Consider the following 144179-nt stretch of genomic DNA (forward strand, 5'->3'; position numbering starts at 1 on the left):
CCAACGTTGATTTTCCATCAAACCAATTCACTCCAATGATCTTCGGTAAATCCTGCCCAAGTGCCCCAAAATTGGCCCTTCTTCACTTTAGCGCTAAAACCTGGGAACCCATCCTATTCTTTTCCATGTGTTAAAACTAAGGGAGTTATTGTCATTGGAGTCAAAGTGTTATTTTACTAACATTTAACTCATGGCCTGACATCATTTCCTAAGAGGTGTTTCAGTTCTGCATCTTACCGAGTATCGGCCTCTGCATATTGACTGAGGAAACTGCCTTGGACACGTTTGACAAATTTTACCCCATCTGGGGCTTTCACACTCTGGGTGGTCCAGTTAATACAAGGAAAATTAGAATCTCCAACCGGTACTGCTCTATTATTCCTACAGTTTTCTGCAATCACTCAACACGTCTTCTGCTCTAGAATGCAATCTCTGATCAAAGTTTTTATTAATAGGGTCCCAACAGAGTGACTGTCCCCTTCCAGTTTCTACTTTTTAACCAGATGGCCTCATTTGATGTCCCGCTATTCTCTTGCTGAACTGTTGTTAAGTTAAAACTTATCATAGAGGCAGGACTACCTCCTCACGTTTTTGAACTTCTTTCACGCCAGTGGCTTCTGTATCCTTGAACATTAAGCTTACAGTACCGCCATTTTGTCAGTCATGTTTATCTTATGGATAGTGGAGGATTACACTGCTTTCAGTTATTGTGGATATGGATTGGACTGGATTAAACTGGACTTGAACATTCTAATTAGTTGTACAACTTCAGTTTGCTAACTGAAGAAAGGAAACATGAGGCATGTCATAAATTGGCTTTGACAGGGCTTAACCAGGCATGCATAGTACATTGAATGGCTCAAAGACGGGAGGAGGAAATTTAAGAGGAAGGTAATGGCAAAGGAAGTACGAATGAGGAACTGCTTCCTTTAAAATATCCTAACATAAGTCTAGTGAGGAAAAATGGTGAAGGTAGAGGAGAAAAAATTGTTTTCTATTTTCGATGCTTCCCTCCTCCATATCTAATGAATGTGTATACAGATAGACGTGAACCACCCTGGTGCACAAGACCTCTGGTGCTGTGATATCAGTGCAGTCAAGTGAGTAACTTTGATCAGGATTGTCGAATGCCTTGTCAGTACCCACAGGTCCGTTGACTGATACAATGATTAGGACAAGTAATGGGATCAGGACAGGGATACAGACCTCTGCCACTGGTGAAACCAGGGCAGCAGACCTCTGATTGGGAAGTGAAAGAGACTGCCTCTCTTTGTGCACAGTTACCAAACGTGAATCTGAGTGCCTAGCATTGCCGAGACTCTCCAGAGTATCTCTACAATGCTGGGTGTGATCATTCAGGGATTCCCGTGGTAGAAAACGAGGTAGGAATACCCACCCACCTGTTCAATCTAATTCATATATGATAGACAGGAATCCTGCACAACCCTTAAAATATCTGTTGATAATTGTTAATTTTGACAGAAGAAATGAGCAGTTATTTGAGTGAGTTTACCAGACAATTTCATGATACTTTTGAAATGGACTTGATTACATCTAAGTTGGATGATGCACTTTGTAGTCGCCAAGTCACATTGACACCACTTTCCCAAATAACAAAAAAAATCAGATTTTATAAGTCGACATAATTTGTCTTTTAATCCAGCACAAAGTTGCAGCATTTCTTGACTGGTACCTGATTTTGATGAATAGTACAAGCAAATTTATTTACCCCATGGTTTCCAAACTCTCCATCTATCTTCCATTGAAAATTGGCTAGAGGAGTGGAAATTCTTGCATGGCCTGATTGTTGAATCAAATGTGTAGTTGATCTTTTTCTCCACACTGAAATAAGAGAGGAATGCCTCCAACTATTAGCTAAAGAAATAACCCTACTTACTTCTTCAGGATTTGAAATAAATCATATTTAGGGGCAAATTATGAAATCTCACTTCTTGTACTCAGGCACTCCGGTAGGCCAAGGCAAGCAAGCAGTTGAAAAGAGACATTTTGAGCCTATTCTGCAATTGCCTTTCTAGAAGCATGCAATTTCACTACGTTTTCATTTTGCTTTTGAGGGGGAAATGTTTGTGGAGTATTGTAGTTGTCGTGTTGATGGCTTTATAAGCATATTGTCTCAATCTCTATATTTTTTGAATGAAGGATGTTACATTGCTGTAGGCAGAATCGTCCCACAGAGTGGATTTCAACATTTAAAAAAATAGCTGCAGCTCCAGAATTGCACTTGGCAATATTCCCTGTTGCACTAGTGGTCTCTGCAACATTTTTTTTGTAGGAACACCACAGGAGAATTGGACCAGCTTATGTTTCTAGCTTTACACCTTCAGAACTGAGAAGCTACAATATGCATGCAGGCATTTCCTCGAAATTTCCTGGGCATAGCTCTATTTTTTTAATCAAATTAGGCTGAATCCTTTGACTATCCTTACATATCACAGATCAAAACTTAACACTGAAGAATAATGTCCTTGATTTCAATTCATTACAAAGATGAAATGTTAACCCTCAAGGCCCTCATACCATTTTTAACTTTGCCTGTGAAGTGTGATTGTACATTTTATTTTATCATCCCTTCTAATTATCCCGATACCATTCCCTTACATGTTCTACTCACTCTACGCTCAAGTAGAATGAAGCTTGCAATTGTAACATTTTGGCCATATTGGGAATCTGTATTTCATTTATAATTGTTTAGTGTGAGTCACAACTATTTTCATCTGGGGAATATCTCTATTATAAAAATTGTACAGACAATTCTGTCTCTGAAATAAATAATGGCTGCAAACAAAATTTAATTTGAAGTTCGGGGAGTATAATTATGTTATTACGAATAAAATTGTTTTATGAACAAGTGTATTGGAGAAGCTTTTATCATAGTTTCTCTCCCAATCTTTTGTCGCCAGGCACAAGTCAAAAGTCACAGTTTTATGACCACCCTTATCCACCAGATAGTGGATAAGTTTCGAAAGTCAAAATGGGCTTTTGTTCACTATCGATTGTAACGACTGTCATGCCAATTTCAAGTCCAGAATGAATAAAGCAGCATCAAATAGCATGTCAAGAAAATTCATTGTTGAACAGATTATTTGTCTTTTTCTCTGTTTCAATTACAACAGCACAAGAACATTTCAATCATAATTATCTCAATTCTGATTTATATTTTAAATAACTGTGCAATGTCTCCTATACCAATTATCTCTCTTTCACTCTGGGAACATGTAAAACGGCAGACGAAACAACACCAAATTTGCGAATAAAAAATGTGATCGAATAAATTTGTGTTTTGCATTTTGTGATTTCTCTTGATGTGAAGTTTCTGCTCTTATTCATTGCCAAGCCAATACATTGCATCCATTATTGTTCTCACCGTCTTTGTATTTATTAAGTCCTGCAGGGAAGGAAACAGAAACTTAAATCATGATTTGTAAAATACTGATTTTACTGATGTCACAAAGCTCATGGAAAAAGATCCTTCACTTAAGGATTGCCATGTGTTCATAGTTATAATCTTAAATGATTAATTACACCTGAATACCATCTCTGCCAAGACTGGGGATATTTTCTCGATGCTTGGATCAAATACACTTTCATCTAAATGGTTTGATGTTTGTCGTTGATGGTAGATATTGTTCGAATCCTCTTTCTTTTTGTGTCCATGTAAAGGAGGGAGATTTATCTGAAGCCTACAAATGTTCTAAACTTTTCTGAGTAGGCCACACTCATGAGTAACGTTATCTCAATTCCAGTTTGTACTTACATGTTTGATCAGGGAACGCCCAGGAACTGTTTGTACATTTCGGAAGGTTCCAAAACTTCCTTTGCTTTTCGTTGTGTCCAGACCATTTTTTTTTATTATTTATGAGGAACTGTGACTCCCTGCTGGCAAATGTTTGCCTTTTGATATCTGAGATCAGTCATTGCTGAAACATGGTGCATTATGCAATACCGAACAGATCGTCACAAAGCAGGAGGATTACATAGTTTATGTCAATATGCATGTATTCAGTGACTACTTGCCATTGAACATGGGATTACACAACTAAGAGTTATCGAGAGACATATTTGTTGCAGCAAAGATGTTTGCTGTTTAGTTCAGACCAGTCTCACACTTTAAATATAAGAAGTTAGTTACTAGCGGAAATCAAATCAATGGTAATGCATGGTAATGAGTTTTCATTGTTGTTGCGCATTTGATTTGGAATCAATACATGCAAATAGATGGCAAAACATGAAAATTCCATAATGCAGACTTTCATATTGAAATCATATTTATCACGTTCAAAGTGGGAAGGAACATGTTAACAGAGATGCAATAAATGGGCAAACAGAGGACTAAAGCAAGGTAAAGTATTATGTGTAAAATAGTTATCGTAGGTCATTTGGCAGTTGTACATTCATAGAACACTGAACATAGAACATTAGGCCACAGTACAGGCCCTTCGTCCCTCGATGTTGTGCCGACCTGTCATACCGATCTCAAGCCCATCTAACCTACACTATTCCATGAACGTCCATATGCTTATCCAATGACGCCTTAAATGTACGCAAAGTTGGCAAATCTACAACCGTTGCAAGCAAAGCATTCCATTCCCTTACTACTCTCTGAGTAGAGAAACTACCTCTGACATCTGTTCTATATCTTTCACCCCTCAATTTAAAGCTATGCCCCCTCCTGCTCGCCATCACAATCCTAGGAAAAAGGCTCTCCCTATCCACCCTATCTAACACTCTGATTATTTTATATGTTTCAATTAAGTCACCTCTCAACCTTCTTCTTTGTAATGAAAACAGCCTAAAGTCCATCAGCCTTTCCTCGAATTCCATTCATATTCTTCATTAACGTAGCTATAGAAATGTTGTAACGTAACAGGTTCTTTATAATGATTTTCAACTTTAGAAAAACAAAATTTAAAAAAAACATACTTCATTGAAAAGCTCGATGGATATCAATCATCCCAGCTCTGACTTGTTCCAATAATATGCAAATCAATTGATTTGATGAACAAGTTGTGCTTTATTCTGTATACCTCGTTTATGCTTTATTTTATTCATAACAATTTTGGAAAGTTCCTGGCTATTTCTCACGTAACAGTCTCCCCACCCCCCCCAACAATTTTGTAGTTGGTATACGTCATACTCTTAACATGTAAACATACAAAATGTGTTCTCCACCTGAAAGTTTGCTGGTATCCTATTTCAACTTTGTTATTTTTGACTGTTATCATGATCCTTATGGTGCCTAAAACATGAGCGTGATTTATTAAAAAAATAGATTCATAAATATCTTAATCAAAATTTGGATGACTCAGTTTGCTGTATGTTTTGATGTATTATTGAGAACATTCGTGCATGTTTGCTTCCCTTAAATGCTTTGGAGCAATTACATTCTCTTTTCTGTCCTGTTCCACGTGATCAATCCGTGGTTTGCATTATGACTCTAATTCGACAATTGTTGTTTATTTTATGCTTCTGATTTTCATTGTCAGTACGTGTATTGAACTTCAAAAGTTGATCTCTTTGACACTCATAAAACAACGTCTATTGTCTTCATTGTCTTTCTGCCTGGCGTTCAGACTTTTTTTTCAGTTTTCACATGCTATTTAATCTTTAGCATTCATTTTGTAGTTGTTGTTTCCCGTTGGCTCTCTTTCTGTCCCTTGGGTTATCATTACATTGTGCTTCTGCCAGTCTCAATATTTGTGAATAATTCTGTACGCTTTCATTCTGGCATAGTCTGTGAAGGTCTGTTATTTTTTGTACTTTCATGCGGTTGGGCCAAATCATATTATCTCTTCAAAAACAGTGATGCTCTGACATTTTGGAGAATCAATTTAGAGCATAATTTTAATGTAACAACAATGCATTTTTCAACGTGGTTAATTGTGAAAGGAAATGTCCACTTGGAAAGCTGATACAATGCATATGATATCACAGACAAAGACCATGATGGATACGACCAACATCATGTATAATCACTTGGAAAGAGCATTTTTGAAGTGTTTTTCTCAATCCAATATTGGATACAGCAAGGCCAACCCTGCAGAGAAAATGATTGTATTTTTTCTTACATTGTGGAATCATAAAATAAATCCATAAAATAAGTGCCAATAACAATGGTCAATGACACAACAGCAGACCAGAATTTTGTTGCACGCCAGTGAATTGCTTAACATTTCACTCTCCAATAACCTGCCCACAATAAAGAAGAAACAAGTATTCTGATGGAAAACTCCCCAATTTTTTTTGAATGAATGCAGCTCTTACATCAATCAAGATACTTGACCAGTTTGAGCACAACGTCTCTAACTTCAATAACGAAGGGTCTAGGCCCGAAACGTCACTTTTGCTGCTTCTATAATGCTGGTTGACCTGCTTTTTTCATCCAGCTCTACACCTTGTTAACTTCAATGACACTTTTTTTTAATACACTGTCAAACGTACAGCCACAACACCACCGACTATCAGTAGAAACAGTGTATGGTATGAAAGATACTCTGAATAATTGAATTAATGTTCCTTGAACCAATCCATATAAACTCAAGGCACTTCCACATTGAGGGTAAAGTGCAGCAGACACACGGGAATGCCAACACCTTCATGTCGCCCTCTAAAACAACTGATAGCCTGAGTTACAAAAATGTCATCAATTTTTTCCTTGTTCCTGAGTTAAAGTCCTGGTATTCTTTCCCGACTGTCATTAGGATCTAGCCTCATCACAAGGGTCGCTACAAATGAAGAAGGCAGTACACCAGAATAGTCTCAAGAGAAACTAGAGGTTGAGGAATAAATTTAGACCTTGTGAGCGTCACCGACGTAGCATCATTGAAGTATAAATCAGTTGTTGAATGCTTTGTCTGCATTTATCCATATGAAATTGTCTCAAATATATGAACAAATTATGTTTTATCAGAGAAGTACTAATAAGAAGGGTTCCAGTTGATTCAAGTCTGGATACAGCAAGGCCATCCATGCAGAAAAAAATTGCATTTTTCTCACATTTTGCAAATCATACAAAAAATCCGTAAAATAGGTGCCAATAACAACAGCCAACGATGCAACAGCAGAACAGAACTGTGTAGCACACTGGCGAGTAACTTAAATTTTAACTTGCTAAAACCTGCACACAATAAAGATCACGCTGAATGTTTGATCTGCATCTCATTTGAAGAGATTTTTTTTCTCATGAATAATTAAAGTGGGGTAATCTGTTTCAACCTATTAAAACGATTCATGAGTGAAAATCGTTTTTGGTATAAATGGTGAATCTGAAGCCTACATCAGCAGCATCGTCTCAACCCTTCAGCATAAGGAATCTCTTGACATTGTTTTTCTGGTAATGTAACTGGATCCATGCCTCACAATTAGGACACAGAGGAACCATCTTTCTAAACATATATTTCCTTCATGATGTAAGGAATTTTCTATCTTAAGAACAATGGTGTTCATTTCAGTTTCATTCATAACTGATATCCTGGAAAAAAATCAAAATTCACTGCACATGCACGTGCCAACCGTTTCATATCACACAGGGCCTCATCTTTTTGACTTACTAATATCTGCATGTATCAATAGAGAAACATCAGTGGTTCTCAATCAATATATGCATAATGGTCCAATGAAGCAGTGGCAGAAATTAGAACAAGGACAGTTAAATTGAACTGGAATGACAATATCTGATTTGTCTACACATCAGCAAATATAATTTCAAAGTGCACTTTTCTCAACTGAACATGTTAGCTTCCACAGCATCTCACTCATTTGGCAGGGTTCATTCAATATTATTTTGGTTCATTATGATCTGCTGAGCAACGCATATTGTACCGGCGTACAGGCACTGGAACATGATAGTTTATTTCCTGTATTTTCCACATCTTCTTCGTAATCAAACCATCAAAATTAAAAAAAAAGCAAATAACCAACATGAATGATCTTTACTTTGGGGAGGGGGCAAGTTTTTCTAACATCATCGTTGGCAATGAATGAAATAGCGTAATTTGTTCTTGGTGATATCAAAACTTTTATTCCTCCTTTTCTTTCACGGCATCGTCTAAAATCACACAGTGCTGACTGAATGCCAAATAGTGAATCAAGTACAGCACGCGTCCCTGCAGATGTGTATCAGAATGATGTTCCTGCCGATGGCCAAGCGTTTATAATGGTTCTGCCAACCTCTCCTCTTGAAGGGGTATCCATTCCTCTAATTATTACTTGTCCAATAACATGAGCAAGAATAACTTTTAAACGGGGGATTTAACACTGAATTACAGGTAGTCCCACTTTGCTCATTGTTTGAAATGTGTTTGTTTTGCGTGTCAGCGAGGTTCAATCATGGCAACCCAATGGCATGAAAATCAACAGGGTTGCAAATTTCATACTCGAGCTTTCACTTGAAAACTGCATATTGTGATCGCTTAAATACTTCAGCATTTCAGTTGAAATGACAACCATCAAGTTGCTATGCTTTCTCTAAAGGAATGATGGAGACAAATGCTCCATTTTACGCACCCAAGACGGTGTTGCAGTTCAAACACAGCTCTGTCATTGTTTCAAGGAGTCAGCATGAAAGACCTATTAGCATAATCAATTTAAATTTTCTGAGTAAAATGCAAAACTATGACCTGCGTTTTTTTTTTAAGTATTAACTGAACTGAAGTTCAGATATACGTTGCTAATATATTCCATAGTTCTGCTTTCACTATTTTCATCCGTTGGCGTTATTATAACAACAGCATTCATGTGACACCAGTTGAAATGATTCTGAACATTTACTGAGTACAATGTTGCTTCCAATCAGTTCTGATGGTCAAACAAAGAGGTAAATTCTCTTGCAGGAGTGCACTCGCAATCACATTACATATTTGCTATTCTTTGACACATGTTATGAATTGCACCAATGATCACTTACATAATGTCGTCAAGAAGCTCAATTATCATTTGGTAGAAAGTTGAGTACAATTATGTGATTCATTGATAGTAGCAACTGCCGATGCTGGAGAATCTGAGATGGCAGGTTATAGAGCTGGGTGAACACAACAGGCCAAGCAGCATCGGGGGAGTAAGAAAGCTGACATTTTGGACCTGGATCCTCCTTAAGAAATTTTTATTTTCATTTTTCATTTTTTTGTTTTTCATTATTCTGAAGAATTTTCTGAAACTTCTGAAATGTCAGATTTCCTGCTCATCTGATGCTGCTTTGCCTGCTGTGTTCATCCAGGTCTACACCTTGTTAACTCAGATTCTCCAGCATCTGCAGTTCCGAGTATCTCACCCAGATTTGAAAGTTAAGTTTTCTTGCTCCTGTGATACTACTTGGCCTGCTGTTTTCATTCAGCTCTACACCTTGTTTTCTACAATTATGTGAACTTCTTTCCAGTTTAAAGAATGGTGTCTCATCGAATATTCCTCAAATGTACCGTCCATTCAGCTCCATGCTGTTGCATTGTTTCTTCATGGTAACTGGAACTCTTGACAGCACGACTCCACCAGTCAACTGCTGTTCTTGTTTAAAGGTCCATGATCACCAGTCGAGATTATTGCACTATTACCCCTGATGTATGGAGATTAAATTACATACTTGCTTCTCTGACTGTATTAGCGAATGGCGATTTTTTTTCCATTTATATATTCGAATACTCAAAGCATGACACGTCACTTACAGAAAAATAAATGTTCCCTCAAGAGCAAATGGTTAATTCAATTCTGCCAGACCACTCACAAATATACGGTTCATATCATTGTAGTGACTGGTATTGCCTTTATGTGTCACACTTCCAGAGTATCGCTTCTTAAACAATAACAACAAATTCAACTAATATTATCAAAGATAATATAAAATGTGGATGGACCCAGCCAAGTCTCCCCTTCGATGTTGTAGTTTGTTGCTGAATCTTCGCTGGGACAGAAATTTCTGAATATAAGTGCATTTATTTTTCTCAGCTGCAGACCGTTCTGTGATCCTGAATTATGTTCTGACCATTAAAACTTTAAATGTATTAACCGGTTCAATGCACATTCTGAATCCCGGTCCAAAATGTGAAACAATGCTACTTCTTGTTTGTTCTGAACAGGAGAGTGCTGTAAGAAAAGATATACAAAAACATTTTCACGTGCTCTGCAGCTGTCAAAGTGTCCACAGGTAATCCGAATAAATCCATGACTTCGTATGTCCCCTCACCTGATTCTTTATCTGTTAAATCTGCCCATGAAATAAACAAACTTCAATAAAAGTCACCAAAATTAAAATGGCAGACAAGCCAATTGCATTAACAAGTGAAGAGGTTTTAAGTGAACAAATATTCTACAACGAGGCCTGGGTTTATAAACTTACTCAACTTTCAAAACAAAAAGATCAAAACGATAATTGCCATGATAAGGAGCTGAGATAGTGGGGGCTGCCCATGCTGGAAGATCTGAGATAACAAGGTGTCGAGCTGGAAGAACACAGCAAGGCAAGCAGCATCAGAGGAGTAGGAAAGCTGATGTTTCGGTTCTAGACCTTTCATCAGAAAACATGAAAATGAAAAAATGAGAAGAAACATGATGGAAGAAGTGTCTAGAACAGAAACGTTAGCTTCCCCACTCCTCTGACACTGCCTGCTTGTTGTCTTCATCTAGTTCTACACCTTGTTATCCATGATAAGAAGCTGTTGCTTTCATTGTTACTGTCATTCGTCAGTGTTCATTGCATGGATGCACCCTCTGATCTGTGTTAGGTATATTGATTTCGACACAAACTAGATTAAGTAGAATTCACGATTGTTGAAAGTGTTTTCCTTTTCTTTTTACTGTTTTTTGTTTCCATTTTAGATCCACCTGAACAGTCACAGTTCTTGAGACATAGCAGGAAAATTTGGTCTGGCATAAGACACAACTCTATCCTAGAGCAAACACTTCAGCATTCCAGTGAGGGAAGATCAATTTTAAATCTGTATAACCATCATCAGAGTCAATACGGAAACGTAACTACACATGAGCATTGAAGAGAAGTTACAGTATTATACAATGGGTATTATTTAAACGTGTACGAGGCAAAATTATTTTTGGAGCTTAACAATTCTGAATGACAAGTAGCCTGCATGTTAAATGATGACATGATGCGAGTAAAATAGGGTGTTATGTTGGCATGAAACTGTCAAGGTATGGCGTTTACTTTTGGTAGGCAGTGGATGGGTGGGAAAGGAAACATATCAGCAGGTGGGCGTTTGAAAGGAATTGACATTTTTTAGATGCATAAGCGACAATTCTGGTCAGAATATGTTGGATGTTTTATTAGCTAGACTAAAGATTCTGTACAATCTCTGCAAGAAGTGTGAGAGATTTATAAAGAGTATTCCGTGAGATTCTTGGGTGTGAAATGGCCATCACACTTGTGTAGTCGAATGGTATTTCTATTTTAGAAAAAAATCATGAACTAAATGAGCCGTTCAAATGATACCTTGATGAGTCATTAACTTGTTAATTGCGCAAGGTTTTATGGCCAAACGGCACTTTAAAGCACATATTGTTACGAATACATGAGGCAACATGTGTGGCTCATTGAGTTATTTGCCACGCTTCGCAGCAGTGATAAAGTCACGGGGATGTTTAAAATGTAGAATTTTTTGCCAACATGGTGCTTTCAGATGTTCATCAGGAGTAATATTAAGTGTTGTGGGGTAACAGAAGTCTCATGATTTCATGTTGTCATCTGTAGAAAATGTCATTTGTGGGCAGAACATTTAATGGAGAGGCTGGTGCTTCGAACAGAAACATTATTGAATGTCGAGTGTAGCGGCAATATCAACTGATACTGTTTGCTACTATTCGGGACCTGAGGTCTGTTGTGTGAACAAGAGACTATTTTGTTGGGAATTGCCACAAGCACATTTGTGTTTAACAACAAGTTAGAGTAGGTTTTCACTCTTCAAGCTTTATTTTCTTTGACTTTAAATTCAAGGGACATCATGAAGACGCTCAAACATTACTCATCCCAATATATATCTGGCCGATGCTTCAGAATTCGAAATGGTGGATGTTAGCGGGCAAATGTTGCGACTGTACTAGCCATTATTTATCACGACTGTTTCGGCATTTCCAACACGTCCTGGCATAATCACTTCAGCGTACGTTCGACTGGCAATTAGAATACGTTCCTCCCTGAATAATGTTGTAGTGTTACTCAAGATTCTTATGGCTGTTTGAAGCACAGGAATGAGCTTTCAACAACTGTATCCTCAATGCAATAGCTATTTGTTTGGTTCCGAAACAACTGAAATATCATTCTGAACTCGCTTATTTCCAGAAATAAAATACTTAGTTTTAAAATAATATCACCTTCTTTCCTCTTCTTAAGATCTGCAGGACATGATATATAACAAATATTTAGTATTCAGTTTCAACATATTGCTATTGCACATATTTAACATCGAATCACTGATTGAAATATTGACATCAAAGAAGAAAAAGAAACCTCATGTCCTTTAAAAATCCTTCAAGTATTTATTTCTCCTTCAGTCATCATAATTGAACATGAATTATGTGTACAGTTATGTCAATGCATTCTGGCAGAACTTCAATTATCAACTCTTTCTTTCTTCCTCAGAGGAGAACGCATAGAAAAATAAAATATGTACTCCTAGGCACCTCTTCTTTGACAAAATAATCTCTGGCATTTTCTTCACAGCTGATCTGTAACAAATTTCTCAAAATGACATCTGTTACAAGGGGTCCTGTGTTTAGTTGAATCAGCACGTCGTCGAAAAGATGCCATGTCTGTCTAAGTTCTTGAGCACGAGTCTTTGAAATTTTCAAACTGTATTCGACAGGCAAAAAGGCAAAAAAGTGCACAGTAAGGTGTTCGAGTGACCAAATGCTGAAACCTCCTTTGTAAACTATTAAGACAAATAAAATGAACATCTATGCAATATACAAGCATTGAAATATAGAATCACCTGGTTCAGGTACCTTAACTTTGGCATTATCTGCGGTACAGGTATCGTCCATAAATTTTGTTCCAGTGATAATGGGAACTGCAGATGTTGGAGAATCCAAGATAATAAAATGTGAGGCTGGATGAACACAGCAGGCATAGCAGCATTTCAGGAGCACAAAAGCTGACGTTTCGGGCCTGGACCCTTCGTCAGAGAGGGGGATGGGATGAGGATTCTGGAATAAATAGGGAGAGGGGGGAGGCGGACCAAAGATGCAGAGGAAAGAAGATTAGTGGAGAGGAGACTATAGGTGGGGAGTTAGGGAGGGGATAGGTTAGTCCAGGGAAGACGGACAGGTTGGATGAGGATAGTAGGTAGGAGATGGAGGTGCGGCTTGGGGTGGGAGGAAGGGATGGGTGAGAGGAAGAACAGGTTAGGGAGGCAGTGATAGGTTGGACTGGTTTTGGGGTGCAGTGGATGGAGCGGACGATCTGGGCTGGTTGTGTTGCATTGGGGGGAGGGGACGAACTGGGCTGGTTTTGGGATGCGGTGGGGGCAGTTGAGATTTTGAAGCTGGTGAAGTCCACATTGACACCATTGGGCTGCAGGGTTCCCAAGTGGAATATGAGTTGCTGTTCCTGAAAACTTTGGGTGGCATCATTGTGGCACTGCAGGAGGCCGATGATGGACATGTCATCTAAAGAATGGGAGGGGGAGTGGAAATGGTTTTCGCCTGGGAGGTGTAGTTGTTTATTGCGAAACGAGCGGAGGTGTTCTGCAAAGCGGTCCCCAAGCCTTCGCTTGGTTTCCCCAATGTACAGGGAACCACACCGGGTACAATGGATGCAGTATACCACAATGGCAGATGTGCAGGTGAACCTCTACTTAATATGGAAAGTCATCTTGGTGCCTGGGATAGGGGTGAGGGAGGAGGTGTGGGGGCAAGTGTAGCATTTCCTGCGGTTGCAGGGGAAGGTGCCGGGTGTGGTGGGGTTGGAGGGCAGTGTGGAGCGAACGAGGGAGTCATGAAGAGAGCGGTCTCTCCGGAAAGCAGACAAGGGTGGGGATAGAAAAATGTCTTGGGTGGTGGGGTCGGATTGTAGATGGCGAAAGTGTCCGAGGATGATGCGTTGTATCTGGAGGTTGGTGGGGTGGTGTGTGAGAACAAGGGGGATCCTCTTTGCCCTTTTGTGGCGGGGGCAGGATGTGAGAGATGTGTTGCGGGAAATGCGGGAGACGCGGTCATGGGCGTTCTCGACCACTGTGGGGGGCAAGTTGCGGTCTTTGAAGTACTTGGACATCTGGAATGTGCGGGAGTGGAATGCCTCATCGTGGGAGCAGATGCAGCAGAGGCGGTGGAATTGGGAAAAGGGGATGGAATTTTTGCAGGACGGTGGGTGGGAGGAGGTGTATTCTTATAGCTGTGGGAGTCGGTGGGCTTGAAATGGACATCAGTTACAAGCTGGTTGCCTGAGACGGAGACTGAGACGCCCAGAAAGGTGAGGGATGTTCTGGATATGGTTCACCAGGCCTTATCGTGTGACACATCCATGGCAATCATTTTCAAATTTTAGTTACCGGACAGTACCAATAAATTCCTTTTCGGAATCCTAAATCCTAACTGTGTTAAGACAGACACCTTATTGCTTTAATCACCTGAGTTTTTTTTTGAATTTTTAATTTGTTTCATTGAAGAATGCTTGGTTTATAAACTGTTATCACAGATAATCTCCCAAGCCTCATTTATTTCTTGAAACCCTTGTTTCATTTTTGGCCACTATTCCAACCAAGAATTTCTAATTTTTCTATGGTGCTTCATGGGCATGTCAATTGGTCATCACATGATCTAATTCACAAAACCTTTATACTTTACAACTGTTGGACAATGCGTTGGAGTAAGGATGAGGTTTCAATAATGACTTATCATAATTCATTTGAAGTGAATGTACAATGTCATCGGCACACACAGTTCTTTCAGAAAACTTTTGAATATATGTTTGACTTCGTTCACACAATGCTTGTGAACAAAACAAATATTTTACTTGGCGTTAATCTTATTAGTTTCATTTCAGATTAGTTGATTTATAACGTTGTCATCTTTTTTTATCTTTATATTTATTTTGCATATGCATCTTACACTGTTTCAGAAGCTGTTAAACTTCATCTCCATATCGAAAGGAATAATAATTGGAAATGCACCTAAAACGACAGAACATAAATTTCCCAGTGAAAGCAGAAGGGGCTGAGAAACAATCTGCTCAACGACGTTGAAAAGGAGTTCCATCAGAGAAACACAGATCAATCATGTTTCAAACGTGGACAAAATGGCTTTATTGCAAAGGTGAACTGAGAGTGCCATCATTGGCATCAAGACGCTTTTCAAATCAATGCAGAATCAAAGACTCCGAGCCAAAAATCACAGGGAAATAAAAAAGAAAACTGTAATAAATGGGAAGCTGAGTATGGCGGAGGGGTGCAACTTTTCGTTAAAGTCTGACTCAGGCCATAGAAATGTAAACTACACAGATATATGTCAGACAGCTCAACGTTAAGGCATAACTACAGATGTTCATCAACACGACGTTCTTTGCCCAAAAATCTTCAGCTGCTCTATCAATAATATTTTCTCTATTAGAAGTTCAGAAGTGCGTAAATTCGCAAATGAATGCAGCAGTGTTCAGCACCATTTGGATTACTGTGATAATGAGGCTGTCCATGTTGAAACTCAACAGCATCCAGAAGATATCCAGGTTTGGGCTAGGAAGTGGCAATTAATATTAATACCAAACAAATATCAGCCAAGGAGCATCAGCTCTTGGCATTCAATGGCGTTGCCATCACTGAATCCCTGTTCCTACCATCTATGAACATTCTGGGAATTTATGCTGGACAGAAACTCAACTGGGCATATCATATAAATAGTGCCTGCAAATGCAGGTCAGCATCTAAGGATACTGCAGCGAGAATATTAACTTTGGACTCCAGGACTCCTGAACACTATCTACAAGGTGAAAGTCAGACTGAAGAGATTTGGGTTAGAATACAGAGGAGGAAGATGTCTTATTGACTTAGACAGATATTGGAACATTTTGTAACACATTGCTGCAGTGTATAGTGGAAGTGAAGTCCTTGAACATATTTGAGACCAAGCAATAGATTTCATTTTGGTTAGTAAAGGGATAAAGAGTATGTACAGAAGGACGAGACTGGCGTTGAGAAAAAAATATCAACCGCAATTGTATGGTGGAGCAGACACCGTGTGCCAAATGACCTAACTCTGTTCCTATATGTTAAGGTAGCGTCGTCTCGGAGAATTATTGAATACTACCCATTCCCCTGGGCGAGTTCAGGGGAATGTTCAAATTCTCGGTTACGTCACTTCCGGGTTTCCGGGTGTGGACTTACAGCAGTTCCAAGGGAAGGTGCCAGATGTGGTATCACACCTGACACCTTCCCCTACAACTGCAGGAATTGCTACACTTGCCCTCACATGTCCTCCAACACCCCGATCCCAGGCCTCAAAATGACTTTCTATATTAAGCACATGTTCACCTGCACATCTGCAAATGCAGTATACTGTATCCATTGTACCCGCTTTGGCTTCCTCAACATTGGGGAAACCAAAACGAGACTTATGGACGCTTTGCAGAACACCTCCGCTCGGTTCAAAACAAACAACTGCACCTCCCATTCGCGAACTATTTGAACGCCAACTCCCATTCTTTCGATGACATATCCATCATGGGCCTCCCGCAATGCCACAATGATGCCACCCGAAGGTTGCAAGTACAGCAACTCATATTCTGCTTGGTAACGCTGCAGCCCGATGGTATCAATGTGGACTTCACAAGCTTCAAAATCTCCCCTTCCCCCAGTGCATCCCAAAACCAGCCCAGTTCTTCCCCTCCTCCCACTGCATCCCAAAACCAGCCCAGCCTGTCTCCGCTTCCCTAACCTGTTCTTCCTCTCACCCATCCCTTCCTCCCACCTCAAGCTGCACCTCCATTTCCTACCTACCACCTCATCCTGCCTCCTTGACCTGTCAGTCTTCCCTTGACTGACCTATCCCCTCCCTACCTCACCACCTATACTCTCCTTTCCACCTATATTACTTTCTCTCCATCTTTGGTCCGCCTCCCCCTTCTCCCTGTTTATTCCAGAACCCTCTCCCCATCCCCTTTTCTGATGAAGGGTCTAGGCCCGAAACATCAGTTTTTGTGCTCCTGAGATGTTGCTACGTCTGCTGTGTTCATCCAGCTTCACACTTTGTTATCTCGTGCCAGTAAAGCTTTTCTTAATGCAGGAGAACAAAACTGTTCACAATACTTCTAATGTACCCTCCCCAGCTAATAATGCAGCTGCAGCACAAAAACAATCTTTCTTGCTATGAACGGCAATATTCCATTTCCCTGTTTAATTAGGTGCTGCAAATGCAAGGCAACATTTCTTTTTTGACGCTTGAACAAGCTCACCCGGGTCCCTCATTGTAGCGGCATGCTGGAATTTTCAACGTTTGGGTAATATTCTTCTTTTTTCTATTATTCCAATAAACATGGATTATACTCCACCTGCAAAACCCATGTCCATTAATGTCAGCTTTTGTGCTCCTGAGATGTTGCTTGGCCTGCTGCGTTCAAGCAGCTCCACACTTTGTTATCTTCAATTCTCCTAGTCTGTTTGTTTCCCAATGCCCAATTCCGTTATTGCTGCACACCTTGTTGTACCACTCATCTCAGTGTCATCTGTGAAATCTGTCACAATACACTCAGTCCCCAACTCCAATCCATTTCATTAACTTGTAAACAGTTATGGTCCCAAGACTGATCTCAGAGGCACATCAACTGCCATTGATCTCCTACTGGAAAATATCCAATTGCACCCACTTGTTTTCTGTTCATGAACGAGACCTCCACCTGTTGTATTGTTGCAACCCCAATACCCAAGTCAAGGCATCCTACTCACTTGTGGAATATTACCTTTGTTGAATGTTCAGTTTTCTGGAAAATGACCATCAAGTTTTTTTTTCTGTCTCCTAATCTTCAACTTGCAAGAGAATATCATCCGGGCCCACATCACTCACATCAATAGTCACCATGAATGGCTCTGCATAGGTTTGTACAGTTCAACCTTTAACAGTGGTTCATAGAGCTTTCAGGCTGAAATAAAATATCTCCTAACAGTCCTAGGTTCACTGAAATTTTGTGCACTTCTTCAACAGTTCAGTCAATGTAATAATCAAAGTGCAAAACTTCATCACGAATAGTCAGTGGAGACTCAGGGGCCGCGGGATTTGTGGTCATTCCAATGTTGTCTATCTTAATTCCTATCTCGGTTGATCAACAAGCTCACATTCTGAAGTCGAACAAACAATACCCACAAACGCTCCTATTGTTCCTCACACGTGGTTAAATATTATCAGATGACCCCTGCGCACCACACAATTATATCATCATAAACATCTTTTCTGTTTGGTCACCAAAATGTAACAATCACATTTTTTCATATCAAGTGACGTAAATTTAAACTGTCAACGTTCATTCTGTGTTGCAAAAGCCGTAATTTCCTTCAGACCGCTGGAGGAACATATCCTAAGCATCATTTCAGCTTTGAAATATAACTTGTTGATCCATCTCTTAAATGCATTCTTCCAGCCTTGGAAACGAATGTGAATCAGATTTTGTAACAGCATTGATATTGTGGCAGATAATATGTAGACGTTGGGTACCTTCTGATTTTGGTAACATTGCAATGGTTGACCACCACTCTTTGCAAGTTGCTTTGATACTATTGCATTTCAGTATGTTTCCTCTCCATGTTGGAGCTAGTGCCAACTGTATATGGTTAAGCAAGTAATGATGCAGCTTAATTGGATCAGTGTTTCCCATATGGACATCAAGCATGATCAGTTATAGATAGGGTCTCGGCCCGAAACGTCATCTTTTGTGCTCCTGAGATGCTGGTTTGCCTGCCGTGTTCGTCCAGATTCACACTTTGTTATACAGGCATAGTTTCAGCGGGTCTCTTGAGCTGACCTAGTATATGGCATTATATTTTGAAGAGAGTCAAATCAAGTATGATCCCGTGTAAATACTTACTGCGAACATGATTTTAAATTAACTTGGAAAATAAATATTCGAATTTCTACTTTGTTAGGAAGTATAAGAATTTTCAAATGCTGAATGTTTGCATCGTGCTGTGCCTCTATGCTCTAAATCCCTGACCAACGATCTATCAATGATCATTCTGCAAGCATAGTGAATACCTGACAAAGCAAATCCAATTATTCTGTTCACTTGTTGTGCCCGTGAATAACTGGAGGGAATGACATACATTTATTCTCAAGAAATTCAGAAAAGCCCATCTGTCCCCGCCCCCAAAAAGTATTAAAAAAAACTTGATTTCATTATGTAAGAAATAACTGATGTGTCTTTTCTTTAATGCATATATATATTACAATCAATCTTTTATTTTGAATCCGAATTTTCAAAGACTAGGTGATGATTTGTTGAAGAGATTAAAGGACATTTGTTTTCTTGATCGTAAAGATAACGAGGAGACTTTCCTGGCATATCAACATGCAAAACTCTGGGTCCATCATTCTTTTAATAACACTAAGCCATTTTAGATTTTGCTTAAGTGAATTCACTTTCCTTGTAGAATATCATGAGTTGTTCCAAGTGTCACTACTGCCTTCTTCAATGAGAGACTTGGATTTCAGCCACTGAAAATTTATCGAGCAGAAATATGTAGATTCATGTTAATCTAAAGAGTGAAGGTAAATCGGTGCTCAGAGTTAGCATGCTGTTGAGGTGAGGACCATACCATGCAGGACTTTGTTGAAAGCAGTGCAGATAAGTGATCACAGACCATCTCCCTCTGCAAATTCGTATGTTAAAATATAATAGTAATCTAAGTATGAAAGATATCAAAACAAAAATGGACACTATTATGCATTTTGGGCCATCTGCAATACTAGAATTTTATACAAATAAGTGCCCATCAAATATTCCATGTCGTCTAATATGTAAACAATGAAACAGCAATGGCTCAAGGTATATGGAAGGAGATCACATCAGAATCAGGAATAGCCATATCGTATTCGCAATGCTGCTTTTTCTCTAAAGGGACTATTCCTTGTAAAAAAAATGTTTAATACTATGATACAATCAAACTTACAGTCAGCATTTTTCTAGCATTGGACAGTATTGAGAAGGTGCGCCTTCGATGATGATGTCAGCGAATATTACAACTAAACATGTGTTACTCTGTATTGGAAACAACGTTCTGGTGAACTGAACACTCTGACCCCCGTGGATGTTGGATGATTTGCATCAAGTTCAACTAAATCTTCCCACATAGACTGAAATAAATGTTTCAATAAATCATGGTGGAAAAGCTGCACTGAATACACACATATCACATGAATAAATAACGTTTATTCCCCGCCTATCAAGCTATGCTCATCATTGCACGTCTCTCCATCCCTTCACCTTGGTGCGTTGTTTTCCTTTATCATTCGTCTCCAGCATCAAGTGTCACTTGTCCACAGTCCATTCAATTACACTCACTTATCATTGTCTCACCGTTTGCATCTCCCTCGGTCTGAGCTTCAATAAAATACAATTTTAAGGAAAGTCCTGATCTGTGTTAGCGTTTGAAATAATATTACAGATTAAATAACTATAATTTTGAACAGAAGGGCATGCATAAGGTCAGTTTCTATTGTTACACGTCAATGGCGATCATGGTGCTAGGGTACTCAGACATCTATCCTGAGAGTGACACCGCCCTTACCTATTAATTCTTCTGTAAGTGCAGTTTGTAAAATAGGTGCATGTAAACCAACATTTTACCATCGCAATAAGACCAAAAATCAATCTCTCTATTCAATACAAATGAAAATTTAGGGCATCTAATATCAGTTAAATCTTTAGATAAAATGCAATTTTTTTCCCATGCAGACTAAATAACACAAAAATAACACTAAATAACATATGCAGTTTTCCCAGCACCTCCCCCGCCACCACCAATGTCTGTCTGTTTGTTTAACCAGATATTTAATAAACGATCAGTATAAAAAACATGCTTTCAATTTTCACTTTCTCGGCACATATCGATCCTCTTGATATTAGCGGGTAACGGTACAGCATAATCGAACTTTGATCAATAAATGCTTGACAGAATGGAAGTACCAACACACAACATGAAGGTCAAACAGAGTGATTAACTTTATGCTCTCACCTTCCTTGTAAGTTTTTAGATCTGCATAGAACAATGGAGACAAAAAAAACAACTTCATTCATAAGTTGTTTTCAGGTTGTCTAAGTTTTACTCCTCCCTTTAAAAAAGATGGCAGTGATGATAAAAAAAAGTTACTCAAGCAGGAAACTGCAAAGCCAAGCTCCAATGTTACCCAGAATACTGTTCAGTGAACAGGTTTGGAAATCTGTGATAATGGCAAATGCAGATGCAGGAAAATCCAAGATTATGAAATGTGAGGCTGGATGAACACAGCAGGCCCAGCAGCACCTCAGGAGCACAAAAGCTGACGTTTCGGGCCGAGACCCTTCATCAGAGAGGGGGATGGGGTGAGGTTTCTGGAATAAATAGGGAGAGAGGGGGAGGCGGACCGAAGATGGAGAGAAAAGAAAATAGGTGGAGAGGACAGTATAGGTGGGGAAGTAGGGAGGGGATAGGTCAGTCCAGGGAAGATGGACAGGTCAAGAAGGTGGGATGAGGTGAGTAGGTAGGAGATGGAGGTGCGGCTTGGGGTGGGAGGAAGGGATGGGTGAGAGGAAGAACAGGTTAGGTAGGCAGAGACAGGTTGGACTGGTTTTGGGATGCAGTGGGTGGAGGGGCAGAGCTGGGCTGGTTGTGTGGTGCAGTGGGGGGACGGGTCAAACTGGGCTGGTTTTGGAATGCCGTGGGGGAAGTGGAGAAATTGAAGCTGGTGAAGCCCAATGATTCCTCTCACCCATCCCTTTCTCCCACCCCAAGCCGCACCTCCATCTCCTACCTACTAACCTCATCCCACGTCCTTGACCTGTCCGTCTTCCCTGGACTGACATATCCCCTCCCTACCTCCCCACCTATACTCTCCTCGCCACCTATCTTCTTTTTCTCTCCATCTTTGGTCCGCCTCCCCCCTCTACCTATTTATTCCAGAACCCACACTCCATCCCCCTGTCTGATGACGGTCTAGGTCCGAAACGTCAGCTTTTGTTCTCCTGAGGTGCTGCTGGGCCTGATGCGTTCATCCAACCTAACATTTCATTGTCTTAGGTTTGGGAATCTGTCCACTCTTTCAATCTACTTTCTGTTCTTCCTTTGATTTTTCCTTTGCAGTATTGCATGATAGCAACTTGTACATTAAGTCAAGGGACCAGACTTCGACCTCTCATTTGATTCTGAGGCATATTTGTTGAGGCTACCATAAGCAAAACTTGGAAAAGAAAGTAAAATCCAACAATGAACTTATTTTTTAGAGCACAGCACAAATGATGAAAAATGGAATATCCAGCAACATTTTGTCATAGAAATCATTTTCCATTTGACGTTAATAATTCTAAATTGACAATTACGTGTATGCCTATAGTTATTCAAAATGTTTCATTTCAGAAAATCAACTTGAATTGCGAGTTTTAAACGCCATGTTATTGTTTTCCTCATTGATTAACGTATTATTGATTTCCTTGCTTCTCATTTCCCATAATTTTGTTTTTTTCAGAATCATGGTTTTCAATAATAATTAATTTTGCTTAAAACGTTATGAATTAAGTAAAAAAAAAGCAAGGATTCACTTTCCTCAGCATCAAAGAACTTTTTATTTACCGGAACAAAATGCGCCATGACAAATATGTATTTCAGTCTGCTGCTTTCGTAACAATTTTGTTTTCAATTTAGATAGTCTGATCACAATATGTTCATTGGTCCACTACCATTTGCGATTATGATTTTTATCCGGGATTGTGGTCAGAGCACCTACGCTCCGATCGCACTAAACAACTTCATCTCCCAGTCATGAAGCATTCCAACTCCCCCTCTAATTTCGCAGACGACATTCCCACCCTGATCCTCCTGCATTGCTACCCGAATTTTGCAGAAACAGCAGTTCTGTTTGGGAACGCTGGAGCCCAATGGTATCAATGTGGGTTTCACAAGCTTCAAAATCTCCCCTTCTCCTACCGCATCCCAAAATCAGCCCAGCTCGTCTTCACCTCCCTAACCTGTCCTTCCTCCCACCTATCACCTCCTCACACCTCAAGCCCCACCCCACCTCCTACCTACTAGCCCCATCCTGACTCTATGACCTGTCCGTCCTCCCTGAACTGACCTGTCTCCTCCCTACCTTCCGAACTACACTCACCTTTACTAGCTCCATCCCCACTTCTTTGCCTGGACTGGCTCCTCTCCACCTATCTTCTCCTCTAACCATCTTCTTTCCGCCTCCCCTCTCTCCATATTTATTTCAGAACACCTTTACTCTCCCCCATTTCTAAAGAAGGGCCTAGACACGAAACATCAGCCTTCCTGCTCCTCTGATGCTGTGTGGCCTGGTTCGTACATTCAGCTCTACACCTTGCTGCCTCTCATCCTTCTTGAGCTAGCCAGCTAAATTTTATTTTTTGTACAAGGAAATCTACAACTGAAAATAAATAGAAAATACCAATAATCAGATTAGTGACTGATTTTAATATGTGTGATTAATGTCCCTTTTAAGTATATCTGCATGTATCAGTGCTTATTGTCAACACTATAATCTACACCTCGTTCATCAGCTTGGATATCCCATTTCACTTTGTGCTTTTATCGTACTCTGCAAAGTGTGAAAATTATTGCCAATTGCTCAGGGTATTTCCTCTCCACCAGTATTAACATTGAAATTCAACATTTGTAAGAGGTAAGTTTGAAATATTGATGTAATTTATCAGCATGGAGACAGTTTGACACAATTGCACGTGGTAAGTGTGAGAGTCATTGCATACAATATGCTGATAATGAACGTGAATCAAGGCGACTGAAACCAGTTATCAGTTGGGGCAGAAATGGACATGAGAATAAGCTTACTAATTGATGGGAAAAATATTCATATATTGCCCAAAGTGGATTGAAAACAGCTATTTGCAGAAACATCTGTATCAGGACAATGGGAGAAGTTTAAATTCTAATAACAAGAGTGCATGGTCAAAATCAGACCAAAAAATCCTAACTCTACGACGAGAATTAGACATTTCAACTAACTGATTTTGGGCAACTAATGTTTAAAATTGATGTGATGATCTTTAATTTCACTTTTCTGTCTATTCCCACTACCCATCTAAGTAACATTGCTAGACAAGGAGTTGGATGTGACACTTAAATACTCAGCAACAATTAAAGTGCAGCGAAACACAACTGAGTTCATGTTAAAATAACATATTCTGCTAAAGGTTAATAGTGGGATAAACAGTTCCCGAGATTACTAGGTGCTAATTCATTACGGAACAGGAGCAAGAAATCTAACGAATCTACAAAGGTTACTAGGAACTCAAAACAATTCTGCACAAGAGGATACAACTTGCAGAGGTTTTGTTGATAACAAGTTAAAGAAAGAAGAACAACATTTTTCGAAAATAAATTTTTCGCTGGGCATCGCTCAGGAAAAATCCAAATACATTTTTTTTCATTTCACTGCACATACTCAGGATAGGAGAAGAATAATGCAAAAGTCGGCTCACTAGAAACCCACACTACCAGCTATTTCTGGGGTGAAATTAAGCCATAGGTGATATTTATTTTAATTGTGTAACCTGGATGAGTAGGTTGATGTAGGCATGAGAACGACGAGTATTGATTGTGATATATTTCAACAAGCTAGATTAGCTGTTTCTCCGACATCTGAGGATGGACACAAGGAACGGGAAGGAAACCTGGAAAAAAAGAAATCCATTTGCTGTCTTTTTCCAAAGTGTAGCGTCAGGGAATGGAAGGAAAACAAATATACTTCTGTTATTCTTGAAGGGGCAAGTGATAGGAAGGAAGGTGACAGGAAAGTGAGTCGTCAGTAGTAGTTGGAATCTGTTACTTCAGGAAGTATTTGGAAGACAGTCTTCATCTCCTATTTGTGGGACATCGATTAATCAAAAATCGACTACAAAAGATCATCATTAACACATACTCTGACTCAGCTTTAGAGGATGTGACTTGCTAAGCAGATGAATATTTAACACTTAATAGAGTCCACGCAGACTTCAGAGAGTTTTTTTTTTCTTTTTTCCTTGTAATCATGGCCTGGATTGGCAGACTATGTAAGACTATTTAAAACCCCTGGAGTAATTTCAAAATTTGAATCCCAAGTTACTTAATCACAGATCATCATCAAAAGAGGTTTATGAAACTGGAAACCGAAATCAAGAGGCACAGACGTGCTCTGGAACACATTCCTTGCTTTTGTAATTCACATTAATCATTTACATATGTACTTGGGTGTAGGATCACTTATTTCATAAATAGCGCAAATATTGGTGGTGTTAAAATAGCTTATGGTTTTAAAATATATGATGATGAAGAAAGTCTAGCTCAATTGAAAGGACAGTGTCGAATAAAATTTAATATTGCAAAGTATGAGAGAACCACATTGAATAGACAAATGAGGAAAAGAGGTACGCATTGATTATTGAAGTCCCAGAAAGCACATGATTTCATAGGGAACTGATGCACATATCTATAACACATGAAAGGCGACAGTATATGTTCAAAAAAAGTTTGTAAGAAGAAACATGAAAATTATGCTTTGTCATGAAACGGATTGAATGCAAGACAAAGGAGTTTATACTGGAGCTTGAATTGAAGTTACTTGGACTGTTCTGGTAGCCAAATAATCATAAGGAAGTGTTTTCATAACAGAGTGTGTTCACTTCAATGGTTCCTGACTTGAATAGAATAAAATAGAAAAAAAAGAAATGATCCAGAAGAAATATAAGACCAGCTAGAATTTGCATCGAAAGTAACCTGATATTAAAAAGGATATTAACCTTAGTTAGGAAAGTGAAACCTATGAGGGAAGTTCAAGAGATCTTACGAGAATGAACTTGTGTGAAGTCACCATTGGCCTTGAGTTCAACGTTGGGGCAAATACAGGAACAGTCAGGCACATCAGGGTTCAATGTATCAAATGACTGCAAGATTAAGCTTCAGTGTGAAGTGTTTCGTTTGGCACGACACGATGTTAAATTTTGCAAGGTGAATGATTAAACAGTGTTAAAATTTGCTAAAGGATTGTCATGTCATGCACTTGTCCGAGTATGGAGAACATGTCAGGTAAATATTAGTCATGTGTTTAACATTTAGATGAGGATTATACACAACATTATCTAAGGTGGAGTTCAAATTAAATGCCAGATCAATAAGAATGCAGAGTGGTTGTTAATTTTCAACTTCAAAAGATCTGGTTTTTTGAGGAATAATTGAACTACTTTGTTTTTTTTGCTGGGGTAATTTGAGATAAATTGGTGAATGAACACCTTTCAGATGGTTATGATGCCATATTCAGGGAGAGGGCAGCTTTAGCGAGTGTTGAATATTGTTATGTGTGGTACGGTTCAGCTCAATTGGGAGTTGAGTACCATCGTAACAATTGCATGAGGATAATGATGGACATGAGAATAAGCAGCATCTGTGTTGTTCAGCTGTGTAGGGTGACTCGTGCCTGCTGCACAATATTTAGCTCCTTACTTCCCAAATATGGGCCATAGCATGTATTAACATTGCAGGTGGTTATCCAGTTAGGTGATACATAAGGCTGAGAAGCAAAGGTAAAAACAGAAGTTTTCTTCAAGTGATGACAAATTTCAGTATGTTTCAGTCGAAGATTTGTGGTGAGTGTTATATGGCCTATCAGGTAGGTCATTATCCTGAAGTGATCTACCAAAAAGGCATGTCTGTTCTGTTTTCTGCGTAGAAATGCGTTGGTATTATGGTGCGTGGGTTCAAAATCTCACCTTTCCCCCACTGCATCCCAAAACCAGCCCAGTTCTTTCCCTCCACCCACTGCATCCCAAAACCAGCCCAGCCTGTCTCTGCTTCACTAACCTGTTCTTACTCTCACCCACCCCTTCCTCCCTTCTCAAGCCGCACCTCCATTTCCTACCTACCACCTCATCCCGCCTCCTTGACCTGTCCATCTTCCCTGGACTGACCTATTCCCTCCCTCCCTCCTCACCTATAATCTCCTCTCTATCTATCTTGTTTTCTCTCCATCTTCGGTCTGCCTCCCCCTCTCTCCCTATTTATTCCACTTTCCTCTCCCCATCCCCGTGTCTGATGAAGGGTCTAGTCCCGAAACGTCAGCTTTTGTGCTCCTGAGATGCTGCTTGGCCTGCCGTGTTCATGCAGCTCCACACTTTGTTATATCAGACATATCGTGTTCATGTCCGGGTCAATTGACTCATGTCTGGAGAGATTGGCTCAGAAGGAATATAGATGGCTGATTATTTTTTTTTCTGATTTCTTCGTCTTAGTGAACATATATTTTTTCATGTTTGGGATGTCAGGTTCAGTTCAATTGTCAACTAGGAATCATCTGATGTGTTTGAAAATGGAAGTTAGTAAGGAATTAGAACAAATCTCATTGAATTAAAATTTGCAGTTCTCATGCAAGGTTAGTTCAGCCACCTGTAAATATTGTGGCAAAATGTCATAGCAGGGCTTTACTTTAATTATTCCTGCTATTTCGAATTTCAAATGCATTGAACTAAAGCATGTTTTTTTTTAAAAAAATCTAGCGATTTCTGCACATCTGCACATTCATAATACATGAATCCAGTTAACGAAAACTACATTGTAACTACCTTGACAGGTGAACATTGAAACTTATACTGAAATTAATATCTTACGATTTTGACTGACAGCATAATTAATATAACATGCTGTTTCAACAGAAAGTTTGAAAAAGAAAAGCTGCTATTATGTTACACCGGCAAAGTAGTGTTCCGGATTAGTTTACTGTCTTACCAATTTATTCTTTTCCACAAAATCATAGTACAGGATTGTGCATTGGCAATCATCCTCTTCCATATTCAAAAGAACGCAAAACCAAACACAGTGCTTAAATTCCACGAGAAGTTGTCAGAATGTCAGATACATCAAGTATGTATCCTTAGTTTTCATTCCTGCTTTTTTGATGAATTGATCTTTATACAGTTAACCTTCTTTATAGTTACATCTAAGGCCATCATCCCATCAAACTGATCATTTCACATTCTAGCCATCCACAAGTCTCTTGACACATCTAAATTCTGGATAAAGATATCATTTTATCAAATTATAATCGCTAGTGGGAAGTACATTTCTATATGAATCAATTTTTGCCTGTAATTTTCTTACACATGTGCAGAAAGCGAATTACTGTATCCTCTTTTGCGTTTAAGTTTGTTTTTTTTCTTGCAAAATAACATTATATTCTGTGATAACTCCAAGATTAGTAGAGCTTGATTTTCAATGAATTACCTAAGTGTGACAAATCACTGAATATAAGCTGAGCTGCAGTTCTTGCTCAGCTTCTCCATATTTGTCAGCACACTCATCCCGCAGTTTTAGTTATACTGAAAAATAGTTTTCTGTGTGTGTTTCATACTGGTGCTCAAGTGGAACACCTGGAAAACAACAACTTTTGAGGTTTGTTCTATCAAAAAGTCAATAATCACCATTGTTTAATTGTTAACTAAGAGGTTTTTTTGTTGTCAGAAGCCTTTTATTAAACTGTAAAGTAGCCTCATTTCGATTTCGCTTTATCTTCAAGCAAACGTCAATATTTTGCACAACTTAGCGTCACAGGCAAAATAAAAAATGAGCACAATTGTTGTTCATCTAGAGAAAATATTGTTACAACTTGTAAGCATGCAAAACTGTCATTCAAATCTTGAGTAATGTTGTCTTGATTTCCTCGCCAAAATATATGTATTTGTTAAGTTTCGGATCATTCTGATCCAAGATCAAATGTGACACTCGTTTCAGGGGAGAATGTTAATTTTATTATTTTTTTAAAAAATCCATTCACTTGGCTCACTAAAAATTGAAGGTCTTCTTCACTTCTGTTCTCTATTTTGCTGATGTAGCAATCTTAGTAATACCATGAGCGTTTAACTGCCTCACCTGCTTGTTGCTTCTGAAGATCTGCAGAGAAAATCAACTATTTAAAACGTGACTGTGTTATGCACAGCATACACTTACATATAAGTTATCTCCACTTTTCCTCATTTTGTAACACAGTTGGATTACAATAAAGAATTTATGTGTTACCATTCGGTCTATGTCTAATTCTCAACATCATAACTCCCGACTTTCTCACTCAATTGACACATTACGGTTTATTTCGAGGCACCTGTTGTTATTGAACTCGATTGATCAGCACCATATTCAGGAAAGAGGCCAGGAGATCATACATCATTAAGTTTCGGTAGTTTGGAGTTTCTTGACAAAGAAATGTGTGTTGTGTTTAGTTACACATACGAGAGTTGTCAGCCTGATTTCTGTTACAGCACCAACCTTCTTTGAATTTAAGGTCCATAAGACACAACAGTTACAGATATTTAAATCCCTGTCCAAAAATGGCACTCACGTTATTAGATGTCCTCAGTTACATCAATTATATACCCACAAACACTCATGTGAATGGTTATATTTGGAATGTTTTTTATTCTTTCGACATCATGTCAAAACATAACTTGGATGTGAAGAATTACATGCAAATACATGGTTCACATTATTGTGCTTTCTGAAATTCGCAGAATATGCCATTCCAGCAGTAATCATATCCATCTCTACGTCTGTACTGACGATTATTCTCTACACCTCATTGCAAGTATTGTTTGATCTGCACAATTACATTTCTCTGTATCAGTTTTATCTGATGATGAATCCAAGGGGTGAAAGAAAACACATAAATATTAGAGATAATGGGAACTGCAGATGGTGGAGAATTCCAAGATAATAAAATATGAGACTGGATGAACACAGCAGGCCAAGCAGCATCTCAGGATATTAGATGTTATTTTTGTGGATTTCAAGGCCTCTTTCCTCCAAAAAAAACGTAGATAAATTATTTACCAGTGAGCAGACAAATCAAGGAGAACTATCACCCAAAATCGAATCCATTTCTCATGTACGACAAATAGGAGGGCTGGACTTCACTGCTCAGATCCTTGGCTTACTGTGTTAGCTACTTCAAATATTTTAATCAAGAATGCAGCAGGATACATGTGTCACAATCATTCACAAAACAAGCTTTGGGTATACAGTGAGAAATCAATCAACTCAGTCCTAACTTTCAAGTAATCAATCTAAATGTCTGTGAATGATAATAGAACATAGAACACTACAGCCCAGTACAGGCCCTTCGGACCCCCATGTTGTGCCGACCTGGGAAATCAAATTGAAACCCGCCTAAAGGGTCGAGGGCCGAAACGTCAGGTTTTGTGCTCCTGAGATGCTGCTTGGCCTGCTGTGTTCATCCAGCTCCACACTTTGTTAACCTACACTATTCCATTATTCTCCATGTATTTAATGAAGTAACCATTTAAATGCCCTTACCCTTGGCGAGTCTACTACTGTTGCAGGCAGGGAAGCCCACGCCCTTACTGTTCTCTGAGTAAAGAAACCATTTCTGACATCTGTCCTATATGTTTCACGCCTCAATTTAAAGCTATGTCACCTCGCGCTCGCCATCTCCATCTGAGGAAAAAAAAACTCTTGCTGTCCATCCTATCCATTCCTCTTATCATCTTGTATGTCTCTATTTTGTCACCTCTAAACCTTCTTCTGTCTAACGAAAACAGCCTCAAGTCCATCAGCCTTTCCTCATCAGACCTTCCATCCATACCAGACAACATCCTGGTAAATCTTCTCTGCACAATTTCTGATGCTTTCACATCTTCCCTGTAATGCAGTGACCAGACTGTACACAACATTCCAAGTGCGGCTGCACCAGGCATTTTTCCAGCTGCAACATGACCTCATGGCTCCCAAACTCAATCCCTCTACCAATAATTCCTAACACACCATATGCATTCTTCACAACTCTATCAACCTGGGTGACAACTTTCAGGGATATATGCACATCGAAACTGAGATCTCTCTTCTCTTTCACACTACCAATAATCTGACCATTAGCCCAGTATTCTATATTGCTGTTACTCCTTCCAAATTGAATCACCTCATACTTGTCCACATTGAACTCCATTTACAACCTCCCAGCCTTTCTCTGCAGTTATCTATGACACTCTGTAACCTGTAACATCCCTCTGCACTATCTACAACTCCACCGATTTTAGTGTCATTTGCAAATTTACCAACCCATCCTGCTACTCCCTCATCCATGTCCTTTATAAGATTGACAAACAGCAGTGGCCCCAAATCAGATCCTTGCTGTACAAGACTATTCAATTAACACTACGATGAACAGTTCCTAGCAACTGCCACACTCTGTCTTCTTCCAACTAGCCAATATTTGATCCTAACCTCTAAATCACCCTCAATCCCACGAATCCGTATTTTATGCAATAGCCTACTGTGGGGAACTTTGTCAAATACTTCACTGAAATCCATATACACCAGATCAACCGTTTTAAACTCATCCACCTGTTTAGTCAAAATCTCATTGAAGTCAATATGGTTTATGAGGCATGACCTATCCTTCACAAAATCGTGATGAATGCAAATAATTACAAAGTTATACATAAAGCTAATGAATGTACAGATGTGAAAATTTCTAATGCGGTGAGTCTACCTGTTTATATTGCGAAGCTTTGACCCCTGTTGAGCCTTCAATGTTCTATTTTCATCAAAAAACTTCAGTCGATTTTATGTGCTCATCGATGCATGGTATGCACACATGCTAAAATTGCTAAATACTAGCATGGCGCCTCGTTGGTACAATGGTTTGCACTGCTTCCTCAAACTGCAAAACACCTGGCTTCGATTCCCCCCTCAGGCGACTGTCTATGTGCAGTTTACACATTCTTCCTGCGACTGTGTGGGTTTCCTCTGGGTTCTCCAGTTTCCACCCACAGTCCAAAGACATGAAAGTTATGTGGATTGGACAAGGTAAAGTGCCCATAGTTCTGTGGGAGGTGTCCATTGGTCGGGGGCGGGGGGGGGGAGGCAGTGTAGTGGGTTGGGTCTGGGTGGGAAGCTCTGAGGTTCAGTGTGGACTTTTAGGGACAAAGTGCCTGTTTCCACCCTGTAGAGATTCTATACAGTTTCCACACATGTTTAGCTGCAATTTGACAAAATGACGGCTAAGTGAACACAAATGGAAAATAAGCATCTGTTGGAACAAATTATTTGGGAAGAATTGACAAATGCCACCTGGATGAGGTGCAACTTTGTTGTTGATTTAAGAACGAAGAGTAACAAAACAAAAAAAAACAAATAAAAAATTGTGTTGGGACTGACAGCCATGATGTTTCATATGTGCAGGTGAGATAAAAACAATATATGGAGGAACGATTGATGATTGTTACACACTGGCACACAAACAGTATTCGAGAATTAAAGGATTACCTCACACAGGTCATTTGTGGAACTTGAAGTAGCAATACAACGACAAACATGGATGACAATAATCTAAATATTGTTCAGAAGTGCTTAATTATAAGTAATAATTCAATGTATTTTTATGCCTTGGATAATCAGAGACGACCAGCCAAACATACACAAAATTCGCAGAAATATGGATGCTGTATAAGTTGGTGACATTTCTTCCGAGCTTGCAAATTTAAAACACTGTGCGATGCAGGTTTAACATGAGATTCGAAAACGTTTACAAGAAATGTGTGAGGCAAGTTACTTACTTCAAAAAAAATCAAAACACTGGATGCTTTTCTTTACTTGTATACATGAACAAGTAGGGTATGGGGGATTTAAAGCTTGTGCATACATATGTGATGACTTCAAATGGCATCATCACCAACAAAGCCTTGGTGCACCAAATGGCTTTTTTCTGTTGTGTAACATTTTGTGTTTGATGAGGACTTCCTGGGTCGAGTGCATGAATTGGTTTTAGTATCTAATAGTTTGAAGAATCAGGCATGCAGTTACCGATAGAAGATTGGACCCTGTGAAATGAGTTTGGATGAATAAACAATTTGGTAGTCTCTCTCAGTGAGGAAATCACGACCATAAAACGACAGATGTGTTTTGTTTGTAAGGTACCAACTTCAATCCGAAATCAAGTTCGTCAATCCAACTAAATTATTACATGAGATCATGAGATGTGACCTGCAACGAATAATTTATAAATCTTGCAGCATGAGTTGGTATTGCATAGGCAACATCTAAAATTGCAGGGACGCACATATAAGTGACAATAGGAAACCATTACTATCTGGTGCACAAAAAATGAAACAAAAATGATGAACACTGTGTCAACTATGGTTTGCAAAGCAAATCAGTGACGGATATACATTCAGACGGAAAACACATGCAAGTAATACTAATCAGAAGTCTGATGAAGGTGAATATTTTACATTTCATCAAAAGAGGGTGAAAGTTATAACCAAGTGGATGGAAATAGATCATGTGACAAATGATACAAACAGCATAATACACTGACTGTTAATGTTCATATAAACAGCTGAAACGTGTAGGGGTAGGTGAAGGCCGACCGATTTTCTCACGAGAATGTCCATCTAGAATCTCAGGTGAAGGTCTGAGTATCCTCTCTCAAATTTCATTACAACAGAAGGTGGAAATGTAACTCAACAACAACAAAAAATAACGTCGATTTAAGGATCTACTGACCACCTTGCCAGGGAAGCACTCACCTGCCTTACTGTTGTCCTTCATGGAAAAAAAAACTGCCATCCTGACTGGGTCCAGCTGACATATTATTCCGAATTCACAGCAAAGTTTTTGACTCTCGATGCCCCTCTGAAATTGCCCAGCAAACCATTCAGTTGCACCAAATCATATACAGTGTCAATGAAATGAAATGACACGTATCACCTGGTTTCAAATTAGGCACAGGAAAAGGTAACAGCGGGAAAAAAAGGAAAAAAGAACAGAAAAAAAGTGTCAACCCTGCAAATTCCACCTCATTGACTTCTGGGGACTAATGCCAAAATTGGGAGAGCTGTCTCACGGACTTGACAAGCATTAGTGTGACGTGTTCCTAAACACGGAATCATATTTTACAGAATGTGTTGCAGGTGCTATCATCACGAATATTAGATATGTTCTGCCACACAAGCATGGCAGACTGGCCAGAGGTGGCAGGGCAGTGGTGTACTGTTGGGAGGGAGCATACATGAGAGTTCTCACAATTGACTCAAGACCTCATGCAGTCTCATGGTTTCAGGCTAAACATAGGCAAGGAGACCTTTGGCTGATTACCACTCACTGAATTCATTCATAGAACATAGAACATAGAACAGTACAGCACAGAACAGGCCCTTCAGCACACAATGTTGTGCCGACCATTGATCCTCATGTATGCGCCCTCAAATTTCTGTGACCATATACATGTCCAGCAGTCTCTTAAATGACCCCAATGACCTTGCTTCCACAACTGCTGCTGGCAACGCATTCCATGCTCTCACAACTCTCTGCGTAAAGAACCTGCCTCTGACATCCCCTCTATACTTTCAGCTGATGAATGGGCACTCCTCCACATTGAACAAAACTTAGTGAAAGGATAGCAAAGACACAAAATGTATGCTATTTTGGGGATTTCAGGGGCCACCACCAAGAGTGGCTCAACAACTGCTGATCGAGCTTGTTGGTTCCTAATGAGCATTGCTGCCAGACTAGCTTGGCAGCATTTGGTGATGTAACCAATGAGAGGGTAAAACACACTTGGCCTCATCTTTACCAATATGCTAACTGAAGATACATCTATACATGACAGCCTCGGCAGTGACCACTGTCCATTCGTTGTGTAGACGTAGTTTTGCGTTCACATTGTTAACAAACTCTGTCTTGTTCAGCGGCACCACCGCCATGCAAAATGGGATAGAATTTTGAACAGATCTAGCAACTTAAGACTGGACATCCATGAGGCTTAAATGGCCGACATCAACAGCAGAAGTGTACTCCACCACAACCTGTAATCTCATGGCTCTGCATAATTCCAAATCAATCATTACATTAAAACAGTGGGCCAATCCTGATTCAATGGGCATTGCAGGAGGACATGTGAATAGTAGTCCCCGGCATACCCTGAAGTTCATGTGTCAACCCGGTGAACCAACAAACATGGCTACCTGAATGACAAACTTCATAAACAACGAAGTGATATGCAGAACGAAGCGATCCTGCAACCATCAGAGCAGACATAAGCTTTACAATTTAGTCACATACATTGGTGAATAGTTTAGAAGAATTGAGCAACTCATTGGAGGTGGACGTTCCACAGAAATGCCCAACATCAATGAGGAAAGAGCTCAGAATATTAGTGCAAACGATATTGCTGAAGACTTTCCAGAAATCTTCAAACAGAAGTGCGACATTGATGATCTACCTCGGCCTCATTCGTTGTTTCTCAGCAGTACTGTTACCAGTTTTCAACCACTTGGATTTACTGTGCATGTTATGCAGAAATGTTTGGAGACAGTGAATACTGAAAATGCTACAGGCCATTGAATATATTGCTGCAATATTACTGAAGACTCGTGCTTCACAATGTGCTGTCTCACTATCCAAGTTGTTCCAGTATCTGGAATAATCTGGATTATTTCTCTAATAAGCCTGAATATATATGGACAATCAAACTCTACCAATTTCTGCCTCATTAATCATCTCTGGATCATCAGCCAGGTGATGGAAGTTATCGGCAAAAGTGCTATCAAGCCGCAAATGTTCAGCATTAAGCTGCTCAGTTTTGCCAAAATTATTTTCAACCCGGGCCACATAGCTCCACACCTCATTATCAACCTGGTTCATACATGGAAATCAAAGAGTTAAATTGCACAGATGAGGCAAAAATGCCAGCACTTGACATCAAGTCTGTGTTTGTTAAAGTGTAGCAGCCACGATTCTGGGCAAAATTGGAATCAATGAGTATTAGAGGGAAATCTGTCTCGTGTTTGATTTCATATCTGAAGCAGACGAAGAAGGTCATGATTGTTGAAGTTCTGTCATCTAAGCTCCAGAAAATCCCTGCTGGAGTTTCGCAGCATACAGTACTCAGCTCAACCATGTTTAGCTGCTTCATCAATGACCTTCCCCCCATTATAGGTTCAGACGTGGAGATGTGCGCCAACGATTGCACAATCATGATTCATGACTGCTCAGATACTGAAACAGTCCAGGTCAAAATGCAACAATATCTGGACAATATTCAGGTTTGGGTTGAAAAGTGGCAGGCAAAATGCACTCCACACAAATGCCAGGCTATTGCCATCAGAAATAAAAGACAACCTAAACATCAGCCCTTGATATTTCACTGTGTTACTGTTACTGAATATGCCATAATCACCATATTGATGGTCACCATTGGCCATTATTTCACCGGAATCAATTCATAAACACAGTGGCTACAAGAGCAGGTCAGCACCTAAGAACACTATGGCGATTAAGTCATATCTAGGCTCATCAAAGCCAGTCTTTCATCCCGAATGTACAAGTCAGGACATTGATGAAATACATCCTAATTTCCTACGAGAATGCAGCCCCAAGGACATTCAAGAAGCTGGATATCATCCAGGACAAATCAACCCACTTGATTGGCACTGCATCCAGAAGCATCCACCCCCGCCACCACCAACCGTCTGGAGCGACAGTGTGTACTTTCTATAGGATGCATGGCAGAAATACACCAAAGATCCTCATTTAGCACTTTCCAAATGCACGGTTGCGCCTAACTAAAAGGAGAAAGGCAGCACACATATGGAAATAACTACAATCTTCAAGCTCCAATTCAAGCCAATCGCCATCCTGTCGTGGAAATCTATGAACATTCTTCAAATGACGCTGGTTCAGAATATTGGAATTCCCTTCTTAAAGGTATTGTTGGTTAACCCACAGCAGATGGACAGCAGTAGTTCAAGAAGTTAGCACATCAACCAACTTCTCATGGATGACTAAGGGCCGGCAACAAAAGGTGGCCAGGGCTATTGATGCTCGAATCCTACAAATGAGTACAAATAAAGAAAAATAAACTGGATATTGAAGACTAGTGTAGGTCCATTACAGTCAGTATTTTGGAAAATAAATCTGGGACTATGGACAGGGAGAATAGTTTAACATATATTTTGGTGCTGTCGTCACAAAAGGTGGTATAATTGGTTTTTCAAGCATGTTACTATCGCAAGCTCCAGTGAAAGGGAGAGATTCAAATAAATCAGTATCAGTAAAAGAAAATGTTGCTCTACGGAAGCAAGAGTGAACAAGATAAAAAGGTCACAACTCTCGGGAAATTCCCCTTTGTGTGTTAATGAGAACAGCTCTGTCACAATTTGGGAAGCAGTTTCAGATTTGTTGAAATAGTGAGGGTCGGACAAACGTCACAATAGATGACCGTCAGTTGCTTTCTCAATCACTGAGTCACTGAGTTAGGTTAGCTCATGGATCTTCGTTAACATAACATGACTGTCGTGGTTTTAAGTTCATATTTTATATCCAGAGAACATTTCAAACTGCAACAATCACTTCAGTCAGAACCATGGCCTTTGCAGTAATAAGGACAAGGCTAGATAATTTAAATGTCCCATAGAATTCGTACAAGACAGTCTTATGAAGAAGCAACAAAAATATTTTATGAGGTTTTCTTTGGTAAAAGCCGTTCTTTCAAGCGATTTTGAATTTGTTTTTCATTATGGGATAGAAGAAGAAAATCTTGATGCTTACAATGTAAAATAGTTTTTAGGTTATATTTATCACATGTACGTATGCAACAGTAGTTCTATTGTGTCACATGAAGGGATTTAATTAAATTTTGTGGTCAATCTGTTTTGTCATCGAGACTTTCTTGATATGGAACACCCTTGAGAAAAATAACGAATTTGCTTAACAGAACGAAAAAGAAAAACAATGCTGACAAAGTAAGCAGAAATTTACAATCAAAGATAAAAAAAGGCAGAGAACAATTATGAGATAAGGTTGAGAAAGAGATCATAACCAGCAAGTCTTTAGAATTGTAATTAGCTTCTTTCAGTGTCTGATAAAAAACTGTAAAAAATGACATAATTTAAATGTCCGATTAGATTCATACAATACAGTCTTATCAATGAGATTTTAATATGTGCTACCTTATATAGTGAAGGAAACAAATATGAACATTTTTTGCGGTAACGATAGTAAGGCTCGCCAGAGAATGGCATTTCTATTAAAATCTAAATTACGGGCATGCAAATAGAAACTACAATTGCAGCTGCAGGATGGAGAGACTGCTAATTTGAATTTTCAATGGCGCGTGAACGTGAACCTGATCCTAAAGTTGTCAACATTGTCAAATAATCACAGGAAAAGGCATAAAATTTGTATTAGAATTGATATCAAAGGCATTAAAGCAATTAATAGAAACTTGCACAAATTATGATCATCTACAATGACGTAATAAGGAATATGCAAACTGTTGACTGAAGCCACTATGCGCTCATCATTAATTAAAAAAAAATCAGAAAGAGGGTGGACAGTGACAGAAGAAACTGCAGCAATTGAATAACTGTTCACTGATTGAAAGAATCACTAAATATCTGCCGCTACACGTGAAATGATAAACAACACTTTGGCCTGGAATAACACTTAAGGGAGAAAGACAAGCTTCTGTATCGGGGGTTTAAAGCAACAAGCTTTTTCCAAGAAAACCACGAACCAACTACAAGTAAACAAAATTGTTTTGAGATTGACTTGATACGTGGCTGCCTTATGCCAAAACTAAAGTGAAAAAAATGCCCTACTCAAGAATTTAAGGAGCTAATTGCAAGACAGGTTGTACCTTGCAATAGGCAGTTAATGCCAAATGTAACAAGGAACAGAAGCATTTCTTCTCAAAATGAAGCAAGCTTTAGCCTCGAAGACTCGAGAAGTGTAATTGATGTTTCGGATAAAATAATCGTGAAGATTATCAAACGTGTCTCACTACAGACCTGAATAATAGGAAGCTTTGTTAGAACTCAGCACCACAATTCTTCTTTGACAGAACTACGAAATGCAATACTATGCAATAATCAAATCCCAGGCATCAGAACAGACGCTGCTGTTGGAAATCATACGTAAATTCTGCGATTATTTGGCTCAATCCCAAGTTAAACTGGGAGGCTTACTTACTTCGAGGTTCTTGTTTTTGGTTGTAAAGTTTAATCATTCATTCGATGATTGATTTTCTGTGAAAATTCTCAGTTTCTAGCTGAAATGAAGAGAGCTTCCGTTTGATTTAAACACAGCACTTTATTTTATTCTAGTAATCCATTAATTGGATTTGATTGTCATTTTATTTTGTGAATGGAGCTGATCAAAACGACTATTTGGGTTGATGTCATGATACTCTTTAGATTATTTGTTTTTTTAACTTTGCCCTGCTGAAGCTAAAGCTTAATTAATAAACGTCACATCTTTTGTTCATTGTTAACAACGCGATGTCTAGAATTGATGCACAGAATTGCTTTTTGAAAAGGAGAGCATGATGAGGAACGATTGGGATCAATTTTGGTTTCTGAAGTTTTCTTCTTACTATGCTGTGAATCTAATTGGTCAGAAGACCACATCGTTTGATAACAGTATAAACAAAAAAAAAATCTACGCCAAAAGGCATTTAAAATGTGTTCAAAGGTGCGAAGGGATTCCATAATAAATAGATGAATTCTTTGCCCAGCAATCATGCCACAGTGACTCTTGCAGGAAGATGAATAACTAAACAGCCCAATGAAGGTCAAAGTTTCTCAAATAGATCACGATTAATTAGCATAAACAAAAAGCTACACTGCAATCCAATAAGGTTAAAACAATTTGCATAATCTGCTTTCAGAAATGTACTTTGGACGTTCCAATTCGTATTCTCCTGGACATAAAAAATATCATGGAAGTTTGGCATCACTAAATTCATCCTCTGTGATGTTCCATCAAAAATGGCTGGAGGTATGGAATACATCAAAAACTGTAGGCCCAACAAGCTCTCCAACTTTGATATTGAAGTTTCTTTTCTCAGGAAGCACTGCTTCCTTTTATAATGTGCTGCATTCAAGTAAAATATCTGATATTCACCTGAAAATGTCACGAACATCCAAAGTGTTCTGGACGAATATAGGAAGGCTCATATGTTCCTGCTAATTGTAGTTTCACCAGTACAAACATTCTCTCAGGAGTAAAGTGAGGGAAACTGTCTAAATATGAGTACGAAACTCAACTTGAATCTATATGCTTGGCCCAGTTGACATCCGCTTTCATTTCTGTCATAGAAGTTCAGCTCCAAAAGCCATTAGAACTTTATTTCAAACCCGAACAAAGCATATGAATGGCATCCAAAAGATGATTATCAGTGCTAGGGATTGATGATTATCAGTGTTAGAGAGCAATAAAGAAGGAGAAGATCAAATATGAAGATAGGATAGCTAGTAATACTAGAAATGATAGTAAAAGCTTCTTTCAACACATAATAAATTAACGAAAGGCAAAAGTAGATATTGGGCCTCTCCAAATTGATGCTGGAAGGCGAGTGATGGGAGATAAGGAAATAGCTGAATACCTTAATGAGTATGTTGCGTCCGTCTTCACAGTGGAAGACATGAGTAGTATGCCAACAGTTAGGGAGAGCCAGGGGGCACAGTTGAGTACGGTAGGCAGTACAAAAGAGAAAGTGCTAGAAAAGCTAATGGGTCTAAAATTTGATAAATCTCCTGGCTCCGATGGGCTACATCCTAGAATTCTGAGGGAGATGGCTGAGGAAATAGCGGAGGCTCAGGTCGTGATCTTTCAAAAGTCACTGAAGTCAGGGAAAATCCCAGATGATTGTAAAATTGCTGTTGTAACTCCCTTGTTTAAGAAAGGGTCGAGGCAAAAGATGAATAATTATAGGCCGATTAGCCTAACCTCGGTAGTTGGTGAAATTCGAGAATCCATTGTCAAGGATGAGATTTCTAAATTCCTGGAAGTGCAGGGTCAGATTTTTAAAAAAGTCAGCATGGATTTAGTAAGGGGAGGTCATGCCTGGCAAACCTGTTAGGATTCTTTGAAGAGGTAACAGTTATGTTAGACCAGGGAAACCCAGTAGATGTTATCTATCTAGACTTCCAAAAGGCGTTTCATACAGGGCCTCACGGGAGGCTGCTGAGCAAGGTCAGGACCGATGGTGTTCGAGATGAGCTACTGGCTTGGATTGAGGATTGGCTGCCTGACAGAAGGCAGAGAGTTGTGATAAAAGGCTCTTTCTCGGAATGGCAACCAGTAACGAATGGTGTCTCGCAGGGTTCAGTGTTGGGACCACAGCTGTTCACTTTATATATTAATGATCTAGATGAAGGGACTCGGGGCATTTTGGCGAAGTTTGACGATCATACGACGATAGGTGGACAAACAGGTAGTACTGAGTAAGTGGGGAAGCTGCAGAAAGATTTAGGCAGTTTAGGAGAGTGATCCAGGAAATGTGAGGAAATTCAATGTGAGTAAATGTGAGGTTTTGCACTTCGGAAAAAAAAGAGTACAGACATGGGCTATTTTCTAAACGGTGAGTAAATTCGCAAATCAGAAGTGCAAATGGATCTGGGACTGTTGGTCGTGGGTTCTCTAAAGATTAACTGCAGGTCGTGTCTGTAATTAAGAAAGCGAATGTAATGTTGTCGTTTATCTCAAGAGGGTTGGAATATAAAAGCAGCGATGTTCTTCTGAGGCTCTGGTTAGGCCCCATTTAGAATACTGTGTCCAGATTTGGCCCCACACCTCAGGAAGGACATACTAGCCCTGAAGCGTGTCCAGCGGAGATTCACATGGATGATCCCTGGAATGGTAGGTTCAGCGTATGATGAACGGCTAAGGATCCTGGGATTGTTCTCATTAGAAATTAGAAGGTTGAGGGGAGACCTAATAGAAACTTACAAGATAATGTATGGTTTAGAAGGGGTGGACGCTAGGAAGTTGTTTCCGTTCGGCGGGGAGACTAGGACCTGTGGGCACAGACTTAAAGTTAGAGGGGGTAAATTTAAATCTGAAATGAGACGACCTTTCTTCAGCCAGAGAATGGTGGGCTTGTGAAATTCATTGCCGCAGAGTGCATTGGAGGCCTGGACGTTGGATGTCTTCAAGGCAGATATCGACAAATTCTTGATCTCAAAAGGAATGAAGGGCTACGGGGAGAGCGCAGGGAAGTGGTGTTGAAATGCCCATCAGCCATGATTTAAATGGCGGAGTGGAATGATGGGCCGATTGGCCTTGATTCCACTCCTATGTCTTATGGTCTTCTGGATAACACTGTTTAGAGCTGGATGAGCACAGCAGGCCAAGCAGCATCAGAGGAGGAGGAAGGTTGAGGTTTCAAACCGAGACTCTTCTTCAGAAAATTATTATCAGTGCCCTCGATTTCATGGTTCCATTTGTGTGAGTTTGGTATCAAGAAAGCCTGTTTATATGGTGTCAACGGGAATATCATGACTTGGATACCTAGTGCAAAGAAAACGTATGACAGTCGGAAATCTGTCATTGTTTAAGTCACTACAGGCAATTGCATTTTCAAAAATATTTGTGAGTCAATCTTTTCAGAGCTGCTATGAGAACTCTGTAGCAGTTGTCTGAATCTCGGCTGTCTGGTTCAGAGTTAGTGACACATACTTTACCCCAGAACTCCACTAATTACTTGAACTGCTTATTTCTCCCGAAACAACTTTAGATTATTCATTATTTTCTCAACCTCAATTGTAAAGACAGAGAATGGATACTTGCTCATGAATACAGAAGATTAAAGGTATTTCTTCACCTTAGAGATAGAACAGCTGTACACATATTAACAGGGCAGCTCAGTAAATTTTGGCTAATCTTGCAAAACCCAAATAGAAAGAAGGTATAGATCCAAACTTTCTGCTCAAGTTAAAAAATAAAGTCATACCTTTGAAGTTAATATCTTATTGTTTTCCTGAAATATACATCACTTCCAACAGTATTACTACCCAAATAAAGTATCATTTAGAATTTCAAGACTAATTACACTTTAATATCTCCTGTTTCCCCGAATACAGGAAACACATACAATATGAACTTTCATCCTATATTTTTTTTGGAAATTGTGCGCACTACAGTTCCATGGTCATTCATATTGCACTCCAAAATCATCAGCTTATCAACACAAAAAAGAAGGGTTTCATATTTCTCTAAGAAATACAGCCTGCATTTTTCCCAGAAAGGATGGTAGCTATCATTCTCCTTTGTGCGCACCCTGCTGAGCCAATTCATCTGTCCTTAAGTTGTCAGATCGGGAAGATTGAATGTGTGCGCTCACCCTAATCATAGGGTTTCCACAGCCATTCCCAGTTTATCAATGAAAATTGAGCATATGACATTCTCTCAAATTTGTGAGATGATTTCTTAGGTTGCTACAATTTAGAATTTAGGAAAAATGTTGCTGACATGCATGATGTCAGAGTGTATGCCGTTGTTGTGGTTTTCCTACACAGGCTGCAGATAGCACTTGAAAGACCTGACAAAATCACATTAGTGGGTCTCTGATATGCTCCCCATGTTTCCCTGAGGTTTTCGCCGTTCAGTTTTGGATCAAATTGTACCTTAAGAAAATATATTTCACTGTCAGACAGTCATGGTGTTGTCTTCTGTAGCATTTGAAAATACATCGTGTAAGGTTGGAGCGCTGGTCAGTGAGACAACGAAATCACGACCATGTGAATGTATAGTCCAGAGTACTGTGTCGTTTTGCATTGACTGTATTGTCTCCAATTCTGTTATTCAGTAAATGTTGAAAGGGATTGTTTTCCGTTAAAATGGTTTGAAACTTCGGGCCGTTTAGGCAGGCTAAGAGGCGTTGATCACATGTGGAGTATATGTGTTACTACTGATGACGAATTTCAGGAAACATTGGCACCTAGTCAGAGTTTATTTTGTAGCCCTCAGAGTAGAACTACAAATGTGTTGCATCAATTTCTGAAAGCTCTCAGACCAAGGGAATTTCTGCATTTCACACCTGCAGTGATGGGGTCGACAGAAGATCCTGGCAGCGTTGTACATGTGCTGTTTTGTCTATTTCTAGGGGACAGTTCTTACAAGTAGATTGCAGAGTGGGAGGCTTTCATGATGAACCTATCAATGTGATTCCATAAAAAAACTTTCCTTTAAGCAAAGAAATAAATGAAACAAGTTCACATCTCTTGTCAGAGGGGTGGTGGGGCAACAGTGAGTGGGTGTGTGTTCAAGTGCTTATTGCAGCCTCCCTGTATTTTTCTTAGATTTTGTGGTTCTGTCTGAATTATTACTAGTCACAAGTTATTGTCTGTATGATCTTTATAAAGGCCTTTGTCAGGGTCCCGCATGGCAGGCTACTCAGCAAAGTTAGGTCGCATGGGAGTCAGTGAAATCCATCTAATTGGTAAAACTATTAGCTCGATGGTATGAAGCAAATTATGGTGGATGAAGGTTGTTCCTCGGACTGAAGGACAGTGACTAGTGGTGGGAAATTTGTTATTCTTTATTTACATAACCGCTCTGGATGTGAATGTACAAGGCACTATCAGTAAGTTTTCAGATGATACAAAATTATGGAGTATCATTGTTCATTAAGAAAGTTAGCAAAACTGAGAGGGTTCTTGATCTGATTTGGAAGGAGCCGGAGGATGGGGAAATGTAATCAATACCGATAACCACGGATTAGAGGTGCCGGTGTTGAAGTGGAGCGAAAAAGATCAGAAATCAAACAACACCAGATTATAGTTCCAACAGGTTTATTGGAAAACACAAACTTTTAGAGACTCCAAACCTTGTGTTTTCATATTCCACATGGGAACCTCCAGCCCAGTGATCTTAATGTGGACTCCAGAAACTTCAAAATCCCCCCCACACACCTTATCTCAAGACAAGCCCATCTCATCCCGCCTTGTTGACCTTTCCGTCTTTTCACCCATCTGTTTCTATGCCTTATTTTCAATAACTCTAATTATGAGACCTGAGAAATCATGCCTGTGCCGGTATGGGGTTAACTTTCATTCGAAGGGTTCTGAGAACGATGAGCAGCTTGTTTCAAAGTGGCAAATAGACGGGCCTGTCTGCATGAAGTCATTACCACGTCTTGTTCAAGCAATCTCACTGGGAAATGCGTTCAAACCCTTCAAAGAAACTTTGATAAATATTTACAGAGAAACGTGAAAACTTTGGAGGAATCTGGAAGTTGTAAATCTTATACATGCAAGCAAAATTTTATTGGTAATGTCAGTTGTTAGGGTGGACCAAAATTCATCATTAATATTCAGTGCCCTTTATAATTAGCACGAATGCTTCTGTCATAATTGTCTCCAGATTTGGTGCTACTGTCATTGCCGTGGTTGCAATGGTTTCATTTTGTGCCCGTTCACAATAGTGAGTTACCTAGTGACAGGTTATTTTCAGAAGCTACAAAGTGCAAGATAACTAGCTTTAACAAGCTCCTGAACAGTTTGGCCAACATCCCGACTCCTGCTGTCAAACATCGTGCTTTGACCACATTTCCTATGGTGCAATCGAAATCGGCCCCAATACTGCTTTGTACGCATAGGAAACATGTCTCTTTTTCTCTCATTACATTTTCTCACTAGCTGTCTCGCTTTATTTAGCTCTCTAGCTATTTATCCATGAACATCCTGTATATTTATCATTTAAAATTGTTATGTTACTATTTTTATTACCACTATCATTATTTTTCAGCTTTACATCACGTGAACCAGTACTAATCTATGTGTGTTTGTAAAGCAAAGTTATGAGGAATTTTATATTTTCCGTGATGAACGATGCATTTTCTTTTCTGACAGGTTTTGTTATAGCCCTGTCTCTGGTTGTAAGATACATAGAAGAGGACTGCACATTTTCAAAAATACTAATTGTCAAAATGAGAGTCATAGTTTGCATAAGCTTTCCAGTTGATCACGCCAACTTTGCCTGTTGAATTAATTCTTGCGCGAATACACTCTTAAATTTCCAATCGACCCTGAATCAAAAATCTTCTTATACAGTGCATTCTAGACTGAAACTACTCTTCGTTGCATCCCATCACATTTGTTTCTTTCTCAGGCCATTCTTTAGTGATTTTTATTTAAGAGCTCAAACAGTACTTTTCACAGATTATTAAATCCAGGAATTACCCTTTATTAATTTCTCTTTCATTTGGTCTTCTGTTCACTTATATCCTATTTCTCTGCTTTTGCATCCTCTTTAAAATCTGGGCAGCACACACATCTCATTATTTTCTCTATGACTATGGAAGGAATGTCCTTCAGCAAGAAGGTAGGAATGCAACATTCTTCTAATTTTGTTGGCATTGGTGCAACACATTTTGAATATAAATATAGGAATGGCTTGAGAGGAAATCGTCTCAATGGTTTCCAGTGATCACAAATCACCCTCAGAAAGCCTCAATATTTTTCAAACATATTTTTGACTTCGGAGAATTCTGGACAATGAACAGCAATGTTAGGTGGTACAATAGCCAAGACACTTTACATGTGAGCAGACATTTTACGTAATTATCCTTACCCAATGTTGTGCTTTTTAAAATTTTTCCATGACGGAGTAACTACTGTTTGTTTCATCCAATTATCACTCCCAGTAATATCGAATGAAATTTTAAACAACACAATAATTTTTGAACTAGGATTCTGCTATCTTTTTACAACTCCTGATGGCAACCATTACCCTCAATATTCTATGCAACTCCATTATTTTCAACGTAAATTGGAAAATTGTGTATTTAATTGCAAATTATGAAAAGTTGGTATTCAGTTCGTGAACGAGAAATTAACTGGGAAAATACATATGGTTGTTATCTAGTGGGCTATCAATTTATAATTAAACGTTGCTTTGGCGATTCATGGTTAAATTTCACAAGATTGCTGCTTGAGGTATTTTGAGCTCACACAAAATGGCTGAAAGCGTTTGACAATTACGTACAGCAAATGTTCACAGCCTGATTTGCCTTCTCTGTGTAGATAGACTGTGGAAGGTGAGATTCTCGCTTTTGATAAACATTAGGGAAGTTATTGAGGCTTCGGCAAAATGTTCCTTATAAACGTCTTCACATTTTAATAAGGGGCCTCGTTGAAAGCTTAGTTTAGATCCTGCCCAAAGTTTGCTACACAGTAAAAGCAGAATGAAAATTTTGATCATAGAATATTCTGAACTGTTTAAATAACTGTAGAGTTAGAACTTCAAACAATTTAAAATAGTATGACAAGTCTAGTGCACACCTTGATCAAATGTTTGCAGCAATAAATACTCCTGATGCTTAAACACAATAACAACACTTTTTTGGTAAAGAGCAAACCCCATAGTCGATCGTGGCTGTAATTCTCATCACAGAAAGAACAATGAAGCACAAGAGTCTAATGCTATATTCAGTGGACAATCAATAGACCAAGTCTGCTTTGGTGAGAGGTAAGACCCACAAAGAAATGAGTAAGCCCTGAAGAATGAATCTCCAAGGTCGGGGTTGGGGGAGTGGGTGGATTGAGCCCCAGAACAGGATGCCTTGTGAAGAAAGAGACAATCCACTCTGGATGGGGTTCAGCTCCACAGAGAACATATAAGTGAAAAGAGAGTACCCATGCTTGTGGAGGATAGATAAAAGACAAGAGATTCCACTCCATTCAGGGTTGACCCCTGCAGCATGACAGGTAATACCCGAGAAAAGACCCCACCTGGTGGTGTTGAGCCACATTGCACGACATTTAAGTGGAGGGGCATGACCATTGTTCCCCGAAAAGAACGAGAAGGGTTTGTGTTGATGATAAAGAAAAAGTAATATTGGGTCCAAAATGGATGGTACAGAGTAAACGAGAATGTAATCAGAATATGATCATGAAAATAGAGGAAACAAATGATGCTCTGAGAGAGAAAATCAGTTTGGATCAGTTTTAAAATTCACTTCCTGAATTATTGAGAACTTATATGGAAGGAAAGGGAAGTGGTACTGCAAGATGCCCATCTGTAAAGGCCAATGATTACGAGTTTGTAGCTGTATCAAATTTTGATTTCTAACATTCGTTTTAATCTGTGAGGGATAGAAATTGGCGAAATGAGAAATTCCCAGTTCAGAAGAGAAAGGGATATCACATTGAAGATAGTAAATATCATTTATCACAGGTTACAAAGAAAACCCGTGAGAGGGAAGGGGATGTTCAAAAAAAGAACAGGTCAGGTGTTGCAATTACAATAAGGCACGCCAAATGAAGTTGCACTGATGGTTGTTTATATGGATGTACAGAAATAGGATAAGCCAGCGAATTTTGATGAAGTCTTAGAAGCAAACCAGACTTCAAGCTCAAAAGCCTACTGCAGCTCAGATCCTCCCTCTACCAGACCTGCAAAGGGCCTCTCCTGTTCTTTTTTACCCTTCATAAGATCCACAACCTGGACACTCCATATTACGCAGCTTTACTGGGCAATAAAAAACGAAAGCACTTTAAACTCACTGGTGCTTGTCACCATATACAGAACCTTCTGCACCGTGTGCCCGCTGCAATTGGCCATGTGGCTAACTTTGAGTACCAACGGTTTCCAGAGATTACGTCACATCCGTTGTCAGTCTGTATGCCAACTCCAGTACAACCAATGCCATCGACACCGCTACTGATGCTGCAGCCCTCATTTCCAAGCCAACAAAAACATCGAGGACACCGCTGCCACCAACACCCCAGAATCGGCAGCTGACGTCACCCCACCCACCGCCAGCTTCACTCTACCCACTGCCACCGTTGCTCCACCCACTGCTGATGTCACTCCACTCATCAACTTCGCAGCCAGCATCTCCAGACAATACAATAACATCCAGCTCTGCCGAGTCTTCGCCATCAACCCAGACCTCCCCCTTACTGAGGACGAATGGTCAGTCCTCAATAAAGGACTCACCTTTGTCCAACTCCACTCACACATCGACAAATACAACTCTCATTTGGGAACTGAACCGTTTTTCTGCTGCCTCTGCCTCCGACTCCATGCATATTTCTTTAACTGTGAACTTAACCCTCTCTCGACTGACCCCTTCTCCCCAATCCATCACACCCCTCCTTCTGGGCACGACCCCAAGGATTCCTACCCTCCCTTGACCGCTTCATCGTTAATTGTCGTTTTGACATTGATCGCCTCAAAATCGCCACCTTTCTCATGCACTTCAACATCTCTCCCTCAGAATGTGCAGCCCTCCACTCCAATCCCAAACTCACAATAAAACCCGCAGACAAGGGAGGTGCAGTTGCAGTGTGATGCATTGGTTTCTACATTGCCGAGGCCAAAGCCAGCTCTACGATCCCTCCTCCTATTGCCCCATGATCATGACCCCACCCACAAGCACCAAACCATCATCTTCCAAACCATCCATTACCTCAGCACCTCAGGTGACTTCCCACCTACAGCGTCCAACCTCAACATTCCACAAACTCGCAATGCACGTTTCTGTCTCCTTCCCAAAATCCACAAACCTGTCTGCCCTTGTCAACCCATTATCTCCACCTGCTCCTGCCCCACCAAACTTACCCGCACCTATCTCGATTCTATTTTATTCTCCTTGGACCAGCAACTCCCTACCAACACCCGTTACACCACCCACACTCTCCACTTCCTCCAGAACTTCCAACTCCTAGGTCCACAACACTTCATTTTTACTATACACGTCCAGACCCTATACAGCTGCATTTCCCATGCATATAGCCTAAAGGCCCTCTGCTCCTTCCGCTCCCACAGGCCCAGCAGACCTCCTCCACTAACACCCTCATCTGCTTAATTGAACTCGTCCTCACCCTCAACAATATCTCTTCCAATTCCTCCACTTCCTACAGAAAAAGTGGGTGGCCATGTGTACACGCACAGGCCCAAGCTGTGCCAGTTTCTTTATAAGATACATGGAACAATCCTTCGTCCAAAGCTATGCTGGTCCTATCCCCCATTGCTCCCTCTACTTCATTGATGACTGTTTTGGCAACACCTCGTGCTTCCACAAGGAGCTCAAACAGTCCATCCAATTCACTAACACCTTCCACCCTAACCTTAATTTCGTCTGGACCAACTCTGGTACCTCTCTCTCCTTGTTGGACCTCTCTGTCTCCATCTCTGGCAACCAACTGGAAACCAATATCGATTTTAAGCCCACCGACTCCTACACCTACTTAAAATATTCCTCCTCTCAGCCACCTTCCTGTAAAATGTCCATCCCCTATTCCCAATTCCTTCACCTCTGCTGTATCTGCTCCAGAGGTGAGGCATTCCACTCCTGAACATCCCAGATATCCTCTGCTTTCAACGGCAACAACGTTCCCTCCACAGTGATCAAAAATTCTCTCGACCGTGTCTCACACATTTCCTGCAACTCATCCCTCACACCCCGTATCCGCAATAATAACCAAAACAGAATATCCTTCGCCCTCATGTACCAACCCACCAACCTCCAAATCCAATGCATCATCCTTCCGACATTTCCACTATCTGCAGTCTGACACCACTGCCAAAGACATTATTCCCTCACCACTGTTGTGTGCTTTCTGGAGGGATAGCTCCCTGTTTGACTTCCTTGTCTGGTCCAGAATCCTCTCCGGCACCACCCCCCACACCCCGGCAATTTTCCTGGCAACTGAAGCATGTGCTACACCTGCCCCTAAACCTGCACCTTCACCCCCATCCCAGGCCCTTAGAAGTCCTTTCACATCAAACAGATATTCACCTGCACGTCTACTCATGTTATATACTGTATCCGCTTTTACCACTGTGCCTCCTTTACATCAGGGAAACCAAGCGGAGACTCGGGGACTACTTTGAGGAACACATATGCTCAGATCGTAACAAACAAGTACACCACCCAGTCACATATCATTTCAAATCCGACTCCTCATCCCAATCCTCGGATGACATGTCCAGCTGGGGCCACCTGCATTGCCAGAATGATGCCACCTGAAAGATGCAGGAACAGCATTTCTTATTTCACTTGAGAACGCTGCAGCCCAAGAGTATAAATGTGGACTTCACAAGATTCAAAATCTCCCCTCCCCCGACCACATTCCAAAACCAGCACAGCTGGACCCTGCCTTCCTAGCCCTTCCTCACACTTCAAGCCCCACCCCCATCTCCTACCCACTAACCTCATCCCGCTCCCTTGACCTGTCCATCCTTCCTGGACTGACCTTTGCCCTCCCTAACTCCCCACCTACCTTCACCTTCACTGGCTCTCATCCTACCTCTTTGACCGGTCTGTGTCCTCTCACCCTATTTTCTCCTTTATCCAGCTTCTAACCGCATCCCCCTTTCTCCCTATTTATTTCCACTTCCCCTCCCCCATTTCCAAAGAAGGGTCTCGATCGGAAACGTAAACCTTCCTGCTCCTCTGACGCTGCTTGGCCTGCTGTAATCATCCAGCGTCACACCGTGTTATCTTGGAAGCCAAAAAGCTGCAGCAAAGTGAACAACCGGGCCAATGGTTGCTTGTGAACAGAGAGCTGGATATTATTTAACTATTTACTTGTATGAATAAGGTTTACACATTTCTACCACGAGAAGCAGCTAAATAAATTTGAATTTAAGAGATATGGGTGCAAGTTATTTTTTGATGATAATAGATGAGGAGACATATCATTCAGAACGATTATACCAGTAAATATGGGGATATGCAGTGAAATGAGAAGTGTTCCATTATATAAACTGAAAATATCCAGAGGCTTCGTATAAATGAAGCTTTTTTTAAAATTAGGGATAAGCTAAATGGATGTACCAAACTTGTTTTGTTTAATTTGGTTTTTGTGTATGAGCTGAGTGAACTACTGAAATGAATTAAGGAGAAAATGGTGGGCCAGAGTCAAGAGAGCAGATATTTGGACTACGTCACAAATTTAAGGGAAGGCTAAATAGGCTGCTTAAGTTGGATAGATAGTACTTAAAATTAGCGCAGCAGGTGATGAAACAGAAAGCAGACAAGAAATCAAAAAAAATCACAAATTAGCTTGTGAGAACAAAATGTTAGTCTTCCTTTCGATTGTAGTTGAATCTGGAAAAGCAAAGTTTAGTTGGTTTTTTTAATATAGAAAGGAATTTCAGTGATGAGTTAATTGTAACGAATACCCGATGGAAGGAAATCTCACAGAGAATTCCATGTGATTATGCTGAAAAGCTAATTTAGATAGGGAAAGAAAACAACACCGGTTACAATATAATCTGGAGAACAAGATTCAGATGACTGTGGATTGGACATTGCTCATATTAAATTAGACAATGAGGAATTTCTCAAAAATGGAATACATTGTTGACTTCACCTCAAGAGCAACTTCAAAATTTGTTGAACGGTTCATTACAAACGCATTGTGAGACATGTGGAAATAAGTGAGAAATAATAATCCAAATTTGCATGATGTCGACAGATGAAATACTGTTCCACTAAAGCAACACGCTTACAGATCTAATACTCAAAAATTATCAGATATTGCAAAAAAGATTAAACACATTCCCACAACAACATAATCGAAGTGAGTTTTAGTGTCTGCAGCTCACCTGGTGCCAAAACCAGACGATATAGAGAAATTATTTGCGGACTATGACAATGTCAATGCATTCAAAATGACTAATTCATTGTATATAACACGTTTGTAAAGCGGTTTTGAGAAGTTATGACAACCAACTTAATCTTCTGACTGGGATTTACTCAGAGGATAATCGCAAGTGCCTTTATGAGATAGACTGTTGAAAATTTCAGTTGCTGTGGCACTGAATGGATGACAAGAATTTAAAGTCATGTCATTTGGTAGGTGATGGAAACATTTGAAAGACTAACAAAGACAGCCATTTCTGGATTATTAAATTGTGTACTGAAGATCGACGTCTTGGTGATTTTTACTCATTCTGTGAAGTATCATCTGCAGCACGTATCACAATTCTTCAATTGAACTCGTGTGGTAGGCGTGTTGATCAACCTTTCCCAGGGTAAGTTCATAAAATAGCGGGAGGTGATGGACTGGTGCTATTATATCTGCGCAATTAATCCAGAGGCCAACATAATGCTGTGGGACACTGGTTTGAATTCCAACATCACAGATTACGGAATTTGAATGAAATAAATATCTGGAACTTAGAATCCAATGACGAGCTTGAATCGGTCTGCAATCATTGGAATAATAATAATAATAATAATAATAATAATAACTATTATTATTATTATTATTATTATTATTATTATTATTATTATTATTATCATCATCATCATCATCATCATCATTATCACAAAAGACCCATATGGTACAGTAGTATCCTTTAGGGAAATAAACTCTCATTGTTACCTGGTCTGTTTTCCATCTGACTGCAGATCCACAAGAAGGTACATGAACCTTAATTGCACTCCACGAAATGAATCTTTTGCAATAAATTTTGCGTAGCCAGCAACACTCTCATCCCATGAACGAACAAAAAATAAAGAAAAATAAAGATTCCTGAGTTAGCAAGAACTGCAAATGCTGGAGCCAGCCATAATGAACTTTGGAGCTAGATGAACACAGCAGGCCAGGCAGCATCAAAGGAACAGGACGGTTGACCTTTTGTGTCGGGGCCATTCTTCAATAATCAGAGATTACTGAAGGCGGGTCACAACCTGAAACATCAACCTTGCTGTTTCTCTGATGCTCCCTGACCTGCTGTTTTTCTCCAATCCACAGTTTGTCATCTCATATCCCTGGGCCATGTTATTCAACACAGACAGATGGTTCCACAGGTTGTGAAAACAAAAGTTTTGTTTTGTTGGGAGGGGATTTTCTTTTTATCATCATTGAGTTGTTCAGTGCAATGATTCCTCAAATTGATTTTTTTTTACCACAAGTTTGCAATGAATTTTAGCAGTCTAACTGCTCCGCTGACTGACTCAAGAAATGCAGACTCTTTCAGTGGACAAGAGACTGTTAGAAGGCATTTAACTTTCTAAAAACTGTGTTAACCACTGTCCTTGTGATAAACACACCTAATTGCACAAAACCATTGATGGTGGTTATCAATGCGACCGTTGTTGCTGCCAGTGCAGTACACTTACAAGAAGATGACGAGAAGGCAGAAAATCGTTTGGGCATTTTTCCTACAAATTGTACTCTCATCAGTGGAAACATTCTCTGACAGAGAAGGAAAATTTGAGTTCTGGTGTTGACATTACAATACTTAATAATTATATTATCATTCATGTGTTAGCGATATATTTGTTCTTAATTTTCTCATTAAAATGTTTGGATAAATGTAAGAGCAAAAATGTATACCTATTCAGATAATATTCGTTATTGCATCTATTGAAGTTGAAAATTGCATCTGTAATAAATTTGCTGTGTTTGCCCATCAGATAAGACAAAACTCATTTCTAGGCTAGCTGCTTAAAAAGCTTTGAGGATCTTTGGTCTGATCTACAACACTCACGATATATGCTACTACATCTCGAACTTCATTACAAAATCGTGTAGATGTTCCAAACGTTCCCTCCCTGTGTAACTAAAATAATACCAGATCATCGATGTAAGCACACAGTTGGCTAATCATAAAAAGAACTGTATTGGCTAGTCCTTCAAATATCGCTGATCCATTCTTAATAAGGAATAGCATGATGTTAAACCTTTGCAAACCTTTCAGCTTCACCAAACCCAAAATTTCCTTCACTCATCTGAAATAACTACAAGTATCCTCTCTGCAAAACAAATTTAGAATTCTAAATTTCTTGTCCCAAATTCTCAATACAGTTTTCAGATATTGAAGACAACATGGATCAGGCTTTACAAATGCATTGGCTTGGCAATAGACCACACATAACTATTGGGTATCATCTGGAATGGCAGTATTACTATGGGCTAGCTCCATTCACTGCAACGCATTTCAATCACCTCACATCTCACACGCCTTTGAATAAGGGCAGCCTTTTCACAGACAGCTGCGTCTATGGAATGATTTGCCAAAGTCAGTGGTGAAAGGCATTCCATCTCTTTTTAAACCAGTGACAAATTTAGAGTGTTTAATCTCTTTTTGACCCTTTGCCAACTTTAGAGGGCTCAGTCCTTAAGGATGATGTTTAATACGTAATGCACTTCCTGTATAGGCTTCATGTGTATTATATCTGTGCTTCCTATTTCATTCACACACATCTCACCATATGCTCACAATAAATATTTCCATTCATTTTAATGTTCCACTTGAAGGTAGCTCCATAATTTATTCCACTTATGAAAGATTCCTCTTTGTGCAATTTAATACGAGGAATGTCCAATTTAAAATCAACTGAACTTGTGAAAATATACCAATCTCCTTTCTCTTTCCTTCCTTCTGAATATAACTTTCAGCACATATTCACATAACACAACGAGAGGTTTCTTTCAATCTGGCAAATTTATCAAATGCTTTAGATTACTCAATTTCTTTTCAATTTGAGAAAGCCCATCCTCCCAGAAAAAAGCTGCCTTCAAACGTTCCCCTACAATGGCGCGAAACACCAATGTTGTACTTAGACTTTTGTTGAACCACCCAATTGTCTGCCTTTATTTTTCAGTTAATTAAGATTAGTCGTTCCAATGACATTTGTAGCTGCCCAGGGCATGGGTCAGGTCAATTTTGGAATAATGCATTGGCTTCAGTTCTTTCTCTAACGGGAAATATGATAAAAAATTAAAATTGTGCAGAAAAAAAGCTGCAAGGATGCTGCCATGGTTCAAAAGGTTGAGGTGTAGAGAGATTTAAATCACGATGGTATTTTCACTGATGCATTAGAGGCACAAGAGTGACATGCTAGGGGATTGTAAAATCATGTGGGGCGTGGATAGCGTGTATAGACATTTTTCTCCTCGGGTTGAACAAAGTTTAACGGGAAAGTATAGGTTTCAGTTGAAAGAGTAACGTTTTAAATGGGGAACAAGGGCATTTTTCTTTCTCAGACAGCTGCGTCTATGGAATGATTTGCCAAAGTCAGTGGTGAAAGGTCGTAAAATCACAGCATTTAAAAATAATCCAAATGGGTACAAGGGTAGACAGGCCACAATTAGACAATTTAGGCAACACCATCTCCTCCACAACAACGCTCAATATGGAAAATCCCCAAGAAATCAGCATCAGCTCTGTTGTCTACTCACTGCACACACACAACTATGCTTGCAAATTTTGAATGAATGTCATCTGCAACTTTGCTGACGACACATCATCGTGTGACAGATTTCGGACAATTATAATTAATTTTCCCCAGCGATGCAGACGGCTTTGGTGGTGTGGTGGAATGTCGGAATAACTAAAGAACCAACCATTGAGCTCAGAAAGAAAGGAGGAGAACACGTCCATATCTCCATCAATTGAACCGATTTTGGGAGTTTGCAGAGCGTTATTTTCCTCAGAGTGACAATACCAACAACTTGTACTGGATGACGCATGTTGTGGCAGCAGTAAAGAAGGCACAATAGCGCTTCATCTTTCTTGGGAGGTTCAGGACATTTGGCATGTTCGTAAGAACCCTTACCAACCTCTATATGTGCACAATTGAAAGCATATCGCCCATGAGCAGAATAGCCCTGTATGGCAACTTTTCTGCCCAAGGCTATAAGAAATCACAGAAGGTTGGATGCACAGCCCAAATAATTGCAGAAACCAATCTTTGATGGGCTAGATTTACATGGCTCATTGTCGGAGAAAGTCTGCCAACATCATCGAAGACATGTCACACACCACTAATGTTGTCTGACAACCTCTTCTGGCAGGCAAAAGATACAGAAGCCTGAAGACTAGCATGAGCAATTTAAGGACCAGCTTCTTCCCTGCCGTTATTTGAGTGGTGAAATGACTCTCTAGCCTCTAATGCTGCTGAACGTTTAAGCATCGATCTCGCATTATGCCCACCCTGTGCAATGCCATCTGTATGCCTCTGTCAGTGAAATCTGTACAACTATTCTCACCGTGAACTGTTTGCACTGCTCGAAACAACATGTTCATCGTGCTTGGGTACAAATGACAATAGGCAAATCAATCAAAAGAATAATCAGTCAGTCAGAATGCTTTAGGGAGATATGGTGCAAATAGTTGCAAAGGGTACTAAATTGATTGAAGATATCTGTTTGGGTTGGATGAGTTGGAACAAATGATCTGTTTCCATGCTGGACAACTCCATGGATCTTTGCTGCCATTTTCATCACAGGCTTTGCAATTTTTAATTGCTGTATAACAAAAACGTCTGATTTATTTTATCTTGCCTTAACATTTGACACATCGTCCAGATATGTGTTCCCTGATCTCTGAATCATCATTTTTTTTGCATTAATTCGCTTCATTGATTCATTCAAATGCTTTATCAGCAGAGCACTCCCTGTATTTGCATCATGTGTAATTTTATCCACACTTCACACATATTCCCCCAGATACCCCATATGCTCATAATAAAGTATTCACTTTATTGCAATGTTCATGTCGAAGGTAACTCATAATTTATTGCAATTGGGCAAACTTCCTCACTGTAAGCAAAAAATCAAATAAATTGAAATTCATTGATTCATTAGGTGCACCCCTAACAGTAACACGTGCAAATAAAATTGCTTTACCCCAATCTGTTTAGTCATGTTGCCTTTGAGCCCTCAACATTGCCCTTGAATTTACATGTCACTGCTGTAATATTTCCTGCCATTCTGAAAGGTACTCATTGGAACTTAATTGCCTTAATCATAAAGTCTTCGCGAATTCCTACGTTGACTTTGATGTATGGTACGAATTTTTACCTGATTATGTCTCTGTCAAAAATATGTAGCCTCTAAAAAAAGACTCATCTAAAATTATTTCTAACATGGCACTCTATAATGGAATTGCCAGCAGGTATAGAATCCCTCCCACGTGGAAAGAGTTCATTAGCCCCATCGAGCTGACACTGGTCCTCATTGGATTTTTTTTGCTAAAATCCTGCATTTTCCATAGCGAATCCACTTAATTTGCACATATTTACACTAAGGCAAGAGACTGGAGCACCCCAAAATAACCCATGCAGCCATAGAGAGAAAGGGAAAACTCCAAACAGACAGTCTCTGGTTTCAATTCACTATCTTTGGCCCTATGAGGCAGCAGTACTAACCAATGAGCCATAGTTTTGTAGCCATATTGATAATGATTGACAAGTACTCGTTACTATGTTTTATTTTACGTAGGGATACCACACAATCAATCAAGCATCTTCTCAAATGTTCATGAAAAGTGGGAAGTAGCATTAAGTGTGGAGGATCTAACACTGCCTGAGGATTTCCAGTTTTCTGATATGTTTGAAAGGACAGGCCAGGCTTAACCACATCATTATGCAGTTCAGGCAAATAACAATATTTTTCTTCTTTAGTTTCAGGCGTGGAGATAGTGAGCGTAGGTTGCAGTGGAGAAAAAAAAATGTTGTTTGTTCAGTTTAAGTGTGTCTAATTTGATAAAAGCAGAACGATGTTGTTTCACCTGCTGGAATTAAAAAGAACAGACTCTGGGATCGGGGACAGGAATGACGACAGTATATCAAGCTCAAAGCAGGGGAAGAAACGGTTAACAATTTGAGGGTGTAGAGCTCAATGTTAAGCCCAGAAGGATGTCAGATACCATGCCTGAAAGTACAGTGACGTTACTCTACGTTGTAACCAATGGAACACTACAGCTTGCCGAGGACAGAAATGTGCGCACGTGAGCAGGATGCCGTGTAAAAATTATTGGCTATGAACTCAGCCTTCCCAGAGCTGATCATTTTGACACAATTCCCTGCTTTCGTGCCCATATAATTGTCCTCAACATGCTGCAGCATTCCAGTGAATCACTGCACAAAGTGGAGCAATAACATTGCATTTTCACACTCGCACTTATCAGCGTTTGAGACGTAGATTGATTTTAAGAGCTTAAAAATTGTGAGCCATATCTTCCCTTGCGCTTGTTATCATTCCCTTTCTCGACTCCCTCCAACCTCTCTCGACGTCCCACAACCTCAACTCTACATCCCATCATCTGTCCTTTCATGTTTTGCACGTATCACATTGTGCTCTGTCCTTCTCACATTCTGACCACTTAATCTGAAGAATTAATATCCCTTTTCCATGAGCACACTACACTCACTACCCCCAATAGCCAATCTATTACATAAATGATGTTCCCTCCACATTTCTCTTCAGCTCTGATGAATAGTCATTTACACGAAAAAGGCTTAACTGTTCTCTCTCCATGAATGATATCTGACCTGCTGTGACCTCCAAAATTATTTGTTTCCAGTACTGATTCCAGCAGCCATAGTAACTTGCTGCTGCAATGATATTTGCCCTTTGGCTTCAGTTTCTGAAGAATTGTGGAAAGAAAAGAAAAAGTATAATTTAAAATATTTACAAAGAATTGCAGAGTACCACAAGTGTTGGTATCTTCCAAAAATCGTTAATGAGGAAATAGCGACTGTTAAATAGTCAGGCAAATCAAAAGAAAATGGACAGAAGTTCAATAAGTTGCATTACTGATTGGTACAGAAAGGAGAGGTTTCAGGTAGCACATGAATTCTGGAAAGGAGTTCATTTGGAAACAAGGAAAACAGAAGGCAAACTATAAGAATATTTTGGTCGGGGCTGCACAAACATGCATTTGATTTTTGACAGACATATCACACGTGGAAGGTGATATGAAAACCCAAGGTACCGATAAAACTGGCACGTCAGTAACCATTCCAACATTGGAAGAACAGTTGACAAGTGTCTGAAATAAATGCGTAGGACTAGTTCCCAAAGTCTAAATATGAATCCATACTCACCTTAATCGATGTGGCTACCAGACTTCCAGAGGCAATAGCATTCTGCAATATCTTACGAAAATGTTATTGGAAATCTTACACATTCTTGAAAACTCGTCACAGACTATCCCCGAAATGCATTCTGGTCAGAGATTTTTTTTTGTATTGAATGTGAACGTGTAAATTATGTATTGCTTAGGGTAAATCGAATTGAAATAATTCTATTGCATCCAGACAAAGAAGTGAGCATTGCAGCAGTGGCATTAAACTTTAAAGTGCTTGTTGAGAGCTTATACTCAAGAGTTTCCAGCATACTGGGAGAAAGGAATTCCTTTTTTTTTCTTTTTGCTGTGAGGAAGGCACCCAATGAATCAACTAAATTCAGTTCATCCGAGTTAGTTTTTGCAGAAGCTGAGTGCACCACTTGAATTCTTCCCTTAAAATATTATAGAGGAAGATTAAGTGGAGTGGATGAGTTGACCAGATATTGTTGAAACGTAGCCAAGCATATGATGAGACATGAATGAGAAAGGAGATCAAACATTCTGTTTTTCACTCGTGTCTATAATGTGGGAGTATTAAGAACAATACCAGATGAAGCTTTGACAGCAAAATTTAGTGATCCTGATGAAAGCTAAAGGAAATTGTTTGAGGTGAATTATTTGATAAGAGCACCAGAAAGGAGGAAAACATAATGAATGTGTCATGTGAATATGCTCAATTGTCCTTTTGATAGGGATGGAAAGGAAAAGGAGATTGTTTTACATATTGCCACGCAAAATGAAGAATAAAATCCAGAAAATTCTGAATTTGACATGCCAATGGTCAAATCGGGCAATGAGGAACGTCTCAGATATTTGAACAAATTATTACGTTAGCTTTGGTCTAAGATCAAAATGACCTGAAAATAAAGCTGACCACAATTGCATTGAGAAATTTGAGGGGGATACGCTTGGAAAAAATACACTAATTTTGCTTAATGTAGACATACACAATGCACTAATTAATACAAACCCTTGTAGTCATAAGCCTTTGAAAATAGTTCAGGTTGTAAAATAGATTGGAAATCTGCTCAGAGATGCCACAGTTTACCTGGGTTGTAGTGAAGGAAGCTTAACCAGAGTCATCACACCTAAACCAGACAGCATCCAATGATTGTGTGCGTACGCTGTAAATAAAAAAATCATCTGAGGTACACCCTACTGCTCAAATGGAATGCTGCAATGAGAAGCTGGGATAAACATCTAATCTTTATAAGCTGGACTAAACGAATACTGACAAGTTGCTTGATCAAAAGACCAAAACACATTTTGGCTTTCATGATTCTTCATGCAGTTTGTCAATCTGAAGCCATGTCATTTTGTCTGAAGAATGATGCAGCCACATTTCAAAGATTAAGCAATAGTTCCATTACCAGATTATCCAGTTCTATAGTGTGTGGACACAATCTGGTCACTTGTAATCACAATTGGAAGGGAGATTTGAAAAAAAGAGAAAGATTTGGTGTGTTCAGTCAACCTCAGGCAGTGGATTCAATACTAAATTTGATTATATTAAATTTGCATAAGCCCACGTTCTACCACATACGATAAAATATTGTCCAATCTTCCCATTATCCAGGAAGACAACATATGGTGGCAGTTTCCGACACCATCAACAAAAACAAAAAAGTATAAATACGTTTCCTGAATCTGTGTTTTTTTTTGTTAGAAATTCACATTGTATTTCAGCGTTGCGGTCGCTACACAGGCTGACCTGTTGAAAAATGCAGAAATGTTATTGGAATCTGGACTTTCTGAAGGCAGTTGACATTTTTTAGTGATGTTGAACACTACTCTAAAGTTAGTGAAACATGATAACGCAAAGTTTTTCAAGCTGGGCAATTGCAAGAAATGAGGGTGTCATTGTTGTGTTGTTACAAGAAGATGAAGAGAGTAGGCAAAGGTTTACTGAATATCTTTCCAGGACGTTGACTGTCCATCAACAGAAATATGCCAGAAGTAAGACCTTGCTTTTGGCGTAGACATTACAACATTACAGCAATTATTTTTCCAATGACATTTCTGAGCCAATGGACTATACCAACTATAACCTTTTAACATTTTTTTGGAAAGAAGTAAGAAGAAAATTGCTAGATGATGTAAGTAGAGTCCATTGTTTAGCCATTCAAGCTCCACACGTGTCAGAAGGAGATAATACAATCTTTGACACTTGGTCACGCTTTGCAAAAGTAACATGTTTGTTTTTTTTTGTCACAGATAAATTGATGGAAATGAGCCAGTACAATGTGGAGCTAAACAAACACAGCAGGTCAGGCAGCATCAGGGGATTACGAAAGTCAACATTTCGGATGGGATCCTTTTTCAGAAATGAAATGCACCTCACAGTTGAATATTTTCATGTTTATATTTCGTGAAATTTATGCATATGTAATGCAATGTGCCCATAACTAATAATGGACAACAAGGCTTTGAAATTGAAGCCATTTTTGATTTCTTACCTGCGTTAACCTACATGAGATTCCAGACCCACGGCGATGTGATTGACTCCTAACTGCCCTCTGAGCAATTAGGAATGGGTAATAAGTGCTGTCTGGAGAGAGACACCCTCATCACATTAACTTCTGATATGTGACGTGGTTGTGCCTTGAGTAAATATGTTTTCCATCCTGCTTCTATTGCCCAGAGGTGATACAATCGTGGTGCAGAAATATCTCCTTCAGATGGGCATTCGGTAAACTGCTTTTGAGATATCTGTTCATGTATTGCTGTTTAATGTTGTAAACTAGCCACGACATTGCGTGGTCAGGGAGAAACAGGCACAGAAAGGTTTTAGTTTCGCTCCCGAGTTATTTGAACGCTTGCTATCGTCTAAGACCAGGCTGTGTCAAATGCTTCAGGTGTCATGGACAGTACTATGTTGATCGAAACCCGAAAGGATAGCACAAATTCAGCAATTACCTGACAATTGTGACGCAGTGTACAAACCAACCATTATCCTCACAGCGACAGCAGTAGTAAGAACGCAATAATATTTCCACATGCTGCCAAGAGTTTGTCAAGGAAGAATGTACTCTATTCTATGTTGCACAGTGATCCTAATGTGAGCATTGAATGTTATGAGTGTTGAGAACTTACAAAATAACCTCACTTTCTTTGGGTAACTAACAGGGAAGCTATCCTATTATCTGATAGATACATCAAACATTAGTGCACAAAAAATTTAAAAATCATTTCAAAAAAACTTGTTTGGAGGTCTTCTCATTGGATGAGACTCTCGTAATTAATATTATGAACGCTCAGTAGATTTATTTAAATATGTTGTTCCGGTATGGTGTGACAAAAGTTCATTTCATTGTTATGCAGACTTCTGTTGTCTTTCAAAAACAGCAAAAAACAAAGAAAATTACAGCACAGGAACAGGCCCTTCGGCCCTCCAAGCCTGCGCTGATCGAGATTCTCTGTCTAAACCTGTCACCTATTTTCTAAGGGTCTGTGCCCCTTTGTTCCTTGCCCATCCATGTACCTGCCCATATATATCTTAAAAGACACTATCGTGTCTGTGTCTACCACCTCCGCTGGTAAAGCATTGCAGGCCCCCACCACTATCTGCAGAAAGAAAATTCCATGCATATCTCCAATAAACATTCTTCCTCTCACTTTGAACTCATGACCACTCGTAATTGAGTCCCATAGTATGGGGGCAAAAAGTATTTGCGCTATCCATCCTGTCTATACCCCTCATGCTTTTGTAGACCTCACTCTGGTCTCCCCCCCTCCCCCCCACCCCGCCAAATGTCTACTTTTATAATGAAAATAATTCTGATCTACTCAACTTTTCTTAATAGCTAGCGGCCTCCGCAACAGGCAGCATCCTGGTGAACCTCCTGTGCACCCTCCCCAAAGCATCCACATCCTTTTGGTAATGTGGTGAACAGAACTGTACGCAGGACTCCACATGTGGCCAAACCAAAGTCTTAAACAACTGTAACCTGGCCTGCCAACTCTTGTACTCAATACCCCATCCAATGAAGGAAAACATGCCGTATGCCTTCTGGGAATTTTTTTCTTAATCTCTCATACGCTTACTTAATTGCAAAACACAACTTAATATGAACTAATTACAATAAGGTTGGCGAAAGAGTAGGGACCCTAAGCCGTGGCTTATCCATTGCCTGATAGCAAGGGCTGCAGATGCTGCAGTCAGGTTCAATACAATGTGGAGCTGGAAGAACAGAGCACTTCAGGATAGACGAATGTTATAATACCAAAGCAATGATTTTCCAGCATCTCAGAAGCTGTCTGATCTTCTGTATTCCTCCAGTTATGTACTGTTTTGACACAGTCTTCTCCATTCCAACCAGTTTTATTTCCTTTCTTTCATCTGCATGTTTTGATTTTCTTGTTTTTATTCTTTCTTTCTCTTTTCATTTCTTTCCTTCTTGTCCATACTTCAGTAAGCATTGGCTGCTGTTAACGATCTCAGCACAGACACCTGATGGCAATGAGTGGGTCCAGTGCAGACGAGAGTGAACAAAATTTGGACCTCCCTGAGGCTTGTGGCCAGAGCAGACTTGATTGGGCCGATCGTACACCTGGTGGTGACAATGAATGAGTCTGAAGTGGATTCGAGCCAGTCCAGCAGAGACGACGTGGAAGCAGCGAGTGATTACAGACGAGTGAGTCCGTATCTAATTTTCTTGGGCGTGCACTGGACATGCAATAAGAATTGGTGGCTGCTCCTTCAGTGGAGGTGACATCGTCAAAAATGACAAAGGATGATTTGCGACATTTCTATTGGTTGGGTCTGGCACTAACAGTGGAAAAGCGGTAGCCCATGGGCAGCATGGCGACACTGAACTGATGGGTCCCTTGGTGTGAGATACAAATCTGATGTTGCTGGGTTCATGCAATGGGCAGCAAGGCATGATAGAGTGCAATTAGCCCAGTGGCAAAAGAAGATGCGTAAAGTACAGTGATTTTAACATTAGTTCAGTCCAGTGTTGATGGACATGGAACAGTGGTGTCGGCATCATTGATGCTGAGCTGGCTAAGGACTGATGGACCGCCATGAAACTATGCTTTTCTTCTGTTTCTTTTACTTAAGTTGATCAAAATGACATTGGATTATGGCATTGTATTACTGCATTTGACTTTCTTTTTCAATTGAAACAGATGTGTGATTATAAAATCATTCCTTGTATGTAAGGATTTATTATGAAAAAGGAATGAACAGTACCCAGCAATAAATATTGGACTACTTCCCTACACAGCACCATTTTGTTTGCAGGAAAGTTGTGGGCGCTTGTGTTTTATGCCAAATAGCTAACCAACCAGTGTCACCAAGAGGGTTGTCGTAAAAAAATGGCCAGAAGATCTCATATGACCCTTCTATTACGTTATGTTTGAGCACGGTACATTAAAACTTAGCAAGGCTACTTACACAATGAGAAGTTTACCACTCAACGATACAAAGGTATAAGAAATTAGTGTTAACCGCATGTGTTTACTAGTACTCACATTGTGTATCTCATTTGTCAGGAAGGTGGATCACCTGGCAACAAATTCTATGTTAACTGTAATGCAGTTGGACATAAATCATTTGATTTAAAGAATGGCAGATAATAATATTGGATTGCATCACCAGCCAATTAGGTTGGGTACTTCTGCCTGTGACACTTAAAGAAAATGAACAATCCTGACACAGAATGAACATGTCAGCTCTAAGTTGGCAATGCTGAGCATGACTTCTTGGAGAAATAAACTAAAATGACTTACATCAATTATCACTTCTTTCGGGAAGATGATAATTATGGACTTAATGTGCATTAGTAGAGGGACATATTTAGAGAGTGATCCAGGAAACATCAGCAATACTTTGGCTTTTCTGGCACTATTAACGACAGTATCGTTTTACCTTTTGCTGCTGACATGTAATTATCAGCATAATGACTTCCATATTTTATCACCTTCGTATTTTATCTTGAAGGTCCTGAACAAGATTTGCATGCTTATATAATATTGTAATCATTTCTCTTGGACAGATCAAGAGTCCAATAAATATATGATATCAAAAAAGACACCAGGAAACTATATATCGTTAAGAGCTCTTAGGGCATAGAAAAACCAACAAGATAGAAAAGGACTCTTTAAAGTTAGAAATTACGTGGAAACAGACAGTTTAATGAGAAAATGGTCTTAGCCTGATTTTGTATTTTTTTATTTGCAGCAATATCTGGCATGAATTTACGAGGCCCAAAGGAATTTTTGGGACTGAACTTTAAGAGTAACAGTAGTATTGTTGAACAAAGAGACATTGGAGTTCCTCCAAATTGACTTTCAGGTTAACAGGTTTGTGAAGAAGGTGTTTGCTATGCCTGCCTTTGTTGATAGATGCATTAAAGATAGGGGTTGGGAGTTAATGTTGCAACTGTAGAGCCAATTGGTTAGGCCAATTTTTGAACGCGATATTCAGTCCTGATCTCTCTGATATAGGAAGGATCAAAACATGACTTCAAATATATCTATTTTTGCAGTGAACATAACCCTTGGACTCAGTTCATCACCAGTGTCATGGACATGAAGGTCCAACTGTAAGTAGTATTTTTTAAAAAGTATTAATTTGAGATCTAACTTTCAAACAACTGAGCTTAATATGCTTGCAATATATAAGAGCAGATGTGCAATCTTGGATTCATTTTGATCAGATCTAAAAGACCCAGTAGATGCGCTTCACGGGTAACATCGTTTTGTCTCTATATACAAGTATTCACTTGGCCAAACCCTCTTCCATTATTGGCTACAACATGATATGACATTCTGTGATCTTTCCGTGGATCTGCTGCGTATTTTATGTGACAAGTGAAAGGGTTCCAAATGGTGGCAAATGCAACTAGAATCTGAGATACATCTTGGTATCGAGGAGTTGGAAAAAAGGGGCTTTTTCCACTGTATGACAACATGACTCTGTGGATTCATAACCTTCACCTGCATAGGGCAGTATCTATGTTCATTTAATGCTTAGTTTCTTCAGATCACAGTTTCCACAATTCCTACTTTTCACTTTTTTTCTCATTTTATGAGGAAGTAAATGTTTTCATTTTGCAATCTTCAGTCTCTGGATCGAATAGTTAATATAAACGTCTGTCAAAACTTTTTCCACTGGTGAATCTATATTGTTGAGGTTATTTTTGAAGATATAACTGAAATTATAACGCGACACAAAGCACACGATATCTTGTTTAGTACCGGAAAGATGAAATTGCAGCAATGATTGCAATGTCCGAGCCTTTGAAAGTAACTTATCAAATGAAGGTAACATGTGTTTTCTAAATCCCACCTTCTGAATGGGTTTCCACTGGAAGATTTGCTGTATTTATTCAATGCATTTTTGCAGTTACTGCAAATGACAACTGTGCTGTTACTGCATACCAATATCTCATAACCAAACAGCCCAGAATTGGAATATTTTTCTTATTCCTTGCCTTGTAGCTATGGGAGTGTAAATGGAGTGTCTCATCTTCATTTTTCATGAATTTACATTCTTAGAAAAGAAGGAAAATTTGAATTTATTTGTATTAGTTGAGGAACTGTTGAGTATTTTCATGTGTTCATTATTATCAGCTCGACATTCGATACCCTGTCACAAGAGGCATCCAAATCGGGAAAGAATAGAACGTCGCTCAGTTTAGTACAATTATCTGTATTTTGGCTTTCAGCTGTTTCTTTAACTCGGTACTATTCTGAAACATCAGGGGAATACTTAGCTTCAAAGAACATATGTTTCGAAAACATGCTGCTCACAACTTTAATTTTTTGACAATTTTCACCTTCAAATGATTGTTTCTTTTTCTTGCCAGGAATCGTTGACGCTGAAGTCTCTCTTCAGTGTTCTGCACAGTACTTCTTATTGCCCTCAACGTAAACGTCGGCTTGATGCCTGTTCTCTAACATTGTCCACTGTGTGATTGTGGAAGAATAACAAAATCAGTTGGCTTTACAAAACATCTCCTTGGTACGTCATTACCATCGTGTTTACTCTTTACTCTCTATCCTGACTGACAACAGAGTTCTTTTCCCCCCTTTTCTCAAGCAGCTATGACTCTCTTTCAGCAGTTGAGAAAAGGGATGCACCTTCTCTTCGGTTCTAGCTTATCCTATTCACAAATGTACATAATTGTTACTCTTCAAAGTAAGTATTTTAGCAGTGATTTGTGTCAGCTCTTCCAACGCGTATTGATACTTATTCCATTTCTCGCGGCTTTTTTTTCTCAATCCGAGTTAACAAACTAAACTGTTGAATGTCCCAAGTACACCTAAATGTGAACGCATGCCAGGTAACCAGTCTCGGAATATATTACCTGATGATATGTGTTATATCTGCATCTCCTGCATTTTGTTTAATACATCAATTCGCAATTACATATGTAACGTCAAATTCACGATGTTCTCTGTCCAGACACATTATGTTTTGAAAATCTCAACAGGGACTGTTACAGTTTGTTCTCTAAAACAAATAGAATCCTTTTTTTTACAAACTGTCTTTAAAATTGCAGTTTGTTATAAATCGAGCTGTGAACAAAATAATTCCAATCAGCCATTTTGAGAATTCTGGATGGGCCGTGTTTTACAGGTTCATTTTAAAAGATTCCAGGCTCAAACCCGTACTGTGTGAAACACAATACTCAAAGTTTATTATATTTCTCTGCATTTTTCAACGCTGTTTTGTAAACATTTTAACTTTTCCGTGGCTGAATAGCATGGGGGAGCTGTCGGCAGCCATACAGTTGAAGTGAAATTTAATTCTTGATCCAAGTACCTTTCTTCAATATATCCCAGGAACTTTTGGGTTCATTGACAGTCCAGTATGCTGCGAGATACACTACATCAGACAAATACAAAGGAAACAAACGACAACAGTGCATGAACATCAAAAGCTGACACAAAGAAAAGGCCAATACTCAATCAACTCAATCCACATGGATAAGGAGAACCACGATGTCGACTGGGACAACACCAAGATACTGGGAAAGGCTAGGCAGAGACAAGCAAAAAGAATTCCTGGAAGCATGGCACTCCACAATGCATGCTATTATTAAACATATGGAACTCGACCCCATATACATTCTGCTACGAAGGAAAATCGGAATTGAGTAAACCCAAATCAGTGGACCCCAGAGATTAAAAAAAAAGACGGGAAGGGCAAATACACATTTGCTTCATCAGAGGCTGCACTGAGTATATGAGCAAGCCTGGTAATGAAACGTCTACGAAACAACAAACCATATCAGCGAGCAAACCAACCTCAACACCCTCAACATGAACTACGGATCTACTCCAAAACATTAGTTTTAAATACATTTTGGAACTCTGCCCCACCTACCCATCCCACCACCAACCCCCACTCCGCTCTCTCTCGCACTCTCCCTGTTCTATCTCGCTCTGTCTCTCCCACCCACACACATTCCCCCTATCCTTACTGGTTAATTTCTCTATATTTGTCAACAGCATGCAAGATGCAGATGTAACTTCCTGTGAAGCATTTAAGTTATAACTTGATTATGGTTCACCAGGCATTCTTTACTGGGTTCTGCTGCATTCTTGGTTCTGTCTGCTATCATATGCATCTTGCAATGCCTATGAATGTAGGTGAAAAATAAATCTCGATTTAACAAAAGAGGTGCAAGTTTGCATTTTCCATACAGGTGTGATGCAAATAGAAAAAAGACATTGTGATGATTATTAATCTAACCATTTAGGAGGTTAGAGCGACTTTTACTAACAGTGTTTGTAAGACACAGAATGAACTTATTTGTATTTAAAGATAATAAAATGTGAGGCTGGATGAACACAGCAGGCCAAGCAGCATCTCAGGAGCACAAAAGCTGACGTTTCGGGCCCGAAACGTCAGCTTTTGTGCTCCTGAGAGGATGAAGCGTCTAGGCCCGCAACGTCAGCTTTTGTGCTCCGGAGAGGATGAAGGGTCTAGGCCCGAAACGTCAGCTTTTGTGCTCCTGAGATGCTGCTTGGCCTGCTGTGTTCATCCAGCCTCACATTTTATTATCTTGGAATTCTCCAGCATCTGCAGTTCCCATTATCTCTTATTTCTATTTAAATTGTGTGTACATGTATTTTTTTAAAACAAGCTTTCCACGAAAATCCATAAATATTAAGGACGATCTCTAAAAGTTTATTTCTTATATACTACCGACATTTAAATCAATATTCAAAGTTAATTCAAAAGGTGCATTTATTGCAATCTACAGTAATACAGTTAATTTTGTTTATATTACTCTTCAGTATATTTCCAGTGAATAAGTACAAACCTGTCCTGGCTTAATTTGGAACGAGCTTTTAATTGATTCTGTCTCCCGGTGAACATTTCTACAAAGGTACCAATCTCTAATTATCATACAGGCTTTTTTTTGATCTGGGTTGTAAGAACGTCAACAACGGTATGTACTCAGTTGTATTTAATAACCAAGGGCAAAAACGTACTCATTGTTTGCCTTTGAAAATGTCTGAAATCTAATGGTCTCACCTTCTTGGTACTTCTTGAATTCTGCATGGAGCAAGAGAAGCAATCTAATCATACTGTTCAAAGTACTTTCCCCATAGTGAATTAAACATGCTTAATAAACATTAATCAGAAAACGAGAATTTCAAAATAGGTATTCAAACTCAATGAATTATAGTATTTGCATATTTTGCATTTTTTTAAAAAAATCACAATTCTGCATTCAACATGCCACATCATCCTCTACAATTGCTATACTTAAATGTATTTGGATGAATATATGAGTCAGAAGATTTTATCGGAAGTTGGGCTGAATGCTCGCGAATGGGACTAGGTATGTCTCAGATATCTTGTCTGCATTGACAGGTTGTGGCAAGGTGTCTGTTTCTCTGCTGCATAACTGTATTATTCTATATTATGAATGGATTTTCTAAAGACAATACAATTAACAGGATATGGTGACATCACTGCATATCTCTTATCTTCCACTATCTGTTTCATGATCTTTAGTGAATTATCTGGAAGTAAAGTAACCACATTGCACATACTGGCCAAGTGATGGGCATTTTTTCAAAATCCATAACAGAAAACTATGTCGACACAACAAAGAAGCCCTCCTGACAAAACACTTGATATCAATTTTGCAGATGTGTGCTGTTTCTAAAGAAAACCAATGGAATATATTTTCAAATAAAACAGAAATTATGTAGCTGATGTCAGTTACGTTTCTATAATTTTAGTATTTTTGCTTTAGACCCGAGATTAAAACTTATTGAGAATCTTCACAAGCTACAGAACTGACAGTTGAGAATGTAAGAGTTCTTCTCAACATCTGTCAAGATGCCCTGCAGGAATCTAGGACCATTTCGAAATTGTCTACATTTATGGTTTTGTGTGTGTCATTTAACAAATTATTGTCTATTCATTAGTTTATTTTTCAAAGAAATGGTGGGAATCGATATACAATTTCTGAACATGCAGATTTTGATTCACATTCTTATCCCCAGACTTTTAATACTGAAGTCAGTCCAATACAGTTGTTACTGTAATCCCAGCTGCAATACAGACTAAATTGTGCTTTCATATTGTCAAACAAATCATTTAGTTTGATGTGTATATAACTTATGAGTTTGGAACATCTGTCACCACTTTTCAAGGAGACTATTCTCCCTTTCAATAGATCATATCAGTTTTCATTTCGGCCTCAGCTCCACTTTGCTGCTCAAATTAGGTAACTATTACACCGGTAACTAATGAAAAGTATGTTGATCGACTCTTTATACTTAAACAGAGTCATGTCATTCCACAAAATTCAGGGAACTGAAGTCCACTGATGCTCGGCCATAGGAAAGAAAAGTAAATCTTCTTCATACTTATTTTAATGCTGCACCCCCATAACCTAAAACAACGAAATCTAGAAGGGGACCATCCTTTTTATTTTAAAACAATCTTCTGATACTATCAAACTCAATCATATCTCCTTCTTTCTATTCTACGTCATTGAACAAATGGCTAAACTCATCATTCAGTATGAGGAGCAAAACATTCCCAAAGCAGTCTATTTCGTCATCTGCATGGATCTCATAACAGAATGTGCCCTAGAGTAAATGACATGAACGATGGGAGAATGTGGACAAAATTGATTCTTTTTGTTTCAAGAGCGTCAGAATCTAAGAGGAGGCAGGGAAAAAATACAATTATGAGGGACATGGAACAATATGGCTGGTCACATTCTGTTTTTTTTTTTAATCAGGAAATGCTAAATTCTATGGCTTATGGATTTTAACTCAGAGTGGGGAAGTAAAGAATCCGTGAGAGGCATTGCTTAGTCACAGATGGGATTACTGTCTAGAATAGACTACCAAGGAAATTGCAATAAGTAAATACTTTCACATTGTTTAAGACACCCTCAGACAGTCAAATGAACCAGAATGCATTGGAGGGATAGGGACCATGTGCAGACATTCAGGCTGCGCATAGAAGGTCATTAAGGGTTTGTTCCTGTGCACCAGTGTTTAATTGTTAATGTTTCGCGTTCCATTTTCTCTATTCAATGTTTTAGCACTTTTCTGATCTGCTCAAAATTCAATGGGGTACTTGCCAGTACAGCTGCAACACGATTTATATTTCTCAGTAGATATAGCTGTCTTGTCTGATTTGTCTCACTTCATACAAGTTGGAGTTTTCAAAGAAAAAACTATATGTGATGATAATGTGAATGATCAACAATTCAAAGTGACGAGTGACTGGAATTCCCATATGTGAAAACTTATTTGCACTTTTTTAATGGTCTGTTGGACAGAACATGATTTTAAAAAAAGAGGTCATTGAAGCATGAACATTTAACAGTTCTCAAATGGGTTCCAATCTGGTTTCAAATATTAAAAATAATGTTGATGACATTTTCATGACGCCAATATAATGCAGAAATAAGCACATCAGCATACAATTAGACCAATCAGGTCATCGAGAATTCAAGAGATTTTGTGCAACGCCGTCACTGATTGTACTGTCTCAGTCTCTGTCTCCAACTCTCACTCTCTCGCCTTCTTGCTCAATCGTTTGTCCCTTTACCCAATATCACACTTTAATACACCTTTCTGTTTACGAGGTGTATAGTTATTAGATTAGATTCCCTACAGTGTGGAAACAGGCCCTTTGGCCCAACAAGTCCACACCTCCCCTTGAAGTATCCCACCCAGACCCATTGGGATGTTAATGTGATAACATCCCATTGATTTCTATAATTCTACAAATTAAAGTCTTTCATCTGTATTTGATTCCTATACTTCTATAAATTAAAGCCTTTTATCTGCCCACACATAGGTCTGCAGACACTGCCCTGAAGCTTCCTGCCAAGCTAGGAATTCAGTGCAAAACTTCTGTGACTCCTTATCTCCCCACACATCGGTATGCAAACACTGTCTTAAGCTTCCTGACGGAATAAAATTAGAATTAAATTGTTTGAAATAGGGTTAGGTGGAGAACATTTGTAAAGGCGTGAGACCACTCAAGCATTTAAAGTCCATCGCTGAAAAAAGGGGCTGACTTTGTTCTAGCCAGACACACTGACACCTTGAAATCACAATCTGTCCCGATAAGAATTTGAAATCGCCTCCTGCCATTAGCAGCCACTTCATTAGCAATCGATACTATATCCTGGTCTTTTATGTTATTGACGTAATAATTGTTTGGTATCCTGTCTTTGTCGGTTGTAGAAATTGTTTTATGTATCAAGTCATTGTAAACTGTGAAATCCTTTTTTGTGTCATGTCTTTTGTAAAGTATAAAAAGTGGGGACTGTCCGCTGCTCGGGGAGAATTATTTGCAAGACTCTGCACTCTGTGCCGGGTTAAGTACAGTGATTCTCCACAGTTTGTACTTGTTTGGTAATAAAAGGATTTGTGTTTTCTAAACAGGTCAGTGTTTTGTTATTGCAGCAAGTCCATGATGGACTCTGAAAGCGAATGTGACACCATACCCCTATAACACACACACCCCTGAACACTACAGGCAATTTATCATGGCCGATCCACCTAGCGTGCAATCTTTGGACTGTGGGAGGAAACTGGAGCACCTGGCAGAAATCCACGCAGATATGAGCAGAACGTGAAAACTCCACACCGACAGTCGCTTGAGGTTGGAATTGAACCTCGGTCCCTGGCTCTTTGAGGCTGCAGTGCTAACCATTAAGCCACTCTCCCGCCCCTGCTGTCTCAAATGAATGTAAGTGCGGTTCTCATTCTGGCCAAATTATTGTTTATTTATGTGTGCATATATCTTTAAACTCATTGCCAATAAATAATATGGTCTCCATATGGACTGTAGCCCTGTCATTTTCTTCTCTTCTCTCTTTTTGTAGCTCTTTTATTTTCTTTAACTTCATTCTTGGTGAAGTGCTCTGCACAGGTGATGGCACCGGTGGTGACGAGTCGGCCCAGCAGAGCAGACTAGAGGATATTCACTGGGAAGGCTATTTGTCAGATATCTTGGTAGCCAATGTGTATTCTTGGCAGCATTTGGATTGTCAGGACGGCCCGAGCGCCGACCCATGATTGCTGTGTTCAATGCAGATTCAGGTTCGAGCCAGTGCATGCGAGATTGGTTCCAGTACGAGCCCAGTGGCATTGACAGAAGCTGCTTTAGCGTGCTGCACTGATGCAGACTTATGGGAGCGGCAGACACTGTTTTTGGTCACAGAGCTCTAAGACAGCATAGGTGGTGTGCTCATTGGCGAGGTCAATCGATGATGTTTTGCGGAGAAGGGATCATTGCAAGTGAGATACCATCGAGAAATGGAGACTTTCTTTCCAGCAGCCGTGCTTCAGCGAAGGAGACTCATGTGTGGCCACCAAAACCTTGGCCATTAATGGAGCACTTAACAAGAAGGATTGTTAAGTCAGTTTTCTTTATTTCTTTGTAATATTTTCTTCCGTTTTCATCCATATTTCGGCCCATTTTAAGATGACACTGGAAAGTGACAACAGTGAACAAAACGTTTCATTTGTATTTTTGCAATATATACAGAAAATAGAATAAACTCAATATTATTCACCATTTTGTGGTTTTATGCAATGAAATGAATCTTTCATTTCTTGTCGAATCGTTAATGGAAGAACAATTCCATCATGCCATGCCTCTGCATCATCTAACCAACTCAGTGGAAGGTATTGATACTCTATTGTCCCTACCTGCCTGTTCTTTTGCAAGTGCTGCAGAAAAAAAAGACCATAGTGATTTTTTTCAGGTACATAGTTGTTTGTAAAGCCAACACGAAGTCACAGTTTACTGAAAAGAAGAGAATATAGTACAAGACTGATCAATTCAAGAACATTCTTTTCTTTCTCCAATTATTATGAATACAGTATATGTGGTCACCATATCTGTTGATCAACTCATTTTTCCGATTTTTACATTATTTATAAAAACAAATGGGCACTTCCTGAACTATATTTAAAAATGATGAAACATTTTATATAAAGTTTGGAAAATATCATTAATCAATCTTGGCTATTACAGTATAGTTTGTCAAGAGCAAATATTGAGACCAGCTCTTCGTGTTTCTGGATTTCACGACTTTTTTTTAACATAAACACTCACTTTCTTTGTTCATCTTCAGTTCTGTCATGTTAGAAACGAACACGTAATTGTAAATAAATAGAGAGAAAAGTAGTTAAATAAATTGGTAGATTAATTAGTATAAACAAGGTCGTCTAACTGATAGAGAAGTAAGCAAATAGATAAACAATCAATGAAAAAAGAGACCAAATAAATGGATAAGTAAATAGATGAAAGAATTTATAAATGAATCTGTGAATTAATGAGCAAACAAATAAACAACAACTGAATAAACGAAAGCATTGAACACTGTGAATTAATTACAGCTGATTGACAACTGTTTTTTGTGGATGTAGAAACTGTCAGCACGTTAATCATCATAAAATCTCTGCAGTGTGGAAACAGGCGCTTCGGCCCAACAAGTTCACAGCAACGCTTGGAGAACCCCACCCAGACCCCTCCCCCTATAACCCAACTAAGCTACACATCCCTGAACACGACGAAAAATTTAGCATGGCCCATCCAACTAATCTGCACATCTTTGGACTGCATGAGGAAACTGGAATACCTGCAAGAAAGCGACACAGACACGGGGAGAATTTATAAACTCCACACATACAGTCGCGCAAGGGTGGAGTTGAAGATAACATGGTGTAGAGCTGGATGAGCCCAGCTGAACTAGCAGCATCAGAGGACCAGGAAGGCTGACATTTTGCGCCTAGACATTTTTTTTTCAGAAAATTTGAAACAGTGTGCCTTGTACAGTTAGGCAGCACTGTGAATCACTGAGCCACGGTGCCACGCTTAAAAAAATAAGTTCTAATATGATATCTGTAATTTCCAGACGTTATACTTTATAACAAGACATACAGATGAAACAATTCATTCTTTCACAGTTCCCGACCCATTTGTTCAGTCTTTCTATTTCTCTAATCTTGATTCTATTTTTCTTTCATCAACCATCTTTCAATATATCATCACATCTGTTCTTATTTATCTCCTTACTAGTGTATAGGAAGAAGAATTCCATCATGCCGGGTTTCAGCATTATCTACCCAACTTTTAATTGTATTTTATCAGATGGTCAACTGCTATCTTTGGAACACTGGCACGATCCCCGAATCGAATCCAGTCCTATCTTGCACCAGTCAGCATACATTTTTATCAAGTCCAAAGTAATTCCACCTACTGATAATTGTTTATATGCACATAAATACAAGTTTCAGGTCAGCATAAAAAGCAGGAAAAAATGTTATCATCATAAGTTGGTGCTTGATTCATACAAATAAATTTAGCTTGCTTGTAACATTACTAGCTTGTTCTTCATTAAACCTGCAATGTGAGGTATTCTTTGTTTTCTTTAGTTTGTGCTCTGTCCCATTTCCAAATATCAGTAAAGGCTGCAAGTGAGCTCAAATTCAAATTGATAATTTATGACAAAAATATTTAACAAGGAAAACATGCATATAGCCGTTGGTCTGTTTGTCCTGTTTTTGCTGACAGCGCCTTCCACTTTTATATTTTTATGAACAATTGGCTGTCACTTGCATGCCCTGATTTCTCTCACATGTTTGAAGTTGATCTTCTCATTAATACAAATGTAGGTGAGCAGAAACTGTCACCAGTCCCAAAACATTAATTCTGATTTTCTGCAGAGATGCTGGCAGACCCATTCAGGTTTTACAGCAACTTTTATTTTTTGTTCCTGATTTACAGCATCTGCTGTTCATTCGGTTTTAAATCACAAGTGTTTAGTCAAGGAGAAATATTGGGAACACTTGTTTTTTTTTCTGTTTAATGACTGAAATTGTTGTAATTTTCAACTTTTTTGCTCATTGTATGCTCTGCAGGTCAAAAGGCTACACATTTCTTTCGCATTGTTGTATAACGATTTTCTGCTAAATGAGCGTTGAATTTAATAATTCACATTTTCTGTAGGTTGACACAGCTGAAGTTTTGAAATGATGCAGAAACAATGAAGAAATGATATGTTGATCACGCATTTCATTGTTTTTATTCTCTCTCAGTCCAACTGGCTGTCATTGTGTATATACATCTTTGTATGTAATTATACTTCTCTATTCATTTAGCTCACCCCTTTCCCGTGCAGAAGCACACACAAACGTTTTCATCTAATTCTCTATATGTGTGTGTACAGTACATCTAATTCTACATGACTAATTTAAAGTAACAAACTTGTCTTTCCAGCAATGATCAGAGGTTTATTTGTGCTTCCATATTTCATTTTGTTCAGTCTCAATAACCCAGAAGCTGCTCTTTCAGGCTGTATCTCTCTCCTTGGTACTAAGAGGCAATACATTTTACTCTTCTCATTTTTGTAACATGACACATTCCCTTCTGTCCGAATGATTGGCTGTCTTAAGAGCAACTCCACACATCAGTTTCTCAGCGTCATCTGCACTGTCATAAGTGAAGTGACCTATTTACAGATAGACGTTTTAATTCCGCTGTTCATATCTGTTTATGCTTTCAGAAGTGCTGCAGGGCAAAATGTAGTGGACTTGATCTGGTGCACGGGCACCTGAATGGCAACAAAGCCAACAGGGAATCTCAGTTTTAGTGAAAAGATGTCACGTTTTAACACGTAAATTGTATGAAAAGCATCCTTCTCTCTCCCTCTCTCTCTCTCTCTCTCTCTCTCTCTCTCTCTCTGTCTCTCTCTCTCTCTCTCTCTAATTCCAAATCAAACTTTCTGACATTCTCTCATTTTCTCTCTGTCTCTCCCCCCTCTCTGTCCTGCTCTGAAGGTCAAAGAATTGTTGTAATGCTCCTGGAAGATATTTACTGGTGCATTGATTCTCAGATAAATTACAGCTACATGCATCAAAACTGCATTTCTGTTTTTATTTTTTTTGGGGGGGAGTGGTGTTTGGCATTAAGACTGCTTCGTGTATTCATATTTCATTTATTTTATTATAAATTAATCTGGAACTCGCCTTAGATGTTGTAACCCTATCCATTGTCAAAATAAATGAACACACTTCTTCCTTTTCTGATATTGAAATCGAATGCAACTTTCGTTTCTCTTAAAATTCATGGTGATTGTAAGTAAATACCTCTCAGGCAGTCTCTCAGTATGGTCTATTCAACTCAGTGATAGGATTGGCATGTTATTGTCCATACCTGCCTGATCCTTTGCCAGTGCTGCAGGGCAAAGTGTATCAGCATTAAAATGTAGCTCAAGTATACAAATATATGCAAAATACACATTAGCTCATGGTTTTACTAAAAAGATGAGGATGAACTATTAGGTGCATTAAAATAAGATAACTTTCTTCTTTTCCCTTATTGTTCACACAGATATTTATTAAGACACATGATGCAATTATCATTATATCTCTGATTCCTTTTAACTCACTTTTAAAATAAACCATTTATCTATGAAAGCACATATCACACCGATAAGCTTATATTTACCTCCATTTATTAAAAAAAAATGAAGCGTCATTATACAACATCTTTAAACTTATCTTTGACCAATCTTGAAAACTATTGTGTGTTTACTGGATAAGGAGTAAGCAAAGAAATTCTTCGTGATTTATTTTTCCTGCTTTTAAATGTTGTCTTTTTGCGGCTTTCCATGTCATTTTATGTCTATTTATGTCTTTTCTGACAACATTTACCTTATTTGTTCTTCTTCAGTTCAAAAGTGTAAAATACAGATTTTTAAACGATATCGATAGATAGATAGATAGATAGATAGATGGATGGATAGATAGATGGATGGATAGATAGATGGATGGATAGATAGATAGGTACACACGTCGACAGACAGACAGACAGACAGATAGATAGACAGACAGATAGACAGATAGATAGATAGATAAGTAGATAGATAGATAGATAGATAGATAGATAGATAGATAGATAGATAGATAGATAGATAGATAGATAGATAGATAGATAGATAGATAGATAGATAGATAGGTAGGTAGATAGATCCATCGATCAAATACATGTACAGTGGTAACTGAAAAAAAATCTGTGATTTTTGACAAAAAAATCTGGTTTAATAAAACTCACGTCTATTCTGCTGTGTCTCCTTTGCCAAAAAATACGTTTGATGTATAATTTCCTCATTACACGAACAAACTTCATCTTTCAAAACAAGTATAATTTGAATTTCTTTTGCATGGTTCCCTGTCCTTTGATTTGTAATCAATTGTTATTTTTGAAGTTACGTCAGTAAGTCTGATTCATATCAGGACCAATGCTTCACAGGTATCATCCATTGTTATCAATTCTGAAAGTTATGTCACATTCTGTTATTGTGCACTTCACACACGGGGACATTTGCAATTCAGGTTTATAGGCAAGAATGATGTTCACCCTGTTCTGTTGAAAATTGCATTATTTGAATACATATATTTTGTTTGTAGAGCTTATCAATTTTTTTCCTTCCCCAGATCCACAAGATGAAAGGTAAATTTGTTTTTAATTGGTATCCTATCCTACTAACAAATATCAGTTTCAGAATTAACCAATGTTACCAAAAGAAGTATGGCATATCTGTCTTCCTTTGAGAATCAATTCATTTGAAAGAAGGAAGATCATACAAATAGGCATTGGTCTGCCTGGGGTTTTCATGCACAAAATATCATTCCTGCTTTTTTTCAAGTATGTATGTACCTGTTACATTATAAATCCTGTTTCATCTCAATTGACTGAAGTGCGATTTGTCAAAAAAACGCACTCAAAGTGAACAAAACGTGACACACCATTGATTAAATTTGATGAGTGAAGGACGAACGTCAGTCGAAGCTCACTAAACTTTTATATGTCCTGTGACTGAAATTACAACAGTCAGCATGTCCTTTTTCATTTTTTTCTACTATGCAGTCCAAAATGAAACAAATCCTTAGTTTGTATGACTAGAACTTTTTTTGAACAATATCAATTCCAAACTCAATTATTTGCATATTTTGATATTTTCGATGTTGTAAATGATAGAGAAACAAGGAAACAATGGAGCTTTGTGTCCAAACGTTTCCTGGTCAATTCTTTACAGTTACACTTTTCTCTCCACTGTTGCTTGCCTCTCTCGCTGTCAACCTTCCATATTGCTGCCTGTACATCTTCTCTGTTTCTCAATCTTCCAATCTCTTCCATCCATTGCTCATACGTAAGCAGACACAAGCTTTTCCATTTGTTAGATATGTATGTGTGTGTGTGTGTGCATTTGTGTGTGTGTGTGTGTGTGTGTGTGTGTGTGTGTGTGTGTGTGTGTGTGTGTGTGTGTGTGTGTGTGTGTGTGTGTGTGTGTGTGTGTATTCATCAAATTCGTATGTTAAAGAAATCTACTGCACAAATTTAATTCATTGGCACTATTTCATACATTCTCCTTCTGATATATGGACATATATATGCCTCTCATTGGTCATAGGCGGTCAACAGACGTCTCTGTTTTGCATTATTAGTTATTGGAATGTCTTATCATTTTCCTTCCGAATGTATGTCCCTCGTAAGAACAGTCACAGAGAGGAGTTTCTCAGAATCATCATTAACATCATTATGGCATAAATATATTCGTTGAAAGATTTTGTCATCTTGCGGTCCATACCAGCTTGCTCCTTCACATGTGCTGTTGGGCAAAATAGAATAGAGATGAAACGTTGCATTTACATCCAAATGTCAGCAAATCTCCTCCAACAGCAATCTATTTCACAGAAAATTAAAATGAATCACAGCAGATCTGTCAATTGATGAACACCCTTTCCCACAAAATTCTATTTTCATGATGTACAATGCAACTGAAATCTGCCTCTGATTCCTAGATAATACCTTGGTATGAGAAATGTTTTCTGGATGGAACGCATAATACACATTACAGATGTTTGGAATGAATACTACAGAAATAGCACGTCACCTTAACAATACTAACATATGGAAGGCAAAAAAAAATTAAAATTAACTATTGTAAATAATTGTCTGTTTTGATTTGCCCAGGGACATAAATTTCTGTCTCTTCTCCCACCACGTGTCCAGTATTTTGTGTCATATTTTACTGACTCCGTTCTTTCCATCTCTTAAATCAATTCAAAGTCGTATGAATAGTTGATACATGTTTTCTTTTTTCTCTCTCTCCTATGAGGACTGTCCTTTGTTGTATCATTGAAAGTATTGGCGTTTCCTCAAAAAACATGCATGACTGTGAACGTAAATCACACTTTATCTTCACATCGAAAGCAATGTCATGCACTTATCTGAGTACTAGTATGCAGCTCAACTGTGTAGCAAAATTACCCGCACAATTCCACCAGGCATCCTAATGTTACCAAGTAATCTTTTGGCTCGGTTTGTTTTGTTTATAAACTTGCCAGAGAGATATTTCATCAGATCTGCAAAGAGAAAGAAACATTTATTTTGTACTCTAAAATCTTCAAATATCAACAAAAACAGGAACACTGTCTCACCTTCAGAATCCAATGGTAACATCAAGCAATCAGTGACACATTTTTTTCTTCACTTTGGAAACAATGCAGTTAAAAAAATACAATTCGGTACAAGTCATTCACAGTGGTTGGCCTATATAGCTCCATTGTCAGTTTTCTTTCTTTGCCTGTGTATCGATTTATTGTAGCCTTGTTTAGTATAATTTGGAAAAAGTTTTTTTTTGTTTTTTGTTTGTTCCCAAAAACGTAAATCAAGTTAACTGAATCGGTATTGTTCTGAAAGTGATTCTTGGAGGAGAAACGTTGGTCACAGTCTAATAAAAGTTCACTTTTCAGTGGTTGAAATTGGTGTAGTTCATGTCTTCATTGCAATTCTTATGCACTGTAGATCCAAATAAGGATTTTTTTTCTTTTTTTGCATGACTAGATAACTATTATAAGCAGAATAGTCATGAATTCATAATTCACATCTCCAGCAGGTTGAAGTTCTCGAGATTGTAACATTATGAACAATAAATTTTGTCACAGTCTTTGAATTGAACATTTCCTGTTGAATACATTTCAGTCATGCTATCATCTCTGTCTGTGGTCGCCTTTGTGGATACCTGTCTGTTTGTCTCTCCAGCTATCTGAATCCCTCGAACTCCCTGTCAATGCTTCTCTCAGCCTCACTTTCACTGTCTCACTCAGACTCTTCCCCTCATGAGATGTTAATTGGTAAACATCCCATGAATTTTTAAGCTCCTTATCTCCTCAGACAGGGGTATATGAACACTGTCTCCACTTCCTGCCCGAATAGGATTGGGTGTGAAATATGTGTTGGGGTGTGACACATTGGTGAACAGAAAAAGCATTCAGCTCTGTTGTCGTTATGGTTCTACCCAAACTTGCCGACCCCTGTTTCGACTGAAACGGCCAGGTCAGTGACCTTTGATCAAGCCAGACAGTTGTCACCCCCTCAAAACCTCATCCTGTCGTTATCATACACTTTGGAACGATCAAATTTGTATCCTCTTCTCATTACCGTGGCGTGCCCACATACAGGAGATGTTTCAGATGTAGTAATTGTTTTATGTATCTGCCAATTGCCAGGGTACAAAAGTGAGGACTGTCCCATGTTCGGGGAGAATTGCTCACAGTACTCAGCTTTCTGTGCCGCGTTGTGTACAGTGATCCACCACAGCTTGTGCTTGTTAACAAAAAAGGATTGTGTTTTTGTAACCAGGCCAGTGTCTTGCTCTTGCATCAAGTCCGTGAGGGTCCCTGAAAAACAAACCTAACACTCGCTTAAGCAAAATTCACCCATATCTTTGGCATATAACGTCAATTTTTTTTCACTCTCATGTAGATACATATATATATGTGTGTGTGTGTGTTCTTAGATCTGTCACGTTAATCACTTGTAACATCAGCAAAGTTTTAGCTCTGTTTAGTTTGACATGTAAATATTCATTCATCAGTGGAAATTCTATCGGACCCAGCATCACTGAATACATGATCTCCTTTTACATTATATGCGCCCACTTTGTTGCAGGAAAAAAAAGAAAAATAATTATCGTTTTTTTTTTAGTCTCAGTCGATTGAATGCTTCATTCTTTTTATATCCAAGAGCATCACCTGGAAAGAAAGATTTCATTCAGCAATTTCTCAGCGTCATTTAGTTCTACCAAGATATCATCACTAAGAAGCAAGTGAAAGTATTCTTAATTTTGCCATTAATACCTGCTTGTTCCATCGTAAGTGCTGCAGGACAAAATAAGACAGAATTAACGTGTCACATTGGCAGCCAAATAGCAACACGTCAGCATTGTATAGGGTTCTCTCTCTCTTATATATATATATGTGTGTGTGTGTGTGTGTGTGTGTGTGTGTGTGTGTGTGTGTGTGTGTGTGTGTGTGTGTGTGTGTGTGTGTGTGTGTGTGTGTGTGTACCTCTTCTGTGTCTTCCTCTATTTCTCTCCATATGTGCCCGTCTGTCTATCTTGATCTCTCACTCCGTGTGTATCTCTCGATTGTTCTCTGTCCTTCTGACCTTTCTGAAGCTTCAAGTTTCCTCTTGCATGAACATTTTTTTTCTCCATCTGGACCTTTGTCTCTTTGTTGCATGGTTTCTATCACTAACCATAACAAATGTAAAGAGGCATTCCTTGGATAGCCAATGAACATGTGGCAGGAGGGAAAGTTCTGGTTTTGAAGTTTCTAATCTTACATAGTTTAACATACTCTACATTACAAGATAAGTGAAAAACAGGCATGTCAGCATGACTTCTACTGAAATGTCTATGGTAAAATTTTTCAACAGCCCCCAGTGTCACTCTTGTCTTTGTCTGCACATCTGTCTATCCATCTGCCCATCCACCTGTCTAACAGACTGTCCGCCTGCCTATATGTCTATTTACTGTTTTTAGACCATAAAACCATAAGACATCTGAGTTGAAGTAAGGCCATTCGGCCCATCAAGTCCACTCCGACATTTAAATCATGTCGAGATGGGCATTTCAACTCCACTTCCCCACACTCTCCCCAGAGCCCTTGATTCCTTGTGAGGTCAAGAATTTGTCGATCTCTGCCTTTCTATCTGTCTGTCTGTCTATATTTCTATCTACCTATCTTTCTTCCTGTCTGTCTTGATCTCTGTTTATCTCTTTTCAACTCCTTCGCAAACACACAAAGTTTGCACGTGTCTTTGTCGACAAAAATCTTTTGGTTGTCATATTACACAAAATACCTCTACTGACAAAGATTTTTTTTTAAATGGACTTGTTAAGATATCTTCCAGGATCCAGACGTTACATTCAACCGAAGAGTGTTATTGAGCTTTTTTTTGACTAATCAAAATAAGTTCTTGCAGGCCTGCACCTATCGATTTAAAGGTATTTTCTTCCACTGCTGTGTGTGTGTGTGTGTGTGTGTGTGTGTGTGTGTGTGTGTGTGTGTGTGTGTGTGTGTGTGTGTGTGTGTGTGTGTGTGTGTGTGTGTGTGTGTGTCTGTGTGTCTGTGTGTCTGTGTGTCTGTGTGAAAACTGCTTGAAACTATCATCTTAAACGAATTTAGGTATATGCAAACAATGAGATAATCTGTTTGCTTCGGCTATGTCAAGGAAGTAAAACATACGTCTTTGTCTTATCATGGCTCAATGTGTGAGCTGACGTTTTGAGATCGAACGGAATTTCCATGCCGTTGTCTTTCAATAAACCTAACTGTGCAATCCAGCAAACATTGAAGATACTCGAGACTAATAATTTACTCCATTTGATGTTATGTGCTGTCTTGCTGCTTCTGTGAAATTTTCCTGAGAAATCCTGTCTGCTTAGTGGCAAACAATTCCGTGTTTCTCTGCAAAACAACCTGTCCTCATGTATTTTTTTCACTGTCAATCAATTGAATGTTTACATTTTAAATTGAACCTGAGAAATATTGTTTGAGCAAATCGGTTCACATCTCATACACCACATTCCAACTTCCAGTTCTCCAAAGTACATGAACAATATATTACATAAACATTTTGCTTTGTTAGATGCTGCAACTGATTTTATATGATGGCATTCACAAGCCATTGAACAGGTTGTGGTAATAGTTCTTTTTTGTTTCAAATGTAATTATTCTGTTTTTTTTTAAGATTAAGTTAGATTCCCTAAAGTGTAGAAACAGGCCTTTTCGGCCCAATAATTTTTCACTACCCCTTGGGGCATCCCGTCCAGACGCAACCCCCTTTAACCCACACAGCCATGAACACAATGGGCAATTTAGCATGGCCAATCCACCTAGCTTGCACATCTTTGTACTGTGGGAGGAAACCGGAATACCCGGAAGAAACCCACGCAGACACGGGAAGAATGTGCAAACTCCACACAGATAGTTACCCGAGTCTGGAATCGAAATCGGGTCCCTGGCGCTGTAAGGCTGCAATGCTAACCACTGAGCCACTGTGTCACGAAATTCCAACTTCCCATTCTCCAAAATACATGAACAATATATTACATAAACATTTTGCATTGGTAAATACTCCAACTGATTATATATAATGACATTGACAAGCCACTGAGCAGGTTGTGGATATAATTTCGTTTAGTATTAATTATTTTAAGTTTTTTTCAAGTGATGTTGTAAATGCGGAGATGCAGAAGAGTTGAGGGAGTCAAAATTTAACAATGGAAAGGAAGTAGTCGGTTCTCCCAGTTCAGAGCTATTTTTTGTGTTTAGTCTGTTTTTTTTAGCTGTAGCAGCTGAAAGATATTCTTAACACTAGAAGTGTTGCAAACTTCAGTAAACAATCCCTCTGACATTCTCTGATTTTTTTTTTCTCTGGAAGTTATTCCCTCCTGTCCGGAAGAAATTGTGTTTGAAATAAACTTTTTGTTTGGCCAAATGTTGTGTTTATGTATTATTACTACATTGCAACAATTAATTAGTTAGTGTGCTGTGTCTGGTCAGTTTTGTTTTCCAACAGTTAAATTACACTAAAGTCTGCTTTCTTTTGTTCATGCTTTGATGTAGTGATTAAATAAATTCTGTCGTGATTAAAGACAATTCAATTGAAGTTGCATCAGACCTGAAACATACCCTTCACATCTGTCTTTAAAATAAGAAAATCGTACGGTCTCTGCTTCCTTCTTAAAATAGTTTGAGGAGTCTGTCCTGGCAAAGAACATGGTAATTGTTTCAAAAAGCAAACAAATTGCGGTACTTTAAGGAATGGCTGCCTTCACAGCAAATGCTTCTTAAGCATTGGGTGAGCAATACATAATTTGTCCCACAAATGACGCATAGTTAATGGTTTGAGTGAATCCGTAGAGCACAAGGATTTCTGCTCTGAATATACAATTTGTTCAAACTGTTTGTCTATTTTTTCTCTCTCTCTCTCGTCGAGCTGCGCATCTGTCCTGCAAGGGTATGAATAAAATTACCTTTCTCTGCTCGTCCTTCAATTGTGCACATCTTGTCTTTTTGCCCCGATAATCCCATCAATCTTCAATTGTCCTAGCCCAACAGTCAGTTTATTTTAATATATACCTCCTTCTCACTGAAGCAAATTTTTTTGCTTTGATGTCAACATATCTACGCATGATGTGACCATATCACTTATACACAGTTTCACGACTATTTCAGGCCACAATAACATACTTTCGAGAATGCGTGCATGCCAAGCCACGCTCAACAGAACATTTTTGTGAAACACTTTGGATTATCTGGGTAACATAATAGATTCAATCAACGACTTCTTCATCTCAACTTCTCACACTTAAAGCACATTGGATTCTTAGTCCTGTTTTCCTATTCATGTATCCAATCGCCTAACAGCAATATTATTTCACCTGGTAGTCTTTGCTGTGACTGCCTCAACAAAGCCTCAACAGCCCCTCAGTCATGCTGTGCCATTGCATATGAGCTGCTTCCTCATTCTGATTGTGAAAACCTTGTGTTCAAGTCTGTTCCTTACATAGTATTTCGTTCATCAGGAAGGGAACCTCCTTCTTCTTCTTGAACATTTTGCTCAGATCGTGCTAACAGAGCCTATTTAACCTTGGACTAAATTGAATGAAATGATTCTTCACTCATCATAAAGAACACAAATGTTGTTTGATCTGAAACAAATTTATTACCTGAAATTACTTTGGCAATTTTACAAAACAAAATAGTGCATCGATTAGCATGATCTACTTTGGATATGTTCAACTTTGGGTCTCGCATCCTACGACATATCAGGGACTCTCTATAATGGCTGACATTTAGAACTTGATCTCAACTCGCAAAACCATTGTCGATGTATCTGGTATGATAGTGAAGTCCATAGAAAATGGAAAGACCCTGGTGTAAACAAAATGCTGGATTTCATGTAGTTTGCTGAATTATTCCCTTTGGAGTACATTTTCCAAGAATTCTTCTGTGCTTGCTGGCCAAATAATAATCCAAGTATGGCTGCATGACAGCCTATCTTCACAGCAAATCCATTTTGCAAAATTACCTGTCCTCATCTATTTTTTTTTCTCGCTCTCCATCCATTATACCATACCATTTCATGCTGACCCTCGAAGATCTCGTTCGGAGATACGATTTTCTGTTGTTTCATAAATACCAACAAATTTTGTTTACTGAATTGTTCAATAAGTTACACACTCTCGAAATGTACTGTCATCATGCCATTGTCACAAATAATGAGCAAGCAATTATGACTATAATTAATGACAATAATAATTTATGACAGTTAAATATGGAAGACTCCTTTCGATTTCTTCCGATTGCAAGGGCCTCATAAGAACCATTCCATTTCAGAGTTTCTCAGTTTCACCAAACCACTATATTGGACGACATTGAAATTTTATTGCCCATTCCTGCCTGTTTCTTTCCAATTATTTTGGTACACAATAGATTAGAAATGTACGAGAAATTCTCTACCCTGTTTTATTGCCCCTCTTCTCTCGCACTGTGCTTCACATTCTACCTCAATCTCTCCTTCTCTCTCAGTTTTTAGTCACTCATACATTTACTCGGCAAAGTGAGAATTAACATAACTCCACCCACTTGGAATTTCAGAAGTTCTGAACAAGCTTTCCTCAGTATATCTTGCACGTTTGATGTTGTCTACTTAAATCTGTGGTATCTTATTTAAACAGATGTTTCATATTCTCTGTGACTATGGGCATCGTTATATGTTACGAAAACTGAAGTATTTCCTGGTGTTCACATGAGCAGAGTCAATCATGCTATTGGATGGTTACACAGAGGAAAAAAGTTGAAAGTTTGTCCATGGGTATTGGCTTGTCCCATTACCAGTTCTACACAATGATAGAGTACGCTGTTTAATGTTACTTGTTCTGTCTCGAGAATTGCAATGGCAATCAGCTGATTTATTTTAGTTTGAATTGAACGGATATATTGCAATATGAGGCAATTGGTGCTTTACAGATTCTAATTTTATTGATGGTATTAATTTGAGATGAAGCTTAAGGACAACGGAAGTTTTTAAAAAGTTGCCATTACCGTGTGTCTCTCATTCTCAGAGCGCATTTAGTTTACTTGCTATTGGCATATAATTGTGCAAAAAGATTAGTGCACAAATGTTTCGGAGTAGCAGAGAAATGTCAATCACCTTACATTAAACGGAATCTAAACAAATTGTTATTTTGTTCAAACACTTACATTCCCTGCCTCTGTTTTGTTCTCTGGATCACAACTTCATGATATTAAATTTTATTCACAAGCCTTCCATTTTACTAGATATTGTTTCTATTAGCTGTACACGTTGCTGATTCGCTGCAAATCAAACTCCACCTCTTAAACGAAGTATGCTGTGCCCATTACTGAAGTTCTGACATCTTTTTTCGACGAAGCCTTGATATATCTGTGACTTTGTCATACATTTATTGCTTTTTCTCACTCTCTCCAAACTATAAACCATCTCACCCAACTGTACTCTGTTTCTGCCTCTGCTAATGTCTCCTGATGTCTGTTTGTATCGCTCTCCATTTATCAGTTTTTTTTTCTGTATGTAAGTGTGGCTGTGCATCGACTTGCCTGTCCCTCCCTCATTTCTCTCCCGCCCGTCCACCTCGCACAGAAACAAACGTTTCACGTTTTGTCGACATAGAACTGAGCAGATGATTCTTATGTGAAACAGACCATCAGAAGCAATGTTCTTTTATTTCTGAACACATAAGAATCAAAAGTATTTGTGCTGTTTGATCACACGTGGACAGTCATTGTCACGTTAAATGGATAGTTGTCAAAATATGAAAGAGGCGAGCGTTATCAAGCTAGCCTCAGGAAGACATGCTGCAGCCTCTTGCATGGGTTCTTCACTGTTCTATTATCCTGATAACACAGAGTCAGAGACTTGTAGCCAAACAGCTCAATATCTTTCTGATCCTATGTATTCAGGAAATAAAATAAACGAATTTTGCTTCACATGGCTTAATTCATTTCAGAATACCATGTCTATCTATATGTCTGCAAAGAGAGTGCGAATGTTTGTTATAGCATGAGGCAGTGGAGTGGGATTGGAAGGAAGGGAGTGGCATGTCTTTGGTGAGGCCACAGCTGAAATACATTCTGATATGTTGTTCGCCACATTCTGTGAATGATACGGTTGTACGAAATGAGTGGCATAGAAGATTGACCGGAATGGTTCTGGGGATGGGGGAGATTTTGTTTTATTTTTCTTGGAGCTGAAAAAGTCGAGGGGAAGGAGTACATTGCGTTGCAATCGATTGAAAGATTGGAGCATTCGATAGCACGACGAGGAAATCGTGCTTGACTAATCATCTGGAATTTTTTGAGGATGTATCTATGAAGATGGACGGGGAGAACCAGTGGATGTAGTGTACCTGGACTTTCAGAAAGCCTTTGATAAAGTCCCACATCGGAGAAATGTGAGCAAAATTAGGTCACATGGTACTGGGGCCAAAAACTGACTTGGATTGAAAATTGGCTGGCTGACAGGAAGCAAAGAGTAGTGATAAATGGGTCCCTTTTGAAATGGCAGATGGTGACCAGTGGGGTACCACAAGGTTCGCTGCTGGGAACACAGCTATTTATAATATACATTAAAGATACAAACGAAGGCATTACAAGTAATATTAGCAATTTTGCTGATTACAGAAAGCCGGGTGGCAGTTTGAAATGTGAAGCATTTGTTATAAGAATACAGGGTGAGTTGGACAGGCTAGGTGAGTGGAGTGATGCATGACAGAATGCAGTTTTCTTGTGGATAAGTGTATGGTTATTCACTTTGGTGGCAAGAACAGGAAGGCAGATTATGATCTAAATGGAGTCAAGTTAGTTAAAGGGGGAGTACAAGGAGATCCTGTTGTTCTTGTACATCAGTCAATAAAAACGAGCATGCAGGTACAGCAGGCAGTGAAGAAAGCTAATAGCATGCTGGACTTCATAACAAGAGGTATTGAGTTTAGGAACAAAGAGGTCTTTCTGTAGCTGTACAGTGTCCTAGTGAGACTGCACCTGGAGCATTGTGCGCAGTTTTGTTATCCAAATTTGAGGAATGGTATTCTTGCTATTGACGGAGTGAAGCGTTGGTTCACGATGTCAATTCCTGGAATGGCGTGACTATCATATGTTGAAATATTGGAGCGACTGGGCTTGTATACACTTGACCTTAGAAGGATGAAAGGGTATCTGATTCAGGCGTATGAGATTATTAAAGGATTGGACACTCTGGAGGCAGGAAGCATGTTTCTGTTTCAAAACCAGAGGGCACAATTTTTTTTAAAAAGGGGTAGGTCATTTAGGACAGATTTGAGGAAAAACTACTTCGCTCAGACTGTGGTGGATATATGAAATGCTCTGCCCCAGAAGGAAGTGAAGGGAAAGTCTCTGGATACTTTCAAGAAAGAGATAGATACAGCACTTAAAGATAGTGGAATCAAGGGTTATGGAGATAAGGCAGGAACAGGACACTGATTGTGGATGATCAGCCGTGATCACAATGTATGGTGGTGCTGGCTCGAAGGGCCAGCACCTATTGTCAATTGTCTGTTGTCGATTGTCTATTGACTGATATAGACTGCGTAAACAGCTCCCAATATTGAACAATCAAGAATGATACAGAACACATTTACACAGATAAAAAAAATCGTTTTCAAGAGGATTTGAAAAAAAATGTCTCAAGACGATAAACATCACAACAATAATGAACTATTTGGAAGAATGCTTGCCGTTTCATACCATTCAACGCTAAGTGTTTAGCACAGCAAAATGTGTGATATAGACAGAAATGCACGTTCAAAGGTAAAGACTCGCTGGACAGAAGGTCCACTTCTGTTCCGTATGGTTGTATGATGTTGTCATTCAATCCATTGAAGGAGATTTGGAAAATAAAATCAACAAATCACACACAGGAGCAACTTTACCAAGATAATAATATTAAGATGCTTGTCGGAATACTTTGAAGTCTTATTGCTCATACCAGTCTGTTCCTTTGCAAGTTCTACAAAATATAACAAATTAGATTTAGGGCTACATGCACACACCTAAATTTGAAAATAAAACATGAATATACACTTTTATTGAGAAGAGGTGAGGCACATCAATAGACAAAAAAAAAATTCATGTCTCTATTATTCACACAAACAATTATCAGATTACTGTGGTCATTCTGTCTCTCCTTCGTGGTAAGTGCACTTATTAAATAAAGTGTTTTTTTTCTATGAAACCGTCTGTGTTCACTCGTCTGTTTTAACATTTATTTAAAAGGTGTTACTATAACATAGTATTGAGCCTACTATACATCAATCTTGACCGTTACCCTGCAGTTACGCATGAACAATGAATGCCACCATTCCTTGGCTCATTATTATGTCATGACTTCATAAGCATTCAATACTCAGTTTCTTTTTCTCTAACTGAGTGCAGCAGAATACAATGGATTTGAAAACATATAATTTGAATGAACATGATCAATTTACTTTTTCAGATTACTTTACTATTTGCACAGATGATGTGGTGTTGGGAATCATTTTGTGCATGTCTAAGTTGGCAGATGACACGAAGATAAGTGCACACACTAAAAGTCGACTAAAGGTTAATTGAATGGCAAGGGTCTGGCAGATGGAGTATACGATTCATAAATGCGGCGTCGTCCATCATTTTGGTAAGAATAGTTTAAAAAATGGGCTATTGTATGGTGAAAATTGCAGTATGTTGCTGTCCGGAGACACCTAGTATTCTTATATATGATTCACAAAACGTTTCATTGAAGGCACAGCGCGTAATTAAATAAGAACGTGGAATATTTTACTTTTTTGCTCGATTGGTGTAGTTAATAGCAGAGAGGTTATTGTGCCGCGTCATAGAGCTTTGGCAAGACTATATCTGGAGTACTGCAAACAGATTTGGTCTCCTTATTTTTGAAAGAGTATACTGGTACTAGATGGAGTGTGGAACATTTTCACTCAGCTGCTTCCAGAGTTCTGAGGGTGGGTGCACGAGGAGAGATTAAGATGACTGGCATTTTACTCGTAGGAATGTGGCAGCTCTTCTAGAACTCTAAAATAATGAAGGGAATGGATACGATAGAAGCATGGATGTTTCTTCCAGTGGCGGATGAAACAAGAAGTAATGGGCAGAGCAAAGAAATAAGGAGGAGGAGATTTTGGAATAAGCGGAGAGTGAACCATTTCTTATAATGGCTTATGAATCTCTGAAAATGCCTGCCCCATGAAGCATTTGAGGATAATTGGCTGTTCTTGTTTTTTTTTTATTTCCTCTTTAAGAGATGTGTAGATTTTTGAACATTGAAGGAAGTAAAGATGATTCCGAATGGGTGGGTAAGTGGAGCTGAGTTCACGTTAAAAAAAAAATCCATCATCATCTTATTGACTGGCGGGGCAGGTTCGGTGGCCATTTACCTATTCCTGCTCCTACTTTTCTCTACCCTTATGTTCTTATGTAAATAACAATTCCATGACTGGTGTAGTTTCATTAACTTCTTTATTTGAAACTGTGGAAATATTGCACATTTCACATTTACGAGCAGGTAAACTTTTTTAATGCACAGTTTTTTCGAATGTTTCGATTGCTACTCCGAAAATCATTGTTCTGCCAATGGTATTTTGATATATTCTCAGTAACCTTACCAGCTTGTCCCTTCGTAAAGCAGGAAATGTGAAACATTGTACAACGTTAAAAAAAACCGCAAAATTAATCAAAATCAGCATCCAGTGGCGTCATCAAAGGAAGATTCATACTTTTATCTTCCTTCTAGTTATGAAACAATTTTGAAAAAATAAAAAAATCCAAACATGCATAGTCTCCTGCATTACTTTGTGCAAACATCTACATTACAATTTCTCTGGCTACATGCTTGCATCCTTCACATTGCAGGATAGGATTTTTTTGATCAACATTGGGTTCCTTAATGAGGTAAACATACGTACACAGAATTCATTAAATGTTGTGCCGAATTTCTTCTGTGTGTTGGGGTGGGCTGGAAGGGGTGACTGCAATTCATTCAATGATCACTTTTCAACTCATTTATTTTGGTGTATCTAATATTTTCTCGCATTTTTCATAGTTTTTTTTCAAATGAAGGTATTTGCAAGGCAGGGATCTGTTTTCTGAAAAAAAAAGCCAAATTCCAGAATACAACATTCCTGTTGATTGTGTGTCTCAACACTGGAGAATGATTCTCTCTCTCTAAATCTCCCTTTAAGCCTATCTCCTTGTGTAAGTGTCACATGTTCTCATTCTGTGCCACCATCCATCAAACACAACCAAGTATCAACTTCTTTGTAGACGTATAGCTGGAAATCCTGCTCTTAAGTCAATAACATCAACATGCAGTTCAACTTTCTTTCCCTTTCCAATCAACTATAAAACAAAATATTCAGAATCCACGATTCATTTTATTCTTTGTTAGTAACTTGATGTTCTCCTTTATGACAGTACAAATTTCCATGATCATGAATGGACCACATATATCTCGACTTGTTGCATTAGGCAATGAGATTTTACTTTCATTTCTTTCCCAGTGCATTGTCAACATAAGAACCAAACCAATACATTCTTTCTCAGCAATACAAACTGAAATTTTCAATGGAAAATATACGAAAATATATATTTGATACCTGTCTGTTCCTTTTCAAGTTCTGCGTGACAAGTAGATCGAAAAAAAGACGCTCAGATAGTGAAATCACAGCAAACCCAACATTGCTTGAAAAGTTTTGTTGTATCGAAGCAAATGCAATGTAACAAATGAAGAATTTCCATGTGATATTTTTCGTCGATACGATCCAATTATCAAGATATGCAGCGGAATGGCTCCTCTCTCTGTTTCTTGGGGAAACCAATTATGCGACAGCACGACATCTATGAAAGTGTACATATTCGTTTATAGCATCCGATGAAACCTATATTGTTATTCACTCCTGCCCACTCCCAGAGTCAGTGAGAACTGTCGATGCTGGTGTCAGAGATATCACAGTGTGGAGCTAAAGGAATACAGCAAGCCAGAAAGCATCAACGTTAACTTTCCTGCCCCTCTGCTGCTCCCCGGCCTGCTGTGTTCTGGCTGCCCACTCACGTGTGTTTATCGGGATGCAATGTTGTTCTGCTCTATATGGCTTTCTATATGTCACAACTTTATCCTCCAATATCCTAACTTTCTTTGTCCTTTCGACATGCTGCAGCGTAAACTACAAATAAATAACAAAAAAAATAAACACACGTATATAAATAATGATAGATGGATAGACAGACAGACAGATAAATGGGCACGTGAATTTAGCATTGTGCATTTAATTATGTCCAGCTTAGAATGGTCTGTGATAGCTTAAAAATGAACATGGATTGGTAGAAGATAACAAAGTGTGAACCTGGCTGAATACAGCAAAACAAGCAGCATCTCAGGAGCACAAACGCTGACGTTTCGGGCCTAGACCCTCTGATGAAGGGTCTAGGCCCGAAACGTCAGTTTTTGTGCTCCTGAGATGCTGCTTGGCCTGCTCTGTTCATCTAGCTTCACATTTTGTTATTTTGGATTCTCCAGTTCCCATTATCTCTGATCACAATGGATTAGTAGAAGCTGAGTTCCATTTTTGGCTTGCATAAAAGACTGTCATTTTGTTTTAATTTAAAAATGCACAACTGTATAATTATCTCTCTCTCTCTCTCTGTCTCTCTCTCTCTCACACACACACTGTCTGTCTATCTGTCCCTAACTTTGTCTCCAAATGTGTGTCGATTGTTGTTTTTTCCACAAACGTAAGCATTATTTCTTCACTCTACTGTCAGATCATTCATTACATATTGTTTCTTAAAGTTAATACGAATTTTCTGTTGCACGATCTTCTGTCCTTTGTCGTAAAGTCTATTGCTGAATATGAAACTCTACATGTAGCCCTGAATCTCGAATCGATCATGGCTGTCGCATCCACAGTAATGCTTCATTCTATTCATAATATAGGCATGCTGCCTATAAGTACAGCTGAAAGACAGGTTTATAGAAAACAGTAATCATAAAATGGCAGTGTTGGCATTTGAGTCACTGTAATACATATATCTTGTTTTGTCAGCTTACCAGCTTTTTCTTTTGCCAGATCTTCAAGGCAAAGCAGAAATTTCAATTATGTGCTTATAATATGATCACCTTCCCATTAAAAAAATAAACAAACATATGAAATGGCACAATGTCAATATTCAACTATGATAACAACTGAACAATTAAATCTTTAAACTTATTTTGGAAACGATAGACTTAAAATAACATTTCCAAATAGACAGTGGTTCTACTTTTGTAGATATGGCATGTGTGATCAGAATTTTCCACACATACTCCGCCAGATGCCGGATTGTAGCCATTCTGGGGAGACAGATTGGAAATTGGAGCAACATGCTCGGCAGCAAATGATTCTGGTACTTGTCAATGACAAATAATTGGTACTAATGTCTTAGTCTCAGAAGCACAAATTGATCATTAACCAATCTTTGCCAATGCTTAGTCATTTTATTTTCAAGTATGGCATATTTCATTCTATCCCTCTGGCCATTCAGTTTTGTTCTTCTTTTCAACTTCTCACTTCTTGTAACTGATAATATATTTGATAAAATCTCTTTTGATAAAACCAAGTGCATTACTCTCAGAAACACCTTCTCAATATCCTCCTCGAAATTGATTTTTTTAAAAAAAGTCATAAACTGTAAATTTTCGTCCACATTAACAGATGAGAAAGCAAAGGAGGAAACTACTCGACAATGGCATTGGGATGCCTGTCAGTTTCTCCTGTAACATAAGCAAGACAAATGTCTGAAAGAGGAACGTGATTGTACAATCATAGACTTTTGGAACTCCAATTTTAAAGTAAATCATTCTTTAGCACTGTACACTCTTCATTTTCGCAACTCCCATGTCTGTGGTCACCTATGTCAACAGTTCTGCTCTCGAACAAAACACTCTATCGTGGAATTTAATTTCGTGCTGTACAATTTCCTCGCAGTTCCTCACAGGTTTAGAATGTTCCAGCGTGAACTGATACAACAGAAAATAACGTGGAAAATTAGTAAAGAAAAGGGAGCGTGAGAGATGCAGAAGTGGTCTAATACTTCAGGCCTATTTTATTTTCCATTGAAAATCTTAGTTTACAGATAACGCCAAATATTTTCTGAATCGATGATATTGCTGTTCTACAGCAAGTATCTGATCTAGTGACATGTTATTTTTATTTTTGCAAGCAGGTTGACCATCAAGAGCCAAAGTTGTACATTGACTATCATTCTAGAAATTGTAGCAACTTTACTTATTTAAATATATTTTCACATATTTTTATAGGCACTAAAGTATACACTTATTTTTTGTCAACAAACATTTATTTTGGCAGACTGTCTAGGTGATGAAATGAAAGTGAACATAATAAACTTGTCCATTGAACCTCCAGTTAATCAGAACTTTCAGGTCTATAATGTAGATAAAATAAATTTAAAGTAAACTAAATCAGTTTTGAGATTAGATACAAACATGTCTCTACACAGAAATACAGATCAAATAACAGTTGATCAATATGTTGCATAGTGCGACATCTGGCTGCTGACTATCATATGAATCATTCGTTCTGCTGTTTCCTTTACCGCTCACTTTCTCCTAGTTAGGCTTTTACAGGAACATTTATCTCAACTCTCTCTTTCTTCATAACTCACTCAGTTTCACACCTACACCCATCAATCCTAACTTCTACATTTCCATCTTCATGAAATTTTGCAACTCCACATATCTCTTCTCTTCACCCCACGACTTGTGATTGCTTTTAACTGTACAATTATGTCCCTAGTGTTTTCAATTTTTACATGCCAATTTTCTATTCTCTGTTAGGCGTATATTTTGAAGGAAATTAAGTTTTCTAAATTTGTATAGTAACTGTGCCCAATGCCCACACCCTCCAAGTTATTCATTTAGGTTGTACATATTCCTAACACCTTCAAGCAGTCTATGTGCATCATTATATTTTTCACAAATAAAGCATATTCCATCACTTATTAGAATGGCAATTCCACCTATGCCTCAAATGAATAATAAACTGCCTAATAAGTACAACAACGTATCAGACATAAATAACAAAACAAACCTGCCACAGATCGAGCATGGGACACTTGTTACCATTATCTTTATTATTATTGCTACTATTATTGTATTGTTACTATTTCACAAAATGATTTCAATGTTAGAATAACTGGGTCATTTCTAGGGAACAAAAAAGAAACAGGATATGGAGAAGTTGTGTTTGGGATTAAATATGACACGCCAAGTAAACTAACATATATTACAGCTGGCTGAAGGGGGACATTTCAACAATCCAAAATGTTATGGGATATAAAGTGTCAGGTATGAGAGAAAAGGGAAGAAATCGGTATTAGTAGCAGAAATGCATTTTGCTACCCAACGAAAATCATGTTCAAGAAAATATTCCATGAACAGAATTAACGACCAAGACCATTTCAGAAAATTGCCACTGAAATAGTGAATAAGTTGGTCACTATCAGCAAAATTTCTGTAGAAACTGGAACAGTTTCTATGGGTTAGAGGGGGACAAGGTTAACAACACCACAAAAAAAAGACAAAAATTAACAAAGCTAGCAGGATAGTATCGTGATTTCAGGAAAATCCTGCAGGGCATTATATATTAAATGAAAGCAGAAATCTCGAAGATAGTGACAAAAACGAACAGAGGCAGCGTGATCATTTTGTGGTAAGGAAATCATACCTGATCAATCCACTGGAAATTTGGAGAATACACTTGTCATTGCGCGTCAACAAACGTGGCTAAAATGTAATTTCAGAAGACTTTTGAACAGCTCCCATATAAGAGACAACACAGTTTAGAGCTGGAGGAACTCAGAGGTCAGGCAGCATTAGAGCAGCAGGAAAGTCAATGTCTTGGGTCATGAACTTAAATCACAAACAAATAAAGAGAAGAGAGCTGATGAGCACATAGGGAGAGGAGAGGTGAGGGTGGGCGAATGTAGATGGTGTTGGTGATGTGTGAATGCAGATAGTTAGCAGTGGGGATTGGTCAGTAGGAAAGATGGGGGAGAGAATTTGGAAGAAAGATGGACAGTTTGGTCCAGTTCAAGGAGGCGAGAGGAAGGAAGGATGGAGTTGAGGAAAGCTAGATGGGGAGATGACAGGTGGCTGGAAGTAGGGAGTCGTTAGGATTGTTCAGTTCGAAGTGTGGGGCTACACGGGCTGGGGGAGATAGGCAGGTTGTTCAATGAGATAAGGCGGAGGTGGAGAAATGCTGGATATGAGGGTGTGGCATTGTGATAGGTGGATGCCGGTCGTGGATAATAAGCATGAGTTGATGCGCAGCGACGGGCCGATAAATGGGGAAGATTATGCCCAATTTGTGTCCGGTCATAGATGCACGGATGAAAGATAGAGTGGGATGTGGGGTCAGGGCAGGTTTGGGGAGATTTTCAAACTGGTGAATTCTGCTGATGACATCATGCAGTTTGGGGTCTTTTACTGTTTCCATCAGGAATGTGGATATGCTTCCATAGCGTTACAGTTGGTTCACCGTGCCAGATCATCCGTCTGCACTGGAAAGAATGACCAGCCTAGACTTCACCAGTCAGAATGGACACTGCTGCAGGACAGTCAAATATTCATTCTTTGCCGACGGAGTCTTAAAATAATCTCAGCGGAGCGTTCTTTCACATAAGATCTGAAAGGAGGATGCTCCCACCGCAACCTCCTTCACTTCAGTGAACGTGAATTTGCTGCCTTGCAGCAGGATACCGAGGCAAGAGGAATGGAAATCATTGCCCCTCAGCTAAATCTACGGACAAATCTAAGGCCGTTGGGCCAAAAAGTTCGACCCATTTGCTGTAGTTGCTGAGGTGTGGTATCCGACACTTCTGCAAAAACAAGTGATTTTTTTTAAATTTTGCATACGTACGCCAATTTGGAATCACATCATGGAATAGATTTAAAATGTTACATGCAGTAATGCTTACAGTTTTTACACCCATTTTATCTTGATGCAAAGTTACTTCATGGTTTGAACATAAGGGTTTTTTTCAAAGGACTAATTGCTGTGGCAGCCCCTGTATTCCCACACTGTAGGCAAACAAATGGACTCGCTCAGGGCTGATGTAGGTGTCTAATTCATTTCTCAGGCCATTTTCCCTGTCAAATGTCATTGGGGCGAGGACAAATCCAGGAACATTGGTTCCAAGTACAACTTGGGGGTGTTGTTATTCTTTGCCCCTTACTCAATGTTTGTCTGTTCCCGGAACTGTGATATGGAAGAATGCCAAGTTTTCTGTAGTAGAGAGCTATGTTTTTTTTTCCGAGGGTAATCCTGACGTCCACCATTTTCGAGTATGGTAGTGTTCCTCTCCTTCTCCCTGGTAACTGTGATCCACATTTGTGGTTGTTGTTGATGATGACCCTCCTTATGTAAGTCTTGTCCGTTGTCCGTTGCAAGAGCTTCAGTGGCCGTCCTGCAGCCATGTCTTCCTGTTCTGTTGTTGTGGTGTGAGAGTCTGGTGAGGTCGCCATTTCCTGTTTTTTGTAGCTGTTTTCCACTCCCCTGACTCCTTCGTCACCTCATCCTCCTTTGTCTCTTAATTGTCATAGGAGGATGAATCTGTTTTGCCGCTGTGCTGACTTCATATCTCTCTTCTGCAACTTAGCTCTCCTTCTATACGCCCGTCTGTTCATTATCCATGATGGAGGGGTGAGTGGTGTGCCGTACTGTCCTTTGCACGTGTTAAGCCCACATTGCCTCCACTTCACATCAGAGCATATTTGGGCTGCTCCAGTGGGCATTTTTTTTTAAAGAGATGGTCCTCTTCTCCACAAATTTTATACATTTTTTCCTTTTTGGCAGCCCCTTGCCCGGTGTACCTCCTCCATAGAGGTCCTGCATAGCGTCGCCTTGAACTCTGAAAAAATGTGCCATGAACTCCCGGAAGTACCACACTCATTGGGCTGCCTTGGCTCCCACCAATCACAACGCTGGACAGTGTGTGGGTGATTTTCCCATCCACACTTTGACCTGACGGTTATGGGGCAAGATTCCACAGTGGTCCATTATGTCACTGTTTAATGTTGATGTTGGTTACTTGAATACTAAAAGAACCAGCTGTTTGTATCCAGATATGGAGTGATAAATCCGCAAATGATCATATCATTATCTACAACTCTGTCTTCAACCACACTCTCATGCACGATCCTTCTCTTCTTATTTTTTGACTTTATTTAAACTGTTATACTTTATAGTGTAGTGTATTCAAATGGAATTTTTACGGGATGGTGCTCTTGAAGGAATAGTGTTGGCCTTTTTTCAAACGTCTAATGATAACGTAATCCTCAAGCAATGTATCAAAACCTTTTTGTTTTGTTATGGGCAGATGCCATGGGGAAATATTTGGTCCACTGGTATGCCACACAGCAATTTTTTTTGCTTCCTGAACATCAGGTAAACTCTGCCAATGGCCTGTTTCTATGGCTATCAGTTCAGTTTTGGGGAATTGAAATGTTCTGAAAATACAAGTATTAGTGTGGCATTGGAATTATTATCTATTTATAATCTGACACTGTTCTTTTTTTTCGTATTTGTAGTGAACTCCGTGATAAAAAAAAGAATGAAAGTAAAATGTGACAGCAACTGACAGGAAAGTTTTACACTGATATATTTAAATTTAACTCACCCTTTGCTCGTATCACATCTTTGGCAATGTTTTAAAAAAAACACAACTCTGCGATCACAGACAGTTAGTTTTGTGCGAATAATGTAGCAGTTGTTTTTTTTCAGAATGGATTCTTGATGAACCAAAAAAAAAATTCCGAAGTTTGTACGTTGCACTCATTAAAAATAGAGTATTCAATACCAAAAAAATTGCACACTTGTGATGTCTAGTTCAACAACTCTGATTGCTCACCTGGATTTGTTCATTAATGTGGAAATTACAAAAGAAGTATCACTCATTTAATTATGAATGACGGAATTTTAACAAACATGACTAACAGCGTTGACATCAATATTGAGACACTGAGATATTAGTTACAGGTACCTTTACTTAAAGCCATAAAATCACATAATACGGGGCTTTGAACCAGATTAACCACCTACATGCACACTTCCCCTTCAGATATCCAGACATATTGAGAAATTCATCGAGAAACTTCTTTTTAAAAAAATCTATATCTGAGATGTGTTCTGGATGAAAATTGTTTGATGAAACTACCAGCCTTGAAGGATAAACACAATATTTTTAAGATGTTGTAAAAATATCAAAAAGAGATATCATATATTGTTTTATCTATCTGTCTATCTATCAATTGATCTGTCTGTCTGCCTGCCTGCCTGTCTGTCTGTCAGTCTATCTGTCTGACTGTCTATCTATCTATCTATCTATCTATCTATCAATCGATCTATCTATCCAATTATCTACCTGTGTTTTGATCACTCTATCTATGAATATATATATATATATATATATATATATATATATATATATATATATAAATATTACAGCTGATTGACAAAAATAAATGAATAATCCAACACAGTAGCACTCATAAATACACCCTTGGCGAAGGCAAATTCAGTGAAATAGATTCCCTCACAAGCAATTCCAGCCAGCAGGAAGCTCACTTCCACTTTTAGCTGTTGAAAAGAGAGAAATAAACTCTTCCACGTCAAGCTTCAAGAACGCAACAACTGCAATTGAAGACTAAAATTATATTTCAACAAAAGTTTCTGTAGGATACTGGCACCAACCATTTAGCATGCTTCTCCACTTCCAATTTAACAACAACAATAAAAAAAAGCCTGACGAGTTATTTGAGATATTGGGAACTGCAGATGCTGGAGAATCCAAGATATTAAAATGTGAGGCTGGATGAGCACAGCAGTCCAAGCAGCATCTCAGGAGCACAAAAGCTGACGTTTTGGGCCTAGACCCTTCATCAGAGAGGGGAATGGGTCGAGGGTTCTGGAATAAATAGGGAGAGAGGGGGAGGCGGAACGAAGATGGAGAGAAAAGAAGATAGGCGGAGAGAGTATAGGTGGGGAGGTAGGGAGGGGATAGGTCAGTCCAAGGAAGACGGACAAGGAGGTGGGATGAGGTTAGTAGGTAGATTGGGGTGCGGCTTGGGGTGGGAGGAAGGGATGGGTGAGAGGAAGAACAGGTTAGGGAGGCAGAGGCAGGTTGGGCTGGTTTTGGGATGCAGTGGGTGGAGGGGAAGAGCTGGGCTGGTTGTGTGGTGCAGTGGGGGGGAGGGGACGAACTGGGTTGGTTTATGGATGCGGTGGGGGAAGGGGAGATTTTGAAACTGGTGAAGTCCACATTGAATACCATTAGGCTGCAGGGTTCGCAGGCGGAATATGAGTTGCTGTTCCTACAACCTTCAGGTGGCATAATTGTGGCACTGCAGGAGGCCCATGATGGACATGTCATCTAAAGAATGGGAGGTGGAGTGGAAATGTTTTGCGACTGGGAGGTGCAGGTGTTTGTTGCGAACTGAGCTGAGGTGTTCTGCAAAGCGGTCCCCAAGCCTCCGCTTGGTTTCCCCAATGAAGAGTAAGCCACACCAGGTAGAGTGGATGCAGTATACCACATTGGCAGAGGTGCAGGTGAACCTCTGCTTAATGTGGAACATCATCTTGGGGCCTGGGATAGGGGTGAGGGAGGAGGTGTGGGGGCAAGTGTCGCATTTCCTGCGGTTGCAGGGGAAGGTGGCAGGTGTGGTGGGGTTGGAGGGCAGTGTGGAGCGAACAAGGGAGTCACGGAGAGAGTGGTCTCTCCGGAAAGCAGACAGGGGTGGGGATGGAAAAATGTCTTGGGTAGTGGGGCCGGATTGTAGATGGTGGAAGTTTCGGAGGATGATGCGTTGTATCCGGACGTTGGTGCGGTGGTGTGTGAGAACGAGGGGGATTCTCTTTTGGCGGATGTGACGGGGGCGGGGTGTGAGGGATGTGTTGCGGGAAATGCGGGAGACGCGGGCAGGGCGTTCTCGATCACTGTGGGGGGAAAGGTGCGGGTCCTTGAAGAACTTGGGCATCTGGGATGTGCGGGAGTGGAATGTCTTGTCGTGGGAGCAGATGTGCCAGAAGTGGAGGAATTGGGAATCGGGGATGGAATTTTTGCAGGAGGGTGGGTGGGAGGGATGCGCTGGGGGAAGGGGAGATTTTGAAACTGGTGAAGTCCACATTGAATACCATTAGGCTGCAGGGTTCCCAGGCGGAATATGAGTTGTTGTTCCTGCAACCTTCGGGTGGCATCATTGTGGCCCTGCAGGAGGCCCATGATGGACATGGGAGCCGTGGGAGTCGGTGGGCTTGAAATGAACATCAGTTACAAGCTGGTTGCCTGAGATGGAGTCTGAGAGGTCCAGGAAGGTAAGGGATGTCCTGGAAATGGCCCAGGTGAACTGAAGGTTGGGGTGGAAGGTGTTGGTGAAGTGGATGAACTGTTCGAGCTCCTCTGGGGAGCAAGAGGCGGCGCCGATACAGTCATCAATGTACCGGAGGAAGAAGTGGGGTGTTGGGCCTGTGTAGGTGCTGAAGAGGGACTGTTCCGCGTAACCTACAAAGAGGCAGGCATAGCTGGGGCCCATGCGGGTGCCCAAGGCCACCCACTTAGTCTGTAGGAAGTAGGAGGAGTTTTAAGAGAAGTTATTGAGGGTGAGGACGAGTTCGGCTAGGCGGATCAGGGTGTCAGTGGAGGGTGACTTTTCGTGGGTGGCCATGGGCCATGGTAACTGATGCAAAATTTGACCTCGACTCCAATTGTATTTCTGTGCATAGCCCGTATTTGTTCATTTAAAAAAAAACAATTTTTTTTCAATCAATTGAGCCATGGTGCTCGAGTGTGATAGAAATTACTCACTAGATCAAGCATTCGATACAACAAGGTCTCGAGCTGGAGGAACACAGCAGGCCAAGCAGCATCAGAGGAGCAGGAAGGCTGACATTTTACATCGAGAACATTATTCAGAAATGGAAGAGGAGAAAGGGATTATGTAATAAATCGAAAGAGAAAGGGGGAGGCGGATAGAAGATGGATTAAGGAGAAGACAGGGTGAGAGAAGGAAGGCAGGTCAACAACGCAGGATTGGAGCCAATAACGGTGAGTGTAGATGGGGAACTAGGGTGGGGATATGTCGGTCCAGGGAGGACGGACACGTCAAGCAGGCAGGTTGAGGCGAGCATGCAGGAGATAGGGGTGGGGCTTGAGGGGAGTCCAGTGAATAGATGCGAGGACAGGTTAGGGAGGCAGGGATGAGCTGGGCTGGGTTTCGGATGCAGTCAGGGGAGGGGACGATTTGAAACTTGTGATGCCCACATTGATAATATTGAGCTGCAGGGTCCCCAAGCAAAATGTGAGATGCTGTTCCTGCAACCTTTGGTGGCATCGTTGTGGCAATGCAAGAGGGCAAGGGTGAACATCTCGTCCAAGGTGTGGAAGAGGGAGTTGAAGTGGTTAGAGACTGAGAGGTGCAGTTGTTGATATTGAACTGAGCGTAGGTGTTCTGCAAAGTGGCCCCCAATCTTTTTACGGTTTCCCAAATGTTTTGGAGGCCACATCTGGATCAGCAGATAGAGTATACCACATTGGCAGTGTGCAGGTGAACATCTGTGTGATGTGGAAGGCCTTCTTAGCGCCCGGGATATGGGTGAGGGCTTTGTGTAGGGGCAGTTGTAGCACTTCCTGCAGTTGCAGTGGAAATTGCTGGGCGTGATCGGGAAACTGGAGAGTCTGGAGAGCACAAGGGAGTCGTGAAATAAGAGGTCCCTCCGGAAAGCAGATCAGGGTGGGAGTGAAAAAAATGCCTTTGGTTCTGGGATCAGATTGTAGATGGCAGAAGATGGTTGATCTGGAGGATGATGCGTTGTATCTGGAGGTTGGTGGGGTGGTACGTGAGGATGAGGGATACATTTTTTATTATTATTGCTGGTAGTTAGTGTGAGAGATGATTTGTGGGACATGCAGGAGACACGGTCAAGGACATTTTCGGAGACTGTGAAGGGGATGTTGTTGTCCTTAAAAAATGAGAATATCTAGGATGGCTCAGAGTGGAATGTTTCATCTTGGGAGCTGATGCGGTGGAGGCAAAGCATTTGGGAATTTGGCCTTATTGCAGGAAGATGGCCAGAGCAGGTGTACTCTTGCTGGCTTTGTGAATCAGTAGGCTTGAAATGGATATTTGATTCCTGATGGTTGCCAGAGATGTAAAGAGAGAGGTCTATGAAGGAGAGGTGTCGGAGGTGGTCCAGGTGAACTTACGATTGGAGTGGAAGGTGTTAGTGAAGTAGAAGAAGTGTTTCAGCTTCTCGTGGGAGCACGAGGTGGCGCCAATACAGTCATTAATGTAGTGTAGGAAGACGTTGAGGATAGGGCCATTGTAGCTTTGGAAGAGGATTTGAGCCATGTATCTTACCCAGAGGCAGCCATAGCTTGGACCCATGCAGATAGCCAGGGCTAAGAACTTTATCTGTAGGAAGTGGGAGGAATGGAAGGAATTGTTGTTAAGGGTGAGGACAAGTTCAGCTAAGCAGAAGAGAGTGTCAGTGGAGGGAGACGGGTCGGGCCTGCCGGACAGGAAGAAGCAGAGAACCTTTATGCAATCTGTATGGGGAATACAAATATATAGGAAGTAGATGTCTATGGTAAAAGATGAGGTGTCGGGGACCAGTGAATCGGACATTTTGGAGGAAGTGGAGGACGTGGGTTGTGTCACAGACGTTGGCGGGGAGTTGCTGGAACAAGGGGAAGAAAATGGAGTCGAAATAATTGGAGATGAGTTCAATGGGGCAGGAGGAGGAAGAGACAATGAGTCGACCAGGGCTGAAAGATTTGTGGATTTTGGGAAGGAGATAGAAATGGGCACTGCGAGTTTGGGGAATAATGAGTTTGAAGGCTGTTGGTGGGAGATCACCTGAAGTGATGAGGTTTTGCATGTTTTGGGAGATGCTGTCTTGTTGGTTGGGGTTGGGGTCATGATCAAAGAGTGGGTTGGAGGAAATGTTGGAGAGTTGGCGCCTGGCCTCGGCAATTTAGAGGTCAGTACACCATGCTACAACTGTGAATCCCTCGTCTGTGGATTATATGGTAAGTTTGGGATTGGAGCGAAGGGAGCAGAGGACTGCTCCTTCTGTAGGGGTTTAGAAAATCGAGGTCACAATGGCAGTTGGAGACTAAGAGGTCGAGGGAGTGTGCTCGAGCAGTGGACTTAATTTGGATCAACCATATCAATACATTCACTGGCCATTCTGACTTGTTTTGTCACTTTTACAAATTAAACGGAAACTATTTCAAAATAGTTCCCAACAAATTTTGCTGATGTTTGGATTGATAGTTGTTTTTTTTAAATGCAGTAGATTGGGCCTACTGAAACATGTTGATGGAGTCTACCGCAACAAGTTCGCTTTGCATACCAATAGTTGAAAACCAGGCCTCCAGGAATTCTTTTGTTTGTCTTTGCTTTACTTGCCCTAGCGCTGTAACTTTGTCCCAGTTAAATGATGTCGTTCTCTATCAGAAGGTATTGAAACTAGGGAGAGTTGGTGATCCTATTTTCTAATGCAGCTTCAATGAGTGTCGTCAGCTCTCCCAAATTCAGATTTCTGGTTTTCGTTTTTCAGTGAAATGAGAAGCTATTGTGTTGTCAACAGAGTTGAGAGCTTCAGTGAATCTCTCCAGGACACCACTCTGTCTGAATTTTCTGTGGATTGAATAACTGTGTGTGAGAATCTGTGTCTGAATTTCTTTTATTTTGTAAAGGAACAGTCGTTAATGCCTTGATTATTCTTTTAAGTTTCTAGCTCAAGTAATTTGTACTAAATTCCTCTTTGTTTTCATACATTTTGATAAAAGTGCTTACTTAATGTTTTGCTTAACTTGGAGTAGTTTGACCAGGTGCATTGCTTCTGGAACAGGCACTTCATATTTGCCTTTAAAAATAACATAGAGTAAGTGGGTAGGCTACATTCTTAAAATATGTACAAAATCAACTCTGATCCTGGCTAAATTTGGGCTGTTGTAGGATTCAAAATCCCAAATCCAAGGCTGGGTTTTGGAATTTTGGATTCAAATCTTACAAAAAGGTGATTGTTAATATCTTTTTTTTTGGATGCTGAAAACAGTTTTTCGAGTAGGGTGTGCCTTATGTAGTATTGGCTCTTTCAGCGACTAAGTGTTTTCTGAATGTGTAAGAAGCAAGATTCGGGTTTCTATAGATTGATAGAAAGACAAAGATTTCCATACTAGCAAACAAGCTGAAGTTGTGGTTTCTCATGTCTGCAAGAAAAGGGGAAATAGTTACATCAATCACGCAGTGTTTGCTGTTACCCAAAATGTGGCTACAGTAATTGTTAATGGCAAAATCTCAATAGGAAATTAAGTGGCATGAATTAGAGGCAATGGCGAGTGGGACAAAGAAAAAGAAAAGAAATAATAGCGCTTGTGGAATAACAAGAATTAGAATGAGAAAATACATGGTTTGAATTTCAATAAAAAACAAAGGAACAGGAAAGAATAAAAGAACAGCCTTACTGAAGAAAAGTAGTCGGAGAAAAAGTTTGAACTTCAGAGTATGGAACTGACAATTCAAATTGAAGTCAAAATAGCGTACGTCAAAGTGAAGAAATAGGTGTAAATATGAGGACAGAAAACAAAGTTGTCCAAAAAAGGTTGTCAGGTAGAGCAAGTGAGTTATCAGAGAGGTTATGAGGGGTGAATAATGGGGTGAAAATGGCATCTAAAGTGCATATTAACTAGTGTCAGAAACCTGGAGACAACATTTCAGGAAACTATCTAAGAGCTCCAGTCAAATGTACATTGATTTTGAAAAGACCAAACAAACTCATTTTGATAAGTCGATAAGATAATTGAAAATAGGTCAAAAATATGATGCTCTTTGAGAGGCGATTATGTCAAACGAGTTTAAAAAAAAACTTCCCGAATACTGAGAACTCATGTGGAGAGATAAAGGGCTAAAACGACAAGACCAGCAGTCAGAACAAGCGAATTTTGAGAAGATTGTTGCTCAGGTCAAGGTTCTGGATGTGAGTTTGCTCGCTGAGCTGGAAGGTTAGTTTTCAGATATTTCGTCACCGCTGTAGATAACATCATCAGTAAAACTCCGATGAAGCGCTGGTGTTATTTTCCACTTTCTATTTACCTGTTTCGGTTTCCTTGGGTTGGTGATGTCATTTCCTGTGTTGGTGATGTCATTTCTGATCTTTTTCTCTGAGGATGGTAGGTTGGCTTCAAATCAATGTGTTTGTTGTTGGAGTTCCGATTTGAATGCCATGCCTCTAGGAATTCTTTTGCGTGTCACTGTTTGGCTTGTCCTAGGATGGATGTGTTGTCCCAATCAAAGTGGATTCCTTCCTCATCTGTGTGTAAGGATACTCGTGCAATGGGTCATGTCGTTTTGTGGGTAGTTGATGTTCATGTATCCTGGTGGCTCGCATTCGGCCTGTTTGTCCAATGTAGTGTTTGTCACAGTTTTTGCAAGGTATTTGATAAATGACTTGCGTTTTGCTTGTTGTCTGTACCGGGTTTTTTAAGTTCATTAGCTGCTGTTTTAGTGTGACAGTGGGTTTGTGGGCTACCGTGATGCCAAGTGGTCCGAGTAGTCTGGCAGCCATTTCGGAAATGTCTTTGATGTAGGGGAGAGTGGTTATGGTTTCTGGGCCCGTTTTGTCTGTTTCTTTTGGTTTGTTGCTGAGAAATCGGAGGACTGTGTTCATTCAGCAACAAACCAAATGAAACAGACAAAACGGGCCTAGAAACCATAACCACTCTCCCCTACATCAAAGACATTTCTGAAATGACTGCTAGACTTCTCAGACCACTTGGCATCAGGGTAGCCCACAAACCCACCAACACAGTAAAACAGCAGCTAATGAACTTAAATGACCCTATACAGACAAGCAAAACGAACGTTATCTACAAAATACCTTGCAAAACCTGTGACAAACACTGAATGACCGATTACAGGAGAAACCATCAGCTCCAGCTCCAAAGATAATGATTCCTGTCATAATTTTACTACATCATTTTTGCTAGACACGCCTGCTGTAATAAAAAAAATCGGCAGATAATCAGTCAACCGAGGTATGACAGAAAGCACATCCTGATATTTGTCCTGACCGCGTGATGGCACGGTTAAAAATCCACAGGCTGACGCAGGGCGCGAAAATGTATACAATCAACATCTTCATGAGGAAACAGAGGCCATCACATATTCAGGTGGATGAGAAATGGGTGGAGTTTCATCAAGTTATCGTACTGCTGGAATATGGAAAGAAGGTGTTGCGGCGAGTACATGGATTATCAGTAGGGGGCCATTGGATGTATGCACAACCCTAGCCAAAATAAGTAAACACTTTTACGGGTCTGCATTACTGTGTTGATAAATGATTCCAAATACGCCACATGTGCCAGGTAATTGGAAAACTTCAGACAGTGATAAAACTATCTTTTGTATTTTAAGAAAAACTGCCATTACCACAGCTGAAGAAGGTTTTAGAAGTCTCTGAAGTCACTGTGTGGGACTCCTGTTTGAAATAAATATTGGGAATCAGCACTTGTTGATCTGAATGGATGTGTCCATGAGATTTTCAGAGGCCATTCCGTTCAATCATATCAGATTGGGGATTGGGGATTGGGGAGGAGTTAATCACATGTTTCATTAGATACGAACTATCTATAGAGATACAATCAAATGAAAGATCAAAATTATTTTTTTTCAAGGAAATTATGGATAACTTAATAATCAAACAATTCAAATACACTGCGTAACATCCTCATAACAAGTGACATTAGAGCGGTGGGATCAAACTTTCAAGAACTTATTGATGGCTCATAATCTAATTATCCAGGGTGATGGGATAACATTCTATTTATACTTTGTCCAATGATAGTTGCTTGAAAGGTATCAATAAAATTCAGTCTATTTGCATTAGTTTTTTGGCATAAATTGAAAAACTACAGAAGCTATTTGAGGTGAAATTGGTGAGCCAGAGTATAGTGACCCCTATTTGAGCTATGGTTCGAAATTTAAGTAAAAATTGAAAAGAGTGGAAGTATTGGCTTGGCAGCTTTTTAAAGGTAGAACAACATGTGGTGATATAGAACCAAACAAGAAATAAATTGCAAGTTTGCTCGTGGATATAAAGTGTTACTGTAAGTTCCAGTGATAGATGAACAGTCACAAGCCACTTTCAGTGGAACTAATCAATTCGAAAAGACTTGGGCGTGTTGAATTATTTGATAAGAATGCCAGACAGAAAAACGTCACACAAAGTGTGTCCCATGAATATGCTCTGAAAAGGCGTTTTGATAGACAAGGTGAACAAAAGAGAATAGTTGCAGCACACAGAATCGAGTTCAGATGATTCTGAATGGCTAATTCCTCAACTTAAATTGGTCAATGTGGAGGATCTCCTAAACTGGGACAAATGATTGAGTTACCTTCCAGACGAAATTTGAAATGACTTGGAGCATTTACTTCAATCAAAAGGAGAGATATGTGAGAATGAGCTCGGATGGACTGATATAATGATACATGATGCAGATATCAGAAATGTTGTTCCAATTAAGCACCATTTATGCAAACGTAATCCTCCAAATTTCACATTTTCAACCATTTTGGAATGCATTCTCAAAGACAATTTACTTGCAATTATGAGAGCGCACCCATGGTAATGATGGTACTTTTCAACTGTGTATTGGCTATCACAAGGCCAATGCAATGACAAAGTTTGACTGAAATTCTATTCCACATTTGGAACACTGTAGTTTGAGGATGAGATAAGCAACATATGTTTCTCGTTTGATTTCAATCAGAGGATACTCACACGTACATCTACTGAACAAAATTTTAGCTTTCATGACATTGAACAGAGTATAGAAAATTAAAATAATGTCATTTTGCGTGAAAAAAATCATTAGCTATATTTCAAAAACTGTTCAATGCAGTCATTTCTAGATTCCATAATTTTGAGGTATATATCGACAACATGGTGATTTTCATACATATATGGAATTAATATTTGCAGCAAATATTGCAGCTGAATGATCAACTTTAGGAGATGGTCTTTATGATCAACCTGGCTAAGTGTGAGTTTACCAAAACTGAAGCCATTGATCTGTGCCCTGTCATTGGTGTTAAGGTGGTGGCGCCATATCTTGTGAAAGAAAAAAAAACGGGGAGTTTCCTGTATCATCGACAAAGAGGGAAGTACGATGATTATTGGAATTGAATGGGATTTGTTGGATGTTTCGACCAAATTTTAGCAGTGTGGTGGCTGGCGAAATGACGTACTGAATGACTGCGGAGAGAGTCAATGGACAGCGGAATGTCAAAAAGCATTTGCCAACCTGAAAGCCGTGTGCACCACTGTCCCAATGTTACACAGAAGTAGCTGTGCAAAGGTATTCAAATTGGCTATTGATGGGAGTGATGTTGGAGTCGATGCTCTTACAAGAACATTACGAGAAGATTAAAAAAAAAGTTGGCTTTTTTTTCTAGAAAATTGAACAATCAACAAGGGAAAAGTTGCATTAATGAGAATGAACACTGGAGCTTGATGTTGGTCTTAAATTATTATTTTTATTATTGCTCGTGATGTCCTGATGAAATTAGACATTCAGAGCATCACACATGAAAAACTTTGGAGAAATTTGTGGATAAAAAATACAGAACATTTATTTGGAGTGCATTTTAGTAGCCATTCAGTTTGAAAATTATTCACTTGGGAGATCGCAACTACATAAGTGCTGACATGTTGTGACTTTGATGTGAAAAATTGAGCCATTCAGTGGTCAGGCTAAAGGGACTACTACTGATTGTTGCAGTGAACATTTGCACACTAAGAGTATATACACACACGAAGGGATTTCTTGAGAAAAATAAATGTACAGGGATGGTTCATTATTGTTTAATGGGATAGTTTCAATACGTTGCAGCATTAGAGATTATCCCTTCCCAGTTTCTGTTAAGATTTAGATTGAAGGTTAGTTGGAGGCCTGGATATTGATGGCCATTTGATTAAACAGCATGGAAGACGTGTGTTCTTTTCATTCAGTCTGAAAAGTGTGTGTCAGGCTATCACAGATGGGGAGTAGTGTCAGATGCTCTTGGGTCTGGAACAGAGTTTGGAAGCATTCGTGAATTTCTCCGGGCTGCTTTCACTTTTCTCCTGATGTTCTTTTTTGCCCCCTGCTGGATTTATCAAATATATGTGAGATTTTCCATCTGAATTTTAGAATCGTTTTGCAAAAATGTGTGTTTCATCGATGTTGCCATATTGGAAACTTAATTAGTAATAATATCTGTGTCTATTATTCCAACAAATGTAGAATTGTGTTAAGCTAGTCCAACAGCCTATTTTTCTCTGGCTTGTATTTTAGTGAGAGTGTGTAAATAGACAACCGGAGGAGCACACATTGACTGTGGCAAGGCATACATGAAATAATAGGTTTCAAAAAGAATTCAAGTAGAGTCAATGACAAAGTGCATCTATCCCAATAAGCACAATTCATCCAATGCTTGCTTTGAACAGAAGATCAGTGACATTTTGTCAGCTTCCCTGATAGCCTCAGGCAAATTCAGTACTCAAAGCAATATTGCAGGCAGCAAATCAGACTTCTTGAGAGTAAACCCAGGGAAATCCCCTGCCCAGATCGAGTCCCAGACTGTACACTCAGATCCTGCACGACTCCTTTGGTAGGAATACTTCAAAAATCTTCGACATTTCCTTACCATGATGTGAGGTTGCCACCAGTTTCAATAAGACCACTATCTTCCAGTTGTCAAACACAAAATCGCAGGCACCGAACCTTACAACCTGCTGGCTGCGACATGTGTCACCATTGAGTGCTTTGAGAGGTTAACCATAGCAAACATCAACTCCAGATTGCCTCGATTGACTGCAATTTTGAACCATCACAATAAGCCCACGACAGGTGTCATTTCTGTTCCCCGACACTCATTGCTGGAGTATCTACATGCGAAGGAAACCTCCATCTGGTTCGTAAATATTGATTTTACGTCCTAATTCAACACCACAAATCCAAGAAAACACATGGGCAAACTCCAAGACCCATGATTCTAAAACTTCTCCCCCAAAAAACCCACTGCTCCCACAGCAGGATCCTTGCTGCCATGACCGGTAGGCAACAATCAGGGAAGTTAGGTGACAATATCTCTCTCCACAAAAAAAGCTCAACAGCGGAGTCCAACAAAACCTCAAACTATACCCATACTATGTTTTTTATTCATCTATGAATGTCCACCGAATTCAGCTTAAACACTGTCGACACCACCACAGTGTGTTGGATATCAATAAAGATGAATGAGAGTGCAGTAAGGACACAGGCAACTTTTCGGACCATGGTTAAGCATACCGACCTCTCCTTCAAAGTCAGCAAAAACAGCAAGCTAATCATTGACTTCGGAAGTGGAGAAAGACCATGCCCATGTCTGCATCAACGTTGCTTCGTGCATTTATTTGAAAGCTTCAAGTTCCTAGAAATAAATATTGCCAACGATCTATTATGGTCCATCCACGTCTACTCTGCAGCTATGATATAACAGCTCTGACTCTACCTCTTCAGAAGACTTAGAAAATTAGGTATGTCCAAGAAGGAAGATGAGGCTTGGGAGATCTTAGAGAATGTAAAGATGGAAAAATCTCCGGGACCTGACGTAATGTGTCAGAAAAAGTTACGGAAATTTAAAGCGTAAATTGTGAATCCCCTTGCACAAATATTTTCATCGTCTGTAAATACAGGTGAGGTGCGTTATGATTGCCAGTTGGCTAATGTTGTATCTTTGTTTAAGAAATGTTGTAAGGGAAAATAGGTTAATTATCGACTTGTGATTCTGGCTTTGGTTGGGTAAACTTTAGTAAGACATTGCAAAGGATTGGATATATGGACATTTGGAGAGGAAAAAGTGGACGAGGGATAGTCAACATGATTTTGTACAAGGAATATCGTGCCTCACAAACTTGAATGTATTTATTTTTGAGGACGTTACTGAAGGGACTGATAATGTCAGTGCAGTAAACGCTGTTTATTTTGATTTAAGTACTTAGCTAAGCTAAGTATCATGCGGTGCCGATAGGATTCATCACTGATGTTGCACCAAAAGACAAAATGCAATTGCAGAGGGGATTGATTATTTTTCCTAAACTGGTGGTCTGAGACCAGGATTTGTTTTTTTTTCAGTTTTTTTTTGTTTTCATAGAGATTGGTTCTCGATCATTTTTTGTTTGTTATTTATACTAATGACTTTGATGCAAATACATTAGGTATGATCTGTAAGATCTTGCAGGCGACAGTAAAATTGTTAGCAGTGCAGATCATTTAAAAATAAGGTTATCAATAAATACAAAGTCATCTTAATCAAATGGATCAATGGACGAAAACAGAAATACCACATGGAGTTCAAACTGGATAAAGGCCAGGTGTTGCATTCTTGTCCAACTTACAAGGATAAAATTTATAAACATAATAGTAGAACGTTGGGTATCAAGGGAGACCAGGAATCTTGAAGTGCAAGAATAGTTTGAAGATTGAATCATATCTCGCCAGGTTGGTGAAAATGATGTTTGGAATACTCGCTTTCATTTCCCAAACCTTTGAGTATATGAGTTTGGAAGTCATGTTGAGATTATATCAGGCATTATTGAGGCCGCTTCTGGCATGTTGTGTCTAAGTTTGATTGCCCAGTTATGGGAAGGATATTGAGAAAACTGGACAGGTTTCATCAGAGATTTTCCAGGATCCTTCGGTTTGGAAGGATTCAGCTGTAAAGAAAACTCGATATATGCGGGATAACAAGGTATAGAGCTGCATGGACACAGCAGGCCAAGCAGCATCATAGGAGCAAGAAGGCTGACATTACGGGCTAAGATCCTTCATCAGGCCTGCAGTGTTCATCCAGCTCTGCACCTTGGTAGCTCGGAATCCCCAGCATTTGCAGTTCCTATTATCTCTGATACAATTTTATCCCCACAGTGAAGCCTCTTCGAAGGATGCCTACCTTAAAGAAGCTACCCTCCTCTCTTTGGTTGCTCCTGTGATGTTGCTTGGCTTGCTGTGTTCATCGAGCTCTACGTCTTGTTATGTCGGATTCTCCATCATCTGCAGTTCCTATTATCCTGAGATATGTGCGGCTTTTCTTTTCAATGTATTGTAACAGGGTGAGAGGCAGCCTGATAGAAATTTATAAAATATCTAGTGGTACATATCGGGATAATAGTGGTTGACTTTTCTCTAGAATGGCAGCTCTCAAGACGAAAAGGCATATTTTTAAGGTGAGAGTAAATTTAAAATGACATTAGCGGAAAAGGTTTACATAGCAGGTGGTTCAAATCTAGAATTAACTTTTGAGGAAGTATTGGGTCTGGGGACAAATACAATGTCGAAATGCTGTTTGGATAGATACATGAGTGGGAAAGGCGATATCAGCCAGGAACTGGCTGGTTGATCTAGTCTCATTCTGGATTATGCTTTGAATATACTGGTTCGATCGAAGGATCTGTTCCTGTCCTACATAATTTGATGAATCTTGATGACTCTTAATATTGTTTAGTGTATATGCAGGATAGAAGTCCTTCTATCCAGATGTATCATAGCTTGTCATGACGAATGCTCTTCCCAAGACCACAAGCAAAGACAGAGAGTTGTGAATGCCGTCTAGTCTATCACGATTACAGCCTCAACTCTGTTGATGCTATGTGCATTTCCCGCTGCCTCTGAAATACTTTGGACATAATTAGGTCTTCCCCCAATCTGGCAATATTGTTTTCTATCCTTCTGAAACCTGGTGGAAGGAGCAAATGATTGAAAAAAAAATGTGCCAACATATTTAAGAACATCTCTTTTCGGGCTGTTTAGAAACTTGAGAACAGGCTCTTCATGAATTAGACTTGAAATTTCTCTGCACCTGTCACGCTATATTCTTAATTCTATTGCCCCCCCCACCCACCCCCCACCACCACCACCACCACCCACCAAATACTTGCTTAAGGTATGATTTGTCTCTTTAGGATTTAAAATATACATTTTTTTTCGTGCCCGAGTGCATGTGACAATGGTAATTAAAATTATAAAATTTAACCAAATCTCTGGCAGCTATTGAAGCAAAGATAGGTGGAACCTTCTGACACTCTTGCATTCTAACACAGGAGGAAGGATAAGTCACGACACAAGCAATTACAGGACGACTTTTCTGCTATCACTAGCCAGCCAACTTTGAAAACGTCATGCTACAAATTGGAAGCTGAGACTTGCAATGCTGAACTCTTCAGTGTGTATATATTTAGAAGCAGAGAGAAGAAAGTGTGATGCTTTACTTTCTTATCAGGTTATGAAGAAGGTACACTTTGGAGGAGAGCCAGGATTGTTGATTTCAAATCAAAATTATGTACTTGCTATGCAGTCAAAGAACAGGAGAAAAAACATTTTTGATGGTTTTGGAGTTTTGGAGACATCCTTGGACAGTCAAATCACTATTATGTTTCAATTTCAATTTCTGAATGAGAGCCATGACAATTAAAACTATATCACCGTTCCTCCCTCCACAAATGCTGTCAGTTCATCTTAGGCTCTCCCCCCGTATATGTAAACCTCAATGTCTTACTGTAGGTGACGGTAGCTAGTGGAGATAATGCAGAGGAATGGCAATGACAACTGTAGAATTTTGTAAGAATCTTCATACATTTACATATAGAACATAGAACATTACAGCACAGTACAGGCCCTTCAGCCATCGATGTTGTGCCGACCTATCATACTGATCTCAAGCTCATCTCACCTACAATATTCCATGCACGTCCATATGCTTATCCAATGACGCCTTAAATGCACCCAAAGTTGGCGAATCTACGACAGTTGCAGGCAAAGCATTCCATTCCCCTACTACTCTCTGAGTAAAGAAACTACCTCTGACATCTGTCCTATATCTTTCACCCCTCAATTTAAAGCTATGCCCCCTCACGCTCGCCATCACCATCCCAGGAAAAAGGCTCTCCCTATCCACCCTATCTAACCCTCTAATTATTTTATATGTTTCAATTAAATCACCTCTCTACCTTCTACTCTCCAATGAAAACAGCCTCCAGTCCCTCAACCTTTCCTCGTAAGACCTTCCCTCCATACAGGCAACATCCTAGTAAATCTCCTCTGCACCCTCTCCAAAGCTTCCACATCCTTCTTATAATGCGGTGAGCAGAACTGTACACCACACTCCAAGTGCGGCCGCACCTGAGTTTTGTACATTTTCACCATAAGCACTTGGTTCCAGAACTCAATCTCTCTATTAATAAAAGCTAAAACACTGTATGCCTTCTTAACAGGCCTGTCAACCTGGGTGGCAACTTTCAAGGACTTGTGTACATGGACACCGAGATCTCTCTGCTCATCAACACTGCTAAGAATCTTACCATTAGCCCTGTACTTCGCTTTCCAGTTACTCCTACCAAAGTGCGTCACCTCACACTTGTCTGCATTAAACTCCATTTGCCACCTGTCAGCCCAGCTCTGCAGCTTATCTATGTCTCTCTGAAACCTATAACATCATTCGTCACTATCCACAACTCCACTGACCTCAGTGTCGTCTGCAAATTTACTAACCCATCCTTCTACACCCTCAACCAGGTCATTAAAGAAATGACAAATAGCAGTGGACCCAACACCGACCCTTGCTGTACACCACTAGTGACTGCTCTCAAGCATGAACATTTCCCATCAACGACCATCGTCTGTCTTCTTTCAGCAAGCCAATTTCCGATCCACCCTGCATATATCTCCCATAATTCCATTCCTCCACATTTTGTACAATAGCCTATTGTGCGGAACCTTATCGAGCGCCTTGCTGAAATCCATATACACCACATCAACCAGTTGACTCTCTTCTACCTGTTTGGTCACCTTCTCAAAGAACTCAATAAGGTTTGTGACACACGACGTTCCGTTCACAAAACCGTGCTGACTATCCCTAATCAATTTATTCTTTTCTAGATGATTATAAATCTTATCCCTTACAACCTTTTCCAATACTTTACCAACAACTGAGGTAAGGCTCACTGGTCTATAATTACCAGGGTTGTCTCTACTCCCCTTCTTGAACAGGGGAACCATATTTGCTCTCTGCCAGTCATCTGGCACTATTCCTGTCGACAATGACGAGTTAAAGATCAATGCCAAAGGCTCGGCAATCTCCTCCCTGGCTTCCCAGAGGATCCTCAGATAAATCCCATCAGGCCCAGGGGACTTATCTATCTTCACCCTTGAAGGATATCTAATACCTCTTCCTTGTGAACCTCAATCCCACCTAGTCTAGTAGCCTGTATCTCAGTATTCTCCTTGACAACATCGTCGTTTTCTAGAGTGAATAGTGTTGAAACATATTCATTTAGCTCTACCACATCTCATCTGACTCCACACACAATTTACCACTAATATCCTTGATTGGGCATAATCTTAAATTCGTCATTCTTTTATTACTTAAATACCTATAGAAAGCTTTAGGATTTACCTTGGTCTGATCCGCCAACAACTTCTTATGTCCCCTCCTGGCTCTTCTGAGCTCTCTCTTTAGGTTACACTTCAAGGCAGCTGAAAATCGAACTGAAAACTTGTAGAAGCTTAATTAATCTACTGAAATTACAGAATTTGATTAACGGAAGTACCACATGATGAGTAACTAACCTTGTGCCCAGACATAATCGAGAATCCAGTCAATGACAAACACAGAATGTTTCATTGATGTACCAAGTCTTGAAATGTGTTGAAAAACAAATGGGTAAAATCATATGAAACTACGTCTTTGAAAATGAACTGCTGGACTGGTCCACGAATGGGAGCCTTTCCGATGGGTGCAATGTTTCATGGCATCACTTGTGTTTGAGTATTTTTTTTAAATCAATACGATCTTCCGAGTCATTTTTTGATCTTTCATGAATCATCTGATTTAATTTCTCCTATATTTAAACGATAATAATGTTTAACAATCTCTTATTTCACGTTAGTGACTCACAGTTTACAGAAGTTTTGCAAAATGTGTAAGTTTTACAACTTGTCATGAAATATAAATTCTTGTTGTTTGATCCTTGGTTCCTGCCTCCCGTATTAGATATTTTATCATCATACATACTGTGGATTCCAGAGTATTGGCAATGTATATATAAATTAGCATAGGTCTAGTACAATTGTCATTAAAACATTAATCAGTAAAGTCAGGTAATTTTCAGGAGAACATGTCAATATCAAACCACAGTCGGTGGGAGAAATAAAATTCAACAAATTTCCGGAATCAAAAATGAGCTAAATATAACCATGAAACCGTTGTCAATCGTCAAGAGGAAAAAAGACGTCTGATTCGTTCATGCCCATCAGTGAACAATTTTTTTTTATGCTCACGCGGCCTGAATTGCTTTATGGTCATGAGACAGCAGACACACAACAATGTGAGTCACTGTTAAGTGCAGTCTGTAATGTGCTAACCATTCTTTTGGACAATTTACCACAAATTCTCTGAAATGACATAAAGCTGGACATTTCACCTGACACCCGCCATGGCACTGGAAAGCAATATGTCAAAAATAGCCCTGTCAAATCTGTCAAGATGTCTGTATTAAGAACAAACTAGGCATGTAAATTAGGCTAACGTAGTTAAGAACACGGAAACATAACTTACAGATAATATTCGAGCAACAATTATTATCATCTCTGGATGCCTCCTGTCTCACTTATGTCCATGAGCATTCATGACATCATGCTAAACATGGATAAGGAAACCCACTGCTGATTAACACTGGACGATTACTTCACATCTTCCTTCAGCCATCCAGTTAGTTCTTCCACAGTTTTCACAACACTTGAAGGAAGCACAGAGGTTGGAAATGGTGGAAAAATGTACTCTGTGAATAGGGTTTCCAACTGTACCACTTGTGAGTTACAGCAGCATTTTCCATCAAATGGGCCTGCTTGTAAAGTGTATAACTTCTAAAATCGGTCTATGGCATGCGGTGATAGAAATAACAAAAGAAGAAACAAAGAAAATCCAGACTGATGCCATCCTCAAACATCCAACTGCTGGCGGTGAACCTGCCCATGACTGTATTGGTGATTATAATGGCACAATTCTCGTGAAGAAGAAGTCACATATTCAAAACTCAACTATCCTCGATTGAGTTATGTCGCACTATCATTCTGAGAAATAGGACTATCTTTGAACAGAGCTAGTAACTCGTGAACGAGAATAAAAAATATCTTTTTAGGCCACCAACATCAAGTGGACTCAAACAAATCTGCATCCATAGCTAGCATGTCCCCACTTAACTAAGCCAGGTTATCGAGCCTGGTTCCAGTGCAGAAAGTACGCCAGGAAGAGCACATTAGTAACTAATAATGAAGTTTGAATTTGACTAAACTTCCACATATGACAAAATGTGTGCTTTATATCACAAGCTGGAAGTGATAATCAGGTCTAAGCTTCCCTGCAACCAACAAGTTAAATTGCACTCAGAAATATTGACACATAAGTTGTGGATGGTAGTTAAGAATAAAGCCAGTCACTGAAGGAGGAAGCTCCACAAATTTCCACACCCTCAATGATGGAAGTGCCCAGCATGGAAGTGACATAATTACTTTTGAAACGTTCACAATAAATTTCATTCAGATAAGCCGATACGTAGAATCAACTCAGAATCTTGCAAATATTTCCAACATCACTGGTGCTACTCTTTGTTCATTTCAAATTGCACCACTTGAAATCAAGTAACGGTTGAATGACTTGTGTACTGCGGTGTCCATGAGATTACAACACTATGGATATAGTAATGGCCATAGCTTTTTGAGAACTTGCAGGATGTCTAAAAAAATCTGCTGCATTAAACATAATTACCTAAAAATTAAAAGAAAAATAATATTCAGGCAAGTATTGTCCAAAAACAGGCAGGATAATTCAAATCAGCGAATTACTGTCCCAATTGTCTATTTTTGCTCATGAAAATAAAAGTTGTGCACAGTGTCATCAACAGTACTATCAGGATACACATGCTGAGTGACTACCTTTTTCACAGATGCTCTGTTAGAATTCTACCTCAGGTCCGGACATTATTGCAGGCATGCTTCAATTATGGGTAGAAGCACAGAATTCAAGAGGTGAGTGCAACCCTCTGCATCAAGTCGACGTTCTATCAACTTGGGCTTCAAGGAGCCTCGCAACAATAGGATCATAGAAAATCAATGAGCAAATTATCTGCTGGTTGATTTCATATCCGACAGAAAGGGAGATGGTTGTATTTGTGGAAGTTAACTGATGTCTACACAATTTATTTGGACTCTACTGAGTCTCAAAATTCTTCACTTGCTTCTTCAATGACATTCTTTCCATCATACGTCAGAAGTAAGAGTACAGCACAATGACTTCACAATGTTCAAAACCATGCGTGACTTCCTGAATATTAGATCAGCTCATGTTCAATTGCAACAAGATGTGGGCAATGTTCAATTTTGGACTGAGAGGGGGAAAGTAACAGTTAATGTCAAGCTCCATTGGGAAGCGCTGTAAACCAAAGACCCTTGACATTCAATGGAGTTGCCACCATAAATAACACACTTCATATAATTGATCAGAAACACGCAAAAACTCAACAAAAACGTATAATGAGTACAAGACCAGGGTGGAGGCCAGGAAAGCGGCAGCCAGTGGCAGCTTTCTGATTTCAAATAGATGATCTGTTATTTAAAAGGCCGAAATCATAAGTATGATGGCATGCTGCACATTTTACCGCAGGAACGCAATGCTACAAATTGCCTTCAAGCAACTTGGCAGCATCCAGCACAAAATAGTACGCTTGGTTGATATCACATGCACAGCAACTCACTCTCTTCATGACAATTACTCAGTCGAAGAGTAGCTCATATCCAGCAGGCGCAGTGCAGACATTTAACCAAGTTCCTGAGACAACACCTTTCAAGCAGACCAACACGTTTACCAAGGACAAAGGCAGCAGATACATCGGGGCATACTGAAATGTTATTGGGATAACATCCCATTTATTTCTATATTCTCTGTGTTTTCATGCACTCTATCTGCTTGACCAGATGTATGCCGACATCGCCTTAAAACTTCCCACCCGGCTAGAATTAGCTATAAACCTGATAAATCTTTAAGTTTCGCAACAGGGGTATCTGGAAACTGTCTCAAATAAGATTAAATGGAACTGGTTTGTAAAGGACTGAGACTTCTGAAATCCTGTAAAGTATGTAACTTCTGTTTCTGCTGAAGGGGCCGGGGCTGACTTTTGTTCAAGCCAGACACTTCGGCTTGAAATTCACTTCAGCAACTTGAAATCGCCTCCTGTCGTTAGCAGTCACTGCGAGATTGATCAATACTGTATCCTGCTCTTTCCCCGGTTTTCGATGTCGTAATTATTTTTGTATCATGCCATTGTCCGATGTAGTGATTGTTTCATGCATTATGCCCTTGTGAGATGTAAAATTGCTTTATCTATTATGCACTCTACAAGGTATGAGAAGTGGGGACTGTCCACTGCTCAGAGAGAATCATTTACAAATCTCTGCAGTTTTCTGTGCTGGGTTGAGTACAGTGATCCTCCATGGCTTCTACTTGCTTTGTAATTACGGATTTGTGTTTTTTTTCCTAAACACGTCACTTTCTTGTTATTGCATCAAGTCTGTGAGGGTCCCCGAAAATGAACTTAACATTTTGTGCTGTGAGCAAGATTCCACCATGTACAGCAGTCTTACGTGGAGGACTGAAGGGTGATCGTTCGAGAGTTGGTGGAATGAGACAGATGGGCCCTCAACGTGCGATTCACCTTGGTCTCTCTCACTAATCTGCCACCTGTGTGAGCACTCGTCCCTGAATGGCTCTCTACTGACAGAAGCCCGAGACAACTCGCAGTCTTGAACACGGCTAAATACTAATGTCTGGTGGTTAGAGTCCACTGGTGGCCGGCGTTGGAGTCCTCAGGGCAGGTAAAATTGATGATGTAAATCCTGGGGGTTAGGGTAAGAATGGTAAAGTAGAATAAGTGCTCAAACAGAAGGTAATGGATAGCTACAGTGCTTTTCTGTCTCAACCTCCCTACCTTAGACCAGTTGTTACGAGGGGTGATCACCCACGCGAAGGTCAGGACCCTGAAGTAGATGTTGAGACTAAGGACACTCGTCTTATTTCTAGAAATAAGTAAAAAGTAAAAGTGTTAAACATGGGACAAACATTAGATACGTCGGAACCTGTTTACATTGTTAATGCTGGGATGACCTGGAAAATGAAGTACAATACAGACGTCTGTCGGCATGACTAAACAAAAAAAAAGAGAAATGAGAATTGGCCATTCGGGGCACCGTCGGATATAGATCTATGTACTAAAACAGAGGTGGAACTATTGACATGTCATGCGGGAAGGAAATGGAAAGGGTTCATGTCTTCCTGGAGAATGACTGCCGAGGAGCTGACTGAAAAATCAAAACTGGCCAGTTGGGTGGATAATACACGTGTAGAAGAGGGGTTAGTGCCTGTGATAGTTTGGGGAAACCTAATCCTTAAGGCTGCAGTGTGAGGATCATGAGATGAATGAACAGCAAATGGTTAAACGAGAAAGGGTGGAAAGGGAAACACAAGACAAGGAACAGGGATTAGAGCGGCAGGCCGCATTGACAGAATTTTTTTTAAAAATCAGAGGTACTTCTTGACATATCTAGCATGCCAATGTTGCTCCAAAATAATGATACAGATGTGGAAGATGATGACGACTGGAGAAGGCACCCCTCCGCCCCATCAGGACAACTACCCCCTCCACAAATATTGCTTTGTCATTGTAGATGTATTCATGTGTCCTGAGCCCATCGATGCGGAAAAAGAACTTGCACAACTGAAGGAATGTTGGACTGCACCTGTTTTGAAGCTAAGACAATACTGTGATCCCAGGTATACAGTGGACTTGTGGGGTTTGTAATGGCAGCCATGTAGAAACGGTCTACAGGGCGCTTCCGTTTGACTCCGCAGATTTCCATCCATATCAGGGTCAGTCCTCCTGGAATAGCTCTCAAGGAATACGTGCGTTTGTTACCTGCTACCGGGCTGAGAAGGGATTTTCTTTTTTTCCTTCTTGAACGGGCCTTCATCACTGCCATTCCAATTTTGCTGGTGCGGTTTGCTGTTGGGACCATTGGGCCTGTCACAGTCCCTTGTCCCCGACGAGCACTGACTCAACGGCGAATTGTCACTCGCTTCCTGAGCTGGGAGTTTTGTGCTGCATGGCAGGAGCTGATTGCCTTGGGCTCTTCCTTGGGATACTGCTTCCTGGAAAAGGTTAGGTTGGGAGGCTCCTCAGGAGTGGTGGCCGCAAAAAACTAAAATAAAATAAAAGAAGCGACCTTATTAGTGGACTCACCACCTTGGCAAACAGCACAATGAAGGCATTGGAGGCAGTCAACCAAGAATTAGTCGAAACTTCGGCTCTATGCTCAGCATACCCGGTATGCAGTGATATATCAACTGGCTCAGCAAGGAGGCGTGTGGAATATTATCGGGGACAAATGTATTACCCATGTTAATGACGAGTCCTATAATATTGTCCAGGATAAGCAAGCCACATGGGGCAGTTGGAACAGTGCAGAGAGGGACCCTGGCCGGCGATTTGCGTGGGGGGGCATGTTGTGTATCTTGTTGAGATGGCTTATGTGCGGTACTTGGGGCTCGTACCTGATACATGGGTTAATCATTCTAACAGTTATCATAGCTGTCTGTCATAGTTATCATTACCCAGAGTTTATCAAATATTGAATTCCCGTGAGTGAAAGTTAATGTTAACCCCACCTTCTTTGCACTTTTCATAGCCTGTAAGACAACACACATAGTTTTAAAAAGTAACAAAAATATTTGCTCAATCTTGTTTTCATGACAAGTTCAATTCTCAATGCAGTAAATATTGAATTTTAATCATCAACTTGCAGTCTCGTGCATTTCGGTTGCCAATACGTTGCAGGATAATAAATAAAAGCAGGAAATAATAATTTGTGTTCAAAAGTATCCCCTAGAAGAAACAAAAAGAAGTTATTTTCAACTCCACTTATGTTTTTCGGACTGTGGCAATCAATGTATCTATCTGTCTCCCACTCATTTTCTGTCTGTCTCTGCGCTTTTTCTCCATCTTGGTGTCTCTTTTTTTTCTCTCCATGACACACACACACACACACACACACACACACACACACACACACACACACACACACACACACACACACAAACACAGACACACACACACACACACACACACACACACACAACGTCGAATTCAAAAATGAATTCATGACGCTTTCAACATAATCTTTCTCGAAACGTCTAGTTTTCTTACTATGACTCTACTAAATTGAAGTCACTCTCCTTTATTTTACACTGTCCTTCACGGTTGTTTTCCTACCTTTTGTTGCACAGAGTTAATATAGATCACTGTTTCGCAGTTTTAGATGATGGAATACCAAATATATATATATGAATATTTCAGCAACCATGACCTTCATACAAACAATGTACAAAAACAGTTATTGAGCAAAACAAAAAAAAATCATCATATTCAGAGCATTCACAGAAAAGTTAGGACACAATGCTCAGAATTCCGTGAGGCCATTTGTGAAATATTGCAGGCAAATCTGGTTGTCCTGCTCCAGGAATGTTATTTTTAAGCTGTACAACATAATGATAAGATTCACATAAATATTATCGTGTCTCGAGTGCTTGTGTTATAAGGAGATGCTACACAGGGTGTGGAATTTTCTTCCCTTAGAACAGAAGCAGTTGAGGGATTACCATTTTACTTATGATAAAATATCTATCTCTCTCCCTCTCTTTCTCCCCATCTTTCCGTTCTTTTTCTTTCTATCTGTAAGTTTGCCAGTCTGCCCCTCCCTCTCATTTTCTCTCTCTCCTCCTGCACGTTCAATAAGAAATAGTCCACGGTTTGCAGCCATTTAACTCGGTCAAAATTCGTAAGAATTTGTTGAGTTATTCAGAAAGAGAAATGTAACATATTTTGGTGAGCAGCAAATCGATGTCGGTTACCTTTGATAAAACTTACCGTGTTTAAATAATAATTTAGTTCCACTATTAAACTTCTTATGCATGTCTTTTGATCACAGTGTTGAACTTTATTTCCAAGCTGTTTATTTCACTCGATGTTGTTTGTATTGAACATGATCCATGCTAATCACTGCAATACAAACACAACGTCTCTCTCTCTCTCTCTCTCTCTCTCTGTTTCTGCCTCTCTTTTTGTTCCCCTCACTTCCTCTCTTTGCTCCCCACATTTAACTTTATTTTGCCTCTATGGACACATCCACGTTCACCACCACTGTTTTTTTTTTCTCTCCCTGATGAGCGATACAAATGTTTTCCATTATCGACATTTCAGAGACTATGCATTTTCTCAACCCAAAAGTCTAATTATCTCACTTTATTTTTAAAATTTAGAAATCACTGTGTGCTGCAGATTGCCATTAAGACCATTGTTAATCTGCATTTTTGGAGTACAAGCACAGACTAATTTGTAGGCCATCAGAGCTTGTACGATTTTTTTTTGTATTTCTCTGCGTGAATATGTGAAAAGAAAATATTGGATAGTTTCACATCAAAATAAGTTAAAAGGCATTTTCCTTTTTTAAAAGTATTTGTTTCAGATTTTTCTGTAGCCAAATCTCCAGCATGTCACTGAACACCTTTTAATTCTATACACCCTGGACAAAATCTATCTGCTAGAACCGAAACTGGGCTTCATTGTGCTGGTTATTGTAGAACTGTTTCTCTAATCACGCTGGACTATCACTCTGATGTCAAATTTCATTACTTTACCGATGAGTAGCCCATGAAGACAGTAATTGGTGGGTTTTGATTTCTCCATCTTTACATGTTCAAAAAATTCCTTGGCGTTTTTCAACTGAAAGTTGAAGAAAGCGGAGGTGCTGGATCGTCTTGACTGTGGGAAGATAAGCTCTGGAGAACAAACTTTCAGTCCTACGGTTGCTAAGATGTCAGCCTCGTCAGCTTTTGCATTATCTATGGCCCTATTACAACTCCAATTTCCTGGCGCCTGTATAATCAGTGATACACGGCACAATAGAGAAGCCAAGATGGATCAGCCACTCAGTCATTCTAGCTAAAGATTGTGGCGAATATTTCAGCCTTATTTTAGGCACTGAAGGTATTCATTCTTCCATTCCTGGGATTAGGTGTATTTTCGAAGACTTCCACAGCAGTGGTTTGTTTAACTGTTCTTTACAATTCATTGTTGGATCTGGGAGGACTGCACAGCTTCGGTGTAATCCAGTAGCTGTGGGATCAATTTGCATCTACATCGCCACTATAATGTAAACCACAATCCAACAAAGAATAAAATTGTTCAGAACCTATTGCACAGAACAAAAGATAGGGAGGACAATTCAACCCAGCCTGTTACCATGCCTTCAGTCAATTCTCCATTGTCAAAAAAAGTGTCAGCAAAAGTGCTATCAAAATTCACATTCTGAGCAACAACATGACATTAGATGCTCTTTTCAAGTTCTGAAAGTCTCAGGTTCACTTTCGGAGACCCTCACGGACTTGCTGCAATAACAAGGCACTGACCTGTTTAGGAAAACGCAAATCCGTTTATTACGAAGCCTGTTCAAGCTGTGGAGAATCTCTGTAGTAAAACCAGCACAGAGTGCAGAGTCTCTCAAGTAATTCCCTCCGAGCAGCGGACAACTCCAGCTTTTTACACTTTACAAAAGACATGATATATAAAATGATTTCACAACTTACAATGACATGATACATAAAACAATTAGTACAACAGACAAAGACAGGATGCCAAACAATTCTCACATCAAGGACATAAAAGACTGGGATATAGTATTGATTGCTAGTGAAGTGGCTGCTCATGGCAGGAGGCGATTTCAACTTGTTATCGGGACAGATTGTGATTTTAAGTTGCCACTGTGTCTGGCTACAACAAAGACAGTGCCCTGGTCCCTTTGTCAGCGACAGAAGTTACATGCTTTAGAGGTCTCACACCTTTACAAATGTTCCGCACCTAACTTTATTTGAAACAGTTTAATTCTAGTTTTATTCAGTGAGGAAACTTAAGACAGTGTCTGCATACCAATGTGTGGGAAGATAAGATGGGCAGGAAGCTTCAGGGCAGTGCCTGCATACCTATGTGTAGGTAGATAAAATAATTTAATTTATAGAAGTGTCGGAATCAAATCAAGATAAAAGACTTTAATTTATAGAAGTATAGGAATCAATGGGATGTTATCACATTAACATCTCACCAGGGTCACTGCGACACTGGAAAACAAAGTGTGGGGCTGGATGAACACAGCAGGCCAAGCAGCATCTTAGGACCACAAAGGCTGACGCTTCGGCCCTAAACCCAATAGACAGTAGACAATAGGCGTAGTAGTAGGCCATTCGGCCCTTCGAGCAGGCAACACCATTCATTATGATCAAGGCTGACCATCCACAATCAGTATCCTCTTCCTGCCTTATCCCCACAACCCTTGATTCAAAATTTTTTAAGAGCTCTGCTTATCTATTTCTTGAAAGTATCCAGAGACTTGGTCTCCACTGCCTTCTGGCGCAGAGCATTTCACATATCCACCACTCTCTAGGTGAAGAGGTTTCCCCTCATCTCGAGACTAAATGACCTACTGCGTATTTTTAAACTCTCTCCTCTGGTTCTGGACTCCCCCATCAACGAAAACATGCTTCCTGTCTCCAGAGTGTCCAATCCTTTAATTATGTTATACGTCTCAATCAGATCCCCTCTCATCCTCCCGAACTCAAGTGTACACAAGACCAGTCGCTCCAATATTTCAAGACATGATAGTCCTGCCATTCTGGGATTTGACTTTGTGAACCTACGCTTCACTCCCTCAATAGCCAGAATGTCCTTCCTCAAATTTTGAGACCAAAACTGCACGCAATACTCCAGTTTCAGTCTCACCAGGGCCCTGTACAGCTGCAGAATGACCTCTTTGCACCTATACTCAATTCCTCTTGTTATGAAGACCAGCATGCCATTAGCTTTGTTCACTGCCTGCTGTACCTGCATGCTTGCTTTCATTGACTGGTGTACAAGAACACCCAGATCTCGTTCTACTTCCGCTTTACCTAACTTGACTTAATTTATATAGTATCCGGCCTTCCTGTTCTTGTCACCAAAGTAGATAACCACGCATTTAACCACATTAAACTGCATCTGCCTTGCATCCCTCCACTCAGCTAGCCTGTCCAAGCCATCCTGTATTCTCATAACAGCTTCCTCACATTTCACCCTGCCACCCAGCTTTGAGTTATCAGCAAATTGTCTAATATTACTTTTAATGTCTTCATCAATATCATTAGTATATATTGTAAATCGCTGCGATCCCAGCACCGAAGCATGTGGAACCCCACTGGTCACTGCCTGCCATTCCAAAATGAACCCGTTTATCACTACTCTTTGCTTCCTGTCAGCCAGCCAATTTTCAATCCAAGCCAGTATTTTGCCCCAATACCATGTGCCCTAATTTTGCTCACTAATCTCCGATGTGGGATTTTATCAAAGGCTTTTTGAAAGCCCAGGTACACTACATCCACTGACTCTCCCTTATCCATCTTCTACGGGATATCCTGAAAAAATTCCCGAAGATTAGTCAAGCACGATTTCCCCTTCATGGATCCATGCTGACTCTGACCTATCCTGTTACTGCTATCCAAATGATTCGTAATTTCATCTTTTATAATTGACTCCAGCATCTTTCCCACCCCTGGCATCAGTCTAACCGGTCTGTAATTCCCAGTTTTCTCTCTCCCTCCGTTCTTGAAAAGTGGGACAACATTAACCACTCTCCAATCCCCAGGAACTGATTCTGAATCTGTAGAACATTGGAAAAGAATTACCCATGCGTCCACGATGTTTCGTCCACCTCCATAAGTACCCTGGGATGCAGACCATTAGATCCCGCGGACTTATCGGCCTTCAGACGTAACAATCTATCCAACACCATTTCCTGCCAAATATAAATGCCCTTCAGTTCATCCATTACCCAAGGTCCTTCAGCCACTATAACATCTGGGAGATTGCTCGTGTCTTTCCTCGTGATGTCAGATCCAAAGCACCTCATCAACCCTTCTGCCATTTCCTTGTTCCCCATAATGAATTCACCCGTTTCTCTCTTCAAGGTCCCAATTTTAGTCTTAACAATTTTTCTTCTTTTCACATACCTAAAAAAAGCTTTTACTATCCTCCTTTATATTTTGACCAGTTTGCCTTCATATCTTATTTTTTTCTCCACGCATTCCCTTATTAGTGATCCTCTCTCAGACTGTAAAACTTTCCCCGTCCTCTGGCTTCCCGCTCATCTTTGCTATTTTATACCTCTTTTTTATCTTTATAGAGTCCCTACCTTCCCTCGTCAGCCATGGCCGCCCCTGCCTCCCCTTAGGATCTTTCTTCCTCTTTGGAATGAAGTGATCCCACACCATCTGCATTATATCCAGGAAGACCTGCCGTTTTTGTTCCTCTGCCATCCCTGATAGAGTAGTGAATCATTGAACTTTGGCCAGCTCCTATCTCATAGCTCCATAGTTTCCCTTGTCAAAGTGCAATACTGGCACTTCCAATTCTCCCTTCTCCCTCTCAAATTGCAGATTAAAACGTGTCATATTCTGTTCACTACCTCCTAATTGCTCCTTTTCTTCGAGGTCACTGATCAAATCCGGTTCGTTGCACAACATCAGATCCAGAATTGCCTTCTCCCTGGCAGGCTCCAGTACCAGTTGTTTTAAGAATCCATCTCCGACACACTCCACTAACTCCCTTTCTTGGGTTCTAGTACCATCCAGATTCTCGCAGTCTACCTCCATGTTGAAATCCCCCATTACAACTGTAGAAATACCTTTACAACAGGCCAATTTCAACTCCTAATTCAACTTACACCCTGCATCCAAACTACTCGTTGGGGGCCTGCAGATAACTCCCATTATGGTCTTTCTACCCTTCGAATTCCTCAGCTCTATCCATAATGACTTTACATCTCCTGATTCTATGTACCCCGTCGCAAGGTACTGAATATCATTCCTCACCAACAGGGCCACCCTACTCCCTCTGCCTGTCAGTCTGTCCTTTCAATAGCACGTATAGCCTTGAATCTTCATTTCTGAGGCCCTGTCCACTTGAAGCTACGTTTCAGTTTTCCCCACAACATCGTACCTGCCAATTTCTAACTGAGCCTCAAGCTCATCCACCTTATTTCTTCTGCTTTGTGCATTCATATATAACACTTTTAATTTGTTGCTCCCCTCAGCCTTCCTTCACCAGAAAAGCTTGACCAGCTGTGTTCTTCCGGCTCCACACTGTGTTATCTTGGATTCTCCAGCATCTGCAGTTTATATTATCTCTGTTCACTCCGATCCTGAATTTCATACAGGCTTGCTTCAGGCATGGACAGAAAAGCAGAATTGAAGATTGAGTCAGCAGTGGCAGCCATTTACATCATGCTGGCACTCGACCACTTGAGTCATCAAGAAACCTCACAAGTAGAAGCAAAGTAAAGCAAGGAGAAAATTCTCCGCTACTGGATACATATCTGACAGATAGGAAGACATTTGCAGTTGTTGGTTTGTCTCCTCTCTGCATTTTTAAAAAAATTTCAAAGTAGTACCTTCAGGCTGAACTTCTTCAGTTGGTTCCGCAATGTCATCCCCTCCAATATATGTCAAAAGCACGCATACTCAACAAATATTGCACAACATTCACCACTATTGTTGGCTTAATGGATAATGAATCAATTCATATTGAAAAGAAACAAGCTTTAGAAAATGTCCAGTCTAGCACAGACAAGTCGTAATTGCCATTCAGACTACAGACTTTCCAGTTAATGACAAGGTCGATTGGGAAGCAGTGTAAACCACGGACATTTTACTTTCAAAAGCATTGACATCACAAACAACATACGTGTTGTTACAATTGATCAGAATCCCGGGAACCTGCCACGTCGGCACAATGGCTGCAAGACAAGGCTGGGAGCGAGGAATAACTCCCAGTGACGCACTTCCTGACTTCACAAAGCCGATATAATATTTAAAAGGCCGAAATCATAATTGTTTTAGAAAGCTGCCCACTCGAATGGAACAATGCTGCTCAACTGAAAAAAGCCCTCAAGATTCTTGACAGCAACGAGCATAAAGCAGTGTAGTTGATTGATATCACCTACACTGTATTACATTCCATCCACCACAGATGCTTAATAGCAGCAGTCTGTCATATCTGCAAGATGAAGTTCAGAAATCTCACCAAGATCCTTGGACAGCAACTTCCAAAAAGATGAGTGCATCTACCTAAAAGTATTAGGGCAGCAGGCACATGGGGCCTTCACCACCACTAAGTTCAGCTGAAAGCCACTCATCATCCCGGATTGGAAATATGGCAATATTTATTCTATGGTGTTGGTCAAAATCCTGGAACTTTCTAGTCAAAGGCAATGTGAGTCTACCAACAGCACTCGGGCTGCAACTCTAAAAGAAGGAAATTCACAACCATTTTCTCAAGGGTAGTTTGGCAAATGGAATACATGTTGTTCAGTCAGTGATGCCCATCTCATAGGAATATAATATTACTAATTAAAATGTTACTATCCTTACCGTATTGCTGCTTTTCCAGGTCTGCATGATGAAACAAGCCATTATCGTCTGAGAACTATAACTTTCAAAGCATTGGCCAAGACAAGTAATGGACTCAAGTTAATAATCGGCTCCTGTCGTTAAGTGAACATTCATATTTACAGTTTTCGTTCTTAAATGATTCAGAAATAAAGAACAGTTTAAAAATTCACGGTTTTTTAGGCTTTCTTTCTGCAGGTACATCATCATGATTTATCTACAAGTGTATGTTTACAACCGGTTGCCTTGCAGGGCCTCAGCAATTTCATTTCGATGAAGCTAAATTAATAAATAAGTAAATAAATGAGTAAAGTAATAAAAAAAAGAGAGAACGTAACCAGGCATGGGGTATCTGATGCGAGAAAGCAGAATTCAAGCTTTTGTTCCAGTGACTCCTCTTCAGAACATTTGTTTCAAGTTGAATTGTCTGAAGGAATAAGTTGGGAAGCATAACTTCAATCATTATTGACTCTATCATGATTAGTTGATCGAGAAAACTAGCCAGAACCTGCAACTATTGAATTTTCATGTCTGAAGCTGTGGTAAGCCCTACCTTCTTTGCACTTTCGATAGCCTGTAAAACAACATTCAGGTATTAGAATACAAGAATTATTCGCATAGTGTTATTTCTAAGACTACTTAACTGTCCTCAGTGTAATTCGTGCTGAATTTAAGTGATGAACTTCGTGTAAAAAGGTGCACTTCAGTTGCCAATATTTTGCAGGATAACAAAGAAAAAGAGGCAAGATTAACATGTGTTCAACAGTTTCTCTTTAAAGCGTCGATGGATCGTATTTTTTTAAATTGTCTGTGGAAGTCTAACTGTGCCTGTCTGTGTCTCGATATATCATTCACTGCAGGTTCTGCATTGCTTTATCTATCTCTGTCTCTCTTTCTGTCTGTCTGTCACTATTCTTTCTACATCTTGGTGTCTCTCTTTTTCTCAATGACACCTACACATAAACACATCATCTCTCTTTGCAAACTTCGAGGTATGCATCAAATTTCAATGCGAATTCACTGCATTTTCAACACGAGCTTTCCGGAAACATATGCAGTTTACTGGCTGTACCTATAATACATTGAAGTCATTCTCCTTGATCCTACAATCTCCTTCGAGATTGTTTTGCTGCATGTTGTTGTACTGAGTCAACAGACATCACTGTTTTGTGGTTTTAGATGATGGAATAATCCACGTTTCTTTTCGAATATAAGACATTAATAAGAACAATGTCCAACAGCTGTTACCGATCAAAATTGTAAATGCCATATTCAGAGAATTGGGCAGATGACTTAGGATGCAACACTGTGGAATTCTGTGAGGCGACTTCTGAAATATTGCAGACAGATCTGTTCATGCTGCTCCAGGAATGATTTTACTTTTTTTAAAAAAATTGAGCAATGCAAAGATAAGATTCATAAAGAAGTTACCATGTTTTGAGTATTTTAGTTCGAAAGAGATGCTGCGCAGGGCGTGGAATTTTCTTGCATTGGAATATAGTAGTTTGATGGGTAATATTTTTAATGTTGATGAAATATCTCTCTCTCCCTCTCTTTTCCCACATCTTTCCTTTTTGATTTTCTTTCTCTCTGGCAGTTTGCCTGTATTGCTGTCTGGATGCCTCTCCCTCCAACTTTCTCTTCTGTGCTTCGTACATTCAAAAACACACTGTTCTCTGTGGACATTTAACTCGGCCTAGAATTCATAAGATTTTGTTGAGATGGTCAGAAAGAGTAATGCGACATGATTTTTTTTTGTCAGTAGCAAAGGAATGTGAATCACCTTTAACAAAATTGAACACATTAGATTGGACTCCCTGCAGTGTGGAAACAGGCCCTTTAGCACAACAAGTCCACACCGGCCCTTGAAGCATCCCACCAATACACATCACCCTATCACGCATACACCTCTGAACACTATAGGAAATTTAGCAAGGCTGATTCACCTAGTCTGCACATCTTTGGGAGGAAACCGGAGCACCCGGAAGAAACACACAAAAACACAAGGAGAATGTGCAAACTCCACACTGACAGTCACCTGAGGCTGTATTCGAACCTGGGCCCAAAGCAGTGTGAGGCTGCAATGCAAACCACTGAGCAACTGAGTAAATAATTTATTTACACCACTCACTTCTTTGCATGTCTTTTTGTCACAGCGTTATTTCCAGGCTGTTTATTTCACTCGATGTTATTCATATTGTGTGTAACACATGGTAAACACTGCAACACAATCTTGATCTCTCTGTCCCTGTCTCTCTGTATGTGTTTCTACTTCTCTGTCTTTTTCTGCACATATCAGCCTTCCCCACCTTACATTTTATCTTGCCTCCATGGACGCATGCAGGGTGACGATGACTGTTTCACAATTTTGCTGTTGATTGATGCAAATCTTTTTCATTGAGTGTATTTCAGTGACTACATCATTTTTTTTTTGCAGCAACGTTCTAATGATCTTACTGCTCTATTATTTAATTTAAACATTGGCATGTGCTATGGAATAGTACTAACAGAATTTTTAAATGGTATTTAGGAGTGCAAACATAATGTGTGCCATATAACTGGTAGAATATTTTACTTTCTGCGTGAACATGTGAAATTTGATTGTCGGATAATTATGCATCGAAATAAGTTGAAAGACCTTTTTTGCTGTCAGTACACACCAGGTTGTTCCTTTCTCTGGTCCTCAGCATGACATTGAACGCTTGGTAATGTTGTATCACCTGTACAAAGTTTATCGATTCTACTGACAATGCTTAACTGAAAATAAATTGGATATAATGTGGAAGAATAAACTAATACCACTGCAAATTTTTGAATTTCTCCAGCACGTTTTGTTTCTGTTTCTCCTTTCCCCCATACATATTTCTTAATTTCATTAAAATGTCATATGCACAATTATGTATACCATTCACGTTCATTGATATTTTTCGTTATTTACATGTGTGCAAGCAGTGTTATATGTTTTTTTTTCTTCTTTGTTATTCCGCATTATGGTTATAAATCATTTTGAGTAATTGCAACAGTGGGAGGTGATGACATAGCGGTATTATTGCTGGAGTATTAATCCACTTTCTCAGTTAATATTCTATGGAACCTGATACAAAATCTATCATGGCAGACAATGGAACGTCATTTTTTTTTCAAAATGTCTGAAATCAAGAGTCGAATTCTGCTCATGTATTCTATGTCAATCGTTAAAAATTAAATCTCATTTAATTTATTAATGCCACTCTGAATGGTTCAGGTCAACAAGTGACTCCAGGAGCACATCATTGCAGTTGAGTCATATTATTAGAAATCAAATGCTCACCAGCCAGCGACAAGCTCATCGCATGAATCAATAAAGAAAGAAAATCTTCCAAAATTGGAAGTTTCATTTTTGCACTGTGTTATTGTGTTCTAATGGGAATAAATGTGTGTCAACCTTATTGACCATCGATGTATTTTCTTGCAAAAAATTTTTGTACTCCCATATTGCATCTGTTATATTATTCCTTTATTTTCATATCAAATTCTTGTTGCAGCTCTATAAAACTTTGGTTAGACCGCACTTGGAATACTGCGTCCAGTTCTGGGCGCCCTATTATAGGAAAGATGTGGATGCTTTGGAGAGGGTTCAGAGGAGGTTAACCAGGATGCTGCCTGGTCTGGAGGGCTTATCTTATGAAGAGAGGTTGACTGAGCTCGGTCTCTTTTCATTGGAGAAAAGGAGGAGGAGAGGGGACCTAATTGAGGTATACAAGATAATGAGAGGCATAGATAGAGTTGATAGCCAGAGACTATTTCCCAGGGCAGAAATGGCTAGCACGAAGGGTCATAGTTTTAAGCTGGTTGGTGGAAAGTACAGAGGGGATGTCAGAGGCAGGTTCTTTACGCAGAGAGTTGTGAGAGCATGGAATGCGTTGCCAGCAGCAGTTGTGGAAGCAAGGTCATTGGGGTCATTTAAGAGACTGCTGGACATGCATATGGTCACAGAAATTTGAGGGTGCATACATGAGGATCAATGGTCAGCACAACATTGTGGGCTGAAGGGCCTGTTCTGTGCTGTACTGTTCTATGTTCTATGTTCCATGTTCTAAATCACAGTGCCACATTGCCTGAGTGTGTGATCTAATATTGATGGCTCTTGCACAAACATTTCCTCCCCTCCCCACCCACATCCATCTGCACCATATGGCGTGTTTTTGGATAGTTTTGATTTTTTTCTTCTTACTTGCTATGAATTTGCCTTTAGAATCCTTTTTCTTTCCCTCTCCACACACACACAGCATTACATCATTCTTGCTCCCAGCTTCGCACTTTCACTGTTGACTTTTCTCTCTGACACACAAACCTAATGCACTCAACGGATCCCATTCGCTTTGATGTACTATTGCAATGTACTTAAGTGAATTATTTCTACTTTGAATATAACTGAATATCAATTTCTAGTTAAGTTTACAGACGACGTCCTGCAGGTTTATTTCATCACCGTAACTTTGAGAAACATAAATCTACTTTATAGATTTTACCCAAGATCATTTTCAAGAGAAACCAAACCTATTGTGGCAGCAGGAGATGAAATGTTGTTTTCTTTTCCTCGGTGCTGACAGTCACCTGAGGCTGGAATCGAACCTGGGTCCCAGGCACTATGAGGCTGCACTGCTAACCACTGAGTAGAAATTTTTTTGTGCCACTCACTTCTTTGCATGTCTCCGCGCCGACTGGTCGTACAGAAAAGCAAATGTTTCAAAGAACAATTTGTCTGCTTTTCATGTAGCATCATAAATGGACAAAAATACTCTTTAGCCAACATTGTATTGTCATTCTTCATACCTGCTTCTTTGTTTGCAAGTTCTGCATTGCAAGCAGGAAGAAAAAGAATTAATTTGTCGTTCCAATATCCAGAAGGCATCAACTGCAAAATGAACACTGCATGTAATTGAAAATAAAAAGAAAATAAGGCATTGGACAAATCAGTTGAAAAATATATTTTTTTACATATTTTATTTGCATTCGATTCAGTTCTGATGGCAAACAGCAGCATGAATACCCTACCCCTGGCAACAGTCCCCCACTCCTCGCCCAGCTTCATACATAATAGTTCATTTATGTGCATCCGTATGACCAGTTATGAACGTTTTTAAAAAGTAGAAATTGCATTATACTGTAACATTAAGATTTACTTAGTTTTTGCCATTATCGTGTAGCTAATGGGTATAAAATATTGGCACGTATTCTTGAATTTTCTATCACCGTCTTATTATTTCACAGCTCTCACGTTCTTTGGCTTTCTTCAGGTCTGCAGCATAAAATCGAAAAATGTCTGCTCACAATACGAATCATATAGAAGTGTTACATTCAGTATGCAAAGATCTATGTTAAAAAAACAAAACATTTTTTTGGAAAATAAAGAACACTCGAAATCAAACAACCCTTCTGATTTGATAAATTGTAGAGATTAAGTTGTAAACCATAGAATGCATGATGACAGTAGATCATTTGCTCTAAGGTTTTCTTCCACACTTCAATTTCTCTCATGGATAGAAACCTTTATCCTAATCCAACCCTGTCCTGACGGGGTGTTTTTTAAATGAACTAGTTTTAACATGCATCTTGTAAGATAACTATTTTTCTCACCATATTGTCTTGTATCTTTGTTGAAGCATCGATTGTTCTTGTGGTGTAAGTGAAGACGTGTAGCTCAGGTGCTGGTGTACTGAGGAAAGGTCACCAGACCCGAAGCTATAACTACATATTTTTATTTTTCTTCAACGATGTGTCCAGACCCGCTGAGATTTTATTTTTTATTCCAGCAACTTTATTTCTGCTGCTGTTGTTGTATATATCAGTGTGTACACCAAGTTCAGAGATATGCCAGCATATATTTTGTCCCTTTATTGTGTATCATCCTCAACGCTGTAATGCCTCCTGTGCAGTGTTGTTGTCTTGTAACAGTCCGATTTCTTTATGGTCCACACCAAGAGAAAACAACTGCGCTTCACAGGAGCCTCCATACCACTGAGGATGTCACCTTGTAAGGGAATAAAACCTTTGATTTCTAACACCCTGAACCCCCAAGCTTGGTTAATAAACTATGTCCCAATTGTTCATTTTGAACAGAACGAAGTTGGCGTACGATCTGAATAGACCACTGTTTCACTCGAATTCAAACATTGTTTCAATTTCCAAAATCAAGACACATTCTGATTAGAGCACGAATTAGCAGCTTATAATTCCAACAAAAAATCCATTCATCAGCAGTCACTCAACGAGCATTGTAGTGTTTGCGTAGGAACATGTTCATCTTGCTGGATACCTTACCAGCTTGTTCCTTTGCAAGCTCTACAAGGTGAAACAGAAGGTTTTTGAGTATGCTGCCATTGACAGATGTCAGGCATTGATTTGTGTGAGAACTTGCATTATGCAATAAATACGTTTACATCTGAACACAATTTGAATTTATATTGAATGAAGGTGAGTCTCAGAGAATGAAAAATTATCACTGTTTATAAAATGCTCATCATTCTAGTGGAAACTCCTGAAATTCATACCCTCTTTGCACTTTTTATGCTCTGTTGGTAAAAAAAAATATTTGCATGACTGATTGAATATTCTCCAGAAGATCAGGGCTGAATTAAATAACTCAACATTTCTCTTGTTGGAAACTGTCATCACATGTTTCCTTTATTCAGATAAGTGATGTGGGTATCATCGTCTGATTCGCATATATTGCCCATTCCTTCTTGTCATCAAGGAAAAGGTGATGAGTCGCATCCTTGAACTGGTGGGGCCTGGTTGTGTGTTACAGGATGTGCAATATCTTTGCATAATGAGCAGCATTCCAGCACACTTCTGACTTGCGTATTGTCAAATATGGACAGAATTTGAGAAGCCAGGAGTTGAGATCATTGCTGCAGAACTTTTTAAAATCCTGACCTGTTCTATTTGCTCTTTGTTGATTTGCTGAGGTCATTCCTTGTCAATTGTATTTGTAAAAAAGTTTTATTCCTCCTTTATTTCACGTTCATGAAATTCTGAGGAGTTCCTTTTTCACACTGAACAGAGCATACCAGATTTGTTAGTGTACTGGTCCGTTTTGGGTGAGTGAATGTTAGGCTTTCGATAACAAACCTTACATAATTTAATTGAATTGTTGCCAGCTTCGTATCCTAATTGCAATATCTTAAGTCCCAGGCTTTCTGTGGCAGGTGGTTCAAAGGAGATGCAGAGATCGATCAGTAACTCGATTATTCCAGCTAAAGATTATTGAAAACTTTTCAGCCTTATTTTGGCATTGAAGATTTTTTTTTTCTCCGAAAATCACTGAAGTTGGCTATATTTGTGGAGGCTCCTCCTGCAGTGATTTGTAAAACCATCCACTGCAATTCACTACTGCGTGACGAGGGATAGCAGAGGTGAGACATTTTTTAGCTGAGAGATTGATTTCCACTTATACCAACAATATAACTAACTTCATGTACATGCTTAGCAATAACCTACTTACCAATTCATTTTTAGAGTTCTGCAAGTGCCATTTAGATCCTGACATTTTTTAAATATTTGATTCAAACAAGAATCTAACGGTGAAATTCAAAAATTGAGGCAGTGAATACAGTCCTTTACAACAAGTCAGCACTCCAACGAGTGTAGCATCAAGGTACCTTGCAACACTAGCATGAAACGAAAGGAAGGATTAAATTCTCTGCTGGTCCCTTCATTTCTGACAGATAGGAAAATATCTGCAGTTGTTGGTGTTAGCTCATTTCTGCAGAATTTCTACAGAACAGTAACTTGGCCTGAACTTCTTCAAACGATTCTACAATGTCATTCCGTCCAACATGAGTCAAATGTAGGTACATTGAGTAATGATTGCACAGCAGTCATCAGCATTCATAATTCCCGAGGTAATGAAGCTGTTCATGTTCAAATGCAATAATATCTGGACAATGTCCCAAGTTGGTTGAGCATGTTACCAATGCCATTTACTCTACCCAAGTTCAAATTATTGAAAAGCTCAAACGAAAAGCATTGTAAATCACCAGACCTTGACATTCAATCACGTGACATTAAAAAACGACATACTTCTTGACAAAATTGATCAGAAATTCACATTTACTGGTCACATAAGTACAATGGTGAGAAGACCAGGGTGGAATGCAATCCATTACATCAAGTCAGCGTTCTACCGAGTGTCACATCAACGTTCCCTGTATTAGTAGGATCAAACAAAACCAAGGATTAAATTATCTGCTTGTGTATTCTCATCAAACAGATAGTAAGGTATTTACAGTTGCTGGTTTTAACTCATTTCTGCAGAATTTCTACAGCACAGTAACTTAGGTCCGAACATCTTTAAATACCACTTCTGCATTTTCCTTCCCTCCAAAATGAATCAAAAGTATCAATCATACCGCACAATAATTGGACAATAGTCAACATTATTCACAATTTTGTGGGTAATTAACCAATTCATATTCAAGTATCACAACATCTGGACAATGTCCAATCTAGGGTTAACATGTTGATGCCATTCACTCTACCCAGGTTCAAATTTTTGAAAAGCTCAAGTGAAAATCATTGTAAAACACCAGCCCTTGACTTTTCATAGCATTGCCACTAAAAAAAAACATGCGTTTTTTTTTCATTGATCAGAAGCTCGCATGATTTCGCTAGAAAGGTACAATGGCTGCAAGACGAGGGTGGTGAAGATGAATACAGCAACCAATTATGCATCGTGACTTCACAAAGCCTATCCGCTGTCAAAGAAAAGAAAATAGCAAAAATCATGAGTGTATTGCAATGCTGCCCATTTAACTTAAAGAGTGCGGCTTCACAAAAGAAAAAAAAACGCTCCAGTGAACTGATGGTATCAAGAAATTTGTGGTGTGCGTCGTCAATATCATCTGATCTGTATTGTACTATCTCCAACACGGATGCTGCGTAGAAGTGTGGCGTCATATATACAAGATGCAGTGGAGAAATACAACCAAGATCCTTCGACAACATCTTACAAACTATCAAACGTTTCTGTTTGGAAGGACTAGAACATATGCAACATCACTACAACTAGGTTTGGCTGACAACGGCTCATCATCCTGGCTTGTTAATTTATCAATGTTCCTTTGCGTTGTTGACCAAAATCCTAAAGCTCAAGCTCTAATGTCATTGTGAGTGTAACAAAAGCACATGAACTGCATCTCTTCAGGAAGGCAATTCACATCTATTTTCACAAAGGTGCTGAAATTCCTAGGATATGCCAATAGGCATATATGTTGCTCAGTCTGAGATTCCCATGTCCCAAGAAAATAATAAAAAAAACTCGTTAAAAGACCTTATCACCTTATTGCTTCGCAAGTTCTACGTATTAAAACAAACAAGTATCATATGTTAACTCGGCTTTTCAAAGTATCAGGCAAGAGTGGCAATGTACTCAGTTTAAGAATCCAATGATATAAATCAGTGAAGTCATATTTGCATTTCTGGTTTAAAAATGATTCAGTTATAAAGAACAATTTAGAAAGGTGTAAGTTTCGCTGAGATGCTTTCTGCAGGCACCTGTATTAGAATTTCTCTGAGGAGAATTAATTCCCCCCAGGGGCCTTGGGAGCATTACTCAATGAAACATAAATAATGTTTGTTTTGGCAGGGGTTGGAGGTGATGGTGCCAGTGACTGCAACTCAGAACACTTGAACGATGTTGAATTTTTCGTTGGAGTAATTTGAGGAAAAATACAATATCAATATTGATCCTACTGTGATTATTTGGTGAGGAATACTGCCCAGATTAATTTCGCATTGAAATATTTTGGCTGAAATTGACGTAACGCTCACATTCTTTGCATTTTTGATAGCGGATCATTCTCATTGATATTGCCCCTCGCACGTCAGCTTCTGTCATTTTTTAGAAAGCTTTCTTTCTCTTAATCCAAAACTGCTCTTTGTTGTTGTTTTTATTAATTACCCAATTTCAGCATGCAACTTGCAAATTAATTAGTTTTCGCTGTCGTTTTGTCTCGTGTGTTTGTCGAAGTCTCAATTGATCTTCAGGATTAAGTGAAGATTCATAGTTCAGTTGCTGGATTTCTGTGGAAGGGTCAACATACCCGAAACGTTAACTCTGATTTTTCTTTTTGTTTTCCTTCACCGATGTTACCAGACCTGCTGAGTTTGTTTTTCCCTAGCAAACTTGTTTCTGATGTTGTAGTTGTAGTTTCCATATGTGTTCGTCGAGCTTAGAGGTTTGATAGCAGAAGCTTCGTTCTGTTACTGGGTGTACTCCTCAGTGCTGTGTCCCCGTTTGTTCAGTGTAGTTTTCTTGCAGCAATGTGAATTTATGTGGTTTAAATCAACAGAAGACATGTGCACTTCATGGAGACTCCACAGCACTGAGGATGTCAACTTGTAAGGCAATGAAACAACCCTCCTCGCATTGGCAAATGCACCAATGTCTTGGAGTACTTTTTAAATTGACCAATGTTTCACCTGACTACAAACATTGTTGCATTGTCCAAAGCCATGACACATTACCATCAGAGCACAAGTTAGAAGTTTACAACTCCAACTCATGTCCATTTATCAGCAATCATGCAACGAACATTGTCGTGTTTCAAATGGAACATGTTAATCTTTTTAGGGACTTCAACAGCTGGCTCTTTTTCAAGCTCTACAAGGTGAAACAGAAGTTGTTTGAGTATCTTCCCATTTACAAATCTCAGAATTGATTTCTGTTACAGAATGGAACTTGCATTGTGCAATAAATACAT

This window comes from Stegostoma tigrinum, chromosome 41, assembly GCF_030684315.1.
Source record: "Stegostoma tigrinum isolate sSteTig4 chromosome 41, sSteTig4.hap1, whole genome shotgun sequence".
NCBI lineage: Eukaryota > Metazoa > Chordata > Chondrichthyes > Orectolobiformes > Stegostomatidae > Stegostoma > Stegostoma tigrinum.